This window comes from Pinus tabuliformis, chromosome 9 (assembly GCF_031772625.1).
Source record: "Pinus tabuliformis cultivar Carrire ecotype Pingquan chromosome 9, CPIR1, whole genome shotgun sequence".
Lineage (NCBI taxonomy): Eukaryota > Viridiplantae > Streptophyta > Pinopsida > Pinales > Pinaceae > Pinus > Pinus tabuliformis.
Genome location: NC_142307.1, coordinates 1,405,063,169 through 1,405,207,347, shown reverse-complemented (window position 1 = coordinate 1,405,207,347; position 144,179 = coordinate 1,405,063,169). Strand labels below are relative to the sequence as shown.

General features: G+C 37.5%; 2 protein-coding genes across 3 annotated transcripts; one reads left to right on the top strand and one right to left on the bottom strand.

The window, feature by feature from the left end:
* The first annotated feature begins 52,431 nt into the window (after window positions 1-52,431).
* On the top strand, window positions 52,432-53,187 carry LOC149153814 (uncharacterized). Its single transcript, XM_089443937.1, has 2 exons — window positions 52,432-52,726; window positions 52,859-53,187. Exons 1-2 carry the CDS (start codon window positions 52,432-52,434, stop codon window positions 53,185-53,187), a joined length of 624 nt encoding a protein of 207 aa, XP_089300063.1.
* Window positions 53,188-60,023: 6,836 nt separating this feature from the next.
* On the bottom strand, window positions 60,024-103,488 carry LOC149153813 (small ribosomal subunit protein eS25w-like). Of its 2 annotated transcripts, XR_016262185.1 has the most exons (5): window positions 103,298-103,488; window positions 103,027-103,101; window positions 102,671-102,805; window positions 60,171-60,346; window positions 60,024-60,105 (listed from the first exon to the last, which is right to left on the bottom strand). XR_016262185.1 is itself a non-coding variant. In XM_089437806.1 (4 exons), the coding sequence occupies exons 1-4, from the start codon at window positions 103,298-103,300 to the stop codon at window positions 60,233-60,235; spliced, it is 327 nt and encodes a 108-aa protein (XP_089293932.1). In that variant the 5' UTR covers window positions 103,301-103,487; the 3' UTR covers window positions 60,024-60,232. The 2 variants fall into 2 exon arrangements, 1 of the variants encoding a protein (XP_089293932.1); XM_089437806.1 differs by having other exon boundaries at window positions 60,024-60,346; window positions 103,298-103,487.
* Window positions 103,489-144,179: the final 40,691 nt, after the last annotated feature.

Below are 144,179 nucleotides of genomic sequence, written 5' to 3'. Positions count from 1 at the left end.
GTGGAGATTTATTACTTCCTCCTAGGATTTATTCTTTTCAACTTCCTCCACTTCCTTGGTGATGTAGGCTTCTTTTCTTCCTCTTTTGTTACTGTCCTTATTGAGCTTAGGACAATCTCTCCTATAATGCCCATATTCTTGACACCCATAGCATTGTATTTTAGCCATGTTCTTCTTCTTTTTCTGAAGACCAAATTTTCCCTTTCTTTTTGTCATTACAGCATAAGATTGATTTTTCTCACCTGCTCCCACATCAAATTTTCATTTTAGTCTAGATTATTCAATCTTTCAAAGTGACCATAGATCTTGGAATGGAGTATATTCTATCTTCCCATAAATACTTGAAGTAAAGTTACCCCACTCCTCCGATAGTGCATTTAATACAACTGTAGTCATTTCTTTATCAAACATGACTTCTCCTAGATCTTGTAGTTAATCCCAAATCTCAGATATCCTCATAAAGTATGAGTCTACTCCATCTTCCCTTGACATCTTCAGCTTGTAGAGTTCTTGCCTTAATGAGATGACTTCTTCAGCAGTGCTTACAGAATATAACTCTACCAGTTTGTCAAAGATTTATTTGAAGTTTTGAGTTTAGATACATATGGGATGAGGGGATCCTTGATGGATTCTATGAGATTCCTTTGAGCCCTAACTTCCCCTTTCATATACTTGGAAATAGCTTGAGCATTTTCCTTATTGGATTAGTGATAGAACCTTTGACATGTTCCATAACTTCATTTTCAATGAGATTCATATATGTCCATTTCTTCCATGCAAGATAGTTTGAAGCCATGTTGGCTCAAGCAGCTTGGACCCAGGTTCAAAGTGTATTGCACACCAACAAAACCCTTAACCACTGGCCCTTTTGGCAATGACATGCAAGCATATCGTAGTCTCGCCCTAAGCGGTTATGGTAGATTGCAGAACTAGGTTTCTGTAGACAGAGGGACATTGCATTGTGGCACCCATGTGTTTCCTTTTATGCTGATCTACAACTTTGCACACATAAAAGACTTTTCACTGATGCTTCACTTTCAAATATTTGCGCTTATCACATAAACATATCATAGAACAATATAACATGTATTCTTTCGCCAAAACTTCTTCTTCTTTATTAATATAGATATTTTCAGTACATATAATTTCTTCAACCTGCACACCCATTTGCAGGTGGTCTACACACTCAGTTGTAGACTCTTCCAAGGCCTCTGTGCACTCAGCTGCAGAGCCTCTCCTAAAATCCCAAAATACAAAATAAAGACAAAAAGTATGATCAATTCATCTATATCTCTTATCTTTCGGAAATTACCTCTCCTTATATATGTTTAATTACTAAAAAACCATGGTCCACATACTATGGATTCGACAAAACAATGAGCTAAAACATTGATAGTCGTTACAAAATGAGGGGCTTTGACCCACCCCAAAGACCCTCGACATCGTGCAGTGAATAAAACTTCATGGACTCTACACGATCCACTCCTCAAAATGCGGAGTCTTTGACCAAAAGTGGACCAAGTTCGGTCATGCCCAACAGGCCCCCAACACTCACATGTGACTCATCCTGAGTCACTCATCTATTTTACCCCGAATCTTTGTTGTGATGCTCATGTAGGCGGAATTATACTACTGAAGTATTTCTACTACTTGCTTCTCCTCTCGGCGCACTTCTTTTAGCAATACCTTTATGGTTGGTCCGGAAATATTCTGAAGCACTTCTTTCTCCCTATATCATGGCTCTGTGAGCTTACTGTTGACTGCCTGCGACAGCTGGAAGGCCTCATACTGCCACACTTGAGTCCTTTCTGTCAAAATCTACTCCTTTCACCGAAGGTCTTCAATTTTCTTTTGAAGAGTCGTTCCTTCCGTGATATTTTCGAGCCTCTGTGAGACTGGTAAGGTCTTCCTAGTTGCCCAAATTTCGTCCAACTGCTACTACTTCTTCTAGAGCTCCTCATCAATCCTCTAAATATTTGGATCCTCCTACGGTAAGGTCAAATCTGCATGGTTTCATCTAATATTTTGGCACAGTCTGCCACTGTGTTAGCAATGTCTTTCAATTCATATTTCAAATTCTTTTCCCTCTACTCGCGTACTTTCGATGGCGTGATTGGCTTCAACCTCATTTGCAGCTCATTAATCTTGACTTCATACTCAAACTTCATCTTTGAGAGCTTATTCTTTGAGTCTCTTATCGCGAGGGAAAGATTCATGACCTTCTCTGCTGGTGACTCCTCTTCGCGAACTTTCACGTCTGAAACTGTGCTACAAGTATCTACAATGACTTTCTCCAGTATTTGCTATTGTTGGTGTGCTCCATCCCTTTCCTTGATCAATTGATCGAGCTCCTTCTTCAGCAAAGCTCCGTCCCTTTCTGCCTAAATACTTAACAGTGAAGTGCATTGTTCTCACTCCTTTAGCTCATCTACAATACTTTGATGGAACTCATGTAATACCTGAATCAGCAACGTGACAATGTTCATGTTGATGTTGTCTTGGGATTTTGCTCACTCTCTATCCTCTAGTGATTCAAACTGCAATGCTCCAACTGGTACCTGCAAAATCCTTACTTCAAATGTTGTTTTTATTTGTCTCTCTGGCTGCAATAGCTAACCTATATGTGATGGTTGTCTAGTTGTCTATGTCAGTACCTTTAACTTTGCGATGCCTTGTTGCACTTCTGTCAAAATCATTTTGTAACGATCATCGACCTTGTCCCAGGTCTCAGTCGTTACTTCTTGGACCTTCTCCCCAATCTCATCGATGTCCCCATCAGTGAGGACAAGCATTATTGCGCCCTTAGATTTTCTCGCCTTATATTTATTCCTTGGGCCTGGCATAGTTACTATAGGTACCCTCTTTTGGATGATGAATGGTGATTCCTCTGTAGTATATATGTCACTGAGAGGGTCCTAGATATCTTTTTATGTCTCTATCTCTATCTCTAGCTATGTCTCTGGCTCTAGTTCCTCTTCTTCTTCCCCTTTGTTTTTCCCACTTGGACCTACATGTTGCACGGTGCCCCCTACTTCTTCAGTGTTTTTTATGGTTGGGTTCATCCATTCGGTTGACCATTGTTTTATTACTATAAGTAGGTCATCTTCATTGACCAAGTATGGCAGAGGGTGCCATGTCTTTGTTGGACCCTTCCATGCCATGATGTAGTCTTTGTGAAAATCATCCTTGAATGTTGTGATATTGCAATACTGCTCATACAAACTAGGTGATAATCTGGGATACTGGTTCACCACCATGTTCAAATACATGCTCAATAGAACAAAGAAAATGATGTTCTCCTATGCGCACGATGGCTCCCTAGTATTCCACAGTGAGACATGTCGTGTAGTTTCACATACATATGTTTCAACAGGAGGAAACTATGAGTCCTCTGGCTCCTTCCATGCAATCAACGCATTGATCAAGATCAACCACGCATAATGAAATGTTTTTCCTTCCTCCTACGCTTCTTGAAAATCCTCCAAAAATTCCCTGCATAAGTTCCTGGCACAGTTGAACAAAACCCCAACACTATACTGCGCAGCCAAAGAAACCATGACTGCTAGAACTTCATTCGCTCTGCACTTCCTCATTATTTTCCCTGCTAAAATATGTGCGTGAAGCGCACCCCTTGATCGTTGATGGAGTTGATATCATAACCATGTGACTTCTTGATAATCCTGAACTTTTCCTTCATGGTCTATGCCATTACCTTGTATTGGTTCTTACCAACAAATTCTTCGACGTGGTCCTTTCCTTGGTGAGATAGCCAGTAATCCTCTTGATCATCATTTCGTCGATTGGGATCCTCGTCCCTAGCCAGAGGCAAACTTCATAAATTAATTCCAATATTTTTCAAACATAAGTTGTGTTAGATGTGCTTCTATCGAAGTGTGACACATATATCATCTTTAACAAGCCTAATCTCTTCAATCCTGTAGCCCAACCTTGTAACTTCACTCTCTAAATAATATACCTGGTGTAGGTACTTGCTCGATTCAAATTGTGGATATTTACTTCTATCACTAAAGTCCCAATCCTCCATTTCCAATTGTGGGATTTCGACCAACACTTCAGCTTCAAATGGCACTTTCTCTGGTAACAACAGTCTAAATGTGTCGAACTTCGCAACATTCAAATCTTTGACCGGCTTGCTACTCGGTTTTCTCGGTGGAAATACAAAGGGAATTTATGTGTCCTCTGCCTGTATATAAGGCGTCTCGGCTTCCTCCTTGCTGTCATGGATTTCTTTTGTTTCTTCCTACTGTACTTGTTTCTTCCTACTGTACTTGTTTCTTCGCCTTCTCCTTGGATTTCTTATCTTGTCTGGGCTTCATCTATTTCTCTTCTGTTGTATTCTTCCTTGGGGAATTTATGAGCTCTACTGCTTCAGCTAGCCTCATTTCAGGCCTTTTCTTGGGTTGTTCTCCTGTAACTACTTGTTTCTGCGACGATCTCGCATGCCTTAGGGACATGGGTACATTTGCTGCTCTGATTTGACTAACCTGGGCTTCCATGACTCTTGCTAGCCCTTTCTTTGCAAATTCTCTAGCAATTTCCTCAAATCTTCTCTCAGACATACAACAGCTCACTTCTCTCACACTTAGTTGCAAATTCTCAAACTGAATTCTCTAGACATCAAAGTGTAAAATGTGGCATGGGACATGGCCTTTATAGCGAATTTGAATTTTGAACCTCATGATTGGCTTAGATTTTTCTCATTTAATTCAAGTATGGCACTAGATTTGGCTAGTTGTGCTTCACAAATGCGTTTCTCCCGCCCCTTTTAATGGCAACTTTCTTTTAACAGTAGATTTTTCCTTCCAACGGTCATATTTTTCTGGTCATCTTCAACAATCACTCAGTAATATACCCTCGGGGTTCTTCCAAACTTCGACATACTTTTCAATATCATGCAGTAATCCTCCTTTGGCGCGGTTCTTTTGGACTTTGACATACTTTTGAATATCGTGAAGTAATCTTTTTCGGCGAAGTGCCCTTCTGCAAAGTAGTTTATAGTCCAGTGACTACTTTCAACTACAGTTGGAACTAAGACTCTTCTCCTTTCGTTCTTCAATGTGAATCTCCATGGACAAATTCGTCCATGTATATCTTCAATCTTCTACCATTCACTCATCCTGGATGGGTTGACCATTTAACTTCACGAGATGAACTGCGCCATCGTTAGAGACATGTTTGATGATATACAGTCCTAGCCATTGTGTCTTAAATATTCCTAGGAACTTCATGAATTTTCTATCATATAAGAGTACAAGATCTCCTTCCCAAAATATCTATTGCTTGATATGCATGTCATGCGAGGCTTTCTCCCTTGCTTTTTGTACTTGTTGATGAAAACCTACTATAAACCTATCCGCTTCCAAAGCAAGCAATTGTGCCATCCTCTCCTCCATTATATCAAGATCTTCCATGTCTGTGAAGGTTGCAATTATTAAACTGGGCACAATTTATTCCATAGGCATGACTGCTTCTTGTGCATATACCAACCTAAAAGTTGTCTCGCCTGCCAATTTCTTGCATGTTTTCTTGTATGCCCACAACATCGTTGGAATTATTAGATCCCAGTCATTCATGTTCACATTGCACACCTTTGTGAGTGCATTCTCCATAATTTTATTGAAAACTTCCATTGTCCCATTCGCTTGAGGATGATATGGGGTACTTTTTTGATGGTGTACTTGAAATTCCTTAGTTAATGCTTCAATGGTCTTATTCAAGAAGTGTGACCCTTGATCACTCATCAATATCCTTCGACACCTAAATCTGGATAAAATGTATTCAAAAATGAACTTCATGGCATATTTGTGTGGAAATCCTTCACTGGTTGTGCCTCTTCCCATCTCTTCAAATAATCAGTTGCATTGATTTTGTATCTTGCATCGGTCTTCTTCCTTGGTGGGTTAATAGGTCCAACAAATTCAATATCCCACTTGTAAAATTCTTACAATGTTACCTGTGGATTTAATGGCATTTCGTCTATTCTAGATGGCCTTCCTGTTCTTTGACAAATCTCACATGCGCGACAAAATTCCTTTGCATCCTTATGTACTGTGGGCCACCATAACCCAGCTCTCAATATTTTTTGCACAGTGGTCTTTCCTGCATAATGTCCACCTGTGACCCGTCCATGAACTTTTGCTAGAATACTTTGCCTTTCATATTTTGGGACGTATCTTCGCAGTATTTCATTCGGTCCCATTTTGTATAAGTGCCCTACAATCAATGTGAAATTGGCTACTTTTATCACCAACTCCTTCTTATGTTGTGTAGTGTACTCGGCGAGCACCATTCTTGTGGCCAGAAACTAAATAATATCCATGAAGCGATCATCCGCTACCCTGATTGCAAACAACTGCATGTCAAGTAGTTTATCTTTAATATTGGTGGGTTCTTCTCCTGTCTCCAATCTCGATAGATGATCAGGCCCGACATTCAAACTTCCCGGCTTGACTATAACTTCAAAATTGTACCCCTGGAACAATAACAAAAATCGGCGGATTTTTCCTCCTAAAATAGGTTTATTCACCAAATATTTTAGCGCGGAGTGATCAATATACATATTAAAATGTTATCCCAACAAGTAGTGCCTGAACTGCTATAACGTATAAACCATAGCTAACCCTTCTCTTTTTGTTGTAGTATAGTTTTTTTCTACCTTGGACAATTTTCTACTTGCAAAAGCTATGGGGTGATCAACTTTTCCTGCGCCTGGTTGTGCCAGCACTATACCCAGTGATGTGCAAGATGCATTGACATGTACATGAAATTCCTTATTCCAATACGGAAAACATGGGATCAACGAAGTTAATCTTCTCCTGCAGTATATCAAGACTCTTCTGACATTATTCGTCCCATTTAAAAGTGACATATTTCTTCAATAATTTCTTCATTGGCGCAATTCTCTGCGCATACCCCCTTATAAACTTTATGTAATATCTAATGTGTCCAAATGTCGTGTGCAGTTGTCTCATTGTCTTCGGTACTGGCAAGTTCACAATGACTGTTATCTTCAAGGGATCCACCAGCAAACCCTGTTTGCACACAACATGCCCCAAAAGTATGTCACAAGGCACAAAAAATATTCAAGCTATGTGAAATATGATATTGCCTACATGTATCCAAAATAAGCCTTAAGCTTGCAATATGCTTCTTTAATAGCCCAAAGATTGTCCAATCATCCAAGTAAACTTCCAAGAATTTATGTATGTACTCCTTAAACGTTGCGGCTACGAGTCTCAAAAAGACGGAAAGCGCATTCTTCAAGCCAAAAGGCATCACCGTGTAGTAAAATGAGCCCCACTTTATTGAAAAAGTTGTCTTATGTCTATCTTCTAATGCAATCCTGATATGATGGTAACCTGAAAACCCATCTGTGAAAGAATAGACCTCGTGACCCCCTACATTGCCCAATACTTCGTCTATAAATGGTGTAGATAAGGGGTCATGCACACATGCATCATTTAGTTTTCTTAAGTCAACACATATTTTGATGTCTCATTTAGTCTTCTTTTCCTAAACTATCATGGGACTTACCCATTCAGACTCTTCGACAGGTTCGATGATCCCTGCTGCTAGCATTTTGTCTAGTTCTTCCTTCACTTTTTCCTTGTATTTTGGATTCAACCTATAGGGTCTTTGCTTCACAGGCTTCACGTCAGGTTTCAGAGGGATCCTCATAACTCCTAGGTCCCCTAATATGCCCTTCATTTCTGAAAACTTCATCGGGAATAGATCCTGGTATTCATGTAGCATCTCTATGATTTTACTAATTGTATCTGTGTCCCAATAGTCTCCAATCATCGCGAACTTCGGGTCTTCCTCTGTCCCAATATTCACTTTCTGTGTTTTTATTGGTTGCGTTATATCTGGTATTTCTGGTTCTGGTCCAGCAACTTCGCGATGTCCTTCTGATTATGGTATATCAATATTGCATGGATCTTCATCTTCTTTAACAGTGATATTATAACATTCCAATGCATTTTGTAGCTGCGCAGCCCAATCATGCTACCATTTTAATGCAGCTTCATTCTCAAAAATATTTACTTTGATTTCCTAAATAGTCGAGTCTATACATGGGCCATCATTGTCAAAATAGAATGTGAGTATGAATCCTTCAACCAAATATGTCCAATTTGCAGTTCCATGTCGTAGTTCTATTAGGAATCATTTCTAGTGTGTGGATAAATCCATGTACCCACTCTTGTTCTAGAATTTCTTTCCAAACCGAATTACAGTGATGCATATGCACCCTGGGATTAACCTTACCATCATAATTTACTTCAATTTCTATGTCGATTGAACCAAACCTAATCCACATTAATCTGCGACACTACTGTCAATCTGTTATATCTCTTTTATGAGTACCCCACCATCTAGCAGGTGTAAACCTCAGGGCTACATCCACAGCTTGCAACCTCTATTCTTTTGGTATTTCTATTGCATATTCTTCAAGAAACAGGCTTACTTCTCCGATCCCATCATAATAAGGTAGATTATATACCTCGGAAGTTATGAAGCGAAATGATTTTGTGATAGATACTTCATATAACCTATTCTACAGATTTTCCAATTCTTACTCGGAATCTAAAGTACAAGAATTATCATGTTCCCAACCCAATTTTCCATCTGTAGTGGGATTAATCCAATCTTTCTCTTTAGCATTTATCTGATAAATGTTGTCAACATCTGCGTCGCAGTACTCATCCTGGATAGGCTCTGTATAGCACCCTCCTTTTGAGGGGTCTAGAGGGACGATGAGCCTCATATCGTCTCTTTCGAACACCATTTGTCTTTTCTTCAAATTGATTATCACCAAATTATCGAAATCCCAATCCAATCCAAGCAATGTCGGATAAGGGTTTCTATCATCTACAATTTCGATCACTTCAAATTATGCAATGGTTCAAACTCGTTCAATGTCTACTATAACGCCAGGTAACCTTCCCATAGGGACAATTTTCTGTTGTTAGCCATCCTCAACTATATCGGTGACTATTGCAACTTCAGCCTTCCCATTTACTCCAAGTTTTCTTAGGTAATAAGTTGGCATCAGATCCTAAATCCAGGATTACTTGATCCATTTCATATTCCCCGATCTGCGCAGTTAATCTCATTTCCTTCCTCGTTCTTTTCTTGTGTCAATGTAAATTGTTTACTACGCGCAAATCGCTTCGCGGTACCTCTTTATCAATGGAGGAGTTTATCAACTCCTGGAGTCCTTCGACAACCTTTTGATTCCTCAACAGCTTCATGCAAGTCTATAAAAACAAATTCAAAATACTTGGATCTAATTCTTGCATCGGAGTAGACACTTTGTTGTAGTCCTTCTTTGGCATTAAATTTAGTTGCGCGCTAGATGTTGAAGCCCCAGCATCCATGAAGCTTCGCTTTGCTCCCATGAAAGTTTATTTTTCCTTTTGGATACTGAACCTAGGGACCTTTTCTGCAGTCTTTCTTACCCATGACTCTTCTACCTTCTTCTTACATTTATCATCTCTTGTTGCAACTCCACTCCCGGTTACGATGTTGATGTGTGATTCATCTTCCCTTGGCTCAGCGGTCATCATTTGAATATTTGTTGTGAGCTACTGGTTCCTTTTCTCCTGCATCTTTGCGATAAGTATAGGACATTCTTCTATTACATTATCAAAATATTTGCATTAGTTGCAGCTTGTAGTAGGATTTTGACAGTCTCTTGCAAAGTGTCCTGCATTTCCACAGTTATAATAGATAATATGGTTGCATCCTCAACTAGCTCCTCCTCCTCGTTCTCAATCCTATATTCCTCCTCGACCAGCATGTTAGCATGGCTCCTCGCGTGTATGTCCTTCAGCTTGCAGTCTATAAGCATTAGCAGTGTGCTCCATCTTCAAGTCATAACTTCAACAATTCCTCTCATCATGCCCCAATGACTTACAAAAGTTGAAAAACAGTTGCTTCTGGGTCTATATGTACTTTTGTAATAAATAGAAATATTCATAGCAATGTTGGCCTCTCATTCTACAAATCTTGCACCACAAACTTTATCCTGGGTTTACTAGATTAGGTGCTCCACTTGCCAAGTAATCTCTGAACACAGGGAATTGATCCTTATAGTGGCCCTCCGCTTTGCATTTTGTACACCATACTTCTGATCTGGTTTATTTACCTTTCTTGAGATCTTTCAATTCCAAGGTCAAATTTGCTAGCTCACTCTGAATTTTTTGTACTCATGCATGAGTATCTCCGATCGGTGAGGCTTCTAGCTTCATTACAATCTCCAATGCCTCGGCTTGAGTCACTATCTTCTATTGCGTCAAGGGTAAACTGATAAGTGGTAGCAGCGAAGTTATAAACCATTCTTTATGTTGTTCTAGGGGTATGTTAAAGCTTACTTGTCCCTTTAATACCTTGAATCCTTGATCCAATTCCCACACAAACTCAGTAGTTGCATGCCTGATTTCCTTCAGCTCCGTAATGCACTGGGATTTTGATTTCGGCTTCTTGAATTCTAATACTAGTGCTTTCTTAATATCATCCAACGAAGCAGCCTGATTAGTCCCATAATACTTCATGTACCATGTCAGTTCTCTTTCTCACAGTGTCGTGATGAGTTGCACTTTCTTTACATCTTCATCAGTGATATGTCTTACCTTCCATATTGCATCATCTACGAATCAGAACTGGTCAGGATCTTCTGATCCAAGGCCTCTAAAGATAGCCAGCTTAATATCATCGCCCATTTTTCTTCTTAGGGGGAGGGGGAGTAGGGGAATTATGGGGAGGGGGGTGGGGGGTAAGGGGAATATATGGATGGGGAATCCCAAAGATGCCCTGATTTTTCTCAACTCCTAACTTCGACGCACCTTCAAGGTGGGAGGGGGAATACTACAGGGTTACGGAGTTACATCCTTCTTCTTCACTCTAAGACCCACCTAAAAAGGGACTATAGTCAGTCTCAATAAATCTCTTTGGTTTGTGCTCTACTCTATATCACTTCCCACTTCATGTAGACCTTGGTCCTGGTTCAGAATTATTCCCTCTTCGTCCAAACATTAATCTGACTGCATTCATAGTACGTCTTTTTCACATAAAATAATTTTAATCCACAGCTTCAAAGAGTTTAGGTACTTACCTCGTGAGCCCTTGAAAAATATTCACTCAGGTTCAATGTAAGAGATGGTCGTGTCTATTGTGAATTCAGTAATAAATCTTCCCAGAATACTCTCAATCCAAAAATAAACTGCTCTTGAGATCCTATTGCTAGTATTCCTGAGTCTTTGTATTAATTCAGGGCTCCACGTGGTAGGCTCATTGTTTTTTAAACAAGTCTTATACTCGATCAACTTTGATACTCATTCATATAGTTCATTAGAAAATTTCACGAAGAATATCTCATGTTTTTTTGTATATAGATACTTCTGCAACTAGGCTTCATTCGAAAACCGTGGATTTGTGTTTTCCTAAACTGCAAATTCTCGTCTTTTTGTTCAACCCACTCCTGGATTTCCTTCTTCGACAGACGCCAAAACATATCCCTCAAATAGATCCTAATCCCGGTAATGAAACCATTTGTTGGCTCAAGGGGCTTGGACCCAAGTTCAAAGTGTATTGCGCACCAACAAAACCCTTAACCATTGGCCCTTTCAGCAACGACCTGCAAGCAGATCGCAGTCTCACCTAAAGAAGTTATGGCAGGCTGCAGAACCAAGTTTCTACAACCAGAGGGATATTGAGTTGTGGCACCTGTTATCACTAAACAAATTTCAAAGAAAAGGGGTAAGGTGAGGAAGAATTGGTCTTGGTCACTTTCATGTTCCTTTCATGCATAAGAATCACTTGGCAAGCTCAGGGTCAGCATAGATCAAAGTTCTCCATTTCAATTCAAGCAAGGCAGTTAGCACTCAAGAAGAAGAATGTAGCTTTGAGGAAGTCAAAAAGGAAATTGATGTCTACCAACCTTGAGATTTCCCAATTCAAGGAAAGGGAAAGGAAACATGCAATTGAAAAGGAAAAATTGAAGATCTAAAAACACAGCTAAGCCAGTGGGAAAGGTTTCCTTAACTAAGGAAAGTCACGTAGCAAGTAAGGTTAAGTCCTCAAATTTTGATGATTTGCCTTGTTGAATTTTTCCTTGAAAAATGATGCCTCTGCATTTAGTTTTGAACAACTTTAGAACAGATGAAAGGGACATTCCAAGATAAAGAAACTCAAGACAGTCGAATTTTGGCATTAAGCTGTGTTTTTGAAATTACACAGCAGTTTCGCAGCGCGCTGCGAAACCCCTGTAGCAGCCTGTTTCAGCAGAAAAAACTCTGTTTTCTGCGTTTACTAGTAAATTTCCAGAAGGGGTTCTGAGCAGCTGAAAACTTAATTTTGAAAACTGAAAGAGGCTTTTATTTCTAACATACCAAACTACAAAAACCTCTTTCAGTTTCTTCAAATTCGTTCTGAGGTGGGAGGAATTTATGGTTAAACTTGCGCTACGAAACTGCTGAAAGTCAAGCTTTGTCTACTAGTTTTAGCAGTCTTTTTCAAAATCAGTTTTTGGTTACAGGAAGACGTATTTTGGAATTCTGAGGGAGGTTTCTCTTCATAAAATGTCCAGCTACAATAACCTATCTCACTTTATTCATAAGTGTTTTCAGTTGGGATATACTAAGCTTTCATTGAGACCCTAATTTCAGAAAACGGATTTTTCCTGTTTGCCACGTGTTTTTCAAGGACAGTTTCTGGACAGCTGGAGAAATGTTTTCAAAAACCAGGAGAGGTTTTTGTTCTGGACAACATGGGCTACAAAAACCTCCTTCAGTTTCGTAAAATGTGTCATGGATGAAGAGATAAAGGCTCTGCAATTTTCAAGGATCTAAACCTAAAAACAGGGAAACATGTTCCCTAATTTCTAGGGTTTGTCATCAGCAGTTGGGTGACCACGTGGGAGGCTTCATCAAATTCGACTCCTTGAGGTTGCAAGTTGTCAAATAATGCTTTAAATGCTTAGATAAGGTTGTTGAATCATGATAAGGAGTTACACTCCTAGTTGTATTAGGTCTCTAGGACTGCTAGTTAGGTGTCATTTGCATTTAATAGTTAGTTTTGAGTATCAATAGGTGTCATAGTAGGATGAATTCGAATTTCCCTCATGCTGGAGGAGGAATCTAAGTTGTGTAAAGAGATCTATATATAGCAGAAGAGCTGATGTACAAAGGGTTGGAAATCTTTATGGAAAAACTTGTATTTGGCATATGTATGACTCATTTTCAATAATAGATGCTTGACTTTGCTTCTCAGGATTCATGAAGGGTTTTTCATGTTCAGAATATGTGATGTTGTCCTTTTTCTTAATTCTTACAGTGGTATGGATGTATAATCACTCAGAATTCACTGAATGTGCTCTGACTTCCTGTATACATGCATAAACTGTGTGTCCCATATGAGTTTATGTTCTGAATATTTAAACGTTGAATGCCCTGACTTCCATGTAAGGTTGAGTTCATTGTTATATTGAGGTGTTTTTGACTCCATAAGCCCAATGGATAGTTTTGTTTAATGTGTTTCCACCATTCATATTTTTCATACTTGTTTCATAGAGTTAGCCATCTAATCTTTATCAAAATCATTAACCTTTGAGAGAGCCCTCTCAGGTTGAGGAGGCTAAGCCTCAGCCAAAAGATTGGTTTGAAATAGTTACACTGAGATAGTCTGATCAGTAGCCTATCAAGGTCCTATTTTGGTGATAACAGCACCCGTGTGTTTCCTTTTATGTTGATCTACAACTTCGCATACATAAAAGACTTCACATTGATGCTTCACTTTCACAGATTTGCACTTATTACATAAACATATCAAAGAACAATATAACTTGTCTTCTTTAGCATAAATAAGTAGAAAGCATGCATATATGTACATATGGACACAGATTAAGAATATAGATACACAAGACTTCGCCAAAACTTCTTCTTCTTTATTAAGATAGATCTTTTCAGTACATATAATTTCTTCAACCTACGCACCCATCTGCAGGTGGTCTGCGCACTCAGCGACGGAGCCTTTCCTAAAAACCCAAAATACAGACTAAATACAGAAAGTATCATCAATTCATCTATATCTCTTATCTTTTGGAAAATAATTACATCTCCTTATATATGTTTCATTACTACAAAACCATGGTCCACATACTATAGATTCGACAAAACAATGAGATAAAACCCTGATACCCATTACAAAATGAGGGGCTTTGACCCACCCCAAAGCCCCTAGGCATCGCGCGATGAATAAAACTTCGCGGACTCCATGTGCTCCTCTCCTAAAAATGTGGAGTCTTTGACCAAAACTGGACCAAGTTGGGCCACGCCCAACAAGCCCCAACCAATTTACTTCATTTCTTACAAAAAGGCATTTTGACAAATTCAGATGTGGATATAAATATACTTACTTGATAGCATGCTCCTTCTTATTGTTGATTCCTTGATGTTTATGATGATATAGAGGATAGAAAACTTCTCCTTGATGAAGGTAGTTTTCTTCAAGAATGATCCTTGATCCCACAAAGAGTGAGATGACACTGCCTTTTGATCTAGCTTCCTTTGGATGAATAGTCTTCAAAACACTTTAACTTGAATAAATGTAGGGTTTTGGCCTTCTCTCTCTTGATGATGATCCCAATACTTCTTTGTAGGTTATGATTCTTGCTTTGAATTCAAGATGATCTTCACTTTGATGCCTTGATTTTTTATCCTTGAGTGTCCCTTAATAAGATGCCCTTCCTTGACCTAGTCACCTTAGCTCTGATACCATGTAGAGAAATCTAGGGAATAACAATTAAGTGATTTCTCTTCTATTAGTAACTTCTTGTGAGTTATTTTTACTTATTTAGGTTAGGATCTTATATTACTTAGGTTATTAGTGTTCTTCTTCATCAGGCATCTACTAATGTATAAACCATAAAGAGACAAGAGACACAAAATATAGGCTATCAGGTAGGGAAAAAACCTCTCCCACTTGAGAGGAAAACCCAAACAAATTCTTCTTCTTATAGAGATTCCAATTGACGAATACCAAGATCAAGACCCTTCACCTATCTTCCACTCCAAGACCAAGACAAAATATCCTTAGTTAATGATAGTCAACCCTCTAATCCGTCCTCCTTCTCGGCTTCTTCTTCAACCTTGGATTTCTTCTGCTTTAGACCTTCAGCCTTCTTGAATTAGGTCTACATTTTTTTCCTTAATTCATAACCTTATTGACTAGCCCTTCTTCCACTTCATCTCCATAGGAGGACTACACTTCTCCTCAGCTTCCATTGCTACAACATACTTCTCCTCAACCATCACTCTTGCAACAAACTTCTCGTCGTCCTTGACAATTGCAATAGAATTCTCCTCATCCTTCACTGCTACAGCAGACTTCTATCATTTATAGAGGTTTTTTCCCTTAAAATAGTCCAAATAAATACCCTAAGAACCTCGCTTTTCTTTCTTCTTTACTTCACAGGTTGGGAAGCTTCTCCTTTTACCCTTTTCGCACTTCTATTTCAGATCACTATTGCACCGAAATTATGTCTCAAAAGTGATGTTGAGTAGCCCTATTTATAGTTGTTTCCTCCTTAAATAAGCCGACTTGAGAGGTTGAGCCTACATGTCTGTTGGAGGAGACAATTAATTCCACTTTGAAGCCGACTTGAGGTTAATGCTTGTGCTTGGTCTTGGAGGGCTACTTGACATTTTCATTTACTCATATTCAAATATAATATGCCCAAGAAGGGTCCTTCATACATGACATAGACTAAAATCAAATTGTATGACTAGATGACAAATCCTAAATGCTCATAATGGGAGTCATCACAAAAAATAAAATTCCTTGCTCATGAAACCCATGAGACGAGAATTAACAATAATTTTATTTTTCTTCTTTTCATCAATTACATACAATCATATTTCCACTAGTCATTATGAAGGCCGAACCTAGTTACATTTTTAAACATACCTATCCATATTCACTCAAGTGAGAGATGAACTTGGAGGAGTTGGAGAAAATGTGTCACGATCCAGGTGGATCCAGAAATAGAGGTGGCCTTGAAAATAGCTCAAAAATAAAAGTCCTCAGATGGAAGTGAAACTAAAAGCAGATCTTAATGCTCATCTACTTGATTCCAACGATGTGAATGACACTCAAATCTGAGTTTGTATGATCAAGTTATAGCTGGTCAAACTTGGCCAAGTGGCAATCACTAACGAGGCAACAAATTGGAAGATTCCCTTCGAATGGAAAATAGTGTTCAGAATAGGTGAATTTATCGTCTAATTAATTTGTCTAATACCCCTTAAAAACTGGTGGGGAAATCCGAACTATTGAGTTATAAAAAACAAAAACAAAAAATATAATTTTTGGGGTGGCGGACCACCAACCCCGCCACCCCACCCAACGATATTATATATATGTCATATATATTAATGGGGTGGGCGGGCCACCCCCAATGGACCCGAACAAACCCCGCCAAAGCCACATATTAAAACAAACCATACCGTATATAAAACCAATGGTCCAACCGTATGCCGAGATTCGAAACCGGAACCACTGTCAACCTAAACGTTTCTGCCACCAACGAGTCGTGGCTCGTCCTTTGGTGGCTTTGCCCTATTTCTTATATTAAAAACTTTTCTCATAAGAACCAGACTAGCGAGGAGCAGCAGAGATCCCAGCCCGAAACCCTGAGTGCCCAGAGGCAGTGGAACAATGAGCGAGGGAATCTTCAAGATGCTGAAAAGATTCCTTTAGAGGGTCATAGGTGCCAGTGTCATAATTTGACAAGTTTATAGTCAATTTTTCACGTTTTCGCACTAGGAATCCAACCATGTAGTCTTTTTCTCCAGCCGAGGTCTCCATTTTCAAGCCATTATCCAAATTGGAGGTATAAGGGTCATTTTTGTAAAGTTGTTTGTAATTGATTTCTTTGTTGCCACTTAATGAAAGAAGGCCTCCCCACTTTGAGTAGGGCCTGGAGATGTAGCCCACATTGGGTGAACTTCGTAATCAAATTGTTTGTGTGCCTTTGATCTCATGGTTTCTTTATGATTTCCACTTCTTTTCCATGTGTTAAGTTACTTGGTTAATGTGCTCTTTTATATGCAATTTTGAATGCATCCTTGAAGTTAAAAGATCTGGATCAAGTTTGGTATCATAGCAGGTATTCTTGATGCGAGTTGCATGAGTGAATTCTAACTATAACAAGCTCCAAAGAGGTGAAGGAAAAATTAAATCCTTTAATCCCGAAGAGGGGAGTGCACCATGAAGATGAAACATGGTAGATGAGGAAGCTCGACTGGAGGAAGAGCGAAACTATTGCAAGATCTTCTTCACCATGGCAGAGAAAGTTGACAAGTTGTTTGAAGAATATGAGAAGACAATCAAGCCTAAGAAGAAGGAACCAGATGATCATGCTGTAGAAATTTTGAATAATATGACACTTATTCACAGAGATTATCCCAATTATACACTATTGCGGAATACATGCATAATACATAACCTCCTCTACGTTGATCATCAATTGAGCAGCATCAAAAACAATGAAACATCAATAGCATGCACACATTAACACAGTATGTAACCCGGGGAAAGCTTACAGTTGAAAACCCCACACTATCTGTATATTAATGATTGAGAACATGTAACATTACATAGTACAATACTCCTCACAAATATCCAACACTATCTCCACCTGTTACACACAAAACTAGCTTAGATCCGAACAAGTCACAGGTTCAAATCTTCTCCACTGCTTTGCCTGCCTCCACTGCACAATCCTGCATGAGAATGAATGAATATGGTTGAACCAAACTCGTATTTACCTTGGCTGACCCAAAATCACGTGATCACAAGCTACAATTTCCTTGGTATTGGCCCACACTGCGCAATCCTCATTGGCATTACTCAATCCATTGATTGTGCAAGATCTCATGCACAACTATAGTCACAACTAATAGCAATCTCAACCTCTAACACTTGTCTCCATTGAACTGTACATGCACTGAGTTAACTGATGTATTCTTCAGTTGCATTATGAGTTAATAATTAGTGAATTAATTAACAATCAATTCACACAACTCATCACTAGTGTATTCTTCAGTTAGACTGAATACAACTAGTTCAACTGAACACAACTCCATCAACTCCACATCCAACTCCACATGAGTTCTAACTGATGTCCTGCATGAAATAGCTCAAATGACCCACAAAGAAAGCATATTTCCTTCTGACAGCTGCATGTGCCACATCTATAGCTCAAACTGAAGTGCTCCAAGAGAATAAGATAATGTTTATAGTCTAAATATTATTATGAGATAATAATATTTGACTTTTCTATTTTTGAACTGACAGTCTAAAAATAGACTCTGATCACTCCTGCTATGATCCAAAAATAGAAGTCCATCTATTTTTCTCCCAACATGACCAATCATCCATAAACAGCATTCTGCAACTCATAGACCATCATCCATATGTCTAAAAATAGACATAGTCTAAAAATAGACTTTGTGCCATAATTTGCCTGCGGGCCCACTTAGTGAAGGTGACTCCTTTCCACTAAGCTCCATCATCTTGTTTCATTTTCAACACTCCCTCTCAACAAGATTATGGATTATCTGCAACCCGATCCTGTAACTCTGGAATGTTCTGCATGCAACACATTTGCCTGGTCCACTTGCTCCAACAACACTTGGAACAAAAACACTCCCAACTGACCACTCTGTTGGGCTAGGAACATACTCTGATGCTGAAGCTCTACCTGCTGCTGACAAGTGCTCCCTCTCTGACATCTGCGCTACTGCAACATATCCATGCATCTCGCACCATTGCACACTTCTTTGTGCCACCTAGCACTGTGCAAAACACTTGTGCCTCTCGCATTACTGTAGCCTACTAGCTATGCGCTGTCCTAGGATTCCCTACACTGTCGCTTTCTCTGTCGCTCCATCTGCATCTGTCTCTACCCAATTAGTCAGTTCTTGCTACTCCACATCAGGGCTCCTGTAGCAAGGTCTCATCCAAGAGGTTGGGTACCTCAAGGATCCTGCCCCTCCTCCTTGGGACTATCAATCCACATCACCCCACCTCCTACCTGGAGGTATGGTTGCATGCGATCCCTCTGCCCACCTGGCTCGAAGTTTCCCCCTACTAGAGGTCTCTGGATGAGTAGATGTCTCTACTCAATCTCCACTCAGCTTCCCCTGTTGTGGCTGCTCCAAAACCTCCTGACGCTGCTGCACCAATCGTGGTTCCTCCACAATCGTCTGAGACTTCTTCTGGCTCTGCATGTTGAGAGGTAATATACGCTCCCTCTCAACCACCAAGTCTCCATCAGTTGCCTTGCTGCTCAAGGCTTTGCATGCATCTTGAACCTCAAGAGCATACAGGTTCTTGACCTGTGAACCAATCTGCTTCACCTGTCTAGTGATGATGTGTCTAAGGAAAACCTTTCCCTTACTGAAGATAGCATCATATCCTCTGTCTTCCAGCATCGTGATCGACACCAAGTTTCTCTTCAGTCCTGGTACATACTTGACATCGGTCAAGGTAAGGCGAGCTACATGCTCCCTCTGAAAAATAACCGTGCCTACACCTGAGACACTATACTTCTCATCATTACCCATCTCTATGAGTATCTGGAGATCTTTCTCCTCCAAAGTACTAAACAAACTTTTGTTGTCGGTCATGTGGAAAGAAGCTCCACTGTCAAGGAACCAACCACTTCCCACCATGGATGAAACCATGCATGCGAAGAGTGTTAAATCCATCTCAAACTGTGAAGCGAGTGCCTCACCTTCAGATCCTTCCACAGATCCCTTCTTGGATTTCTTCTTTGGGCAATTTGTAGCATAATGGCCCAACTCATGACAACGAAAGCATCTCATCTTCGACTTTTCAACCTTCTTCCCATCATTGGAATAACTGGATTCGAAAAGAGAAACCTTCTCCTTCCCCTTCTTCGCCTTACTCGCTAAGGCACAATTCTCCTCATCATGCATGGATGAAGAACTGTCTTTGGTGCTCCATCTGATCTCCTCTTGCACAAGATCCAACCAAAGTCTCTCCCATCCTGGCAATTTCTCCCAACCATTGACAAAGTCTTGATAGGAATGCCAACTCTTCGGAAGTCCAAGGAGAGCCAAGCTCACCAAGTCCTCATCATCGACAGTCACCCCCACACTTCCCAGCTTATCCCGACACTGGGTGAACTTCGTGAGATACTGGGGCATACTGTCTCCATTCTCACACTTAATGTTTCTGAGTTTATCCTTGAGCGCCAACTTCCTATGGTCGCTCTTGCTTTGGAATAGATCTGTCAACGCTTTCCACATCAAGTATGGAGAAGCCTTACCATGCAGGCTGGACACAATGTGATCCTTCATGCCCTCCAACAAAATCCTTTGACACTTTGTTGTCTTCTTTTGCCAAACCACAGCTTCAGCAGCATCAGTAGGTTTTGGGACCTCAGCCTCTATGAAATCCTTCAGCCTGTTATCATCCAACACTGCCTCCATCCTGTCTTTCCATGCAATATAATTCGAGCTGCCTTCAAGAGCATACTCCAATCACAATCCATTGAAAGACATTGCAACGTTGACACCAAGAAAACACTGCTGCAAATTCGAATTCCACCAGCTCAAAAACTCAACCACCTCTGATCTAAAATTCATGAGAACAAAGTATTTCTCGTACAGAGATTGACTATATGGACTTTTACCGGATATCTCACCTTCCAAAGGAAGGATGAATCCAGAGGCTACCTGGCCCGATTACAGACTCTGCCTGAAGAAATAAAATGTAAACACTTTCTGAATAATAGATCTGATGATCAATAGCTTCGATACCATGTAGAAATTTTGAATAATATGACACTTATTCACAGAGATTATCCCGATTATACACTATTGCGGAATACATGCATAATACATAACCTCCTCTACGTTGATCATCAATTGAGCAGCATCAAAAACAATGAAACATCAATAGCATGCACACATTAACACAGTCTGTAACCTGGGGAAAGCTTACTGCTGAAAACCCCACACTATCTGTATATTAATGATTGAGAACATGTAAAATTACATAGTACAATACTCCTCACAAGTATCCAGCACTATCTCCACCTGTTACACACAAAACTAGCTTAGATCCGAACAAGTCACAGGTTCAAATCTTCTCCACTGCTTTCCCTGCCTCCACTGCACAATCTTGCATGAGAATGAATGAATATGGCTGACCCAAACTCGTATTTACCTTGGCTGACCCAAAATCACGTGAGCACAAGCTACAATTGCCTTGGTATTGGCCCACATTGCGCAATCCTCATTGGCATTACTCAATCCATTGATTGTGCAAGATCTCATGCACAACTATAGTCACAACTGATAGCAATCTCAACCTCTAACACTTGTCTCCACTGAACTGTACATGCACTGAGTTAACTGATGTATTCTTCAGTTGCATTATGAGTTAATAATTAGTGAATTAATTAACAATCAATTCACAAACTCATCACTAGTGTATTCTTCAGTTAGACTGAATACAACTAGTTCAACTGAACACAACTCCATCAACTCCACATCCAACTCCACATGAGTTCTAACTGATGTCCTGCATGCAATAGCTCAAATGACCCACAAAGAAAGCGTATTTCCTTCTGACAGCTGCATGTACCACATCTGTAGCTCAAACTGAAGTGCTCCAAGAGAATAAGATAATGTTTATAGTCTAAATATTATTATGAGACAATAATATTTGACTTTTCTATTTTTGAACTGACAGTCTAAAAATAGACTCTGATCACTCCTGTTATGATCCAAAAATAGAAGTCCATCTATTTTTTTCCCAACATGACCAATCATCCATAAACATCATTCTGCAACTCATAGACCATGATCCATATGTCTAAAAATAGACTTTGCGCCATAATTTGCCTGCGGGCCCACTTAGTGAAGGCGACTCCTTTCCACTAAGCTCCATCATCTTGTTGCATTTTCAACACATGCCTTGGTAAATCATGAAGGTGGAGGAGAAGATCCTCCTCCCTCTCCATCCTCTAGTGAAATTTCTTCTTCCTCTTCTCATCATTCTAACAGGAATCATAGGAATGCATCTAAAAAACCATTTTTCCAACTAGATGTCAAATTGATTTACCTGTATTTATTGGAGAATCTAATGTAGAAAATATAGATAAATGGATAAGACATGTTGAAGTGTATTGTCGCATAAAACAAATCAAAGAGGATGAAGCCAAGATCTAGCTAGCATCCCTTCGATTGAGTGGCATCGCTCTCGTATGGTGGGAAGGCAAGCTGCAGTAAGGTGGTAAGAGTAGTCGTAAATTTCTTTCAACATGGTCTGAGTTCATTTCTTCTTTAAGAGGGCAATTTTACCCATTAGGTTAGAGACAAAAGGCCATGATGGAATGGAAACATTTGAAACAAAGTAAAGGTTAAATTTTTCACAATTTTATATAGGAGTTTAGAAAACAAGCATTAGAAATGAATGTTCCACTAGACACTTATGAGACGTTGATGAAATATATTGGCTCTTTGCATAGTTATTTGTGTCATTCATTTTTATTATTTGAACCTAAGTCTCTTGATGAAGCTAGTGTGAAGGTTGTACGCCTTCAAAGCAGGGAGAAGCATGAGCAAGATCATTGCCCAAGGAGGACAACAGCAGCCAAGAGAAGAGAAGCAAGGCCCTCTTGTACTCATTATGAGAAATAAGGGCATGATGAGGAGAATTGCTGGAAATTGCATCCAGAATTGAGACCTAAGAGGAATGACAGAAAAGAGAAGCAGAAGATAGTTGCAACCATGCAACAAGACCAAGAATTTGAATCAGAGGATGATGAGAAGATCACAACTACGGTATTTATAGGTGGTGGACCAATTGACCTGGGATCAGACTCAGGTGACGAAATGAAGATTGCATCTCTTGGGATGTGGCGGATGGACCCATTGACTTGGGTTCTGATTTGGGCGATGAGACAAATATTTCAGCAGATGTTGTGCCAAAAATGAAAAGGGCACCAAATGCAGCATGGCTCCAAGAACTCGAAGAAATCAACCAAAGAATTCAGGCAGAGAATGTTGAACTAAGGAGACTCCTACAAGAAGCAGAGAAGGAGAAACAAAGGTTGCAACATCAGTTACAAGCCAAGGAGGAGGCCTTGGAAAAGTTGCAGCATAACAAGCCTGAGGTAAAAAATGATTCTTCAATTTCATGTACTTTTTATGATGATGATTTCACTGCTTTTGAGAAACATACTATAGGAATTGGATCAAAATTGTTGAAGAAAATGGGGTATCAAGGAAAGGGCCTCGGCATTAATGGCCAAGGCATTATGAATCCCATCAAAGTGGAGGAATTTCCTTGTTATGCAGGACTTGGATATGTCAGAAAAGAGGTTGGGGAATGCTCCAAGACAACCAACGACAGATGATGAGAGCACTTCATCACATTCCAGTGATAGTGAGGGTTCCATGGCACTCATCAGAGGTGCACCAGGAATAAGCATTCCAAGACGATCCGAAAAGTTTGGAGGAGAAATAATTATTGTAGTCACTACAATGAGGTTGGACACCAGAGAGCCACATGTTAGATGCTCCATGCCCAGAAAGCGTCGTTAAAGAAGTCAACTAACGAAGATGTTCAACAAACGAATCCACCACATTCATGGTGGTCCACTTTATTGAGTAAGAGATGGTTTTACTAAGAATAGTAGCTTGTCATGGCCGCATCTTGTAAATCATGTGTTGCAAATAATTGTAAAAGTGATGATGTGTTTTCCATCGCTTATTAAGGCAACGATGATGTTTTTGGCCTTTTGTTGATAGCTGGGGTATTGGTTTCTATTATGATGTAAACTTGACCAAAGAGTGTGTGTTATAAACTCTTGGCAAGTATGGGGTTGTTTGAGTCATGTGTGGATTTGTATGTGATTGCAAAGAATGTACCAGATTTGCATGGAATGTAGATGTTGAAAGTGTGGCTTGACAAGGACACAGGCAGTGGTGCAGGATGTGTGCATATTTTTTGAGGACCAAAATCTTCTCAGTGGGGAGGAATGATCCAGGTGGATCCAGAAATAGAATTCGCCTTGAAAATAGATCAAAAATAAAAGTCCCCATATGGAATTGAAACTAGAACTAGAACGTAGTGCTTATCACCCTAATTTGAACAGTGCAAACGACACTCAAATCCAAGTTCGTATGCTCAAGTTATAGCTGGTCAAAATTCTGGTCAAACTTGGACAGGTGGCTGTCACTAATGAGGCAACAAATTGAAAGATTCCTAGTGCATAGAAAACAGTGGTCGAAATAAGAAAATTTGTCGCCTACTTAGTTTGTCTAATATTCCTTAAAAACTGGCAGAAAATTCAAACTATTGAGTTATAATATATATATAATTTTTGGGGTGGCAGGCCACCAACCCCGCCACCCCACCCAACGATATTATATATATGTCATATATATTAATGGGATGGGCGGGCCACCCCCGGTGGACTCATCCAACCCTCGTTGGAGCCACATGTTAAAACAAACCATACCGCTTATATAACCAACGGTCTAACCGTATGCTAAGATTCGAAACTGAAACCACCGCCGACCTAAACGACTCTGCCACCAATGAGCCACGACTCATCCTTTGGTGGCTCCGCCCTCTTTCTTATATAAAAACCTTTGCTAATTTGAACCAGACTGGTGGAGGAGCAGTAGAGGTCCGGTTGCAGAACCCTGAGCGGAAAGAGGCAGTGGAACCATGAGCAAGGGAATCTCCAAGATGCTGAAAAGATTCCTTTAGAGGGCCAGAGGTGCCAGTGTCAGAATTTGACAAGTTTATAGTCAATTTTGCACATTTTCACACCAGGAATCCAACCGTGTAGTCTGTTTCTCCAGTCGAGGTCTCCATTTTTATGGACATCATCTGAATTGGAGGTATAAGGGTCATTTTTGTAAAGTTGCTTGTAATTGATTTCTTTGTTGCCACTTAATGAAAGAAGGTCTCCCCACTTTGAGCAGGGCCCGGAGATGTAGCCCACATTGGGTGAACTCTGTAATCAAATCGTTTGTGTGCCTTTGATCTCATGGTTGCTTTATTATTTCTGCTTCTTTTCCATGTGTTAAGTTACTTGGTTAATGTGCTCTTTTATATGCAATTCTGAATGCATCCTTGAAGTTAAAAGATCTGGATAATGCCATCCTATGAAATTGTGAGCTCAACTCTCCTTGGTCTTCCATAGTCCTAGCACAACAATCAGGATTCAGTTAATGGAAGAGACAATATCCCAAATTGGGAGAGACTTCGATCTAATTTGGTGCATGAGAGGATTAGAAGAAACACTAGAGATGGTGTCACATCAAGAACTGATGAGGAATAATACTTTGCCTTAGATGGAAAGGGAAAGAAATCCAATGGCAAGAAGTCCCAAGGCAAGGCAAAATACAGCCATAACCATGGAAAGAAGAAATACCTTAGTAAAATTAAATATTTTCACTGCCATGAGTATGGAAACTATACAACCAAGTGTCCACACAAGAAATATAGTAAGAATCTTGCAGGAGGAGTAGAAGGAGATATTATCACATCACAATTTATGTTGGATTTCACCCTCATTGCTTGCATGGCAAGTACTATACAAGGTAGTGTTCGGTATTTAGACTTTGGAGCTTCATTTCATATGACAATAAATAAGGAGTTCTTCAGCAGCCTATAGGAGAAGGACCTACAATTACACATAGAGCTTTGAGATTATGGGAGTTATAGTACCAAAGAGATTGGTATTGTCACCTTTAATATGGAGTCAGGAAACCATCTTCACCTGAAGAATGTAATTTATGTGCCTAGCTTAAAGAAAAAACAATTTTTGTAGTTGTACTTGAAGACCGTGGATATGATGTGGTGTTCAGTAAGGGGAAAGCTTATCTAAAGCATGTTGCTACTGGACAAAAACAAATTGATGTTCAATTTAAAAATCTCTACAAGCTAGAGGTATATTTTTCCATGCATGCAGCTACACCTCCAGGAGTGAGGTGGGGCGATGTACAACCTTAGTCTTAGAGTTGTAAATATTTGGGCAGGGTCCATAAGAGAGCAATAACATTTGCAATATACTCTTCTCATGGATCATTATCCTTACTACAGGGGCCCACAGTATTCAGTAGCAGAAGGATCAATTTCAGTTGATACAGTTAGATCTTGAGCGACAGTAGCAGTCAGAGACTCAGGAGACAATTGCAGCACAGAGACATGGTTGATTCAATGTTTTGGATACTTCTCAGTTGTATTTGTTACAGTAACAATAGCAATATTGAGAGGGAATTTTAGTTGTGTTATATTACATTCCTACAGAGGAACAGGATGCAGACATATTGACAAAGGCTTTGTTAAGAGGCAAGTTCAAGTTCCACATGAGGAGGATAGGGGTTGATCAAAACCATTTTCTTGCTAAGAGGAAGTCTTAAATTGTAGCAAGAAAAGGCTTAATTTGACTTGTGCCTTACTCAAATGGAGAAATTTGAATTTACACATCAACATGATGAATTGAGTTGTAGTTAGCAGGAATGACATGGCCAAGTCACTTAGTTAAGTCAATCAATTCAATTTTATGGGAAAGAAGTAGAGTTGTGCATGAGTTGATTGATAAGATCTAGCAATCTAGTGGAGTTATAGTTAGTGAAACCCATTTATCTGAGCTCTAGTCATGAATACAGTAAGTAAGAGTTTATTTCAGTAGTTGTAACTTTTGTTTACTAATTGATCTCTCAATTAACTAGTCAATTTACTAAAAATATCCCTACTCATGGATGCAATTTGAATTGCCTAGTTGAGTGGAAGGAAAAGGCATAATTGTATTTATTGATGTATACTAGAGAGTGTATAGAGTTTGCATGAAGTAGGTGAGGATTTTCTCTTGGGAATTATGCAAGCAAATAGGATCTTCCCCTATTCTTTAGTAACTAATTTTCCTAAAGAATTGCACAAGGAAATAACAGGAGCAGGAAGCCTAGATTTGGCTAAGTATTTTCCAACGCAGACTCGGGATGAGGAGATCAGTATTGTAGTGCATGTTGAGCTTCAAGGATTGAATTTGTCATTGTAATAGATCGTTTTTCTCATCTGATATAATACAAAAAGAGGAGGGTTTTTCCCAATTGGGTTCCCCAGTAAAAAAAATGTGTTCCTTGTGATTGAATGAGTGCATGTGTTTCTATTGTATGTTTTCCCTTCCACTGATTAAGTAGAAGAAATTTGTGTCTATTGATTTCAGTCTAAATTCATTAGCAGCTAAGAATTCGAGTTATTTATACACATATAAAAACCACAACAAGATGAAACAAGACACTAGAGAAATTGGCAGAAGAAAGAAGCAGATGAGTCAGGAGGAATTTGAAAAAAAAAATCATTGAGTTAAACGAAATGCTCAAGGTAATGATGAAGATGCTACAATAGATTGAAGAAGAAGACTAGAGATGTCGATGGAGAATGAAGAAGCACGTTACATGTTTTGTTAATGAATTAGTTGAAATAAATTTAAGGAAGAATTTGAGTCATAGGATGAGTGTTTGGTTGAAGGAATAGGAACTCATAAGTATGTCATAAGAATTCACTATTGTGAAACAGAGCAAGGATCGTTCCTTTGAGAGGATGATCATGAAGATTCTCATGAGAGACTTAATGAGATTCTCATGGATTGTTTGGAAAGATAATATTAACATAAGTATGTGATAACAGAGACAACAAAAGAGACTATAGAGCCTTATGTTTTTAAAATTGATTATTCTTTTATGAATGCATGTTTTGAAGATGTAGGAAAGTCATTAGAAACTATCATAAGGAGAGAGGAAAATAAAGGAATTCTTTCAGAGGCCATAAAAAAGGATAGAATCGGAAATCTGTTATAGAAATAGAAACAAAGACATTGTCTCATGAAGGCAACCAAAGGGTGACCTATACATAGTCAAAGGAAGCAATTGTTGAGGGAAAATTGGGTAACATTGGCTTGTCAAGATAACCAAACTTTCGAGGAAAAAGAAGATAAATAACAACATTCAGATGTGATGCTGACAGATTTTAATGAGACCAAGTTGCTGGAAACTTTTTGGAGGAAACCTAAGTTTAAAGAAGAGTTTACAATCAATTCGAATCAATATTCAGGAGTACTTAGCAAAGAAGAAACGTTTAAAGTGCGTATGGAGATAAAGGATTTTTTTTAATATAATTGTGTGTATACAGGTACGAAGAGAATTGAAACAAGGAAAAAAGAGACAAAAATGTCCCATGAGAATGAAATTTCATTTCATTCAAAGTAAGAGGATGATGATAGAAATAAGAAGATTCTAGCATGTGGAATGATGGATGATAGTCTTATAGAAGGGAATGCAAATCTTGATGAAGAATTGAAGATGCTAGAAGAATGGATAATCAATACAAGGATTGAGGAGGACTGCACAAGGATTGCAAACAGACAACATGAAAAGGAAGAGATGCTTAAAGCATCCAAAAAAATTGAAATTTTTGAAATTAATTATTTATGTGAATATGCAGAAAAATGACAATACCAGTACAACATTAATTTGAAGCAACACATGAATCCAATGAATGAGATAATGGGGCATCCATATGTCTCATTGTAAAATAAAGAAAAATTTCAAAAGATTTAAAGAAAAGAAGGCACGGAGCAAAAGATCATCCTAGAAGACAAAAGGAAGGAAGAAAGTATTAAATATAACCAACACGTTGCAGAAGATTAATCAAAATTTCAAAGAGAGACTAATGCATATAATAGGACAACAAATTGCACATTTGAATTCAAAAACAATGAAAATGAAAAAGCAATCATCTTTTTTATTGTTGATGGTTCTCAACAGTCTAATAAACAAAGTACGTGTCATAATGAATTTATTTTTTGTGAAGATGTAAGTAAAAGAAAAAGTTTGAAAATAAAATTCAATCTTTCATATGGAAACCATGGAAGGCAGTGAAGTGCCTCAAAATCTTTGGAAATATGTCTGGTGATAAAGAATGGAATCTGAGAAGTTATGGGAATAGTGAAAATTTCATTATATCCATAAAGTTTTAAATTATGAACTACAATGGCAAATAAGCAGTGCCAATAGCATGTATTAGCAAAGGGGTAAGCTAGACATTAAAATCGATGAATTGTGGATGTTGATAGATAAATGGGTTAAGAAGAGGTATAGTGAGGTGAAGAGAATAGCCAGCGACAAAGTATAGTTGACTGCACAAGTTTACATCAAGAGACCAAGTGGAGCACTGTGAAATAAAGTATGGAAACTTGGAAAATTGAAGATAGTGCACAAAAGTGAAGAGGACGGAGTTAATGAGAAGGATTTTTAGGTAGAAATTCAGCATTAGAACACAACTTGTTGAAAATATTTATGGTTGCGAAGCAAGCAGACAACAATAAAGCAGAGTTTGAAATCCAAGAGGAGAAAGTATGATAGATGCACCTATAATTGGAATTATGAGACAATAGGATGGAAGCTACAAACAAATAAAATATAGCAAAAATAATTAGAAGGTTCATGAATAAGAGTCCATGAATTTTTTTACCATTGGATTCTGATATAGGAGCATTTCTCAACAAGACCTAGAATTTCTTGCCATATTTATTGAAGGGAGTGGGTTCCCTTAATTTAATTTAACTTCATTGAAGTTATCGAGATAACAATTTGATTTTCTACATGTAATAGGGATTGATTAGAGAAATGAGGGATTATTTCCTCATCGACATGTAATCCTCTAATTCAAGTGAGTTGTTGAAGGAGTTAGATATTTTAGACCTAGATTGGATATTTTCTATGTAGAGGTGATTTGATCCATATTTAGTGCATCTCAAAAAATCATCATTTTGTATATAGACAAATTATGTAAATGGTAGATCAGGGAGAGACAAATAGTGTGTGTGAAGAAATAGTGATAGGTTAGAGTTTGAGAAGAGGTTTGAAGAGACCAAAAGAGGGGGTAGCGCCATATAGTGTTAATTTTGTAATTATCTGCTTGTCCCAATGGTTAATGAATTCTTTGTGTGTGATTGTATTTCTAGTTAAGTGACAGGCTAATGTTTTTGTATTTATTTGGATAGAGTAACTAATTGTAGTTTCGTGCAAGGTTCTAATTTAGAGTTTATGTGTAATCTTTGAAAAGCATGAGTCCTTTATATCGAAAGGAAAATCTTGTGGCATACAAATCTAGTGAATTTTTTGAGTTATGGTGATACTTCACCAGTTAGTGAAGATTTAAGTGATGAGAAGTTTTTTGTTAACAAGCATGTGTCAAGTCAGGGCTACACCCTTGCATGGTTATGCCCCAATCTTAGTGGCTTTGTGACCGAATTATTTCTATCACATTCTACTGAAAATTCAATATTCCAAAGCAGTGTCGCTAGTTGAAGGAATCAACAATTTAGTTGTCACATAATCGTGAATCCAGAAGTTTGGAAATCTAGTTCAAACAATAGTCCAACCGCAAGCTAAGTCAAATATTAGATATCTGAATCAAAGAGATAGTCAGATAGAAAGACAAATTTGGAAGGAGGTAGATATCTGGATTGGAAAAAGTATCTAGGGAAATAGTCAATCGCAAGTATAAGGATCATTTGGATCGACCGAATGGCCGAATTAATAGCTATAAATAAATCGTTAGCTATATCCATATATCTAGATTGTGAGCTACAATAATCCCATCCGGACCTCAAATTTTGAATTGAGCCAATATAATTTGGGGTTTGAAAATATCGTAGGAAAAATAAATTTTGTTATAACATGGAAAATCCAACAGACATAGGTCGACAGGCCTTCACATCTTTTGGTTAAGCGCTCAGTCAGAACGCTAGAAATATGGTTTTAAATATATGGGTCTGATGCTAAGGGATAACTAATTGGGAATTGTGTAAGTTTGTGATATTATATGTGGTCATGGGAAACATTAATCATGTTGTTTAAATTTTAGAACCAATATGTACTCCTAACTAAGGGTATTATTAAAATCCCACACACATGAGATCAAATTGAATTCAATTTGGGCCATCTAGTAATTTGGGGTAAGAGGATGCATTGGAATCACAAGGTGTGCATTCGATGAAGTAGGGTATGCATTCGCTGAGGCAGGGTGTGCATTTCTTCAGATATGGAGCGCATTCATTGAGACGGGGCATGCATTTCCTAAGACAAAAAAAAAAACCAAAAAATGGTGTCCTAAAACCACATTACATTTGTGTGTATCCTGTCTACATGTAGATTTGTTGATTAGGTTTACTTGATCAATGTTATAAGGGTTATAGTCTCTCACCTCTTTCTTAGTTATTTTTTTCTAAACTCGTTGAACTGAAAATTTATCTTTGACGTTCACCCACCAAAATTTTTGCAACACTCACTTTACACTTGAAGTATCGTAGCAATCATTACACACCACTAATTTTGGACTCCTTCAAATGAGCATTTACCTTCAAAGTATGTATGCTCAAAGTTCCACAACACTCGCTTTACACATAAAATCCTATAGCACTCATTTTGCACCACTTTGACACTCATTCATATTTCATATATGAATATAACAAACCTCCTTGATGTCATCTCATAATTTCAAAGTTCTAAAGTTCAGTTGGTGTGTAGTACATATAGTATCAACAAAGATAGTTTCAAACAAATAGCCATTTTTATGACGTTTGAGAATGTGCCCTACACATCATCAACCAACATGTCATTTTTTTCATTCATACATGTGCCATCCACATGTCATCCCTGTGATTCATCCATGTTTCATCCACATATCATTCTTCTCAACTCAAACCCACCAAAAAGCGCCCTTCTCGAGGATCATTAAAGACTACATTCCATCATATGACATCAAACATTTTTCATTAAGTCTACATTCCATCATATCACTCATTGTATTTTTTATCGTAATCCCTTCACTTACCTTATGAAATCCAAGTGGTAGTATGAGTTAATAAAGGGAATGCTACTATATAAACCATCAAGGCACATTTAGTGATTGTGTTGTACTCATTAGTCCCCTGATAAATGAAATATCATTTTATAGGTGATGTAGCCTATTCATTAGGCTTGTAAGAACAAACATGTTGAGTAGACAGAGAGAGCCATACTACATTGACACAATCAACACACCAGGATGGGAAAAATGAAATTTAGTGGTTGTAAGCCTATAGGTGGTATTCCAATCTATCTCTGAGGAGAATATCAATAACCAAGTTTGAATGTCAAGAATTATACATGTGGGATGTATACCTAAATGGTTAGTGATTTAAAAGAATTAGTATATTGGTGCACAAAGGAGTTTAACAACAAACAAAGGAAAATATAGCTAGAAGAAGTTGGGAGGAAACCAATTGCTCTTATTCTTCGTATCTTCAAAAGCATGGTGTGTCTCTCTATACCAATGCGAACTTTTAAAATTTTTTAAGCTGACTCTTTTCTAGATGTGTACATTGGATGAATTAATATTTTGAAGAAGTTCTCACATACATCCAAAATTGAGATAAAGAGAAGGATTGAGGTGTGATCATTGGCCTACCCATATAAAGAGTTTGGTTTCTTATTTGATCAAATTGTTAGACAAGACTAAACTATTGAAGTTCCCAAATGTATCGTATACATACTAGACTATTATGTTCGTGAAAATGTCATTTTTGAATGGGATTACATTATATAAAATGAGATATCATTTTAGTTAAGGAACTATAATAATACCAAGACATTCTGCATGTCTTCCCATTTAGTTTACGCAATTATATATTTTCATATATTTAAGGAATTACCAAGGTCAAAGAATGCCAACTTCAAAAAAGACCCAATGTATTTATGGTATCCCACCTCGTGGAAGCATAAGGATCCTTTCAATTTCTATTATATTCAAAATGGATTCTTATGTGTTCTAAAGAATGGCCTTTGGACTCACAAAGGAAACAATCTCGAAGGAAGCATCTGAATTCTTAAAGGAAAAAGGTGTTTTAGACATAAGAGGTGTTTTCTCTTGTGTGAGAATATTTGGGTTTCAAGGCAAATATTCCCCCATACCATGTTTTATTTGTGACAAAAAAAATTTGGTGCAAAAATATGCATACATTGAAAGTATTGGTTCCACTTCTTCCTATTGAATTGTGTAGCTTGAGAGGTACTCCACAAGCCTAGATTGGGGTTTGTGTGAGTTTGGTCACAAAAAGGGTTTGTGGGCAAAGAACCTAAGTGAAGGGTTTTTAGACCCATGATGGGGTTTAAATCCAAAGAAGAAAAAAACAAAATTAAAAGGAAAAATTAAATTACTAAGTCTAAGAGGATAAAAACCCTTAAATTCTAGAGGGTTCCTAAGAGGCCTAGGAGAATATATTTAAGAAGGCCTTAGGGCAAGGCCAGAATCATGAAGTGAGAGGGAGCTCACTTGAACAAGGAGGTCGAATATGTAGTCCTAGAGTGCCCTAGTTTGAGGTTCGAGTAGGGCTACTAAAGGAAGGGTCGTGAGTGTAGAAATTTTGAATAATAAAACACTTATTCATAGAGATTATCCTGATTATACACTATTTGCGGAATGCATGCATAATACATAACCTCGTCTACGTTGATCATCAATTTGCGAAATTAAAAACAATCACATTCGCACATTGAAACATCAATCACACATATCAACACAGTATGTACTGGGGAAAGCATACAGCTGAAAACCCCCAACTATCTGTATATTATAATGATAGAGAACATGTAACAATACATAGTACAATACTCCTCACAAGTACTCAGTACTATCTCCACCTGCTACACACAAACTAGCTCAGGTCTGAATCAAGTCACAGGTTCAAATCTCCTCCATTGTTTGCCTGCCTCCACTGTGCAATCTAATGTGAGAATAGGAATGATCCAAGTTCGAATTCCCTTTTGTTGTACTACGCAATCCTCACTGGAAATCTCAATCATTGATTGTGCAAATCTCATGCACAGCTATAGTCAGAACTGATAGCAGTCTCACTCTTTCACCCACCTCTAACACTTGTCTCCACTGAACTGTCCATGCACTGAGTTAACTGATGTATTCTTTAGTTGCTTTATGAGTTAATAATTAGTGAATTAATTAATAATTAATTCACATCACTCATCACTAGTGTATTCTGCAGTTAGACTAAATACAACTAGTTCAACTAAGTCAAACTGAACACAACTCCATCAACTCCTCAATCAACTCCACCAAACTCAATCACTTGAGTTCTAACTGAAGTCCATCATGCAATAGCTCAACTAGCCCATAAGAAAAGCATATTTCCTTCTGGCAGTTGCATGTGCCACATCCGTAGCTCGAACTGAAGTGCTCCAAGAGGATAAGATAATGTTTATAGTCCAAATATTATTAAGAGCTAATAATATTCGACTGTTCTATTTTTAGCCAGACAGTCTAAAAATAGACTCCGCCCATATGTCTAAAAATAGAAGTCCATATATTTTTACCAACATGACCAATCATCCACAAATAGCATCCTGCAACTCATATACCATGATCCATATGTCTAAAAATAGACATAGTCTAAAAATAGACTTTGCGCCAAAAATAGCCTGCGAGCCCACTTAGTGAAAGCGACTCTTTTCCTCTAAGCTCCATCATCTTGTTGCATTTTCAACACTCCCTCTCAACAAGATATGGATTATCTGCAACCCCTATCCTACAACTCTGGAATGTTCTGCATGCAACACATTTGCCCGGTCCACTTGTTCCAACAACACTTGGAACAAAAACACTCCCAACTGACCACTCTGTTGGTCTAGGAACATACTCTGATGTTGAAGCTCTACCTGCTACTGACAAGTGCTCCCTCTCTGACATTTACGCTACTGCAACATCTCCATGCATCTCGCACCATTGCACACCTCTCTGTGCCACCTAGCACTGTGCAAAACACGTGTGCCTCTCGCATTGCTGCAGCCTGCTAGCTATGCGTTGTCCTGGGATTCCCTGCACTGTCGCTCTCTTCGCCGCTCCATTCGCATCTGTCTCTACCCAATTAATCAGTTCCCGCTACTCCACATCGGGGCTCCCGTAGCAAGGTCTCATCCAAGAGGTTGGGTACCTCAAGGATCCTGCCTCTCTTCCTTGGGACGATCACTCTATATCGCCCCACCTTCTACCTAGAGGTATGGCTGCATGTGATCCCTCAGCCCACCTGGCTCGAAGTTTCCCCCTACTGGAGGTCTCTGCATGAGTAGATGTCTCTACTCAATCTCCTCTCAACTTCCCTTGTTGTGGCTGCTCCACAACCTCCTGAAGCTGCTGCACCAATCGTGGCTCCTCCACAATCGTCTGAGACTTCTTCTGGCTCTGCATGTTGAGAGGTAATATACGCTCCCTCTCAACCACCAAGTCTCCATCAGTTGCCTCGCTGCTCAAGGCTTTGCATGCATCTTGAACCTCAAGAGCATACAGGTTCTTGACCTGTGAACCAATCTGCTTCACCTGTCTAGTGATGATGTGTCTAAGGAAAACCTTTCCCTTACTAAAGACTACATCATAGCCTCTGTCTTCCAGCATCGCGATCAACACCAAGTTTCTCTTCAGTCCTGGTACATACTTGACATTGGTCAAGGTAAAGTGAGCTCCATGCTCCCTCTGAAAAATAACCGTGCCTACACCTGAGACACTATACTTCTCATCATTACCCATCGCTATGAGTATCTAGAGATCTTTCTCCTCCAAAGTACTGAACAAACTCTTGTCACCGGTCATGTGGAAAGAAGCTCCACTGTCAAGAAACCAACCACCACCATGGCTGAAACCATGCATGCGAAGAGTGTGAAATCCAACTCAAACTGTGAAGCAAGTGCCTCACCTTCAGATCCTTCCCCGGATCCCTTCTTGGATTTCCTTCATGGACAATTTGCAGCATAATGGCCCACCTCATGACAACGAAAGCATCGCACTTTCGATTTGTCAACCTTCTTCTCATCATTGGAAGAACTGGATTCAGAAAGAGAAACCTTCTCCTTCCCCTTCTTTGCTTTGGCAGCCAAAGCGCAATTTTCTTCATCAAATTCCTTTGATGAAGATCCGTCCCTGGTATTCCGCCTGATCTCCTCTTGCACAAGATCAGACCAAAGTCTCTCCCATCCTGGAAATTTCTCCCGACCATTGACAGAGTCCTGATAGGAATGCCAACTCTTCGGAAGACCAAGGAGAGCCAAGCTCACCAAGTCCTCATCATCGACAGTCACCCCCACTTCCCAGCGCATCCCAGCATTGGGTGAACTTCATGAGATACTTGGGCATACTGTCTCCAATCTCACACTTAATGTTTCTGAGTTTATCCTTGAGCGCCAACTTGCTCTGGTCGCTCTTGCTTTGGAATAAATATGTCAACGCTTTCCACATCAAGTATGGAGAAGCCTTTCCATGCAGGTTGGATACAATGTGATCCTTCACACCCTCCAACAGAATCCTTCGACCCTTTGTTGTCTTCTTTTGCCAAACCTCAACGTGAGCAGCATCAGTAGGCTTTGGGACCTCAGCATCTATGAACTCCTTCAACCCATTGTCATCTAACACCGCCTCCATCCTGTCTTTCCATGCAATATAATTCGAGTTGCCTTCAAGGGCATACTCTAATCGCAACCCATTGAAAGACATTTCAACTTTGACACCAAGAAAACACTATTGCAAATTTGAATTCCACCAGCTCAAAACTCAACCGCTTCTGATCTAAAATTCGTGAGAACAAAGTATTTCTCGTACAGAGATTGACTGTATGGGCATTCACCGGATATCTCACCTTCCAAAAGAAGGATGAATCCAGAGGCTACCTGGCCCGATTACAGACTCTGCCTGAAGAAATAAAATGTAATCACTTTCTGAATAATAGATCTGATGATCAACTCTACTCTGATACCATGTAGAAATTTTGAATAATAAAACACTTATTCATAGAGATTATCCTGATTATACACTATTTGCGGAATGCATGCATAATACATAACCTCGTCTACGTTGATCATCAATTTGCGAAATTAAAAACAATCACATTCGCACATTGAAACATCAATCACACATATCAACACAGTATGTACTGGGGAAAGCATACAGCTGAAAACCCCCAACTATCTGTATATTATAATGATAGAGAACATGTAACAATACATAGTACAATACTCCTCACAAGTACTCAGTACTATCTCCACCTGCTACACACAAACTAGCTCAGATCTAAATCAAGTCACAGGTTCAAATCTCCTCCATTGTTTGCCTGCCTCCACTGCGCAATCCAATGTGAGAATAGGAATGATCCAAGTTCGAATTCCCTTTTGTTGTACTACGCAATCCTCATTGGCAATCTCAATCATTGATTTTGCAAATCTCATGCACAGCTATAGTCACAACTGATAGCAGTCTCACTCTTTCACCCACCTCTAACACTTGTCTCCACTGAACTATCCATGCACTGAGTTAACTGATGTATTCTTTAGTTTCTTTATGAGTTAATAATTAGTGAATTAATTAATAATTAATTCACATCACTCATCACTAGTGTATTCTGCAGTTAGACTAAATACAACTAGTTCAACTAAGTCAAACTGAACACAACTCCATCAACTCCTCAATCAACTCCACCAAACTCAATCACTTGAGTTCTAACTGAAGTCCATCATGCAATAGCTCAACTAACCCATAAGAAAAGCGTATTTCCTTCTGGCAGTTGCATGTGCCACATCCGTAGCTCGAACTGAAGTGCTCCAAGAGGATAAGATAATGTTTATAGTCCAAATATTATTAAGAGCTAATAATATTCGACTGTTCTATTTTTAGCCAGGCAGTCTAAAAATAGACTCCGCCCATATGTCTAAAAATAGAAGTCCATATATTTTTACCAACATGACCAATCATCCACAAATAGCATCCTGCAACTCATAGACCATGATCCATATGTCTAAAAATAGACTTTGCGCCAAAAATAGCCTGCTAGCCCACTTAGTGAAGGCGACTCCTTTCCTCTAAGCTCCATCATCTTGTTGCATTTTCAACAGTGAGTGCATTCATCTCAAGGAAAGCAGAGCTAGAGAGGCTGAATACCTCGGGTAGCCAAGTTGAACAGGAGCAGGAAGAAGGAAATTCTTTTATCTTTGTATCATGGTTCGCTATAGGTTCAAGGAGGATATTTGGACAAATTTATGAAGGCATATTCTGATCAGAGATAAGAGGAGTATCTTTGCAATAAGGGTCAAGAATTTTCTGGGTTATTTCAAGTAGACGAAAGCCTTATTTTGGAGGTCGAGTAGCCTAGTAGGCCTTCTAGAATTGGGTCGCATTCATATAAAGGAACATCATAAGGAATTAGGGTCTTTGGGAGAGGTTTCTCTATGGTTTGAGGTTGTTTCACAGTGCCCTAGAGAGGGTTGAAGATCTCAGGGAAAGTATGCTCAGATCTGAAGATAAATAGCAGCCTAGCAGGACATCTTTCAGGAGATGAGAATGCAAGTATTGGATTTGTTATGAAGTATTTAGGATAGAGAATTATAATCCCTATATGAGGGCAGACTAGTGGTAATAGTATGCCCTAGAAAATTCAAGTGATGGTTGTGTATGTGGGAATTCCTTGATGCCCTAGAACTAACCCATGTGATTATTCCTATGCGACCTTGCTTAGAGAAAAAGAGTCGTCGAGATCTGGTGCAAAGTATGTGTTATAGGACCATGTATTAGGTAGAATGATAATTCATCAAAAGGGTTTTTCATAAGGGTTATGAAAATCAACGTTTGTACATCCTAGATTAAGGTAACTCCTAAGCATGATCAATCCATGTAAAGTACCCTGAAGTCTCCTCTATACCTATGTAGAAAAGAAGGGTCAATATCCTTAGATGGAGGGTTATCTCCACAACCAAGGCAGCAGATCCTGAAGTTACTTGCAGAGGCACGTGTGGGGATAGCAGATCCTGAAGTTAGCTAGAACCTAAGTAGAAGAAAAGTTCCAAATGAAGTAAGGACGGGATCATAAATGTTGGAAGACTTTAGAGGGTTGTTCAAATATTTGAATAGTAGATCTGAAGTGTGTCCTAGATCTATGGTTTGAGGGTCAAACCACTATTGTGAGAGAAGAGTATTTGACAGTGTGAAGAGCCCTAGATGAGGGAAATTCCATGAATCCTTGATCCGTGCAATAGAGTAGTATATTGCAGAATAGATGGCAGCTTGAAGTAGCCCTAGATCAGTCAAGGAAATGACTATGTGAAAGCATATCTACAAGCCTTGAGTGAGGGTAATTCTTGTAGCCCTGGATCAGTCAAGGAGATGACTATAGATGGTCAGATTTGAAGCAGTGCAGGTTTGGAAGGAGTCCAGATTTGCGATAGATGTATGGTAGCCTAAGTACAGGATGGAGGACTATTAGAAGGTTGACCATTGTACCCTAAGTGCAGCACTTGTAAAGGAGTATAAGCCTACTAGAAGTGGCAGTGACTATTGAGCTCAGGGATTGCATATAAGAGATCCAGATTGATAGCCCTAGTTCATTGTTTGAGGAGGACTTCTACAGTGGAAAGTGGGCAGCCTTCGTTCCCTAAGCTTGTCTTTATATAGCAGTAGAGGAAGGAAAAAGTTGGAAAACCCAAGAGTTGTTCACAAACGGATTTGTGAACAACTAATAGAAGTCCCTATGTGTTGATTCATTAATGGACTAATGATCAGCTAGTAGGAAGACTTATTAGATCTGTGTTCAGCAGACAAAAAGAGTTGTCATCACAAATAGAGGAAATTTTGGATGTTTGAGATTGGGAGCCAAAAGACCAGTAGATGTGTTCAAGACACGTTGATTGAAAGGGTTGTGTGTGGCCACCATCATCAAGTAGGTCAAGTGTTGTCTTGTTTAGGGTAGATTGGTAGTCAAAGTGATTGACTCCAAGCCCTAGTTTGTATTTTTGTATCAATGATTGTATGAGGGCCATGATCCTAGGTACGGGAGCCCTAGATTGTTGTATTATATATTGTTAATATAATGAAGAAGGGTTGAAAAAAAATTAAATTGTCACATACACTAGTTGATTCACTGATGTGTATTATTTCATTGTGAAAAGTAGGATGGTTGATGCATTTCAGTGTGTTTGTGGCAAAGATTTTAAGGCCAAACCCAGATTCTCATGTGCCATGGAAAAATCAACACTTCCATCAAAGTATGAAGAAGCAAGTTTTCTTGTTTCTTATTACAATAGTGGGAGCATTTTCAAAAATACTTCCTAATTTGATGAATTCTTTGAATGTTTTAACTACTCCCATAGGTAGGAAGCTCCAGGCTATCATGGTTTTGACCTAGATGGTTTAGTTTATACACGTTTTATCTCTATTAGATACCCCACAATATTTAATAGAGCATTGACACTTGATGAAGGAGAAGAGGATAATAAAAACTCATAGAATAATGTCCTTGAATTCCATTAGCCGACTTTTCATTATGATAATCATACCCTCGTGAGCACTAATGATCCATATAAGAAGCAAGCATATACAAGTACTATAAGGAAAACATATCTCCTAATTTATAACAAATAATTACTTTTATTTCAAGAAGTGTGACACATACCTTACTGGTAGTTTTCGGGATGGAGGAGATAATTATTTCCCTAAGAAAACCCTTGAGAAATCACATATGGTATCTTTCCATTAGGAAAAAAATAGATATATTATTGAAAAGTCTAAATATGAAGTTGAGGTTCACAAAATTTGATTTGAATCTTGGGGGGGCTTATCATTTTTTTATGTAAAAAAGGAACTTGGTAGATATGTTTTTTATGTAAAAGGGAACTTGATAGACATGTAATTAATGGAGTAAAACCTAATTAAATCTTACTCCATCAACAAAACACCTTATAAGAATGCAATAGGAAAAGACTAAAGATCGGGAAGAAGAGGTCTCAAAATTGGCCTCATTGCATGTAATGGTTTTTCTTAATGGTGTTTGTCTCCACTAATCTCTCTCTTTTTGTGATGTATTCAGTTCTTGAAAATTATCAATGTTCTTGTGATTAGTTTCATGGCATATATGTATGTTTTCTCTCCTATTTGTGCATTCAACCATTCTAAATCATTGCCCCTAAGATCCATATCATTGGTATGAAAGTAGGCTACCACTTCGTGGGAAACATGGTTTGAAGCATATTTTGGTTTCAAATTTTTGCAAAAATATCCAACCTCTTTTTGGCATCTCATCGCAGATCCCACATTGCTCACTAAATATGTCAAAAAAGAGGTTGGATATTTTTGCAAAAATTTGAAACCAAAATATGCTTCAAGCCATGTTTCCCACGGAGTGGTAACCTACTCTAATACAAATGATCTGGATCTTGGGGGAAAAGATTCAGAATGGTTAAATGCCCAAATAGGAGAGAAAGCAAAATAGAAAAATGAAAGATGTATGATGCATGATGAAAAAATGAAAAATGTCTTGGGCAAATGAATTTAATGAATTAAAGAAATTCCCAAAATAATAAATTGAAAAATGGATAGTCCACCTTGTGAATAAAAATGAAGAATACAATGAAATGGTGCAAGTAATAGGATTTCAAATTAGAAATTTGGAGGATGAACTATTCCAACTCAAAATTAGACAAGAAATGACAATTGCGTCCTTACAAGAATATATTGATGAATGGTTAAAGAAATCTCTAGTTATTATAATTGATCTAGATCATTAAGAAGTAAGTACAACCATAAAACTACACAAAGTTATGAAGCATAAAAATCCTTCATCAAAAAGTAACTAGGAGAGAAATCCCTTTAGCGATATTCATGAGTAGCATTTTCCTACATCTTTCATTTTTCTATTTTGTCCATCTTAGTTCTAAGTCATTTCATTCTTTTGCATTGCAAACTCCCTCAATATTTTAGGTTGGCTCCTAACTATTCCCCTCTTGTCTTGTAGGTATTCTCATCTACATTATGGTCGATGAGAACCACAATACTAGCCATTTATTGGAAAGCACATTTTTCATACATTTTAAACTATTATCTTTTCTAAAAATATCCTAGAGAAATATATGGTGCACTTAACTAGTGTTATCGCAAACTTTTAATTCTAAGTGAGGATTTCAAGTTGGTATTCCATGTCTCCTCTTTTGGTATTAAATAAATCATCATTATAAGTTCTCTACTATTGTGGTCCTATTGTGTTCTTCTTGCAAAATGATGTGCTTTAATTTATATTGTTGAAGTTGATGAGCTCAAAAAAATCACTCTAACTTTTCTTCATCCTTTGATAAATAATCATGTTGATTTATGTCCATATTTTCCCTTTTAAATGACCTAATCCTTTCTCAAGTTGATGTACTATAATTCATTGAATTCGTAAATAAACATAGTTCACTAGTAATAATAGACAAAGCAGTACCACTCTTTAAAAAAGCAAGAGAGTTTTCCCTTATCATGTTGTCTCCAAGACCTTGCACAATCTTAGAGATCAACAACATGCTCGACTTGTCAATGAGGGTGGGAAATATTTTGTTTACAGAGTCAAATTATCTCATCACATCCAAGTCAGAGCACCATCCATGCATGGTTGATCTTCTTAATCATTCTGGACAAACATTTTAAGGATCTTTGTCAACTGATATAGACTCAAACTATTTAGAGTTTATAATGACTAAAACATACAGACAAATGTTGAGCTTAGGAGATGGAAAGGAATTAGTTTATCACCTCCAACTACCACTCATGGGTAATAAGGGCCAAGTATTTTTCTTGCATATACCTTTAAATACACAACATTTTTATTGACCCAGATCGCAAGGTGCACTAGGCCAAAAGCATACTTTGCATTTACAAACTCTTAAGAGAACTTAGTCTTTCTCTTTTTTTATTTTCCAAGATCACTATAAGGAGCAAAGCAAAGAGCACACTCAATCAGACTTAGAAAAGACTCTCGACTTTATCCCTTCCCAAACGACCAAGAAGATCAACCATGCATGCATTTTTCAGGCATATTTAAATTATCTATAAAATGCATATTTCAATCATAAATACAAATGATGACCTAGAAGGCTATGATTTCAAGGTATGTCATACATGAATGTGGTAAGGGGGGAATTGAAACATTTAAACAAAAGGAACATTCCACCTCAAAACCAAAACACACCATACTTATCAATTTTCTCTCTACATATTACCACACACGCCTAATGGATGAGGGTTGCAAATATTTTGATCATATGATTAAACCTAATAGCATTACACCTATATCGGAATACTATTACTATATGGTTGACCTCATTGGATAAACAAGGTGCTTGGATGATGAAAAATAAGAAGTAAAGAGGAAGAGTTGTGCCATAAAAGTAAATGGAAGGGGATTTAAAGAAAATGTTGATAAATTTGAAGCGCTTATATATGAATTTTGATTCAGTCTATTATTGATTATCACATTGCCTAGTATGGAATTCTTTCACCAGTAAAGATAACTAGTGTTCTTATTTACAAAAAAACCATAAAGTCTTGTTACCTATTAATGTTATTCCATTGAATATTAATAGTATATTTATAGTACCAAATCAACCAATGTGAGTTTTTAATAAGGATATGAATTCAACAGCGGAGATGCCCTTCCTACCAATGTCTATAGGCAAGAATTCTATCATGTGAATATAAGTGGAAACATTTTTTAGGCATGTTCAAACCATCATGTTAACCAAATCCAACCAGGGATCCAACCACCAAGTTTAAATGACTTAGTGAATGATGGGTTTCCTGGCATTTGGTATAAGTCAAATCAATCAACTACTTGTGTTGTTTCCATATCTGAGGCACATCATCTTAGTTTAGAAATATTTGGTTGTAGTAACTGGATTACAAGAACATACTATAGGTCAAATCCCTAATTAAACTAGTAATTTTGAAGCAATAAAAAAGAGTAAAATCAAGCCCTTCATTTGTCCCTAGAATAACCACTATGCATTATAGCATCTAGAGAATAAGGGGAAGGGCAAGCCACACAAAATTAGCACAAGTTGATTAGTTTGCAACCAAATTTGAGGACTTCTTGTTGGTATCATGTTTGTCTACCAGCACTACCACTATGAGTGCATGGTACCTTAACAATGATGCATCATGCCACTTGGCAATAGCATGAGACCATTTTAGTAGTTTGATAAAGAATCAGATCTACATGTGGAGCTTGGCAATGATGTCAGGTATATACTAAGGGGTGTTAGGACCATCATGTTCCAACTCGTGTCTGGAGGGTCAGTGTAGGCTAAGGAGGTGTTATATGTGCTAGGGTTGAGGAAAATTTTCTCTTAATCTCAACTATGGAAGATAGAGGATTTGTTCCATAATTTTAGAAGGGAGAGTTACTCATATGTCCATAGGGAGCTAGTCTTGACTCCATGAGAGTCATTGTGATTAGAGAGGGCAGTGTCTACCAGTTGCAAGGGAGGCCAGTGCAAGGTACATAGCAGTGACACCTTGTGTGAGTTATTGCACAAGAGGATGGGACACTTGCCCTAAAGGGCATCATCAATTTTGAGAGAGATTGTCACTAGTCTCCTGCAATTCAACATTGAACAATAAGATCAGTGCAAAGGGTGTGCACTTGACAATAATGCCAACACTGCTTTTCCAAGCAGCGAGTAGATCCAAAGGGATCATAGATCTTATTCATTCAGATGTATGTGGACCAATATTAATGGCATCAATACAAGGGCCTCTATATCATGTCACGTTCATAGATCACTTTTACGGGAAAACCTAGATCCTCTTTATAAAGACCAAGGATAAGGCCTTCAATCGGTTTAGGGACTTCAAGCACCTTGTGGAGAACGAAACCTAGAGGAGGATCAAGGACTTGAGGTCAAACAATGGGGGAGAGTGCACCTTCAATGACTTCAATGAATTCTATAAGGAGGAAAGGATTAAGAGGAAGATGTTGGTCTCATATGACCCTCATCAAAACAGCGTTGCCAAGAGGAAAAATCATTCCATTCTAGTAGTTGTCAAGGTAATTATTCATGACTAGGATCTACCTATGTTTCTTCGTGCAGATGCATGCAACATGGCAATTTATGTTAAAAACAAAAGGGCATTGTCTACCAGTTGCAAGGGAGGCCAGTGCAAGGTACATAGTAGTGACATCCTATGTGATTTATTGCACAAGAGGATGGGACATTTTACTGCAAGGCGTCATTAATTTTGAGAGAGATTGTCACTAGTCTCCTGCAATTCAACATTGAACAATAAGGTGAGTTCAAAGGGTGTGCACTTGACAAGAATGCCAACACTGCTTTTCCAAGCAGCGAGTAGATCCAAAGGGATCTTAGATCTTATTCATTTAAATGTATGTGGACCAATATTAATGGCATTAATACAAGGGTCTCTATATTATGTCACATTCATAGATCACTTTTCCAGGAAAACCCAGATCCTTTTTATGAAGACCAAGGATAAGGCATTCAATCAGTTCAGGGACTTCAAGCACCTTGTGGAGAACCAAACATAGAGGAGGATCAAGGACTTGAGGTCAAACAATGGGGGAGAGTGCACCTTCAATGACTTCAAGGAATTTTGTACGATGGCAAGGATTAAGAGGGAGATGGCAGTCTCATATGACCCTCATCAAAATAGTGTTGCCAAGAGGAAAAATCATTCAATTCTATTCATGACTAGGATTTACCTATGTTTCTTCGTGCAGAGGCATGCAACATGGAAATTTATGTTTAAAACAAGAGTCTTCACAAAATCTTGGTGGACAATACTCCTAATGAAAAATTCACAAGGGTGAAGCCAAAGATAGGGCACTTTCATATCTTTTGTTGTCCAGTGTATATCCATGCTCCTATAAAGAAGAGGACAAAGTTGCAACCCATAGGAGAGAAGGACATATTTGTGAGATATAGTGAGACTTCAAAGGCATACAGGTCATTTTGTCGCAATGAAAGACTTATAAACGAGAATTTGAAATTCCTTGAACCTAGCATTCAATAAGTCTCATGAGCCACATTCAGTGACAGAGGACAAGGAGCAAGAGGCTCCAAAGGTTGTGTAGTTCATCAGTGACTTCCAACTCAAGGGCTCAAATCTCAAGTGAGGAGGAGGAGTCAACAACACCTCCTACCAATTCTATCAAGAGACCTCAATGGTTTAAGAAAACATTAAGTATGTAATGTCTCTAATAATAACAAAAATAATAATAATAATAATAAATAAATAAAATAACATTAATATATAAATAAATAATAAGAAAGGAAAAAAATAACAATAATAAATAAATAATGAATAATGAAGAAAATATAATAATAGTAAACAAATAAAATAGTAAATAATAAAATTGAGTTCCAAATAAATATATATAAAAGTAAACAGTGAAAATAGTAAATAAATAAAGTTAACAAAAAATAAAAAGGAATAAAATAAGAAAATTTAAATTAAGAGAAATATTGAATTAAGTAAAACTTAAAACAAAGAAATAAAAGTTGCATGTTGACACATGGATTGTGTGCATGTGGATCTCTTTCCAATTCTATTCCATTTTTTAAACAATTGGTTATATTTAATGAACGAAGAGGAAATAAGATGATCATTCTTCTAGAGATGAGTGTTGAGAGACAAAGGAAAACTTGGCAGTAGTACGTTGATTGAGGGCTTGGGGGTGGTCAGTTGTAAAAAGATTATGTGCAGTTGAGCTTACAGTTAGGTGGAGTGTTTTTCCTAAAACTTTGTTGCAGTTAGCGAGATTCAAATAGCGTTCAACTCCGAAATCACAAATAAGGAATATCATCACTACATGTAAATTGTCTTTGTTCATGTTTTTTGAAATTCTATGCTAATTAGTTGAATGGTTGTGTGTTGATTGTAAATAGCATAATTGATCTAATTAGTTGTATATTTAACTTTGAGTTGTTACAATGCTCATGAGCATGTGGAGGCTCCTAGAAGCACATTCACAGTGAATAGGCCTCCGAGAAAATTTCCAAATTACATGGAACTTATGAGCAACATTATTGAATTCAAGCCTACCAATTTTCAGGAGGCAGAAGAGTAGCAAGTTTGGAGGAATGCCATGATGCAAGAGTATAACTCCATTATGAAGAAAAATGTAAGAGATATTGTTCCAGGACCATATGACAAGTCAGTGGTGAGTTCTAGATGGGTCTTCAAGATCAAGGATATTGCAAATAGTGGCATAAATTACAAGGCGGGGTTTGTGGCGAGAGGGTTCTCCTTAAAAAAAGGAGTGGACCACGAGGAGACATTTGCTTCAATCACCAAATATATTTCCATTGGCCCTATTTTATCTATTGCTTTAATTATGAGGTGGACACATCAAATGGATGTCAAGACAACATTCTTCAACAAGGTGATTAAGGAGGGGGAGTATATAGAGCACTCTAAGGGCTTTGAGGTACATAGGAGGAAGTCTCATTTGTGCAAATTGAAAGCGGCCTTATACAAACTCAAGCAAACACCTAGTGTGTAGTATTCTAGGATTGATGGGTATTCACTAAGCATGGACCTCACTAAGGGTGAAGTGAATCCCAACTTGTACTCCATATTTGTTGTAGATGATCCACTTATCTTGGTATTATGTGGAGGATTTGTTTCCCACAGGTTCAAAGGGCCTCATTGTAAGGTGCAAGGCAAACTTGGCTACATAGTTCGAGATGAAAGAAAACATGTTGATTATGCATTACTTTTTGGGGTTGGACGTATGACAAAGGTCAAGTGAAATCTTCCTCTATTAGGGGAAGCATGTAATTAAGATCCTAACTAGATTCGGGACAGAAGATCGTATACCTATGGCTACACCTAATATCAACATTCTAAAGGGTTTAACTTCAAATTTAGAGTTGGTGGGTCCCACATTGTATATATAGTTAATAGGGACACTGATTTTGGTCAACACCAAGAAAATTATTTGTTTTGCTGTGAACACTTTGAACCAGTTCATGGTGGAGCAAGGCAAGTGCATTGGATAGCATTGATGCATGTGTAGAGATACTTGAAATGTACAAAAGAGTATGGTTTGTAATATCTTGCAGGAGAGGAGTGAAGCCACAGGGTTATATAGACTTTGATTAGGCAAGTGCAACAGATAGGAAGAACACCTTAGGGTGTTGCTACAATCTTGGATCAAGGATGATTCCTTGGTTAACTAGAAGCAAACATCGATAACGTGCAATTCAACAAAGACACAATATATGGCCACTAGTATGGCAAGTTGTGACGCTATTTGGATTCCTGAGTTGGTTGCAAGATTGTAGTCATGAGTTGGAGCCTATAGTGATACACTAAGTAATATCAAACTTTGAGAATCCAATGTTCCATCACAAGTCCAAGAATATTGAAATAAAGTATCACTTCATTAGAGACAAGATCCAAAAAGGGGCAACGGAGCTTCAATGTATTTTCGCATATGATCGAAAGATTGCAGACATTCTCACCAAAGCCTCGACAAAAGAGAAGTTCGAGTTTTACAGGAACAAGCAACGAGTGATGCAAAATACCTTCATCGCTAAGAGGATGTTGATGTTTGTAGCTCAGGTATGTACCTTTTGCACAAACCTAGCTGCCAAGGCATGTGGAAATCACCTAATTACCTCTTAACCTTAGTAATTACTTTATTTATTAAAGTATTTTGTTTATGAAAAAAGTGAGCTTAATCTAATGAAACACAAAGATTATGCATTAGTGAATTAGATAACTCACAACCATTGATCTCAAATAAAGTCAAAATTTAATCTCAACCTTCAATCATTTTGGAGATTAGAGTTGTTAATTTAATCGTAACTCAGACTTACACGTTATTGAACACTAGACATTGACATAGTGAAGATCTCAATGATTGGGTGGATGAATAAATTCACTGAAATATGCAAATGTTATGAATAAAACTCATATAAAAATAATGTAAATAATAATAATCATAATTAATGATTAACTAATTAATAGTTAATATTGAAGAGACATGTTTTAAGCACATGTTTGTTAGTGAAGGGGCACCTATCTAGGGTATATAAGCGGGCCCTCGCCCTCATTTGTAATCATCTCACCAACTCTTTTATATAATATTCAATATGCAATTACTTGTCCTACTATGGATGTTTACATCTTCCAAGTATTTTGAAGATTACTCCGCTACGTATACAAACTTTTTGTTCCATTGGTATAAGAGTCATGTTTTTTGATCCCAGCTATTGGCCATTAAAAACTTTCGTCAACTTTGTTGTCTTATGATTCAAGCGTTTCGCTACATAGTTGGAGATTCTTTATTCTGGTCATTTCGCCATTTAAGCCTTTGGCCATTTAAATCAATATATATATATATATATTAAAATATTTAATATTTAAAAAAAATTAAAAAAATTAAATTAAATTAGAAAAAATAAAAAATAAAAAAAAATAAAAAAAAAGTGATTAAAAGAAAATATACAAAAAAGTCAAAATATAAAGTCCAAAAAAATTATATACAAAACAAAAATAAAGAGTAAAGTGACTTATATGAGGCTCCATCATAGTAACACCGACATTGTCATTGCCTAGACGAGACGCCACACTGTTGTAATGATGATCCTCACTGTCAGTGGACAGATGTCAGTTCTAAAGCCACAACCGCCCAACAGCAATCTCTGGCCATCCCCGATCTATTAATCATACACTCACGACACTATCATCCTTGTAATACAATTGTTTCAGCGACACGCCATCGCTACACCACCAGTCGGGCTACTACCACGTTGCTTTCTACCCCTCGAGTTGCCTTTCCCCCTCGAGCCAATCATAGCTCCACCATGTTGATTCTGCCTTGCCACAAAACTCCTTTCTGCCATCACTGCCACCAAACACAACCGACCACCACCACCTTCTCCAGCGACGATCATTTTCTCTGCCACCCATTATTACTTTCAATGCCTTCCCCAGCTCCATCACTTGACTCCTACGTGGTCTTCAGACCACAGTATCGACATATTACCGCCCAACCGTTACATTGTGTCTCCCACCATTCGACCCAACCATTCACCCTGTCACCTCCTTTCACTGCATCATTTTATTTTTTGTTTATATGTATAAATAATAAGTTATACAATCACTATTGCATTGTTTAAAAATTCTTATGTAATTAAATTATTATATATGTAATTATGTTATATACTATATTATATAATTGATATATATATATATATATTACCCTAAGTTCATCGCCATAAGGTCAAATGGAGCCCAAATCGAAAATAATGAACTCAGTTAAGATGAGTTCCACAGTCCATCGAGCTTGATCGTGCTCTGCAACCCTCGGCCTGCATATTGATCCACAGCCCCCGCAAGGTGCAGTCAGCAAGCCCCGCCCTCTGCTGGCCCGGCTCCTGCGATCCCGCCCGCTGGTGAGCCTCCTGCGTGCTGCGGTTTGCCTGCATGGATCGTCCAGCAGACTAACAAAGCCGCTCTCAGAGATTATGACCATGGAGGGGCTGGGAACCCCTCATGCACCTCATCCGCCTCCTCCGCCGGCCACGCCTTCTGAGGCTTTTAACAGGGTGTGGCAGGTCTGCCAAAGACGAAAAACACTGAAGCTGCGAAGTTTGTCAAGAGATTGAACAATATACCGGTGATCTACCTCCCTCCAGAAACCCCGATCCAAGTTGCCTTGTCACTGTCTGAAAGAGCTCTCATCGGCCAGTGCACCGGGCTATGGCCGTCTCCAAAAACCACAGAAAGTTGGGTTAACAAAAATTGGGCTCCTCTGATCAAAGAAAGCGTCACCTCTTACTTTCTGGGGAGAGGTTATTTCCTCTTCGAATTCACATCAAAAGAAGATAAAGACCTGATCTTCCAAAATGGCCCCTACTTCATGGGTCCTCAGGGTCTTTACCTGAACAAATGGACCCCGGACTTCGACCCGGCAGTAGATGTGCCCAAAGCAGTCCTGGTGTGGGTCAGGCTCCCAAATCTCCCAGTACACTGCTGGAATTGGGATTCGCTGAAACACATTGGAAACGCCCTAGGAAAATTCATAGATCGTGCGAACAACAAGGATCAATACGACTATGCCAGGATATGTGTAGAAGTAGATCTGGAGGTGGGACTACCAGAGGCCATCACAATAAAGGTCGGAAGCTGGACGCACATGCAGAAACTGGACTATGAGCAGTTGCCCTTCAAATGTCGGAAATGTCATGTTTACGGAGATTTCGCCAGAGGTTGCCCAACTAACAAAGAGGCTGAGCAGGGAAAGGAGGATGGATGGAACCAAGTCAAGCGATCCAAAAATTACCCCAAGAATCAGAAGCAAGGAGGCCCCAATGGCAAAGGAATCCAGCAAACCACTACTCAGTAGATCATCTCCAATCCCAACTCTAAAAACAAGTTTGATCCCCTGAGTACGCATCCAGAGAACACACAAGAGGGCGAAGCTCAAAAGGAGACAGAAGCATCACAGGAGACCGAAGCTCAACCCACAAGCAAAGGTACTCCCTCAGTCTCTCTCAAAGGAACAAGTGTTGAAGATCCAAAAGGCATGACCATAGAAGATGAGGAAGAAGAGCAGGAAACGGAAGAATCAGAAGAGGAAGGAGAAATAGGAGTCTCACACCCCGGTAAGAAGATCAACAAGAGGCCGGAAAACCAACAGGGAAAAAAGGGAGCAAGAGACTTACAAAGAAAAACTTCAGGGCAGTCAACCAACCTTGGAGAAAATGCTAGCTTCAAAGCCAAAGATATTGAAAAATCCGCCCCAAGGCTCCAAAGGAGCCCACCAGAAGCATAAATAATGAAGGTCATCTCCTGGAACTACAGAGGGATGGGGAGAAAAACTAAAGAAGAAGCCATCAGAAGCCTAATCAGGACAGAAACCCCAGATCTACTTCTCGTCCAGGAGACAAAGCTGGAAGACATAGTCTTCCTTCAAACAACCAAGAAACTTTGGAATAAAAGCGAAGCAAGAGCAATCTCCGCCTAGGGTGCCTCCGGAGGGATAGGTACTCTTTGGAATGCCAATAAATTTACAGTTCTACTCGAGGCCAGGAATACTCATTGGTTGATGCTGAAAATGCAGAACCTGGATACTAAGGAAACGTTCTGCCTTTTCAATGTTTACTCTCCAGTCAACGTTGGGGAAAAAAAGACTGTTGGGACTCTATAAGACATCAAGCAGATTTGACAGACCTGGAAAACATAATAATCACTGGCGATCTCAATCTTACCCTACACCCATCAGAAAAAAGGGGAGGCAGCATAGTTAGAGATCCGGCTAGAGAATGGGTGGAGGACATAGTGCAAGACTGGGATTTGTTGGACATCAAACCCTCTTCAGGTAAGTACTCTTGGTCTAATAAAAGAGTGGGCCCTGGACACATTGCTGCCAGGTTAGATAGGTTTATCATTCAAAGTTCATATCTACTGCTAGGATTAGAGCCCAGAATGCATATTCTTGCCAACAACATCTCTGATCATAAGCCCATAAAGCTAGATCTATTAGCCCACCATGATCGGGGCCCCATCCCATTTAGATTCAGCGCTCTTTGGGTAAAGGAGCCTGATTTCATGCAAACTGTCAAGGAATGCTGGAACCAACCAGTTAAAGGATCGCCATTCTATATTTGGGAGGAAAAACTCAGAAGGGTGAAAGGAGCTCTAAAAGGATGGGCCAAAACATTGTCCAATCCGGCCACAATAAGTAAAACCATTAAAGCAGCTCTTGTTTCTCATCAAAATGGTATGGAAAACGCAATGCCCACAAAGGATTCATTGGAACAAGAAACCTAGCTACAACAGCGATATTACAAAGCCTGCTTAGCTGAAGAAGAGTATTGGAGAATGAAATCTCGGAACCTCTGGCTTAAAGCAGGGGATAGGAAAACTGCTTATTTTCATAAACAAGCCCAGGCAAGGAAATGTTTCAACACTATCTCAGAGATTAAAGAAGAGGGAGATATCCATAAGGATTTTGATCACATAAAGAGAGCTGCATTTACTCATTTTCAGAGCTTATATAGTGAAGACAAGGACCCAAGCCACTATCCGGAGCTGTTGGAAAATATACCCTCTGTAATTTCTCAGCGAAGTAATGAATCTCCGAAGGCAAAAGTCACTAAAGATGAGGTGAAAAAGGCTCTCTTCGACATGGACCCGAATAAGGCCCCTGGGCCGGATGGTTTCTCTGCTAGATTCCTCTAAGCTTGCTGGCCGACTGAAAAAGATCTTCTCAAAATGGTACAAAAATCCCAAAATATTCAGAAAAATCGGACGCAGTACTAATTCTGCGTTTTTAGCACTCATACCCAAGGAAAAAGGTGCCAATAACTTCAACAGATTTCGGCCGATCTCTCTATGTAATACAGGGTACAAATTGATTACCAAAGTAATTGCAAACAGATTGAAGCTTATCCTCCCCAAAATAATTCCAGAGAATCAAGGAGGCTTCATCCATGGAAGGCAGATCGTGGACAACTGTCTACTGGTCCAGGAGGCAATCCACTCAAGTCTACTTCGAAAAGAACAAGGTATGGTGATCAAACTTGATTTAGCAAATGCTTTTGATCGATTCAATCGTAGCTTCCTTTTAAATGTTATGTGTAAGTTTGGTTTTGGAGCAAACTTCATCAATTGGATCCGGGCATGCATCTCAGAGCCATGGATAGCTCCTCTTGTTAATGGAAGAGCCACAGACTTCTTTAAAGCCTCGAGAGGACTCAGGCAGAGGTGCCCTCTATCCCCCCTGCTCTTTGTCATCCAGGCCTCAGCCCTCAGCTTCCTGTGTGATAAAAAGATGCATGAACAAGAAATCAAGGGTCTGCGTATTGCAAGAGGGACCAAAAATATTAACCATGCTTTGTTTGCGGATGACACACTGTTGTTGGGTCCCGCCCCTATTCCCTCTGCCACAAAGTTCAAAGAGGTCCTAGATGAGTTTAGTGAAGCTTCAGGCAGTGTTGTTAACAAGAGCAAATGTCATATTTTCAGTTGGAATACTACGCCTAGGCTGCTATCTACCATCTCCAGATGTTTGGGCTTTGAAGCTTCCTCCTCCTGGTCTTCCTTTAAATACCTGGGCCTCCCAATATCTCACAAGAGACCAACTAGCAAAGATTGGCTTCCACAGTTAGAAAAGTTCAAGGCAAAGATTCAAGCCTGGGGATATTCCTGGCTGAATGCTGCAGGCAAAACAGTCTTAATAAAATCTGTTCTCAACAGCTTGCCCCTATTCCAATTCGCAGGACTCCTCGCTCTGGCATCCATTCTAAACAAAATGGAGGAATACATAAGGAGGTTCTTCTGGAAGGGAGGGAAACAAAATGAAAAAAAGATCCCTCTTGTCAGCTGGGATATCATCTCCAAGCCGTTGTGGGAAGGTGGCCTAAATTTCAAGAATCTTTGTCAACAGAACGTGGCAATGGCTGCAAAAATCATATGGAGGATCATCGCCCCCAATCCTAGCTGGGCCCAAAAGGTGCTCTAGAAAAAATATTTCAGAGGTCCAAGATCAAAATGTGATTCATCTGCCAAACTCGACATTCCTCAAAATTTATGACAGAGTCGCATCTCTAATCACCGCCCACTCTTACTGGATACCAAGCAACGGGAAAAAAATCAATATCTGGTCGGACAGAATCATGAACAAGGAGCCAATAGAAGCCATAGCCTCCATTAATTCGCTGCGATGCTGGATGGACAGAGAAGGAATGCAAACTTTGTGGGATATTTCATGCTGGAATGACTCGATATGGGCAGGCTGGAAGCAATTAAATGCGCCGGATAACCTGAACACCGAGTGGATCACGCTGCTCGACTCCCTCCATGGATTGGCACCCACGCATTCGAGGAAGAGAGATGAGTTGGGCTGGGGGACAAAAGCCGGAGGATATGAAGTCGCATTGGGGTATGCTAAATTGAACGAAAGACCTCACGTTCTGCCGAATCCAGCTCCTTGGCAAGGCATCTGGCACCTGCCCTCATGGCCCAAGGTTGATTTCTTTGCCTGGGCTTACTATCACGGAAAAATCTTAACTTATGATAACCTGCAGAAGAAAGGCTTCCACGACCCATCCATTTGTCCTCTGTGCAATGAAAACGCTGAGACAGCAGTCCACCTAATTCTAGAATGCAGCTTCTCCAGGCACATCTGGTCCTATTTTACTCATGATCTGGATCCTAACTTCACTGTCCCTTGCTCCACTTCTGATCTTTTTTCTGAATGGTCAAACAAATTTCCAGGTCCTCCCAAAAATCTGATTATCAAAGCAACATGGGCTGTCCTCCCAAAAATTATATGTTGGCAGTTATGGATAGAGCGTAACAAAAAAAATTTTAGAAATACAAAACAGAGCCACAAAGTTTTAGAAACCAAGATTAAAAGCCACATAAAGGAGTGTTTGATTGATATAAAAGACGACTCCAATCTCAGACAGCAGGATATAGCATGGGGATCAACGCTAGAACTTCAATTTCATCCAGCAGTCAAAAAAGCCCCCACTATCAAAGAATGGCAAATAAGAAAACCCGAGAATGACTTTCAAGAGTGGCTTAAATCGCAAGCAAGGCACTTCCTTTTCTTTGATGGAGCAGCAAAGGGAAATCCGGGCAAAGCTGGTGCAGGAGGTGTTGTCCTAAATCAAACCGGGGAAAAAATTCACTCCTACGCTTGGGGACTAGGTTACACTACCAGCATTCAAGCAGAGGCCTTGGCCCTCTTCCAAGGACTCAAGACCCTTAAAGAACTGGACATAAATGAAGCAATTGTCATAGGCGACTCTCAAGTCATTATAAATGCAATGGTTTCCAACATTCCAGTACCGGACCTCAATCTAGCAAGGCTGATTACCAGGATCAAAGGTATGGAAAACAACTTCCAGTGCTTGAAGTACTACCACGTCTTGAGAATTCATAATAAAAAGGCGGACATCGAAGCCAATAAAGTTGTCCTTCTCTCTGCCGGGATCAAGCTGAAAGAGGAAGAAGAATCATGGGAACCCATTCCATAATTAGACTGCTGCCATGTTCTACTGTCTGTTACTAAAACAATTTGTTTGTATTTTCAAGGGGGGGAAATCTCTGAAATTAACTCAGCGGGAGTCTATCCAAGGAAGAAACTTGTAAGCTTCAGCTACATCCTTAGCGAAGAAATGCATCAAGACAAAGAAGCTCGTAATGTAATCAGATTTTGGCATTCTACCCAAGATTAATACAAAAGCTCCATAACCGTTCTTGTAAAAAAAAAAAAAGATGAGCTCCACACAACAATTATTTTTTTGGACTAAATATCCGGGTTGCCTTAACAAAATTGGATATTCAAAAAAGGTGCAATTTACATTGTCTAACATGTGGAAGACTATTTAGTACCGAAGACCATCAAAGTAATACACGAACAGAAATAAAAAGATTAGAGGAAGAATTTGCGGAAGTTGAATAAAAAAACAAGACTTTGGAAAAGAAATATAAAGATTTCAAAGGCGCATTTTATAATAAGTCCGAAAACAACAACAACAACAACAACAACAACAACAAAAAAAAAATATGTATATATATATATATATATAAAATAAACAAAACATTAATCTAAGATGCTCTGATCCATTCTCAATCCGACAATTTTGTTTACCACTCAGAGCATTATATCATCTTGTATTAATGAAGATGAAAATTCAAAAACATGAAAATATTCGAAACAGGAAAAGAGACCAAGACCTTTCATCAGTGAGCTTGAGGACAAAGCTCACTGATGAGTAAGGCAATGTTATGAATAAAAATAATATAAATAATAATAATCATAATTAGTAATTAACTAATTAATAGTTAGTATTGAAAAGACATGTTCTAAAGACACCTCCTTTAAAGGGCACCTGCGTAGAGTATATAAGCAAGCCCTCACCCTCATTTGTAATCATCTCACCAACTCTTTTATATAATATTCAATATACAATTACTTGCCCTACTATGGATGTTTACATCTTCCAAGTCTTTTGAAAATTACTCCACTATGTATACAAACTTTGTTTGGCCCTCATTTGTAATCATCTCACCAACTCTTTTATATAATATTCAATATACATATACTTGCCCTACTATGGATGTTTACATCTTCCAAGTCTTTTGAAGATTACTCCCTACGTATACGAACTTTGTTTGTTACAGCAAAGTGGCCAACAAAAAATAGCAAGCAAATTTTTGCAACAAGGAATCAATCATGAAGGTCATACAACAAATTAGCAAGGCCGAGTCACACATATAAGAGTAGGAGGGTTCAAAAGAGTAGGAGGGTTCAAAAAAGTCTTTATTGCTGCTGTAGCAACTCAACAATACAGGGGGGTTGATCCAGCAGTTTCAGAGGGCTGTACAAGTGCCCGAAATTTCCAGGAATTTTCTGAATATCGATGTAGCTTTTCCAAGTTGGGAAAGCCCCCGTAAGCTTGGAAATCTTTCTGAATGGAACACTAAATTTTGAAGGGCAAATTTTATGTGTTTTGTACAAATGAAAATTGACTGTTAAAATTTTTGCTTCCACTCAAAATTAATATTTAATTAATCAATTAAAATCTCGGTAGTACGTTTTGTTCAACAAGCTGAAAATAAAAACTAAAATCAGCAATGAATTTTCACCAAGAAATAATATGTAATTTACTGGGGTTGGAAAATTAACATATTGCATCATCCATTATTCAAAAGAAATATCACGATTATGAGCGATGTTCACAATTAATATTGATTCCACTCAAAATTACATTTAATTTATCAATTAAAATCCCAGTAGTACGTTTTCTTCAACAAGCTGCCAAAAAAAAAAATCAGCAATGAATTTTCACTAAAAAATAATATAAATAATATGTAATTTACTGGGGTTAGAAAATTAACATATTGCATCATCTATTATTCAAAAGAAATAGCCATATCACGATTATGACCAATGTTCACTGGACATATCCGCATATATACTTAAATTTCACTAATAGAGAATCATTTACTAATGATGATCTTAGCAGCCAGCTCTCTCATAACCTTCACGTGATTCAAAGAAATAGAGAATGCTTCTGTCATTTATTCCTATCTATATTTTAAGGACCAGCTCTCGTGACCTTCACATAATCCAATATTGATGACTATATCTACAGTTTTTGAATTAATGAACACCATTTTTCCTTTCACCGGCTATCACATGAAAAAGGACATTTACAGCCGCCACTAAAAAGTGGAGAGCAGATCAATCCATCTCATCATGTTTTACATGTCTCAATGCACACATGCTTCTTTTGAAGGCCTTGTGAAGTTCGTGGATTATTGAACAATTGTTGCTGCTGATCTCTTAAAGCCCGGCTGGTGGAAGATGTTCATTGCTTTACATAATACTTCCACCCACTCTATATATAAATCAGATTTGCACCTTGAATATTTTGATCCTTCACAATGCATGATAAATCCTTGGTTAAGAGGGATCTATCCTTCAGCAGAAGGCCTTGTAATGCTTGTGGATGATTAAATCATTGTTGATGTTACTCACGAAGGCTGTTGCTGTAACTCTATAATGCCCAGGATGGGACGAGATGTTTGTTACTTTGGTTAACACTCCTACCCACTATATACACACATACAACTGAGATTCGCACCTTGAATCTTTTGATCCTTCTCAACACAGATAACAGATCAGAGGTTAAGATGGATAAGTATAATATAACTTTGAAACCATACATTACATGAAAGCTCCCAGCACACAACTTTGGGGAAAAGAGAAGGCTATATTAACCAAAGTGCTGCTACAATTAGCATTTTTGTTAGCGTTGATAATACATTGCTAAAAGATGCCCTTTACATGTATCCAGAAATTATATTTTCAAGTCCTCCTGAATAGTATCGAGAGGCTAACTCTTCAGATATGTTCAGAAAATCCACTCTAACCAGAATTTGTCCCAGTTAAAATACTCAGCCAGGTTAGAACAGGAGGGATACACAGATGCCCATTAATAACAAAGTGATCAAACTGATTGACCCATACAGTTAACTGTGAATTAACTGTTTATGAGAAACATAATCGAAGGTTAAGATGGACCTATCCTAATATACTAAAACTTTGAAGCCCTACCTTCCGTGATAGTTTATCCCACACAACTTTGGGCAAAATAGAAAGACTATACAGCAACCAAACTGCAGCTACAAATTGGAATTTGTTAGCAATGACAACACATTGCTGCCCATTTCATGTGCACGGAAGTGATATTTCCCATTTCTTCTGATTTAAGTCGAGCTAACTTTCCAGATATATTTGGAAAATCTACTCCATTGTGCAAGTTAAGGTCTCACCCAGATTAGAACAAAAGGGATGCACAGATGCTCACTAACAAGAAAGTGATCAAACTGATTGGCATCTGCACTTATCTGTGAATTAACTGTTTATAGGAATCGCAATAGGACTATTCAATTCTTGGCCTCCACAATGCTTGATAGATCCCTGGTTACAACGGAACTACACCAGTCTACGGAGACTTTGAAGCCCTACATGACATAATAGCTTGTCCAACACAACTTTGGACAAAATATAAAGCTTATGGCAACCAAAGTAATGCTACAAATTATAATTTGTTGGAATGAAAAATGCATTGCTAAAAGGTGCCCTTCACATGTGCACAGAAATGAGATTTCCAAGTGCCCCAATTAACATTCAAGGCTAACTCTGCAGGTATGTACAGAAAAGCCACTCCAACCAGCATCATGCGAGTTAGATTCTCACTCAAGTTACCGCAAGAGATGCAAAGATCCACACACATAACAAAGTGATCAACCTGATTAATATCTGTAGTTAACTGTAAATAACTGTTTATAACTGCGTACAGAAAGACAGTAGGACTGTTCTGTTCTATTCTTGAAGAACAATAGCATTGTAAAACCATGAGAAAGGACAATAAAATAGAGATCATTATAAATATCATTGTGGCCCTCGTATAATAAAACTAGTGTGAATTTAAAAAAGAGAAAAAAAACAGATAATGGAACATTATACTGCCATGCAATACAATAGAGCCGCGCAATAAAATCCTCAAATGTTAAAAGAGCAAATTTATAATATGTGATTAAACTGGCATGCTTAAATATTTTCTATTTTGTCCAACTGTTTAATAAATTAATTGGAGTTACCTAAAAAGAAAGTACAGCATCTGTACATTCTCTACTTAACTACCAAATATCCTCTACATACATCAAACTTTTCAGAATCCAGATCTGACAAAAATTTGCCAATTCAGGTGTTGGTCGCTCTAGTGTAGATTTGCTGACTGGAGTGAGCAGAAATCATCCTGATCGAACCTTTCGCCATCAAATCCTTGATAGCCTTTCGAGCAAGTGAGCCATTAATCTGGAAAAAAGAATCATGGCAATTGCTTATAGAGCATCAGAATGCACTGAGGAAACAAACAATTTAGAAGATTCTAGACGCAAAAACTTGCGAAAAGCTTAAAACAGGGTAGCACCATTGCTCGCTAGAAATATTTTTAGAGTGCATCGTACAATAAGCATAAAATAAGAAAACCACAGAAGTAATTAATCATTGTTCATTTGCAAACATTTCACTTTCTAAAAGGATATGTTGCAAGAATTTCCAAGACAGATGGATTTTGGGGATGGCTGAAAGGTAACACAATTTCCAGGGATGGGCAACAAAAACAAATATTTAAAGAAACAAAAATCCTCGGATATTCAAAAAAAATATGTTCAGAACTCTCAAAATATAATACCTATAAATTTTAAAAAATTTAAATGATACATGGTATGTACATGATAAAAATACCATGACCTGAATTATTGAACAAATTCCAGTACATTATACCATTCTTCATTCCATGAAAACCTAAAACTATATAGAAAGCTGTTAAATGATGAACAAACTACACCATTTTTGTTACATAAATAACTAAATAGTGAACTATAAAATGATAAATTATAAAAATGAACTAGTACAGTCCAGAATGGCAAAATGCCCAAAACATGTACTCACCACTCAATGTACATGCTAAATAGTAAATAGCATAAAGCTGCAGATAAATTACATCTTCTGGTTCAATGCTACCAGAAATAACTGTGCCTTGTTGAACATGCATCTTTGGAACCCCATATCTAATAATGTTCTTCTTAACACACAGTAGCCTAGTGTATAAATCTTGTCCCAGAAACTACAATTTCCTCACCATTTCCTTGTAGAAGGTAAAATATATGACATTAAATGCAGCCCATTAGCCCTGAAAAATTCAACAATTGCATCCTCTGGCTGTGCTCCCCATGTTGCATATTGTACATTTGTATCAAATTTTGATTTACTGCAAATCTCCCCTCAAAGGTAAAAGAACCACTGAATATATGACATTCAGTGCAATCCCTTATCCCTGTGAAATTCAACAATTGCATCCTCTGCCTGCTCCCTATGTTACACACTGCACATTTCTAGCAAATTTTACCTTGTAGAAGGTAAAATATTTGACATTAAATGCAGTCCATTAGCCCTGAAAAATTCAACAATTGCATCCTCTGGCTGCTCCCCACGTTGCATATTATACACTTGTATCAAATTTTGATTTACCGCAAATCTCCCCTCAAAGGTAAAAGAACCACTGAATATATGACATTCAGTGCAATCCCTTAGCCCTGAGAAATTCAACAATTGCATCTTCTGCCTGCTCCCTATGTTACACACTGTACATTTCTAGCAAATTTTGATTTCTACAAAGCTCCCCTCAAAGGTAAAAGATCCCCTGAAATCTCAATAGGTTGACAAAGTAGATTCACATCATTCTCATTCATTTGCATATTATACATCTCTGTCAAATTTTGATTTACTCCAAAGCCCCCAACTAAAGTAAAATAAAGTTGAGAAACCCTGCGATCTCAATAGACTGACAAGGTAGATCCGCATTGTCCTCATTCTTTTGGGAGGATTGTCCATGTTTAAGTCTATAGTTGAAAAACAACTCAAATGACGGCTTCACATGGCTGTAACAGGTGCAACTATAGACTTAAACATGGACAATCCTGCAATCTAAGAAATTTAGACTTGATTTCAGCTGTTTTTTCAAGTGAACAAGTGCATGCCTTCACTCCAATCCCAGGTATGTGCAAATGATTATTCTCTAGAGTAGCTACCCTTAAAAGGATACTAGGAAGACTGCATAATTTATCATAGGAACCACCAGTTGAAAATTGTAACTAGGTTCAGTCTTCATTATGATGTAATTGTAATCATGACATTGTATATTCTTTATAAAGAAAGAAAGAGAAAGAAAAATAACGTATTTTTTTTTTTTGAATAGTTTCATACTCGTTTGAGTCAAAAGCATGTTCTTCGTGCTTTTAGGTCTTCTAGGTCTTTCTAGGTCTTTCCAGGATAAATAATAATATCGGTCATGTCTCATAGTCCCATTTGGACTCATTGCAATGAAGAAAAATATTTATTTTATCGAGAAAAAGCCATGGATAAGCCCAAGACCAAGTCGACCCAAGAGCAAGATCAAGTCGGCCTAAGGAGGGTTATTCAACCCTCTAGAAAGCCTATAAATACAAGGGAGTTCGACCTCATTTGGACACTCGACTCAAGCAAGTTCGATCTGCAATAGCGAAGGTGAAGAAGAGTAGCTGGGAGGACGAAGAAGAGTAAGTCAAAGTCTATCTCTCACTTGTTTCGCTAGAGTTTGTTAAAGTTGCCAATTGCAGGGAGCTGAAATTCTGAAGTAGTTATTGGAGGACGAATTGCAAGGCCAAAATTCTGTAGTTGTAGGAGGCCAAGATTGTAGGACCGAAATTTTGTTGCAGGGACCAAAGTTGCAGCATCAAGGAAGGAGTATCGAAGTTCTGAAGTTGTCTCAAGGAAGATCTTGCTAGGGGCAGACTTGGGGCTTGTTGGCTTTAGTCTCTTTTGTAAGCAAAAACTAAAAAAGAAGAAAAGCATTTTCTGCGTTTTCCCCTTGGAGCTAAGTCACCTGACACGGGGACACGCAAGACATGACGATTCGAGTGTCTAACACGGGCACGTTGACCCCCCAAAACAGGAAACATTATATATTATTTTATTAAAATATATATATATATATATATATATTAAAAATTAGATATTTCTTACACAAATCCTCATTCATGATACAAATTCATTGATTCAAACATAGATCTTCATCTAGATGTAAGTTTTACAAAGTAACATTATGCATACAAATACAATTGTGACAGATTCATCAATGATCCAATAGGAGAAAGACAAGAAACTGCAGTTTTCTCATTAAGTCATCAAAATCAAAATGTGTTACATAGGTAGTGGCAATGTTAATGGCAAATACAAAACAACTACATGCCTCAAGGAAGTAGGTAGCTCATGAGTCATCAATCATCATCATCAAAATCAGCATCATTGTCATCATCATGGTCACCACTACTCTCCTTTGTTGCATCCTCCTCCTCTGTATCCAATGTCATCTTTGCATCTGGTGTGGAAGATGACCCCTCAACGGTATCACCATCATCAAAAGTGACGAGCTCTAGCACTGGGTCATTAAAATCCAAGTTAGCCAATGCCAACTCCACATTGTTGTCCAAACCCATATCATCAGAAAAGACATCCCACATCTTTGTCTTTCCCTTCAACCACTCATCCCTCTGCCTACAAATAAGACAAAGGTTGGTGTGCACATACACCATTATCTCTGCCCTGGACTACTCAAGCCTACTCTTCTGGACACTATACAAATTCCCATATGTGCTCCAATTCCTCTCACAACAAGAGGATGAAGTCACCTAAGAGATGAGCCTCATGGCTCACAGTTGTAGAGGAGGGCTTGTTGCCCCATGAGTTGCCCACCAAGAATAGGGATTCTTATCCCCCTGTCTCTAATCACATCATATTCTGCAAATCGACCAGTGCCAGTGAAAAACTCTGCAAAGGCATCCTCCACCTCATCAAGGGACGCTATCCTGATAAATCTGCCTCAGTGCATCCTGCCTCCCCTGTGAAATTTCACCATCCATGTGAGGCGGGAATCTGCGGAAAGGTCCACCATTCAGCCACTCATGGTTGTAGTATTTTGGGTTCAATGAGTGAGCCAAACAATGCAAAGGTGTGCAATTCTTGTTCCATCTACTAACAAGAATATCATGTATAGTGGTGAAGAAAGCCTTTGATGATGTCTCATACTCGGGGCACTCACTCTGTAAAATAATGGTCCTCACATACTCAATCACGGAATCCCATCCCTCATAAACATCTCCTAAGATGGGTTGGTCTGTATCTGCAAATCGTAGCAAAGCAATGATAGGGTCCATGATCTTAATAAGTAGATCTACCCTCTCCCACCAAGCATCATCTAACATTGTGTCCTTCACTCTTTTTGAGGCTGCTTGATATGTCTTCCTCCAAAAGACCAAAACTCTTAAATAACCATGGCTCCAAGAGCAGTTTTGACCTCCCTCAACCTCTTCAACATGATGAATGAAGAGGCAAACCGTGTACCTACAATCTTCAACAATGATAGATTGACATACTCCTTATAGATTGTGAGGGCATTTGTATGATTTTGTACAAAGTTGCGGATATGTCGTGCATCCTCAATAATACTTCCAATCCAAAGCACATCAGAAGCAATAGATTTAAGTGCTAAATTCAAGGAATGGACAATGCAAGGTGTCCAAAATACTTGTGGATATTTAGCTCCTACAATCATGTCAATAGCCTTGCAAACAGGTGCATTATCTGTAATGATTTGCACACAAGAATCAACACCTACATCTTCAAGAACTTTAATGAACTCACCCATATATTGTGCATCCTTGTATTGTCCAAGTGCATCCACTGATTTCAAGAAAACTGGACCATTCAAAGAAGACACCATGAAATTGATGAGTGGGTGGCGAGTTGGATTTGTCCATCCACCAAAAACAATACTAACCCCAAATGTTGGCCATGCTGATTTAATAGGCACAAGCATATTGTCCACCTCTTTCTTTGCCTTACTCAACAATGTGGTTCTAAGTTTCTCTGACCCAGTAGGCACATACACTAATGGAGCCCCTTGAGTTAGAGTTCGACACATCTCAATAAATAAAGGTGAGCGTGCAACATTAAAGGATATGAAGTTTTGATAGAAAAAGAATGCAATGGTGAGATCAAGCTCTTCCCATTTCTCTTTCTGAAAAATCTTGTCCATTGGACCAAGTGCCACTGCCTTTCTTTTTGCTGCTTGTCCCCCACCAAAACTCTCAAATGGAAATTTGTTGCTGCTTTTCCTCAAGAATGGAAGGGGATCATCATTCTTGTTTTTTTTAGATGTTGTAGCCACCTTTGCCACACCAACATTGGCCTCTTTTTCCATTTCTTTCCTCTTAGCTAAAGACACCTGTGTACATGCTCCAATTCCACAACCTGGTAAAGCCAACAAATGAGCTTTCACACGGTAATAAGTGCTCATGAAATGATTGTTGCAATAGTTGCATTTCCAAGCAACATTGCCTCCTCCCTTCAACTTGTTGCCTGGCCCTTGCTCTCTTGTGACATACTTCCACAAGGGATATTTGTTTTCTTGAGCCTGTTGTCTTTCTAAATTAATTCTTCCCTCAACATTTGAAGTTGTTGTTGCAACCCCACTTCCAATAGAGGGAACACTTGCAGACCTTGATGAAATTGGAACAGGAGGGGCATCTCCAATGGGGACATTCTTCCCCTTCCTTTGCCCCTTCCCTATTGCCCTTGATTGAGCCATGAATGTTGTAAAAAAATAAAGAAAAAATGCACAAACTTGTAAAAAAAATGCACATGCAAACTGTTGTAATAAAAATGCAAAAAAATAGAAGCAAAATGCACTTACTTGTTGCTTGAATCGCCTCCAAAATGCTCCCAAACCCTTTGCTAGTCGCTCCCACACACCCACAGCAAGAGAGACAGAGAATAGTGAGGGAGAAATGACCCAAAATCGGCATTTATGAGCTGCGCAGCACGCAATTCAAGGGTACACGTGTCCCAAAATCAGGACATGGCGGACACGTTACCCGAACATGCTCGTACACGTTCAGAAGACACGTGTCCCACCGAACCATGTCTAATTCACTGGATTCGAGACACGCAGAGGGTTTTCAACAAATCCGGTTTCTTAGCATTCGAGGGGTTTTGCCCTCGCTTGGAGCCTATATCTTGTGTCCTCTATCTCTTTGTGATCTTCATTGCTTTGGTAATTGCTTGATGAATAGAACTAAAAAAGTGATAAAGAGCCAACTAACATCATAAGTAATTATCACGATAAGGAAAATAAGTTATAATCTACAAGTCTCCAGATTTTCCAACACCACCATTGTTTTTCTTCTCTCTTTGGTAGCTTTTTCACAAACTGCAAGGACTTTATAATTGAAGTTCTTTAAATTTGGTTTTTCTTGTCGTTCTAGATTTCTCACCTCTTTGAACATTTTCGTTCTTTCCTTCCATTATGAAGTTTTTCCCCAAAAATATTTAGCTGCAGAGAAAATGCAAAGACCAAAAAAAAGTCTTGCTGCCCAAGATAAAAATAACCTCAACTTGCCAAGAAAATATTAAGAACCTGGGAGATATATGGATAATCTCAGTGTGAAGATTGAAGTTGCACACCCTAAAATTCTTTTGGTCTAGCTCGGCACATCAATTCTTCACTGCTACCTTTTGAGTCTCCAACCCAGCAAACAAATAGCAGACTCTAACAGCTACATATAGGTCATTGGCCAACAACTACACTTGTGAGTGGATCATAAGGAAGCTCTAGAGACAAAATAACAGCTACATATCAGTCATTGACTAATTTTTGCTTTATGCACCAACCAGCTCTCTTCTTACCTCCGGACCTCCGGAACTCGTAAAAATAGCAAAACTTTTATCTCTTTTTTTTTCTTTTCACTTTTGCAAGGGGGGAGGGGGGTTCAGGGGTTTCTATATATGCACTATATCCACCTTACCCTGAGAAGGGGAAACTGTTGAAAACTAGGAAATTACTGAAGGGGGGTGAATCAGTAATTGTGTCTTCTAAATGACCAATTTTACATTATTTTACCAGTGTTTTAATTCTTTCCTTAATGTATTAAAAGATTTATTTGTGTTCAGCAACTAACCATGAATTCACAGGAAAACATACAAGCAGCTCAAGCAACACATTGACACACCAAACACAAGTGGAAACCACGAATTTTGGTTATTGTGATGTATTGGCAAGCACCCACTCCCTCTTTTACATCAATTTCTGTCGGCTTCTACCTCCAGGAAGTTTCTACCTTGATTTTCGCCTGCTAGCTACAACTTGCTTGGAGCACCCACTCCCTCTTCTACAGGGTCCAACCTTCTCTTTTTCAGGCTACTACCTGAGAGGAGACACCAATCCCCTGATAGGATTACAAATTTACTTTTGGCTTTACCTGGTCTTTGTCTCTGTTCTAAATTGTGTCACTGTCCTCTTTTCCTCTGTTTATCACCTCTGCTCCTCTTCCTCAATTCTGCTTCACTCTGCTCCTCTTCCTCTTTCTCTTTTTACCAGGCAATTCATGAACTCGTTCTCACAGAATTCAATTCTCTAGCAACTCTATCATTCAAAAATGCATCTTTTTATATACAAAGCTTGCTGATTGTTTGTATTCCATGCAGGACTCTGAAGTGAAAGGTTGCCTCTTTGTATTCCAGGGCTCTTTGTGGTTTACCTCTTCATTTTCGAATTTAAAGGTCAAGTCATGACAAATGAACCTCATACTGTTAAAAAAACTGAAGTAACATGAGCCAACATCCATGATTACATAATTCAAGGCTCAGAATTTTCTTTATCCATGCTACAAAACATGGACGTTGATTACCCATTGGTAATCTGGATCGCAGATTCTAGTTTTCCTCTGACAATCTGGGCTACAAATGCAGTTAGCTAGGGCTCTAATCTGCATTTGATCCCTGAATTAGGGAAAACTCAGAATTTTTCTTCCAGATTTGCAAGTTGCAACCATTTGTATCACATCTTCAGGCTCCTCGGCAAAATATTTAGCATCAATAACATGATCATGTGAATTAGATTGCAAGGTGGATACTAATCAGATATTTCATGGCTTGGATATAGTGCCTTCTTGGAAATGTAAACTCAGTATATACCATACTGAAAGCTGACGATAACATTCATAGTCAATTAAAATAAACATATTCGTATTCATATTCTCCAGATCTTGTGTGCCATGTATTTACTCTCAAGGACAGGAAACAAGTAATTTTACAACCTAGTTTACAAAACACTGTAACAAGTCTTGATTCTTCAAATAATTGTAATCAACTATAATCGGCCCACTGTAATCAGCCTTCCAAACCAAGTGCATTCATTTATATCTTCTTGAATCTTAACCATTTGACCTCAAGCCTTCATAAGCATTTGACATCAATGCCAACATTACCAACAGAAACGTGAGATGGAAGTGTCTCCATGTGATCCAAAATATGCATTAATATTCTATTTGTCCTCTTTCTCGATACTTTCAAAACTGGAAAATCAAAGCTATGGCCTTGTAAAAGCCATTCTTGGTGTCAATCCTAATTCAGCAATTTGGGTACTTAAAAATTCTAGAGCCCATTTTGAGACTTGAACAATGCTTTTTACGGTAAACCTTCGTGAAATGTGCATAGTGGATTTCATCATTGTCATTGTCATCAAGAGCTTTCCAACGAGCTAAAAAATGAGAAAAGGTCATATGAAAAAGTTATGCCCTTCGCAAGTTGATCATTGATTTGAAACTGACCACTACAAAGCCATGTCAACTCCCACTATTAATACGTTGGGACCTAGCCATTTATGGCTATATGAAAAGATTCTATAACGACAAACCCTGACCCTAAGCAACAAGAAAGGATCCAAAACCATAACCCTAATAGTGAAGAGATCGTGATAACCCTAAAAGGGTTCCAATCCTATTGTCTTTATGTTCTATAGTTGAGTGATGCAAAGTAGTAGGATAATGGCGCACAGCAATCGAAGAAGGCGACAATGTAGCAGCTTGTGAATAGATCACAATATCTACTTCATCCTTATCAAGGATATGATTCTCTATATTTTTCATTGCAGTGGATAGAAGCACAGCTTAGCATATAGCACTAACGTGGTCCCCAGCATTTTTGTCATGCCATTTCTTTATTCCTACCAATTAATTGATCAAGCTTTCCTTTTAGACCTTTCAATAATGAGTTTTTCCCAATTAACATATTGGCCCTAATTTCACAATCGAGCTCCATGAAATTGAATACATTAGAATAATGGTTTTACCTTGATTCAAAATCAAACATAATCCATTTATCTACCCTTATAAATCAAAAATTTTAATTTTGTTAAGGTTTGTTTAGATTTTTTTGATAATTCACCCAACTTTCCAGTCAAACTTGATCGAAAGATTGAGCTCTTTGGCTTGTTTGATTTCTTGATCAAGACAGATTTTAAAATTATGTTGATTCCTTGATTGGCCCTCCCGAAGTTCTTTGAAAGTACATCAAACCCTAACTTCTCAATCAATCCCAATTTCTCGATCAATTTCTTCTTCATTTATGCTCAAAAAAAATTGGCCCTGAAATTTCTTTGAAGCCCAATCTCCCACTCAAGTCAATCCAGACATAGCACCAAAAGGACTCATTTTTGGCTTCAATTTTTCAATCAAGATGGATTCATTTAACACCCAAAAGCCTCTATTTTTGGGCCTAATTTCACAATTCTGCCTATTTTCAAATTGAGCACCCTTTTCAAAAGCTTGAAAGAGGCTCAAAGTACCACTGTTTCTTTTCAAAGGGCATGCAAACTACACATTTACAAGATCTCACATCACCTTTATAGGGACAACATCATTGTATTGATTACTCACTCATTCAAAATCATTCAAAATTAATAGTGTCCCAACATCAATCATTTAAATTATATAGCAACTTTCAAATGTTAGCCTTTATACATAGTTCGAATTGACATAAAATTATTCATTGCTAGAAAGGTTGAGATACCTGTGGTCTTTGAATTCCTTCACTAATACCTATAACATTAGAAACTTAGAAGTCATCACAATGCTCGCAAGACTACTATTCAAGACTCCTATATTCCCATTGCACATCGAGGTACACAATTCCTTTCCTCTCTATTGCCTTATCAAAACTTTGAATTAATAGCAAATTTCAAATGTTAGCCTTTATACATAGTTCAAATTCACATTAAAATTATTCGTTGCTAGAAAGGTTGAGATACTTGTGGTCTTTGAATTCCTTCACTAATACTTATAATGTTAGAAGTGCATCACAATGCTCACCAGACTACATATCTGAGACTCTTATATTCCCATTACACATCCAGCTACACAATTGCTTTCCTCTCTATTGCTTTCCTCTCTATTGCCTTCTCAATTGTTAATTTTAGACTACATGCATTACTCTTTGAGTTGAATATAATGTTTGTGGTACAAATCAAAAAACCCTTGCCGTTTGGGGTGATCTATTTTGAATTAATGAGCAAGGATTTCATCTATTCAAGGCACAAGGATATTATTAAGTTAGCTTCCCATCACTTGTTCTTTCCCATATCTTCAAATCTCTTTCATCAACATTAGCCATCAATTCTATTATGTATCATTCGTATGTTGGTTAGTAAGCGACTTACTCTTGGAGAAACTTTTTGTTTCTCTTTTGAATGGAGTGAACAAGTTATAAAAAGCATGTGAAGTTGCATTGGCCCATAAGAATGCAAGTTCATTCAAAGGTTGTAGTTTGACCTAACCTAGAGTCAATGCTTTCTCATGTTGATTAGTCCTTCACTACTCTAAGAGTAATCACATTTCAAACAAGTATTCAATTTCAAAGGGAGAATGAGCCCATTCAAAGTTCAAACAAGATGTCATTTAAATCAAGTTCGGCCCCATTTTATTCCAATAGCATAATTCAAGCTTGAATCATGAAAATTGAAAATTTGGCCTTGAGATTGCTTTAATGTTTTGATTGATGAATAGTAATGTGCATGTTGTTTACAATGGGCAAAATGCAAACTCATCTACACAGTGCCCAATGGGCAAGGTAGTAGAAAAAAGCTGATGAAAGAAAAGCCAGCTAAAGAAGAGCGACCAACCAAAGAAAAGCAATCAACCAACCAAAAGCAATCAGCGATCGAGATAATGTCATAAAGGCTTTCAAAAGTCCAACATATGCAAACACCTCACATCAAATAGGAATAGGCAATGCACATCATATGGGAATTGTTTTTGCTTATTAAAGAAGGGGTAGGATTGCCCCCTACCTCTAATCCAAGTGAAAGACAGCATGATGAGATTTATGGGATAAGAAACTTGTGAAAGTATTATATTCACAACGTTGTTGCTATACCTTGAGTGGTGAGCATATGTAGAAATGATCAAGTGGTTAATTGATTGTACTAATGTAAACAAGTCAAAAATATATTATAAATAGGTAAACTACATAAGATCTTTCTTGGTTACAAATCTAGAGGCATATTATAAGTTTGTGAAGTTTGACAAACATTTAGTGAATGAATGGGTGTGCAAATTCACTCAAACACATAATTGTTATGGCATCCTAGCCAACTAGTTATGACGACGGCAAGATATTTAAGGTCAATGCTACACAAGCATTTCCAACAACAAATTTCAAAGGCACCTACACGTTGTTGTTTGGTTGGTTCGCTGGTCGCATGGACAAAAGTCATTTGCACATTTGAAAGTGACGTGGGTACCATTAATCAATGCCATCACAAAACAAGGAACTATTTTCAACTAGGTGACCATTATGTCCTATTCACTAGGGGAAAATATCAAGAAAACCAAACCTAATGCACCCACCACTCCTCCAAAATTTTGTATGTGCCTCTAATCCATTTGTAGGGATAGGTTGGTCTTGGACACCTAAAAGACCCCCAATTCATGTACATTGTAAAGATCTTTAAGAGTATGCACAACTATGCTAAGATTTGTGATCACTTATTTTCACTATTGTATGAGCTAATCTTTGCCAAACTATGCACAAGATTATCTAAAGATGCTATACAAGTGTTGCAAAAGGTTGGACATTGGTACATAAATATATGGTCTACATATATCAAGAATTATGGGGTGACAAAACCTACTCATAGATTGTCAGCCCATGTGCCTAGTAAGTTGGTAATATAAGAGATTAGTTATCAAACAATGATATATGGTTTCAATACATAGTTCACAATGCACCAAAAAAAACTTTGCCTATCATAATATCCTTTGATTCTTCATGGGAAAGAATGGAAGGGGGAAAATGGATGCTTATCAATTTCCCCTCCAAATGTATCAAATGCTTGTTCCATTAGGCATTCTGGAAAAGCATATATATAAGGTGAAAAAATTGCCTCCAGTTATTCTCATGAAAAAAATGAACTTGAAGAGCCAAAGGGACATGCTCTTACATATGATGAGATGCAAACAAAGTTACAAACACTAGCAAGATATAAGGAAGAAAATGGAAGAAGAAGACCAGGCTATTGCAGAATTTCAAGTTTTACATGAGATAAGAAGAAAGCACAAAAAGAGAATAATAGAAGCTCAAGAGAAAGTGAAAGCGAAAGTTGAGGCTAGGAAAACGGCAAATGCACAAGTTGAAGCAAAAAAGAAAAACAAATAAGAGAGAATTGAAAAGGGAAGTTGGAGAGATGCCAAAGTCTAGAGGAAACAAAGAAAAAACAAAAAATTTGTGTATTGTGTGTTAGAAAATCAACACATAAATCCACCCCATGCATTCAAACCCAAGATGTCATCCCGTGCAAAGCATTTCATGGAGTTGTGGCCTCATTATCAAAACAACCTACACACTTCACAACTAGAATGGACCGAAAGGTGTCTGCCTTATATGAGAGGGAGACTCTAGAACTTCGAACTTCTTTACTTAAACTACCTCCACAACTGGACTTTACACTAATGGGTTTAATAGATATGACATCCACAAATCTAGGAAAGCATCCATAGGGTCTAATTGAAATATTTTCTCATAAAACATCAATAAACAAGAGAAAAAACACTTTGTTTCCCTTTATTGGGCTATTTAAAGAAATCTTGCCCGTGTATATCGGTGGTTGTTATTTAATTGCTCCATGTTGCTCATATGTTCTACAAATTCTCTTGATAAAATTCAATTTTATTTTTTTTGCCCAAATAATTGGGCTATTATTTGTGTGGATTTATTTGAATTGTTAAGTATGAGTTGCACCATAAAATTTTGGTTGTATATAGCCTACATGAACTCTTATGATTTGCGTTATGGTTGTGCATTCTATGAGTGCACACGCATTCAATGGTTGTGCATTATGTAAGCACAATCCCATTCAAATCAGCTAGTATGAGAACCTTCAAAAAAGGTGAGAACTAAGAACAAAATTGAATCATGTGAGCATAATCTGATTCATATCAACTAAAAATCAAAACCTTCAAAAGGTGAGCATTGAGAAAAAAAATAAATCCTTAGACCCATAAATGGCTAAATTTCAATTTTCCACCAAGTTTCTAAGAGGGAGCATTAGAGTGGTGAGAAGCAAATAGGAGACATGTGCAAGCACCCTCAAATTTCCCTGACATTGGGGTGCCTGACATAGGGGTCTCTATCTCAAAAAATATAAAAAATGAAAGTAATAACAATAAAATCCCAATAGTAACGATTCATCCCATGCAAATTCATCATTATGCAATCTACTGGAAATGCTACAAACCTGCGAATCCTAAAATCCTAAAAATTGTTAAGTCTCTTGAATTCTAAATGGGATATAAAATTCTACTTTCTTTGTATAAAGTTTTATGAGATTGAACCACTCTCAAACATCCTAAAACAATTAATGGTAATGTTAAAAATTTAAGTAAAAGGATAGAAAAGGTAAGATAACGAAGAATGTCAATTGGATAAAAAAAAGTAAGATGAGAATGTTAACTTTTACTTTATAAATTAAATATTAACATTAATTATCATCATCACAAACTCCTCAAAGCTCTTTCCCCTATCTATGTTCTCTCTTAAAGGGATGTTGGACAAAAAATCAACAAGGGAGGGGGGGAACACTCACTTTTGGGGAAAGGATTCCCCATACATATCCTAACATTTCCACAAAACAGGGCATGGAGAAACATTTTCCCAGGCACCCACACTCCCTTTTGGGGAAAGGATTCCCCATGCATTTCTACGAGTTTCCACAAAATAGGGATATGGAGAAACATTTCCTTAGGCACTGCCGCCCCCCCCCCCCCCACAAAGCATGGGAAATGTGGGGCGCACCCTAGGGGACACCTTCCCCTGGAACACTACTTAATTTAGTAGGATACATAGAGCTCTTAAAGCCATTTCTATAAGCAAACCTATCTTTAGAAATTGGAACACCAAAAGGGGTCCTCAAGCAATTATATATAGGTTGATGTCATTTGGTCACTCCTTGTTGTTTATATGTTTTACAAATTCTCTTAAGAAAAGAAAAAGCATATCATGGCCACAATGAAACAAAGAAAGCAAATCAAAATACACTAGATGGCCAAGACATAAATATTAGCATGTGGCAAAAACCTAGCATCAGCTCTACCTACCTCATATGGCCATCACCTGATTCTTGAACACATGATGCTTAATTACATCAAAGAAGGAACCCTTCAATGTCCTAACCCGATGAGCAATAAATTGACTCATTCTAAACGGGAAAATAAAACTGCTACATCAACAAAGCAAGCTCTAACCCTTGAGCTGTAAGTGGTAATACAAGGAAAAATCAAGAATAAGTAAAAGGTGCACAAGAGGGGTGGAAAAATTAGGCCAAGTTGGTAACTCATGCATCCACGAATGCTCTCTCCTCACACCTATACACTTAGGATGTAGACACCCCCATCAACTGGTCCCTTTTATCATGGCAATTGGCCATGAAGTCTTCTCCCCTCCATTACCACATTAGTATACACTAACACCTATCAATTAAAGGGTGGACCTAGGAAATGTTATTTCCCCTCAAGGGCTAGAAACACCTAATAGGGTTGACCGTTAGTCACCCCTACCAATGGAGAAAACACCTTTGCACCCTGATTTTGGAAGGGGGCCTTTATTTGAAGTATTAATATGTCCTTAGCATTCAAGTTTGGGTCTTAGTCTTTGATGGATGGTTGCTTTCACCAGAATCCATGTTGTTTTTGTCAGGTGGGTCACTGCATCCCAGACCTTGTGCACTCACTCCATAGGTACCCAAGCCCTTGAGAGAAGTGCATTGGCCTAAGCAGGTGCAGAGTTGACAAACTACAAACTCCTGATAGCACTAGCAAATGGCACATATTCCAGAGCACCTCCAGGACCCAGGACATTAGTCAACGTTGAACTGGTTTTGGGGATTCTTCAGGATGACACCATTAGACTCGGTGTGCCCCCAAGCTAGCCTTGACACAACCTAATGGTCAAGAGTTGATTCAAAGCCCAACTTGGGATGGTCTCCAATTGGGAGACTAGGGAGGGCTTGTGGCACCAAAGGAATCCCTAAAGCTAGAAAGGAGGAGGCCTTATTTCACAGTTGACGACCCATGAAGACCACTTGATGGCAGCCCAACAGTATCTTGGGACCCCACAGGAAATATTGAGGTGGATTTGAGGGCCAACCCTCAAAATTTGGATCACCCAAGCATCTACGCACATTTGGACACCTCATCACACTTTGGCATGACATTTGGAGCCTCAATTAGGCATGACATGAGCTATTTAGGAAGCTACAACTCACATGTGTGGGCTATTATGTCTACTTTCTCATTGGCCAATGGGTTGTCTTGTAACCCAAGTGCATTTAACGATCAAACTTGTTTCTAGAGGGTTTGTCAAGCTAAATTAAGGGACCTAAACCTCATATATATAGAGGGTAGGTTCATTTCATTCTCATCATTATTTGTGATCTAATTTGGCCTTCTTAGAGAATTCAGACTAGCTGAATTTGAACCTTGTATCTTGTGTAGATGTGATCTATTGAGGAAATTAGCTAATGGAGCTATTCTTTGGCTTTGGAGATGTCATTTTGGCGCAATAGTTCATGCATTTTATCTAGTAAGTGTACCTTGTATTTGATAAATCTTTGTATTTTGTGGCTATTGTATGGAATGGTTTGTTATCTAGGGTTTCTAGGTGCTACTTATTGTTGATAATTATTCTATGGAATCTTAGTAATGGTATTGCATGCATTACCCACTTAAAGAATTTGTATGACAATCCCATGGGTGAGTCTTTCAACTAGCTCTCCCCATTGACTTTTCTCCCGCACCAAAGTGATTGCTAGGATTTGAAACCTAGGGTTTCTTAATTCCCTTACTCCTTGATATAATTTAGTTGTTTTCTCCTAAGTTAAACATCCCATAGACTCCATCACCCAAGGTCAAGGCACTAGCCTTGATCACATTGTTTATCACCTTGAAAACTCACATTAAATCTCGTTCTTCTTCTCCTAAACCTAAATTCGACCTCTTAAGGTAAGTCACTAGCTAGGGCTAGGGCATTTAAATTCAGCTAGGGTTTCAACACTTGGTTGTGAGGTCACTACCTCAAAATCAACCTCTTCCCATTGCTATTTCTCCATCTTAGCACTAAAGTCCTTTGCCCTAGGTAACTTTTACCATAGCTAAGCCCTAGTCTTGCCCCAAGTAACCTTTAGAATAGAATATACATCTATTGTAACCCTTTTCTTAGCCTTGTGATCCTAGATAAGCTCATTAACCTTTCTTGTTCTCAAAGCCTAGGCCAATTTGTGCCCTAATTATGCATTTTGGAGGATGTGAATTGCCTTATTTTGCTAGTTAATCCATGCTCATAAGAAGAGCAACCCTCCTTGGCCTATCTTTGTCACCTCTATCCCTAGTACTTAATAAATTCTTTAGGTAAACCTAGTATAAGAAAGCCTCCCTTGTTGTAAAAGTCCACTAAACCTTAAAAAGCAGGAGGTAGTTATTGTGGTGACAATGGGCCACACCTCGTATTGTTGTCCCTTGGTCTAGTTCTTGTCTTATGAGCTACCCTCACAAGACCTGCTAGATTTTGAGGAAACAAGCAGTTCCAGGAAGGATTAAATGTGTAAGAGAAAACAGGAGTTAAGATAGTGTGAAAAGGGAGATTATTATTGACGTAGATTTAAGGGGGACGATTCTTCAACAACAACTCCTAATGAAAGAAAAACATGTTAGTACAACAATATATCGGCTTAAGTGGGAAGTAAACAATTCGTATCAAGAGGGTCCTATGAGTTTTTATAAGAAAGGGAAAATTTCCATTAGAAGGGGCATTGAAAACGCTATGGAACAATGGGATATATGATCAAAGACTATCCTTTCATCATTGATGATCAAAGCCCCAATATTACTCACATAAGCCATACAACCTTTTTTATGATCGATGAGATTTACCACATTATTGAGCTTAGGTGGGGAGGAGAAATCTTGTCATGGAATCTGAGTATCATGACTTTTCAAAAGAAAAGAAATATTATCATTATTAAGGTCACAAAAAGGCTATGGAGCAATGGGATATGACCTAAGATTTTAGCCTTTTATCATTGATGATCGAAGTCCCAATATTGATCCATAAGATATTGGAAAATGCAATATGGCAGTTATTAATTCAGATTTTCCTTAACCTTAATAATTGCTTGTGAACTTTATTTATCTTCTTGTTTTCTTTATTAGTTCTTCTTCATCAAACAACTATCAAGAACAAAATAGTAAAAGTAGTGGAAACAAAAATTAAATCCAAGCCAGGGCGAACCACTCCAAGGGGAAACCTGAAAAAAAATTCTTCTCTTCTTGTAGAATCTTGTTAGGTCCCTATAATACTAGTGATTCCCCCATTACTATTGTCATTGTAGTCCTTAATGTTATTGTTGTGCCCCTATTGTCCCCATATTGTTATTAGTGTGCCCCATAGAAACCCACTATTGTTATTGTTGTGCCCTTATATTATTATTGTTATGTCGGCTTTGATTATATTGTGACCCCTTAGACTCCTATATATATAAAGGAGGTTTTGTCATTTGTATCATCCAAGAATTGTTCATTTGTGTAATGTAAAGGAGGTTTCACCCTCAAAGACGTTGATTCCTAAGTCGTTGATCTATCTTTTCTATCTTTTTGTACGCTGGTTTCATAACATTTGGTATTAGAGCTGTGGATTCTAGGGTTTCATTGCTCCAAACAAGTCATCGTGGCATTTTCGTTATAACTTCTTCTCTACGAAGTTTCAGAAGCTAAAAAAAACCCATTTGAGCCGAACTCGTTCTAAACCTCGGGTCCGAATTTCAGATCTTGTCTCGCTATATTTTCGGAGATATGATCCAAGGAAGTTAGGGTTTTCGCAGACTCTTGAATTACATTCCAAACAAGTGACCTTGGGAAAATCGTCATAACTTTCTCTTTGAGCATCATATTGAAATTTCGTAAGAAGTTACAAAAAGAGGATAGACTGTAGTTTTCTATGTATCTTTTTCAGATCCGAAGGTCGAAACAGTGACATGTGGCATGTCGTACAAGTTCGCTCTACTGAAAAATTATATAATCAGGTCATCGTGGGAGATTGGGCATTACCTCTTTCTTTGAGAATCCAATTTTGATCAGCCTGGCAGCATTGGAAAGAGGACTCAGAGGGCTACCGCAAGAAGCAATTTCAAACCTTGGAGATCCACAATTACAGAGATACAACAGATTCAATATCGAACTTCTAAAAAGCGAAAAAAGGTGTGTAGTCTTTTTAAAATTTTGCACAAGTTTGGGTTGAAAAATTACTTTGAAGTTCAAAGGGCGTAGTGAAGTATAATTATCATTAATTGATGCACCGAAGAAAGAAAATGGAAACACCTAGTAAGCAACCAGAAAGCTCTAGTATGACTCATGAAGGAGAGGAAGAAATGCAACATGATATATCAAAATTACGAGATCAAGTGCAACAAACTTCACTCTCACAAAAGGTAACAGAAGCTAAGATTGATGGTTTAAAAAAAGGCGTGGAAGCTGTGGATGGCGTGGAAGCTAAGATGGATGGCATGGACGCTAAGATGGATGTTATAGAAGAAAAATTGAAAGGAGACATAGAAGATTTGAAGATAGATTTGACTAAGTTGCTACAAGAAATGCTTACTAATGGTGAAAGGGTAGTAAAGGAAACTCATGATGAGAACAAAATAAATGTTAATCATGATTTCATAGACTCTAACGTTGGATTGAAGACCCACCATGTTCCAAAGATTGATACGAGGAAGTTTGATGGCAAGGATCCCGCAACATGGATACTACAGATGGAGCAATATTTCGATCTTCGTAATGTGCAAAACACACAAAAGGTATGCATTGCAACTTTATATTTGGAACCAAATCAGTTTATATGGTATCGATGGCTTTGCTCTCATAAACAAATTGTCACTTGGTCAATTTTTACGGAAGAAATGATAGCACATTATGAGGATACAAAAAGCAACACTTTTTTTAACCAATTGATCAAACTCAAACAAAAGGGTTCAATGATGAAGCACATTGAGGACTTCCAAAAATTGAATATAAGGGTAAAAAATATTCCAGAGGAACATAGGATTGATGTGTTCATAAGAACTTTAAAGGAAAACATCCAACATGAAGTTCGCCATTGGAAACCTAACTCATTGGAGAAGACCTCCAGGTTGGCAAGAAAATTGAAAAGCAAAATTATGGCAACAAGGAAACCTACCACTCACAATTATAAGAATGGAAGTGTTGTTTCCCCTAGCCTTTCACAACCTACAAGGTTGACACCCCAACAATTGGAAGAAAAAAAGAGCAAAAGGGCTTTGTTACAATTGTGATAGCAAATACACTAAAAGTCACAAGTGGGATGAGAAGAAATTATTTTACATAGATTGTGAAGAGGAAGAAAAGGAACAAGAAACGTCAAAAAAGAGGATATACACCAAGAACAAACCCTAGAGAAAGAAAAAATGAATCCGACCATATCTTGTAATGCATTGGCCGGAATTACCACTCCTCTAACTATCAAGATAGAAGGACATATCAAGAAGAAAAAGGTAATTGTGTTGATTGATTCGGGCAGTACCCATAATTTTATTCATTGTAAGGTGGCCAAGGAATTGAATTGCTTCCTATATCCAGCACTAGGTGTCAAGTGATGGTTGCAAGTGGAGTAACCATAAATTGCTCGAGAAAGTGCCATAATATCAAGCTATCCATGGGAGAATATGTATTGAATAGCCCAATGCTTTCATTCCAATGGGTGGTGTTGATGTTGTACTAGGACTCCAATGGCTACAATCCATGGGTACAATAGCTTTTAATTTTCAAGAACTTTTCATGACATTTTCTTCGGAAGGAAAGGAAGTTGAATTAAGAGGTATCGTAGGGAAACCAGGAAAGATAATCAGCTCCAATGGAATGACAAAGCTTCTGAAAAAAGAACGAGGCGTAATTGCACAATTATGTTCGCTAGAGGTTCCCAACATCAAAATCATCTATTTCTCCAGATCTCCAAAAAGTCTTGGACAATCATTCCAAGGTATTTGAGAATCCCAAAGGTCTCCCACCTATTCATGATCATGATCATGCTATTCATTTGATTCCAAGAGGTGTTCATCCAAACATCAGGCCTTACAGATATCCCGATGCCCAAAAGAGTGAAATTGAATGCATGGTTGCAGAAATGTTAGAGGCTGGTATAATTCAACCTAGTCAAAGTTCTTTCTCTACTCCAATAGTGTTGGTGCACAAGAAGGATGGATCATGGCGCATGTGTCCGGATTGTAGGGAACTCAACAAGCTCACTATTAAAGATAAATTTCCCATTCCTGTCATTGATGAACTATTGGATGAATTGCATGGATCAATTTACTTCACCAAGTTGGATCTTCGTTCAAGATATCATCAAATCAGAATGAAGACTAAAGACATTCCGAAAACAGCGTTTAGAACTCATGAGAGTCATTATGAATTTTTGGTCATGCCTTTTGGCCTTACCAATGCACCTTCTACATTTCAAGGTTTGATGAATTCCATTTTGAAACCCTTGAAAAATTTGTGTTAGTATTTTTTGATTATATACTAATCTATAGCAAGTCTTGGAAGGATCATGTTCAACATGTTGACAGGGTGCTCAAACTACTAGAGGAGAAAAAATTATATGCAAAAAGCTCCAAATGTTTCTTTGGAGTACAAGAGGTGGAATATCTGGGTCATATTCTATCTCATGAAGGTGTTAAGGTTGACCCTAGCAAAATTAAATCCATTAAGGAATGGAAAATCCCCACATCCATAAAGCATCTAAGAGGATTTCTCGGGTTGACAATGTATTATCACGAGTTTGTTAAGAATTATGGGAGAATAGCAACACCTCTAACAACATTATTGAAGAAAGATGCATTTGTATGGGCTCCAAAAGCAACGAAGGCCTTTAAACAACTTAAAGAGGCAATGTGCCAAGCATTGATGTTAGCTACGTTGAACTTCACAAAAACCTTTATTGTGGAATGTGATGCCTCGGGAAATGGACTTGGTGATGTTTTAATGCAAGAAGAAAGACCCATTGCTTTCGAAAGTCGTCCAATCAAAGGAAAGTATTTACAAAAAGCTATTTATGAGAAGGAAATGTTGGTAATACTACATGCACTTAAGAAATGGCGACCCTACCTAATGGGAAGACACTTCAAGGTAAAAACAGATCATGATAGTCTTAAATACTTTTTAGAACAAAGATTATCTTCAGAAGAGCAGCAAAAATGGGTCACAAATATGTTGGGTTATGACTTTGAAATCATCTACAAAAAAGGGAAGCAAAATGTTGTGGCAGATGCACTCTCAAGAAAGGATGAGGATGTGGAAACATTGCTTTGTGCCATTTCTATTATCCAACCAGATTGGATAAACAAAGCAAGGGATGAATGGAAGAATGACGAAGAAGTGTGGGCACTCATTCAAAAGATACAACAAGATCCCAGTACATTTGATACATTTAGCTAGAAAAATGATTCATTATGGTACAAAGATCGCTTATACCTATGTCAGAATTCCCAACTCAAACAAAAGATTCTTATGGAATTGCACGCCTCTCCCTTAGGAGGGCACTCCGGATTTTTAAAAACTTACCACAGGGTTGAGAAGGAATTTTTTTGGGATGGCCTTAAATATGATATTCAAAAGTTTGTGGCGAAATGTTTGGTTTGCCAACAAAATAAAGTTGAAATAATTAACACCCCGAGTCTATTACAACCTTTATCCATTCCAAACCAACGTTGGGAGGAGGTTTCAATGGATTTTATCACAGGTTTACCCAAGTCCGAACGAAAGAGTATCATCATGGTGGTAGTTGACAAACTTACCAAGTATGCACACTTTTGTGCATTATCTCATCCATTTAAAGCCAGCACAATTTTTGCTACATTTATGGAAACAATTCAAAAGCTACATGGAAACCCAAAGATTATTGTAAGCGGCAGAGATCCCATTTTCATTGGAAATATTTTGATAGAATTATTTTCTTGTCTTGGTACTCAGTTAGCTTATAGCTCATCTTATCATCCTCAATCTGATGGGCAAACTGAGATAGTAAACAAATGTTTGGAAGGATATCTTCGTTGCTTTGTCTCTGATAAACAGACACAATGGGTCAAATGGTTGCCTCTGGCTGAATGGTGGTATAACACTTCCTTCCATACTTCAGCAAAAATGACCCCATTTATGGCGCTTTATGGATATAACCCACCGTCAATCACATCATATTTAAGAGAAAATTCTAAGGTTCAAGCAGTGGAAGATCAAATCAAGCATCAACAACAAGTTCTCCAACTCTTTAAGGATAAACTAACTTTGGCACAAAATAGAATGAAACAACAGGCAGATCAACATCGAAGCGAAAGAAGTTTTGATGTAGGTGACTGGTATTTCTACGGCTACAACCATATAAACAAAAGTCCCTCAAGCAAGCTAAGAAGGATAATAAATTATCACCAAAGTATTATGGTCCGTACAAGGTGTTGCAAAAGATTGGTACTATGTCATACAAATTGGAGCTTCCTGCAGCTTCCGAGTGCACCCAGTTTTCCATGTTTCATGCTTAAAGAAGGTTATTGGTGACAAGCTCTTAGTTCAAACAATATTGCCAGAACTTGACGAGGAAGGAAAAATCATATTGGAACCTGAAGCAGTCACAGAAACAAGAACTCGACAGCTACGAAATCGATCAATTTCGGAGTATCTCGTCAAGTGGAAGAACTTACCCGCTGAAGATTCCACATGGGAGGATGAGAATTTTATACAGAAGCATCCAAAACTACTCAAGCATTGAGGACAACACTTTTTTGAAACGGAGGGGCATGTTAGGTGCTTATAGTACTAGTGATTCCCCCATTACTATTGTCATTGTAGCCCTTATTGTTATTGTTGTGCCCATATTGTCTACAAGGTGTTGCAAAAGATTGGTACTATGTCATACAAATTGGAGCTTCCTGCAGCTTCCGAGTGCACCGAGTTTTCCATGTTTCATGCTTAAAGAAGGTTATTGGTGACAAGCTCTTAGTTCAAACAATATTGCCAGAACTTGACGAGGAAGGAAAAATCATATTGGAACCTGAAGCAGTCACAGAAACAAGAACTCGACAGCTACGAAATCGATCAATTTCGGAGTATCTCGTCACGTGGAAGAACTTACCCGCTGAAGATTCCACATGGGAGGATGAGAATTTTATACAGAAGCATCCAAAACTACTCAAGCATTGAGGACAACACTTTTTTGAAACAGAGAGGCATGTTAGGTGCTTATAGTACTAGTGATTCCCCCATTACTATTGTCATTGTAGCCCTTATTGTTATTGTTGTGCCCATATTGTCCCCATATTGTTATTAGTGTGCCCCATAGAAGCCCACTATTATTATTGTTGTGCCCTTATATTATCATTTTTATGTCGCTTTGATTATATTGTGACCGCTTAGACTCCTAATATATAAAGGAGGTTTTGTCATTTGTATCATCCAAGAATTGTTCATTTGTGTAATGTAAAGCAGGTTGCCCCCTCGAAGACATTGATTTCTAAGTCGTTGATCTATCTTTTCTATCTCTTTGTGAGCTGGTTTCATAACAAATCTGCTTCAAATGAGACAACCAAGACCCTAATCCTAGACCAAGTCCTTCCCCCATGTACCAAGTTAGCCCTTCAAGAAACATTTCCAATAGGATTAGATCAATAAGGTTCAATCCTGCATCAGCTAGCTTCAAACTACAACTTCGATCTCCAACTTCAACCTTGCAACTTCGATTTTGTAGCTACTTCAAAAACCCTAGGACAATTCTTCAAGAGATCCTCCTTTGAGCAAGACAATACTTCCCAAGGTCTACAAAGTCAAATCAAAGTATTCTCTCTTCCAGCGACTTAATCTCCTGCAATTTTGACCTTCCTTGAAGCTACAAAAACCCTAGATTTCGCACGTGTGGGAGAGATAGAGCTCAAAAACAGACTTTCCTTCTTCTTGGATTCTTCATGCCTTCTAGACCTTTGCTCTTCCTTTCTTGCTTCTTCCAGCTTCAAATCAAACTTGTTCTTGAGAGAACGAACTTGTAAAAGTGAGTGTGTCAAATGAGGTTGAAACTGCCTATATTTATAGCATTTCCAAGGGGTCGAATTTCCTCCTTTAGGCGGACTTGTACTTTGGAGGTTTCGAGGGCATTCTAGACAAAAAAAATATATTTTACAAAGTACATCTTGCCTAGAGGGTCTTATAATCATGATGTTGACTCTATTGACTCATGACAATATATCCTATGACTTAACAAACCCTATAAGCATGAAGAACATGCTTTTACCTAGAAGACCATCAATAAGAAGCATGAAACCCATGCTTTAAAATAATAACTTTTCTTTCTTCTTTTGTTTGTTACATAAGATATACATATTGAAATGAGTACAATAACAATTATGAAGACCAAAACTAGTTACATTTCCAACACTCCCTTTTAACTAGGGAGGTATTCATAATTGTACAACTAATACAACATCATTCTCAAACTAAAGAGTTCTCATAAGAAGAGTCGGATTGATAAGCCAATTGTAAGCATCAACATTATAACCAGCATTGTCTTTGAGGCCTAACTAGACAAGCTCAACTTTATTCGAGAGCATTATGTTGGGAGGCTTTACATGTGATATCGCATTACCTCTAAGGCACATACCCCATTTGGATGTTCACTAGGTATGTCCTTTTAAGACTATTCTTATCTCGGATTCCCAATCCTCAGAATATTGGTTCTCTTCGACCCCTTTTATCTTGGATACTTGTCTTACCCTCAAAGAGTATCGGTACCTTTTCTTTCTTGGATTATCTATCCTCAAGGAAACCACAGATGCTTATCCAATCCTTCACCATTCTCTCTTTATGGCCTTCACTTAGACTTACAGCTATTAGTCCTGGTCAATTATGACACATGAAGAAGAGAATGCGCATGTGATGTTCAACATCACTCCTTCTCAACCAGAGAGGCTATCCCTACTCCCTCTTGATTGGGGAATAGATCCTTGCTCCTGTTCAAGGAGACTCCTTTGCTCACTCTCAAATATATAGGAGATCTTTGACTTCTTTCTAATATGATAAGTCATAACCACAAGCTCTCTAGCTTGTTGCCATAAGAATATAAACAACATGTTCTTCCTGGGGATAGTTGCATGGCTCCCTCTTTCCTTCGTATCTCATTATATCGAGCTTTCTTCTTTCATGGGTATCATGTACCCATCTTCTTCCTTTAATCTTGTGACAGGGTCAATCTTGCACATCACTTTCATCTTGTCATTATCAATGAAGGCATTATATTGAGCCTTATCAATCTTCAAGCTAATCATAGCTTCCTCATGAAAGTAATCTTCTTGTACTTCATGTTGTCTTTTTGCACTGCTACCTTTTACTTTAAAAACATCTTGACTTCATAATTGCCAAAATCATATGTTGAGCTTGTGTCAACATTCTTCATGAATCCCTGCAATATCCTTCCAGGTAGCAAAACAATATGTTAACCAAATAACCAACAAAAAATATTAATATGAGACTTACCCCATCATGATGACCACCCCATTAAAACATCAACATCCTCATGGTCCATCTTCACAAGAATCTTCCTTCATGCATCAAAGTGCCCAAGGATCGAACTTGATTACCAAGTTACAATATTCTTTCGAAGACTATACTAGATGTTGATTACCATTCTATATATTCTAGTGAGAAGGTCTTAATCCTTTTATCCATTCTAGAGTAAGTCAAATTCATCTTTTAGGCATCATACAACCAAATGAAAGATTCACCAAGCATATTTTATGACTGACTTCTTTTATAGGATTTTGTACATATGAATCTTGTCCAAGAGAAGAGTTACTTCAAATATGCACTCTATACTTCTGTACAATCATCTAGTTATTTGTTCTTCAACTTTGACCAATTGCATTCCTCCATCCTTCAAGAGTATTGTTTCCACACTATATTGAATACATCCTAACCTTGTCATAATGCTTCTTCCAAGAACCTTCTAAAATGATGGTTCTTGTAGGGTCATGATGATCCATCTTAGCAAAATGACTACCTCTAACATTATGTTAAAAAATGCCTGGATGAGATATAATATGCAAAATGGTCCAATTTTCTCAATTTTGAAAGACTAGATGATTCCTACCAAGCAACTCAATCAAGTAGACTCTAAATCTTTTACTATCACATGCTACTATCTATCATGCCATGCTTTTACTATAAAATTATTCTAGAGTAAACAACAATGCATGTTATTCTGAATGAAAGACAATCTTCATAAAGAACCTGACAGAGAGGATGCATTCTTCAATAGTAAAGATCTTTGACATCTTCTTTCCTCGACTTCTTCCTAGGTTCTCCTATCTCCTCAATTGTGTGAGCTTCGCTTCTTTCTTTTCTTTTGTTATTCTGCTTGTTTCTACAATCCCCCTTAAAGTGTCCAAATTCATTGCATCCAAAGCATTGAACCTTGGACATATCTAGCTTCTCCTTGGACTTTCCAAACTTTCCCTTCTTCAGCTTCTTGGTTCTTGCAATAAAGGCTACAGATTGTTCATTTGATTAAATATCATCCTCGCCTTGCTCCTAATATCTTCCAAGAAGCATTGAGCCAAAGGAGTAGAGTCCTTCTTTAGCATTAAGCGAAAGGAGTAGAGTCCTTCTTAGAGTAGATGCTAGTTGCAAAACCATGTCTTCATTCTTTGATTTCTTTATTTTGTATAGTTGGTTTTTCAAAGAAATCTTTTGACCTTATGTGCTTATAGAGTACATATTTACTAGCTTGTCATACGTAGCCTTAGAAATCTTCAAATTAGCAACAAATGGAACAAGATGATCCTTAATGGATTCCACAATGATCCTTTGTGCCCTCACTTCTCCTTTCTTGTATTTTGCTAGCTCTTGAGTCTTGTCTTTGTTAGGTTCAGCAACTTCACCAGGGACATATTCCATTACTTCATGTTTTGTCAACCAAGAGTCTTTTCCTTCTTTCATGATGTCTCCAACTATCCTGATGCTTTCAAGATCTTCAAAGAGACTTTAATGATGTCCTAGAAAGATGTCTTATAGGATACCTTCAGCAACAACTTCAAAGAGTAATGGGTGATTCCTTGATGCTCCCTTCAAAAATGACTTCCAACGAGCCTTCTTGTGATCTTCCTTCTCAAGCCTTCCTTTGATGAGAGCTTGATGTAGTCTTCTTTCTTGCAAGTGATTTCCCCTTGGCAAATCCTTCTTTGTGTCCACAAGTTGACCTTATCAGTTGCCTCCTCTTGTTCACCATTACTTCATGTTTTGTCAACCAAGAGTCTTTTCCTTCTTTCATGATGTCTCCAACTATCCTGATGCTTTCAAGATCTTCAAAGAGACTTTAATGATGTCCTAGAAAGATGTCTTATAGGATACCTTCAGCAACAACTTCAAAGAGTAATGGGTGATTCCTTGATGCTCCCTTCAAAAATGACTTCCAACGAGCCTTCTTGTGATCTTCCTTCTCAAGCCTTCCTTTGATGAGAGCTTGATGTAGTCTTCTTTCTTGCAAGTGATTTCCCCTTGGCAAATCCTTCTTTGTGTCCACAAGTTGACCTTATCAGTTGCCTCCTCTTGTTCACCTTAGCTCTGATATCATGTTGGAAGATTCACTATGGCAGTTATTAATTCAGATTTTCCTTGACCTTAATAATTGCTTGTGAACTTTATTTATCTGCCTGAGTTTTCTTTATTAATTCTTCTTCATCAAACAACTATCAAGAACAAAATAGTAAAAATAGTGGACACAGAAATTAAATCCAAGCCAAGGCAAAACCCCTCCAAGGGGAAAACTTGGAAAAATCTCCTCTTATTATAGAATCTGCTTCAAATGAGATAACCAAAACCCAAACTCTAGACCAAGTCCTTCCTCCAAGTACCAAATCAGCCCTTCAATAAACCCTTCCAATCGGATTAGATCAACAAGGCTCATTCCTGAATCAACCAACTTCAAACTGCAACTTTGATCTCTAGCTTCGACCCTACAACTTCGACTTTGTAGCTGCTGCAAAAACCCTAGGACAGTTTTTAAAGAGATCCTCCTTTGAGCAAGACAATACTTCTCAAGGTCAACGAAGTCAAACCAAAGTATTTGCTCTTCCAACAACTTAATCTCCTGCAATTTCGGCCTTTCTAGAAGCTTCAAAAACCCTAGATTTCGCACATGTGAGAGAGATAGAGCCCAAAAACATATTTTCCTTCTTGGATTCTTCTTGCCCTCCAGACCATTGCTCTTACTTTCTTGCTTCTTCCAGCTTTAGCTCAAACTTGTTCTTGAGAGATCGAACTTGTGTGAGTGAGTGTGTCAAATGAGGTCGAAGCTACCTGTATTTATAGCCTTTCCAAGGGGTTGAATTCCCTCCTTTAGGCTTGACTTGACTGCCAGAACCGACTTGTACTTTGGAGGTTTTTAAGACCTTCTACACTAAAAATAAATTATTTTACAAGGTACATCTTGCTCGGAAGGGTCTTATAATCATGAAGTTGACTCGTGACAATATATCCTATGACCTAACAAACCCTAGAAGCATGAAGAACATGCTTTTACCTAGAAGACCAACAATAATAAGCATGAAACCCATGCTTTAAAATAATAACTTTTCTTTTTTTCTTTTGTTTGTTACATAAGATATACATATTGAAACGAGTATAATAACAATTATGAAGATCAAAACTATTTACATTCCCAACATAAGACACATAACCTTTTATTGTTAATGATCAAAAGCAGAAGATTTAAACATGGGACATACAATCCAAGAAAAAGTTCATAGGGCTAAATAAATGTAGCAACTAGTGATCAAAGAATATAGTGTCCAAAATGTTGAAGTATAACATGACAATTTTGTAAAAGGAATATGAGATTATCAAATATTGGCAAAAAACTCCTTTAAAGTCAAACTATTTTCAAAATGTTTGGGTGATCAACCTAATTTTTGCATGCAAGAACCTTTGGTTGGAATGAAACAAGAGGTCCCTCAAAAGAAAGTAAACAAAATGAGAAGCCAAATACAGCTAGCAGTTATGACAGCAATAAAAGAAGTAATGACTTCAAGAAGAGTGAGAGAAAAGATGCAACGTGGAGAAATGCTTTGGGTGATGATGATGTTTGTGAAGGAAAAGATGCAAGTAGTCTAGACTCTAGATTGCAATAAAGTGAAAGATACCACCAATTTAGTTGTGGTGTAGATTGAAGACAGCAAGATTGAGTTCCGATGTAGAACAAGTACTTGCAAGGTTGGGTGGCAATGCAACTAGAGGATCATGAGGTTGATTTCAGTCTTTGTGTTGAAAATGTAACTAGTGTTCGTCTTCATAATGTAAATTTTCATAATTAATAAATTGTTTATTTTTACTAGCATGCTCTTTTTCATGCTAAGATTTATTTATTTCTCAAGCACGAGTTTCATGCTCAAGTCAAATTATTATTTTATTCAAGCATAACTTATTATTTGTATTGGTCAAAGTCAAAGGCTTATTCATAGCCTAGAAAGCAAATTTTTCAAAGATGTAATTTGGGTCAAATTCACCTCAAGAAGCCAAAGTCGGCCTTGCCCAGAAAGAGAGATCTATTCGAACCCCTCTAAACAAGTATAAATAAAGGGATGAGTTGAGGTCATTTAGAGACATGAATTCGCATCATTTGATCATCTATTCTTTTGCAACGAAGTGAAAAAGGAGAGTGAATTCAAGGAAAGAAAGGGGAGGCCGAAATCTGATCTGTCTAAAGCTCGCATGTGTAAAGGAGAAGGTTTTCCTGTGCTCGCACATGTAGAAATTCTGCTATGACAATTCTCTTGTTGAATTTTTGTTCTTGTCGTTGTACATGTTGTTGGTCTTGTTATTGTTGATGGACTTGTTGCTGAAAGAATATTTGGAAGGAGAGTTTAACTTGGCATCTTCGAGGTTGGAGTCTTGTCTTGGTCTTAGGTCCTGGATATCTCACTTTGATCTGATTCTATAAGAGGAGGATTGTTTCTAGGTTTTCCCCCTTGTGGGGTTTTTGTCCCGGCTTGGAGCCTACATCTTTGTGCCATTTGTTTCTTATGATCTTCATGTTTTATATATTTTGATAATTTCTAGATGAAGATAACATAATAAAAAGAATCAGAAGCCAAAAAACATTCACAAGTAATTATCATGCAAGAGAAATCAACCCTAATATGAAATCAATATGGTTTCTCAACACGGAACTAGAGCTCGGGTTAAAGGATGGCATTTTGAAGATCACATTTTGTTGGCATTTTTGAAGCAAACTCAGCATCGTTGTAGCAATCATCACTCTCTTTAAACAAGATCATTATCATGTCTAAGATCCAGAGTCTACAACATCATAAAAGTTTGAATCTTATATTGCTCGTAGGTCTATTCCCTATTTGGAATATGAGCTCAAGAAAAATGATGACATATGCACTCACTCTAGTATATATGCACTCGCTAGTATGAAAAGAAGGGCAAAAGGACTATATGGTAACCCTAGACAGAAGATACAAACCTGTTGAAGCCTACTTTTGACAGAGATAGTTGTGATAGAGAACAACATTCTTATGGAGTACATTTCCTTGTTGTTGGTTGTTTGAAGATCAACTCCTTGAGAGATTACACTATATTCAAGTCATTTGGGTTTTAAGGCTACACACAAAAAAACAAATTTCAATGGCATCTTCTATCTATATGATTCAAGTTCCTAAGATACATATCTCTTTGTAATAAGAGCTACAGCATAAGGACCTGTAACAGTGTCTCTATGTAATCTGAACTCGTAATGTACCTATGTTAGATGAGTTATGACCAAACAAGAAACATGATATGCGAGGATCCTAGCATATTGTGACATTATTCTTTTACTACTTGAATCAAGATCAATAATACTTTTCTAGGTCAATGCAAGTTAAGAAACAAGCACCTATACCTTACTATGACATTGTATTGCCTTTTGTGGCGCTATGATTATGAGGTTATATACCTGAAGGACAAAAAGGACCGAAAAATCGAGGTACATAATAATCGAAAGGCATATCCTTGTGAACTCGGAGAAACAAATTATCAATGCTATATCTCCTTGTAGAAGAAATCTATATTCAAAGTTTGTTAAAGCCTACCTCTGTGATATGAAGCAGTGATATACTTGTGAATCCTTCTCCTATAAATTAAGAAAGGAAGCAATGCAAATGTTTATGTGATTTCTAGTGATACATCATCCTACAATAAAGTATACTCTTAATGGCACCTATATCTTTGTGATGTGGCAAACTATCTCTTTGGACAAATTTACGATGACAAAAATCTCTACGGCAAACACTTCTCTAAGGCACAGTATACAAGGACCTGAGGGATAGTATAAAGACATCATTGTGTGATTCAAGATATCTTTATTGATGTGAAGTCCTAAGCTATGAGTTTAGTTTGACTACCACATAGTAGAAGGGATCAAGACCATAGAAATTGTAATCTTGAGAACTACTAAGGAAAGAGCTATGAAGCAGCCATATTATACAGGGGCATTGCAGAGTTTGTCATATCGTTGGACAACACTTTAAGACATGCATAAAGGCTTGATGCCTATTGAGAACCAAAAACAAAGGTCGAAACTGGAAGAATTGTGACAAGTATGTGTAGCGGCCATGAGACTTCTTTCCTATACATATAACAAGGATGAATTTCACCATGAAGTCGACCTATTTGATTATGAAGCATGAAAGACAAGAGACTTTATCTTTGTAGTTCAATAGTTGAAGGTCTAAGATATCTTTGTTGAAAGAATGATAAATGAAGAAATATAAAAAGATCGGATTCTTGCATAGGACTAGGTAAGATCAAAAGAGTAACAAGATCTATGAAGATATCTTAAGAGTTTGTCAATATAGTATTATAGAAGGAATAGAGTCTACCCGGGATTCTAGAAGGAACACTCTTTAGAAAAGAGTTGAAAGCAGTCACCAAATCATCTAGCAAATTTGGATTGTTCATAAAATGTTCTATAGTCACTTTAACAAGAAGATTTAGAAGCAGTCATTCAGTAAGAAAGGACTATAAGGATTTTCAATGGAAACAAAACCATAGCAAAGTCTCCAGCATGATATTCCGTTTAAAGCATAAACTTAACAGAATCTAGCATTTGAAGAATCAAAGGAAAATAGAAGAAGTCTAATGTACAAAAGAGCACGCAGCCTATCAATATGCATTGAAAAGCGGTCAAGGAGCAACATGGAAGAGGTTACTCTCATCGTAAGAAGGAATCTCATCATTTTACATTTCATGGACATCATCTTCAACGAAGACTAAAAGAAGCAAATTTGGAAGTCATTTGGCAATTCGGAAGGAAGTAGTATACTAAAAGGACTCACCTTCAAAAGGAGTTGAAAGAAAGAACATGATTCAGAAACGTACTTGTAAAAGTATGGTATGTTTTGGTCAACAAATAATAGGAAGAATCGAGACTCCTCTAGATGAATGCTTTGACTTATGGCAGCATAACACATTATTGATAGGACTTTTTATTGATCGTTATTTTTTAAGAATGTGAGGAAGGAAACAATGTTGACTTCAAAGGGAGCAAGGAGCGTAAATTAACTTAAAAGATCTTACTACTTGAAATTGGGAGCAACATCGATTGTTTTGGTAACTCTATAACGTTCGAGATATGGTATGGCTTCCAGGAAGAATTCATATCATAAATATATGGGCAGGAAAAGCAACAAATTTATAGAAGAAGTCATGAGATAGTTTGTTGATCACTTGATGATATGATGGGTCCGATACTGGTCAAGAAGAAGTTCACCCTCCTCTGTTGAAAAGAGGGAGCTATAATTGGCTCTACATTGATTGGTTTGACAGGTACTATTGCTAACAGAGATACTACTAATGATTAGTCGAAGATGATATAATTTCTTGAAAAGGGGATCAAGGCAAAACCTTGTCACGAAGAAAGAGTATGTTAAGGCTTGTGTGATCAACGTTGAAAGAGTTTGGCTACATAAGATGTTTGACGAACTATTTGATGACATGAAAGGTTCAGGAAGGTCGAAACTTGTTCTGATATGATGTAAGATAGGAGCCCAGCAGCTACAGTAGATCTCCCCACAAAAGAACATGTAGTTGATGCTATGATGAGTATTTTTTTGACAAGATCAAGCTTGCGGTTGTTCCTCCCTTTTTGAGAGGGAGGGAGGATTTCCTCCCTGTTTGAGAGGGAGTGAGGTTGGACACTGTATTCTCCATGTGTCATGCATTATGGCCAAGACTAACAGTCGTAAGCTATTAATTTATGGTATGTTCTATGCTTAAGAGCAATTTACTTCAAATCTTCTTATTAGCCCAATATCAATTTCCAATATAGCAATCACATTAACATGATAGTAAAATATTGATATAACATAAATGAAAACAACAGAAGACAAGCCAAGACAAGAGACACAAGATGTGGCACCAGCCAGGGACAAAACCCAAAGCAGGGAAACCCAATGTTTTAAGACTCCGACTTCGACTCGGCCGAGGATCGACTCCAACTCCGACTCCGAAACGGTAATGACTCGGTCGTTGTAAAAAATACATTAAATATTTATTTTTTTTATAAAAAAACATAATTTTAAAGATTTTAAACATAATTTTAGAGATTTTCATTCATGTTTCCAAACACACCTACAACTGGAGTCCTTGCTGGCTGTGAGACTGAGGATGGTGGATTGGGATCTACATTCAACTGAACAGCATGTTCAAGTTCAATTGATGTCTCGATATCTAAATCTAAATCAAGATCCTCATCAAGATCAAACTCTGCTGGACGACTCTCCACTACCCAATCTCATGTTGGATCAATGTCTTCCAACACAATGGGATCTGAATCAGGTCTTTTGTTCAGCAAATGGTTTCGTCTGAGCCGGAGGTTGTATTGGACATAAACTAGATCATTTAACCGTTTTTGATCCAAACGGTTTCTCTTCTTTGTGTTACTTGGGAGCAGGAGCGAAAATGGGAGCGGGAGCGACATTTTCAGAAGCTCCTGGTTTGGGGGTGAATCCCAGAGGAGTTCGACAACCAATGTCACTAACATCAAGGTACATAGAGGGATTGGTGCTCTTGATTAAATAAGAGTTCCATACCCTAATACATGACAAAATTCAATGGAAACATTGCAATCCTCCAATCCTGAAATCCTAAAAAACTGATAAGTCTGTTGGATTTTCAATGAAATCTAAAATTCTACTTTCTCCATATGAAATCCAATGAGGCCGAAACCACTCTCAAACATCCTGAGTCATTTCATGGTAATGTTAAAAATTTAAGTAAAAGGATGAAAATGAAGATTAAGGAGAATGTCACTTTTACTTTAAGAATTTAACATTACCATGAAATTTGAATAGCATATCAATAGTAGAGAGCGTTTGAGTGTGTTAAATAGGGTTTTGGAGGGGGAATGGACCCCAAATGACATTTATCAAATTCATATAACACCTTGGAGTCCAAACCAATCAAAAATCACCTTAAAAATCCATTAAAAAAATATTAAATTGTTGTTTAACGTGTTCTAGGCTGGCTTTTTGTGACTCGGCCGAGTCATAACAGAAACGGCCGAGTTGGCCGAGTTGGCCGAGTCATGGCTGACTCGGCCAAACGTACCGTTTCAAAGGCCGAGTCATGGCTGAGGGTATCGGCTCGGATCAACTCGGCCGTTTCGGTATCGAAACGGCCGTTTTTTAAAACAATGGGGAAACCCTTTGATCAATTCTTCTATATTCTTCAATAATTCAACAAAGAGAGAGAGAGAGAGATAGTACAATATCACAAATATGTGATTTTACAACAGCAGTAGTGTAATCCAAATCAGCAAGGTCAAAGTTGGTCAAACAGCTCCCAAGTGACCTCAAAACAACCTAGGAGAACTCGACCTCCAACAACAATAGATAGTAGCCCAAAACAGTAATCAAAACATGGTCAAAACAGCAGTCAACATATCAGCTCCTGCAGTCAGCCCTAACCAGTCAACGTTGTCCCAAAACTGTTGTCAAACAGAGGTCAACAAAGGTTGATCTGAACTGCGGCTAGCAAGATAGAGGCTCCCATACAAATCTGTAGTCAAGGGTGTCTTCACGCTAGTCAACGCTACCCTTTAACACCTCAGTCAACCCAAATCAAGGATGTTGTACCTTCTTGCGTCCTCCTGCACCTAGGTCAATGTTGTTACTCCTAACTGTGTCCTCCTCCTTCCCACGTGAGAGAGAGAAGATCCTTCGCATACCCAAACAAGCTAGGAGAGAGAAGAGATTTGGAGATGAGATGAGTGTCATAATGCCTTATAATGAAGGTGTGCAAACCTCTGGTGCGATAGTTCAGACTGTAGAGTTGTGTTGCAAGACATGACTCCAAACAGACTTCCTCCAACTTGATATAAAGAATCAACCCGAAAACCAAGAGTGAAAGCATCTTAAAAAAAAAAAATCCACATACGTACCTTGCCATCGATGAAGCCCACCTTGTAGCCTTTGTCTTCCATTGCCGAAATGGACATCAGGTTCTTCTTGAGATCAAGTACATATAGGAATTCTTGCAAATGGATTGTGTTACCCTGATTTAATTGAAGAGTAACATTCCCTACACCCTTTACAAGATAGGTGGAATTGTCTCCTAAAATAATCTCCAAGTTTGTCTCCTCTATCAAATTAGAGAGAGTTTCCTTGTAACTAGTGAAGTGCCTTGAGGCACCACTATCAATAAGCCAATTGCCCAACAGAATCCGGAGGAGAGGTAGTGGAGAGGGCCGATATCAGATAATATTCATCTTGCTTATTGTTAACAACATTTGATTCATACCTGGAGTTCCTTGCTTTCTTGGAGGGTGAAACACTTCCTTGATTTCCCATCATCATCATGTGATGCGTCCTTTCTATTTGGACACTCCCTCGCATAGTGGCCAAATTTATTGCAAATAAAGCATCTTCCCTTCCTTCCACCCTTCGTCCGATCTTTCCTTTGAAGTGACCTTTAGACCCAAAATCATTTCTCCTTTTGGCATGAGAGGAGAAAACAATGAGGTTGCCTTTGCTTGAAGGCATTTCTTGCTCCACCATCCGTGTCTCTTCTTAAATGCATCTCACCATCAAGTATTCAAATCCTGGAATTCGATCATTGTTGAGAAGAGTGGTTCTAAAAACATACCATTCAGATGGGAGCCCTCCAAGGGTAGTGATGGTTAGTTCCCGGTCAAAAATGACTTCTCCAATTGATAGGAGTCATTCTTGATCTCAGATATCCTTAAGAAGCAGGATTGAATATCTTCATCCTTGCCCTTCTTAATATCCTTCAACTTAATTTTGAGGAACAAAACTTGATTTGCATCACTAACATTAAACAAGCTTACCAGTCTATCATAGATTTCCTTGGAGGTGTTCAACTCGAAAATGTAGGCCACCAGACGCTTGTCAATTGACTCTCCGATGATCTTCTTCGCTTTGACTTCACCCTTAATGTATTTGTTCCTTGTGGCAGTCGGTGCATTTGATGGAGGCTCCGTAATTCTACCCCTCACATAGTCCAACACTTCCTGCTCTTCCAATGTCAGATCAAGAGACATCTTCCATCCGTGATAGTCAGACTTCTCACGGAGCTTGTCTTCAGCCTGGTCGTGTGTTGAGGAACCCATGAAGCCTTTGACTTTTTCCAACTGTCTTCGGTGATTGTTCTTGCTCTTGTTTGGGCTTTGTATTCACCTCACCTCTGATACCATGTTAATTTATGGTATGTTCTATGCTTAAGAGCAATTTAATTCAAATCTTCTTATTAGCCCAATATTAATTTCCAGTATAGCAATCACATTAACATGATAGTAAAATGTTGATAGAACATAAATAAAAACAACAAAAGACAAGCCAAGACAAGATACACAAGATGTGGCACCAGCCAAGGACAAACCCTAATGTGGGGAAACCCTTTGATCAATTCTTCTATATTCTTCAATAATTCAACAGAGAGAGAGATGGTACAATATCACAAATTTGTGATTTTACAACAACAGTAGTGTAATCCAAATCAGCAAGGTCATGGTACAATATCACAAATTTGTGATTTTACAACAACAATAGTGTAATCCAAATCAACAAGGTCAAAGCTGGTCAAACAGCTCCCAAAAGACCTCAAGACAACCTAGGAGAACTCGGCCTCCAACAGCAATAGATAGCAGCCCAAAATAGTCCTCAAAACATGGTCAAAACAGCAGTCAACATATCAGCTCCTGCAGTCAGCCCTAACCAGTCAACGTTGTCCCAAAACTGTGGTCAAACAGAGGTCAACAAAGGTTGATCTGAACTGTGGCTAGCAAGATAGAGGCTCCCCACACAAATCCGCAGTCAAGGGTGTCTTCACGCTGGTCAACGCTACCCTCTAGCACCTCAGTCAACCCAAATCAATGTTGTTGTACCTTCCTGCGTCCTCCTGCACCTAGGTCAATGTTGTTGCTCCTAACTGCATCCTCCTTCTTCCCATGTGAGAGAGAGAAGCTCCTCCTTCGCATACCCAAACAAGCTAGGAGAGAGAAGAGATGTGGAGATGAGATGAGTGTCATAATGCCTCAAGGTCTCCTCTACTTATATGCCACGTTGAGGTTTAGTTGGGGGTGTGAAACATTATTTTACTTGTTGGCCGACCTTGAAAAATGTCAAGAAATACAAATAAATTCATATCTCCATGAATACATGTCGAAATCGGATGATCGTTAGATCAATCCTACACCTCTCGATGAGAGGAATCCAAGAAAAATATCAGCTGCCATAAATAAGATGACCCACGTGGAGTTTGGCCCTAGTTGCCAATTTTAACATAAGCCTAATGAAGGCACTAATAGGGAGATAGGTGGATTGGATGAGCATTTGGGGTCAATACTCCTTGGGAAATGGTATTCAAGATAGGAGTAGTCCGGAGGACCAATACTCTTTGAGGATTGGGAATCCAAGATAAGAGTAGTCTTGAGGACCGATATTCTTTGAGGATGGGATGATATCCAATATAAGAATAGTCTTCTAAGGACATATCTAGTAAACATTTGGATGATGTGTGTGCCTTGAGAGGAGGTGGTGGTGTCCAAATGTATGCCCCCCAGCAATATGCTCTAATCTAGCAGAGAGATAGAGCTTGTCAATCAAGGCCTTGCTATTTTGTAATTGACAATTTTGGTTATGATGATGCTTGATGATACTTATCAATTCGGACCCTTCTTATGAGAATATTTCAATTTGAAAGTATCCCAGTATCCTGTTTGTGTCGTTATGAATACCACCCTAGTTAAGAGGGAGCGTTGAAAATGTAACTAGTGTCGGTCTTCATAATATAATGTAAATTTTCATAATTAATGAATTGATTATTTTTACTAGCATGCTCTTTTTCATGCTAAGATTTGTTTATTTTTCAGGCATGGGTTTCATGCTCAAGTCAAATTATTATTTTATTCAAGCATGTTTCGTCATGCTCATTATTATTTGTATTGGTCAAAGTCAAAGGCTTATTCATAACCTAGAAATAGAATTTTTCAAAGATGTAATTTGGGTCAAATTCTCCTCAAGAAGCCAAGTCGACCCTGCTTGTAAAATCAGCCCTGCCCAAAACGATACATATATTCAAACCCCTTTGAGCAAGTATAAATAAAGGATAAGTTGAGCTCATTTGGAGACATGAATTCGCATCATTTGATCATCTATTCCTCTGCAACAGAGAAAAGAAGGAGAACGAAATCAAAGAAAGAAAGGGAAGGTCAAAATCTGATCCGTCTAAAGCTCGCACATGGAAATTCTATTATGACAAGTCTCTTGTTGAATTTTTGTTCTTGTTGTGGTACATGTTGTTGGTCTTGTTTTTGTTGATGGACTTGCTGCTGAAAAAATATCTAGAAGGACGGTTTGACTTGGTATCTTGGAGATTGGACTCTTGTCTTGGTCTTGGGTCTTATATATCTCAATTTGATCTAATTCTATAAGAAGAGGATTTTTTATGGGTTTCCCCCTTGTGGGGTTTTTTCATGGCTTGGAGCCTACATCTTTGTGTCCTTTGATTCTTGTAATCTTCATGTTTTATATATTTTGATAATTGTTTGATGAAGTGAACATAATAAAAAGAATAAGAAGCCAACAAACATTCACAAGTATTTATCATGTAAGAGAAATCAACCCTAATATGCAATCAACATGATTTCTCAACACTTTGGAATGTTCATTTACCAAGAGATAAAATTGCAATACCTACATAATAGTAAGAAAACACTGTTGAGCAATGAGGAATTGCAAAGACATGTTGCAATTGAGGAATAGACCGCAATAATGAGATAGAATGCTAGAGAAGAAAAAGTTCCTTAGAAGCCAGACAAATAGGGAATATAGAAAATACGTAATTATAAAAACTATAATTGTAAATGTATATAATTACCATAGTTACCCAAATCCATTTGCAGTAAACAAAAACAACATTTAGCTCCATTGTGAAATTACCTCTATTAAAAATCATAATTGATGTTGCAATATGGATGAGGATAAATATTAAAAAGTGGCACGCATTCGAGCTCAAGTCACTAGATGAATAGAATAAGGCATACAGGAGTTTAAAATAAAAATCAAAGAAATGATGGAAAAGTTATATAAATAAGTACTTAAAATATTTATTCTATGCATTTAATTTCTTCTATACATAGCAAGGAAATATCCAAATTTTATATATTTATCTAGCTCCTACACATTTTTATATACATTAGGTTTATTTTGTGCATTTAATTTCTTCTATATATTATAAGCAAATATCCAAATTTTAAATGTTTATTTAACTACTACACATTTTTGTCTTTTTTCCATTTGTGATAGTTTCTTTCACCAAGTGTGGTGAAGTAAGAATAACTACTTCGAGGGCAATGTTTTGCTCCCTTGCGAAATTACCCCCATTACAAAACATAGTTGATGTTACAATTTGAATAATGATGAATATTAAAAAAAATGGTAACGGAAATTTGGGCTTGACTCCCTACCTGGTGAGATAAAAATTAAAAAAAACCAAACATAAGTCAAATAGGAATTAAAAAAGGAGACAAATAAAGGATGGAAAGGTTTAAGTATTTAAGAGGTTTATTCTATGCATTTAATTTCAACTTCTATATACTGTAAGCAAATTATAAATATACAAATTTTAAATGTTTAACTAATTCCTACACATTTTAAGCTGCAGAATCTTCAGTGCATAACAGTTTCCTTCCTTTACGCTATACAAAATATCAACAAATAAATATACTTTGAAAATTACTAAATGTATTTCCACCTAAAGAACTTAAATGAAAGTCCCTTCCCTATCACTCTACTTCATGATTTTGCCATATACAGTTTTTTGCTATGTGTTCATATTTTTCACAAAAAAATCCTATGACAAATGGCGACACCATCACAAATCATTTTCTATAAACCTACTTCACATGATCATTTATAAATTAGCCATTGATGTATCTATAAAGAACTAATGTTTGGGAATATCCAACCACTCAGCCCGAGGATGGAAGATTATGAAATCACTCAAAACACATCCCAGTTACAGCCATGATACTTCGCAATGTCCTCAGTCTTGTAATGTTGGTCTTGTAGTTTTGCTCTTCTTCTAGCACTCAACAATGGTCACAATTTTGTAATTTGGAACCTTGGATTTTGTGCTTAGGAGGATGCTCCAGATTCTCCATTTCAAGGTACAATACCTTGTGGGGTTCGTGTGTTCTAAGCACTATGTGTTGAGAAATCTAGGGCAGTAGAGTAAGGATGATTTCTCTTATAATGATAATTGCTTGTGACGACTTTTTACTTTTCTTGATTAGGTGTCTTTAGCTTGATTAATATTGTATTTTCTTCATAAACAACTACCAAAACATAAATAACAATGATACAAAGGACACAAGATATAGAAAATCAGCCAGGGCCAAAACCTCTCCAATCTTGAGAGGAAAACCCACAAAATTCTTTTTCTTATTGAATCTTCAATTTGACGAAATTCCAAAACCTAGACCCTTGATCAATAACTTCTCCAAGACCAACTCAACTTGCCTCAAGTCAAAGTTAACCCTTTCTTGATTCAAGTGCAATTTCCTCTTCAACTTCAATCTTCGACCCTGCAACACTAGTCTGAAATTCTCAGCCTTCTTGACTGCAACTCTCAGCCTCCTGCAATGGGCTGTACCTTTCACACGTGTGACAGACTTAGGGCAATTTTAGCCCTTTTCCTCCTTCGCTTGACAAGAGTTAGTCTTCTTATGATCTCAGCTTGAAAGATAGATTATTTCCTTATCTTGATTCGGCTTACTTAAGGTTTGCAATTCAGTCTTTCTGCAATAAGTGTATGCCCTAATTCTTCCTCGCACATGTGACATATTTAAGCCCTAGAAACAGATACAAACATCCAATTTCTTGTGTTGGAGATTATCTCTTCCTTCGCTGCCCTTTTTCGGTCACTTCTTCTTGCTTAGATCAAACTTGATGATCATGAATGAATACTTTCCTTAAGTGACGCTGAGTCCTCCTATATATAGACTCCTCCATGCTTTTAGGCCGACTTGTTGTTTGCATTATGACTTGGTCTTGGAGAGTTTTTGACTTGATTTTGACTTAAATAAATTCTTTTTACAATATGTAACATGCCCAAGTGGGTCCTTCAAACATGACAATGACCTTAATGACTTGTAGACTCAAATGACAAACCCTAAGAGCTCACAATGGGAGCTTGACCTAAAAATAAATTTCCCTTTAAGCATGAAACACATGACTCAAGAACAATCATAATAAATTTATTTTTCTCTTTTCATTAAAGAGATAAAATCATGATTACGTATGTCATTATGAAGACCAAACCTAGTTACATATTTCAACACTGACCACTAATGTGGGCTTGCTGTTAATATTCATTTAATTGAACAGAAACTACTGTAGCTCTGCAGAATTTTGACTGTAACTCCTCACACAGCGTTTGTGATCTAAGCAACAGAAATTGAGCTAAAAAATAAAAGAATACACTACGACCAGGAATCAACAATACCTTTCTTAAAGCAAGAGTTGCAGCTAACAACTACGCCATGAAACTGCACTTTATATGAAATTATTTTAGAAAAAGCATATGCATGGAGAATGCTTACCCTCAACCTATCTGATAAAATTGAGGGTGTAATAAGCTTGTACTTGGGCACTTCTAAGAGAAGCTTATCGTAAGTTGCTTGGTCAAAAAGAACCATGTTGTTCACCTTCTCCTTCTGCTTTCCTTTGCTCCATTTCTGTACAATTTAAAATGAGAAAACAAAAGAATTGAGAAAGAACAGTTCAAAAAACAATAGTCACAAGCTGATAATTGTCTGTATACATTTTGTATAACCCGTTTTTCTGTCGATTAACAGAAATAATAAAACTAAAAGCACAAATTTTAGAATCGGTACGCGAAATTCTGCATGCAAATGATTAAAAGAAAAAAGAGGAAGAAAGGCATACTAAACCTTACCTTCTTCTTCTGCTTTCCACCACCTGAAGACTTCACTGGCTTAGAAGAGGGCGCCGCCTTTTCCTTTTTGGGGGCCTATCCATTTCCAAAAACAAGTACGTACGCAAATAAATAACAGACTTCTGAGAAAATAAAACCTTGTCATCCAGAACTCCCTGATACAATCTTAAAAGTATTCACGAATTGCGTCGCAGAAAGAACCATGACATGACAATTTTTGCATAGTTATCACTTGAATTGAAAGCAGTGACGAAGAGATCACAATATTCACCATTGTTTACAGAGAATGTCTAGACTCGCGAGCAATTCCTGTACCCTCAAAGCTTCCGGGTTCCAAAATACTCAGAAAATACTATGGATTAGAGTTTTAGTAAAGCTCGAGTCCTTTCAAAACCCTAAGTGACGCCAAGATCGAGGCCTTTGGCTAGACAGAACACGACTTGCACTTACGATGATGGTCACATTGGGCAATAAGGCGTCTTCATTCCATTAGGGTTTAAATGTCACTCTCTTATGTTAAGAAAATTTCGAACCATCAAACTATAGGACCATTACATATTTTGAAAGTGGAATTAAAAGAGTAGTTAGATATATCAAAATTGTCTAATGAGATGTTCTTGCAAAGATCTTTCATGGAAGGAGGTTTCTTTTTTTGCTTTCTTAATTTGATAAGGGAATTTTCTTTTAGGCTTTTTAACTTTCCAGGTTAAAGTGCAGGTAGATGTGCATCTTCATTAAGCATTGAAGTCTTAAAATGGTTGTGAAAGTTAAATTTTAGCGTTCAACAATTTAATTTAATGTTTATTGTTAATTTTCATAATATTATTATGTGTGATTTAATTTAATGTTTATTGTTATTTTTCGTGTGATTTTAGGTGGTGAGTGCAAGAGAGGTTATCATAAATCATAAGGAATAATAGCATTTGTATTTGTTTGGGTTATAGGTACATCTACATGTAATCAAGTTGAAGCTTTTGCGCTTTTGTAAGATATGAGAATTGTCGTTTCTTTTGATATTTAGAATTTGATCATGATATGGTACTCCAAAAATGTCATCAAACATATGGAATTTAACATTGTCTCTATGCATTTCTTTTTAGCTTTAGTGTTAGCAAGGGTAAATAACACCACAAAGTCATTTTTCAAATTTCAAGTTAACCATGTGTTAGGCAAAACATTGTTATAGCATATAGGTATGTAAATGAAGCAGCGTTGGTAAAAGAGAGGCGATATAGTTATCAATAAAAAGCTTTATAGCCAATTGATAACTTGATCTAATGGAGGACAAAGCACATAACATGCATTTAGATCGGCACATGGCTCATTGTAAGGCAAACAAGTTAATTAATTGAGTAAATTATGAGAAGTGATTCTCCCCATCTTTTCACATGCTCGCGTTCCTCTCCTCATAAGCTTTTGAAATGGTGAATGGTATTTCCTGTAATTGTTGTGGGATCATGGCATTATGGTTTGGTCTTCTTATGTGACATGTCCAACAGTGCAGTTTAGTGTCTCATTTGTTGTTCTTTTAGTCTCTAGATCTTGTCAGTGATAATAGTTCCTCTCCTCCACTGTTATCCAAGCAAGTTGTCATATTTATCTTCCTTTCTTCCTAAAGTTTTGGCAAATTTTGGGTTTGCTTCTCAACTCAGTTTCAGAGAGCCTATTTCTATTTACTCCTTTGGTAATTTTGTCTCTCAATTAAAGGATCTTCAATTAGTTATTAGAGGTTGTAGGATTTTGTGCTATCCATTCCTGCATCCTAGTTATTGGTAAGCTTGAGGTGGATTAATTTGGAACTTGTCTAAGTTTTATCAGAGTTTTGGATGGCCAATTGTTTCATGTTTCTCATATGGGCATATGGAAGGTTTTCCCATGGACCCCACCACTGCTTTCTCGCAATCCCTATTTGTTCTTAGCCTACGTAGTGCTCATTGGAATAATTTTGAACTAATTGTGTCCCTACCTTGGTTATTGTGATAAGGATTGATAGTGAAGACTGTAGGGACTTTTCTCCTTGGCTCTATGATTTTGTTTACTGCTTTGTTCAAATTGATTATAGGGAACTCCAGGGGATAAGGTGAACTTTGTGAAGGCATGAGAAAGAAATTCAAGGCAATGGATGGCTTGATTCTAGTGGCCTTTAAGAAAATTCATGTGCAAGACAACCATGTTACCTCCTAAATTGCACCTATAATGGAAACACTAGTGTAACAAAAATGTCAAATGAATGTGGTGGAGGTGGAATGTAATATGTTGAAGATCGTGGTAATCAACTTGCCTGAGGTTGAGCAATTTGGAGCTTCTAACCAAGTTCAATCTATTGATTCAAATTGTGGGAGACTAAGGAAACAAGATAATATATCATCTCCTAGAGAATTTAGAATTAGTCAAGTAAGCTTTGGATTCAGCCGAGGAAGTAGTAAATGAAGCCACGAGCTGACATTCCTTATGTTGTGTTTATATGTACTATAAAGTTCTTATGCTTTTAGGTGTGTTTTGTATAATCTATAACTAATCTTTTTTTATTATTGTATCTAAAAATACTTATGTTGTACAACTTCACATATGAAGTTAGCTCATTTTTTTTTATCATTGTATTGTTTTGAAACAAAGTGTGATGTACTCTCACTCTGAGCTTTGTTGTAGCTTTTGCTTAATAGAAAATATTATAGTTATGATTAAAAATAATTCACTCTTTTTTATTCATATATCGTTAACACCTATGTCATGTTAATTGGACCTTGATTGTGCCCCTTGCTTGTTATAGGTGAAATTGGCACATATGTTGAATTATGAGTCTGGTGCCTTAGGACATGGAATTAATGTAGTTTTAATGCAAGAAGGGAGGCCCCTTGCCTTTGAAAGTAGCTAACTTAAAGGAAAGTACTTCCTCAAAACCATTTATGAAAAGGAAATGTTGGCAATATCACATTTACTTAAGAAAAGGCATTGTTACCTAATAAGAAGACACTTCAAAGTAAAAGCAAATCACAATAGTTTGAAATACTTCTTGGAACAATAATTATATTTATAAGAACAATAAAAATGGATTACAAAGATGTTAGGTTATGACTTTGAAATTATCTATAAAAATAAATTAATTAATTAATTAAAAAAAAAAAAGGAAAATAAATATGATGGTAGATGCATTTTCCAAGAAAGAAGAAGACACATAAGCTTTATTGTGTGGTATTCCCATTACGTAATCTAATTGGGTGGAAGAAGTAAGGATAGAATGGAAGCGAGAATAAAAGGTGTGCAAGGTCATTCAACAATTACAAATGGACCTAGGTGCATTAGATAAATTAGTGTCAAAGAATGATTTATTGTGGTATTAAGATTACTTGTATTTATGTAAGAATATCCAACTAAAATAAAAGGCCCTTTTGGAATTCCACGCTTCTTTGATAAGAGGACATTCAAGGATCTTGCAAACTTACCATAGGACCAAGAAGGATTTTTTTTTAAGAAGCTCTTAAAACTTATGTTCAAAGGTTTGTAGTTGAATGTGTGGTTTTATAATAGAATAAGGTGGAGACAATTAAGATACCAAGTCTCCTACAACCATTGACCATAACAAGTTAACATTTGGAAGATGTTTTAGTGGATTTTAATACAATTTTACCCAAGTTTGAAGGGAAAAATGGTGTCATGGTAGTAATGGATCAAATCACAAAGTATTCCCATTTTTTATTTATTTCTCGTCCTTTTAAAGCAAGCATAGTAGGCATGACATTCATGGAAATATTATAGAATCTATATGGAATCATTGGGTTTATTGTAGATGATAGAGATCCAATTTCACTATAAATTTTTGGATTGAATTATTTTATTGTTTCAATACTCAACCAACTGAATACTCTTCTTACCATCCTCATTTCGATGGGTACACTGAGATTGTGAATACATGTTTGTAAGGGTATCTTTGTTCATTTGCATATGGTAAATAGACACAATGGGTCGAGTGGATGCCCTTAACAGAATGATGGTACAACATGTCCTTCCATACTACATAAAAAAATGTCTCCATTTATGGCATGTTATGCTTATCATCCTTCATCCATCACATCACCCTTGAGGAGGAAAGTGATGGTTCAAGTAATTGAGAACCACATAGAGAACCAAAAAGAGGTTCTTTAATTATTGAAGGACAACTTGGTTGTAACGAAAAATAAGATGAAAAACAAGCAAATAAACATCATAGCAAAAAGGGTCTAATTTGGGGGATTTGGTATTTCTAAAGCTACAATCATACAAACAAATGTCCATTGAGCAACAAAATAAGGATAATAAGTTAACACTCAAATACTATGGTACCTATAAGGTCTTGCATAGGATTGGAAGTATGGCTTAAAAATTGAAGTTGCCCTCATATTCACATGTATATCTAGTGTTCCACATTTCTTACTTAAAGAAGGTAATGGATGGCAAGATCTTAATTCAAATTGTTTTACTAGAGATTAATGAAGAAGATAAAATCATACTAGAACCAAAAACAATCTCGGAAACAAGGATTAAGCAGCTGCAAAATTGAACAGTTGCTCGGTACCTCATCAAGTGGACGAACTTATTAATAGAAGAAGCAATGTTAGAAGATGAGTTCTTCATTCAAAGACATTTGTATCTAGTCAAAAGGGGGCACCACTTGTTTGAAGGGGAATGGCATGTTACACCCTAGAGAAAGGCCCATGTTAATATTCAACAAAGCATGGTATTTCCACACAAGAAAAACACCTTAAGCAACTACTCATGCAACCAAAAATCACAATGTTTTTACATGGTTAAAACCCTTTAACAGGGAAATAGTCCCTGACCCTAGCTAATGTGGCCACTTGAGGCAATATATTGATACAAAAGAAAATAATTATATATAAGAATTTATTGCAATCAATCCTTAGCAAATGGCCCTTCGTGTTCTTTAAATGTAGATCATGGACCAATTAGGTGTTAAGCCATGGATCAACAATTGTTAATATCAAGGAGAATATGAGATGTTGGATCACTTTACATCTAGAACATATTGTGACTATTGGATTACATAAATGCATACTAAAGAAACACAATTTTACATAAAGACACAATAGACCAACTTGATCTTTACTAACTCCTGATTGTTTAAATACCTAACATACCCCCTTAAGAACAACTTAGGGTGGGATTTGAAGGGTTTAAAAAGGTAACACAATAGGTGAAGTAAGGATGCATTAAAGCTTTTCCGCCTTTGAAGACAACTTCTTGAACTCCTAACATAGATTGAAGTATGGAAAACTTCACTTCAACAAGAGACTTTGTGAAAATGTATACAACTTGGTCGTTTACAAGGTAAAAGAGCACTTCAATAACAGGATGATGATTGATCTTTTTCATGAAGTGCATTGGTAGAGTAATGTGTTTATTACGTTGTTGAACTAGATCTTTGATGAGCTTGAACATACTCTAATTGTTTACCCAAAGCATGGTTAGATGTTACTACTAGAACCCAAACTCTAAAAGTATATGTTGAAGCCACAAGGCTTGGTTACAATTTTGATGACCTTTTTTGCCTTAGCATAAACCCCAAATTTGGCATAATAAACCTACCTTATACCTCATTTTGCTTACTTTATCCTTATTTTTTTCAAAAATACATCAAAAAGGTATTTAAGTCATTATGCATTTTTGACAAAAAATTGTGCATTAAAGAAAAAATCTAACCAAAAAATTACCATAAAGTCAAACTTTTTGCAATTTCTCATTCGTTGAAATATGTGCAAGATAGTTGGGCAAGAATTAAAACATGGGTTTTGTTCCTTGGGAACCATAGATAGAAAAATACCTACTTGATTTCCAAAAATCATTTCATATATGCCCTATTAACGCTAAGTCAAAGCAACTAGTTTTGAGAAAAATGCCCTGTTTAAGTCTAAAAGTCAAACATATTTTGATTTTTGAGGGATTTGATTAGATTTTGAGGGCCTTCGAGGATGGAGTTCAAGCCAACTAGCTCCCTAAATTAGTATTTTAATTTATCGCTTGAAATTTCATAACATTTACAATTTTAAAACTTTGTATACAAACACCTAAGTGTGTGAAGACTTTAGTAAGTTTTGTTAGTCTCTAAATTTCAGTCTTGAGAATTTTAGTCTTAGTATCGAACTTTTAGAGTTATGTTGTAGCTCTAAACATGGTGTTACAACAATATATGAAGCTTCTTGATGTTGTTTGACTAGTAAGCTCAAATGTGTGCTTGTTAAGGCATGGAGGCCCCCCACAACCTAAACTTCTTATTGTTCATCATATGTATTTCTGGTATATATTTTCCATGTTCTTTTTGTCATATTCATGCTAGCAAACTTTCCTCTTCATGTATTTTTAATCATTTTGTAAAAACTTGTAATTTCATGCTTGATATGTTCACAATTTATTCATAAAATCTTGTTGCTCATACTTAACGTATTCATTATCTATACTTGTTTCAATTGATGTCCATATTTCTCTAATTAATTGTTGTTCATGAACAAAGTTATCATAGAATAGTTGTTGCTTATAAAGACAAGCCAATTGACGAGTTGAGCAGAGGACCACAAGTGTCCATCAACTACCTTTCTTGGTGGAAAAGGCCTTATGAAACTCTTAGCCTCTCACTTTGTGTTGCATCAAAAGGCATCATATTTCTCTGCTTTCCTAGATTAGTCAATGACTTGAGAATACACTCCCTGATAAGTTTAGTAAAGCACTACCAGAGTGTTCATCCACTTTCTCTCCCACAAGTCAAAAAGGCCCTAATGCACTCTTAACTTCTCAAGTAGTGTTAGGTTGAGTTTATTGGATTGAATAAATGACTATAGCCATTTACATTTTCAAAATATCCAATAAAAATGCACTTCTCACTTTTGGGTTGCAATACTTTCATTTTCTCATTAGGAATGTAAGGCCATGCTTCATTATCAAACACATGGAGGTGGCTTACATCTAGTTTAATTTTACTCCATGCTTGTTCTAGTGTTATATTTTTAAATCCATTGTGGGAGTGTGATTTTATATGTAATTGGCATAATTGATTGCTTTCACCCAATAATGAAGACTCGATCCCTTAAATTGGATGATGCATTTTTTTGTTTCCTTTAATGTGTGATTACTTTCTCTCAACAACACCATTTTGTTATGTTGTATATGGAACAATATGTTTCACATGAATGCCTTATGCAGTGCAATAAGCTGTAAGTTTATTGTTCATAAATTTGCCTCCATTATATGTTATTAATCTTTGTAGTCGATGTCTAGTTTGTTTTCCTACGAGGGCCGTGGACAAAAAACATGTAAAAAACTTCACTATTATGTTTGAAAAAATAAACATGTGTCCATGGAGAAATTTTCATTGAAAGTTAGGAAGTACTCGTATCTAAATAAATAAGGAGAAGAAAGTAAACCACATAAATTAATATGAAAAAGCTGCAAAGGAGTGGAGGCGTGCCAAGGGGCATGCTTGCCAAAACTATCCCAATGAAGCTTGTTGAAAACACAATTGGCATAAATATCAACTTTGAAATAAACAAGAGGAAGACCAGTCACATGTTCTAATTACACTGAAGGTGTTTTCTTCGCGAGGTTGGGGTGAACAGACACTGTTCACCCCAACCAATCCCCGCACTCGATTTTTGCCATCCTCATTCCAGTGAAAATCCAACACATCGAAGGGTTCTGCACGAGCATTTTTCGTGGGTTTTTCGTGGCCATTTTTTCGTCTACCTTCAAACTTGATGCCATCGACCAAGGTGTATGAGCTCGTGTTTTCTGTTCATCGCACCAATCCCCTGAGTATTCTGTAAAACCAGAAAGGGTAAGGTCATGGATGCAAAGGTGGTGATAATTTGCATCGAAGAAAGAGGACTAGGAAGGGTGAATGAATGGAGCACTTAAATCAGTTGATGACCTCACGACTTTTGCAAGGAGGAAGAATGGAGAACCTAAATCAGTTGATGGCCCTATTTAGTTTTGTGAAAGATTCCTTTAAGAAATTCAACAAGAAAACCCTCATCCAACTTCATGAATTCGGTTGTCAACAATTCAAAGCACGATTGAATATTCAATTGCATTTGTCAGGCAGTAGTGGCAACACAACTTGTTTGGTTCTGCTAGAAAGGTTGATCCCTATTTCCTTCAACGAGTTGAAGGTTGGGGAAGTCCACAACAACTAGGTGGTTTACGGGTTGCTCTGCACTAAGGCCTTCAGGATAAGTGGTATCTCTTGAATCTGGTGGGATGGTTTATGTTATGGGAAATTATGGAACATCTTACAACTGACATATCTACTCGGCTTATGCCGATGATTTTGCATAGAGGGTATGTCTTCCCCAATTTTTAAATTTGATATGTGCATGACCCATCTTCAATGTAAGATGGCTTTCATGTTTTACTAGGATCATTATAATTCTGCAACAGAAATGACACTTAAATCTGATATATCCAAAATTATTCCTCAAGCTAAAATCTGGGATTTTGAATTTGATCCTTGCAATTACTCCATAAATTTGATTAAAGGACCTGCTTTGCCAACAATTCACGTAACTCCTGATGATGGTTTCAACTATGTAAGCTTTGAAGACATGGGTTATGATCCCAAGGATTGTGATCTAGAAGCATTAGTGGAAAGCGTATTAAGTTGTTTCAGGCCTATGATTTTATCTATTGCAGTTCATGTCAATGGTGGCATGTATCAATCTTCATGTACTAGACCAGTTTTCCCACACGGTTATATAGGTGAAATGATAAGTCAACAGGAGCTTACACGGAAGGGCAGTGTCATGTATTACATTTACAAAGGAAGAGGAACATGAAGAAAATGATTATTTGCAAGTGAAGTAGAATGGAATAAAGCATATTGAGTGCAAAAATCCAAAAGTTTGATGTGCACATCCAACTTCTTTCTTACTGGGCTCTTCACATTGGGATCCACTGTGATTTGAGTGAATACTTCATTGGTGCAATTTATCATTTTTTGCATTGGGAGAGGTTTGTAGCATAGGATATTTTCATTTCCAGCGTTTAGGTAAATTTCAGGAAAAACTATTAGTAGGATAGAGTAGATTATTAAGTTTATGGTATTTGGAAATTTTTGAAATTTGATTCTTATGTATGTTTTAATAAAAATATTTTATTTTTTGAACAATTTAGTATACCTAGATAAAAATTTATCAACCTGCGAGCTCTGCAACCTGCACGTGTCCGTTGATTTGCTGCTGGTTGTGGCCGCTTGCCCTAGCTGGGGCTTCCAAGCTAGATCGACATGGAGGCGCAGACTCCCCCTCAGGGGCCTCCCTCTCCTCCTCCACCTTCTGCCGCTGAGGCTTTCAAATCCTTGCTGGCCTCTTTGCCCAAGAAGAAGAACACGGAAGCTGCAAAGTTTGTGAGGAAATTAGATGATATCCCTGAGATCGCCCTTTTGCTAGAAGGATCGATCCAAGTAGCCCTGTCTCTGGCAGATCGTGCCCTTGTTGGCCAGTTCACAGGACTCTGGCCTTCCCCGAAATCCACAGAGAACTGGGTTGCCAGGAACTGGGCTCCTTTGATTAAAGACAAGGTAACCTCATACTTCCTTCGGAGAGGCTACTTTTTGTTTGAGTTCACCGCAAAAGAGGACAAAGATCTCATTTTTCGGAATGGCCCTTACTTCATGGGTCCCCAAGGTCTGCATTTGAACAAATGGATGCCAGACTTCGATCCGGTAGTGGATGTGCCTACAACGGTCCCGGTGTGGGTGAGACTCCCCAATCTTCTAGTGCACTGTTGGAATTGGAATTCTCTGAAGCACATAGGCAATACCCTTGGCAAATTTATAGACAAGGCAAACAACAAAGATCAGTATGATTGTGCCAGAATTTGCGTGGAGGTAGATCTAGAGATCGGACTACCGGAAGCCATCAAAATAATCATAGGCCCCTGGACTCATATACAGAAACTGGATTATGAGCAGTTGCCGTTCAAATGCCGAAAGTGCCACATATATGGACATTTCGCCAGAGATTGTCCGTCCAACGGTGTGGAAGAAAAAGGGAAGGAAGAGGGCTGGAACCAGGCAAAGCGCTCCAAAACCTCTCACAAGAAGAATGCAAACGTAAATGCTAAAGTCCCACAGACGGGTCCTGCTCAGAAACCTCCCACGGAAAGCCAAGGGAATAAATTCGAGATTCTTGGATCTGCAATCATGATCTCCCAGGAGGCAGAGATCCCAAAGGAGGTTCCTCTGTCTAAAGCCTCCCCCTCCTTCAAAAGCACAACAGAGAGATCCAAAGGGAAGATTTCAGAAGAGGAGGAGGAAACCCAAGAATCAGAGGAATTAGAGGAAGAAGGAGAAATAGGAGACTCTCAATCATCTCCCAGAAGATCCACAAGAGGATGCAAGTCTGCAAAGGAAAAAAGAGAACAAGAAACCTATAAGGACAAGCTTCAGGGCAGCCAGCCAACACTAGAGAAGCTACTGGCAAAAACCCCGAAGATGACAAGGAATCAATCCCAGGGCTCCAAGGGAGCTCACCACAACAAAAATAAATGATGAAGATAGTCTCCTGGAATTGTAGGGGAATGGGCACCAAAGCCAAGGAAGAAGCAATGAACAGTTTAATAAGACTGGAAGCCTCGGATATTCTCCTCATCCAGGAGACTAAATTGGAGGACACAACTTTCCTCCAAGCAAGTAAAAAATTTTGGAATAAAGGAGGAGCGCATGCAATTTCTGCCCTTGGAGCTTCGGGAGGACTTGGGTCGCTCTGGAATCCTAATAAGTTCTCATTAATCTTTGAGTCCCTGAATACTCATTGGATTTTTTTAAAATTGCAGCATTTAGAATCCAAGGAAATTATTTGCCTATTCAATGTGTATGCTCCTAACAATGCAGGTGAGAAAAAAATTTGTTGGGACTTCATAAAAAGCTTGGCAGATCTAGAGAACCTGGAAAATATAATCATAGCCGGAGATCTCAACCTCACCCTCCTCTCATCAGAAAAAAGAGGAGGTAGCATCGTCAGGGATCTGGCAAGAGAATGGGCGGAAGACCTCATGCAGGACTGGGACCTGCTAGACATCAAGCCGATTACTGGTAAGTTTACTTGGTCAAATAAGAGAGTTGGTCCGGGTTACATAGCAGCAAGACTTGATAGATTTTTTGTTCAAAGTTCCTTCCTGCTTCTTGGGCTAGAGACTAGAATGTGCATTCTTCATAGCAGTGTATCAGATCATAAGCCCATTAGTCTAGAGCTGTTGACTCCCAAGGATCTGGGGCCTATACCTTTCAGATTCAATTCACTATGGATCAAAGAGGCAAACTTCATGCAAAAGGTCAGAGATTGCTAGAAAGATCCAGTCAAGGGTTCCCCTTTTTTTGTTTGGGAGGAAAAACTTAGAAGAGTAAAAGCTATGTTGAAAAACTGGGTTAAGACCTTGCCCAATCCTACTGTAGTAAGAAAAAAATCCAAAGAGCTCTAGAGAAACAACATCTCCGTAGCTAAAACCACCAAAGAAGAGCTGGAAAAGGAGGCTCAGCTTCAGCATAATTTCCACAAGGCCTGTCTGGCAGAAGAAGAATTTTGGAGGCTCAAGTCCAGGAGTCTTTAGCTCAAAGTTGGCGATAGAAACTCCTCTTTTTTCCATAAACAAGCTCAAGCCAGGAAATGTCGTAACTCCATCTCTAAAATCAAAGAAGATAACTGCACCTTAAAGGATTTTGCCAGCATAAAAAAGGCAGCTTCAGAACATTTTGAGAAGATGTATAGGGAAGACATGGAGGCTGGTCAAAACGATAATCTGTTGGATGCTGTCCCCAGCCTTATCACTTCCAGAATGAATCAGGCTCTTAAAGGCAAAATCAACCAAAATGAAGTCAGGGATGCCCTCTTTGCAATGGATCCCGACAAAGCCCCGGGACCGGACGGTTTTACACCTAGATTTCTCCAAACCTGTTGGCAGATTGTTGAGAAGGAGTTCTTCAAAATGATTCAGAAGTCCCAAGAGTGTCAAAAAATTGGAGGTTGCACAAATTCAACTTTTCTCGCCCTCATCCCTAAAGAAAAAGGTGCAAACTCTTTCAATAGATTTCGCCCAATCTCCTTATGTAACATTGGGTACAAAGTGATAACCAAGGTGATAGCAAACAGGTTGAAGAAAATTCTCCCCAAAATCATCCTGGAGAATCAAGGTGGATTTATTCATGGCAGACAGCTTGTGGATAACTTCATCCTGGTCCAAGAGGCAATTCATTCCAGTCTACGCTGAAAAGAAAAAGGTATGGTCATTAAACTAGATCTAGCAAATGCATTTGATCATGTAAGACATAGCTTTTTGTTTGATGTTTTACACAAGTTGGGTTTTGTTCAAAATTTTATCAAGTGGATCAAATCTTGTATTTCGGAACCCTGGATTGCTCCCTTGGTGAACGGTAGGGCTGCTGAATTCTTCAAAGCTTTTAGAGGGCTGAGGCAGGGGTGTCCCCTCTCACCCCTCCTCTTTGTGTTGCAGGCTTCTGTCCTCAGCTTTTATTTAGAAAAGAAACAACAAGATCAAGATATAGCTGGCCTGTGCATTGCAAGAGGGGTAAAGAACATCAATCACGCCCTCTTCGCGGATGATACCTTACTGTTGGGGGCTGCAACTCCTCTTTCAACAATTAAATTTAAAGAAGTGCTGGAAGACTACTGTAAGGTTTCGGGCAGTGAATTAAATAAGGGCAAATGCCATATCTACTGCTGGAATATACCTGCTTCATCCGCAAACTCCATTGCCAGATGTCTAGGCTTTGTAGCCGCTTCATCTTGGTCCTCTTTTAAATATCTTGGATTGCCCATCTTTCATAAGAGGGGCTTGAGCAAAGACTGGTATCCTCAGATAGAAAAATTCAAAGCAAAAATGTAGGCCTGGGGATCCTCCTGGCTCAACATTGCAGGAAAATCAGTGCTCATCAAAGCAGTGCTTAGCAGCCTACCGTTATTCCAATTCTCTGTTCTCTTGGCTCCTGTGGGAATCATTAAGAAGATGGAGGAGCTAATCAGAAAATTTTTCTGGAAAGGAGGCAAACAAAACGAGAAGAGGATTCCTCTAGTCAACTGGGAAATTGTCACCATACTACTTCAGGAGGGAGGGCTGAATTTCAAAGATCTCTGTGCTCAAAACTTAGCCATGGGAGCCAAATTGATTTGGAAAATCATAGCTCCAAAACCAGGTTGGGTTCAAATAGCACTGTGGAGAAAATATTTCAGAGGACAGAGACTCAGATGCCTGGAACAGCCCAAAACTCATCTCAGAACCCCATTCAGCATGCTCAGCAACAAAATTGGCCCGCTGATAAGAAACCACTCCTTTTGGATACCAGGAAATGGAAAATGCATTAATTTGTGGGAGGATAGTATAATGAATAGGCCCCCGCTGGCAGATTCGGGTTCCATGACTGAGCTGAAGGGATGGATGGCTGAAGCAAACATCAAAACGTTATGGGATCTCTCGAACTGGAGTGGCGACTGTTGGACGGGTTGGAAATAGCTCCCAGTTCCACCCGCCTTACAAACAGAATTTGCTACACTTACAACGATGATGCACGGGCTGGCTCCATCTCACGCACGAAGGAAAGATGTGAGAGGCTGGGGTCCGAAACTGGTTGGCTACACGGTGGCTCAGGGCTACACCAAGTGCTTGGAGCAGCCTCATGTGCCTCCCAATCCTGCCCCCTGGGTTGGCATTTGGAATTTCCCTTCAATACCAAAAGTCGATCACTTCTGCTGGCTACTTTGCCACCAAAAAATTCTAACAGATGATAGGCTACAGAAAAGGGGCATTTCCGGACCATCAAGATGCACGCTATGCAAGGAAAGTTTGGAATCCGCCTTTCACCTCATGATAGAGTGCAAATTCGCAGGTTTCATCTGGCATGAGCTTCTTGGTTCATGGAATTATATGTTCACCTTCCCCCACTCTGTCCCAGACCTGTTTGCGGGATGGATGGCCAGATATCCAAGCCCAAATCCAAAAAACAAAATCGTCAAGGCAGATTTTATTGAAACAGTGTGTATGCATTTATAAGCGCGAGAAATCAGCAGCAAAAGTTCACACTATAAAATGTAAAAAGAGGCGACTCATAAGCGTATGTGCTATGTTCCTCTTGCTGGAGAGATGTTTAGAAATCTGCCTCACTATTTGTAACCGGAATTGTGGCTCTTTGCCAAACATTTAATGAAATCCCATAACCGTTTCTATTAAAAAAAATAAAAATATTTTATTTTTTAGAGTAGGGAAATCCATGTTTTATGAGTGAATAGCACTGATCTAGTAATATATTTTCATGTATGGACTTCACATATTGCATCATTATATTATAGTTTGATTTAATGTGAAATAAAGGTCTTTATCAACTTTTTTCTTTATTTGCGATGACATCGTAAATACTATTGGCTTTATTGTAAAATAAGCAATGTCTTTAGTTTTTTATTTAGACTTTGTTATTAATTCGTTGAAAAATGACATAAATTACTATAACATAATATGGTGTGTAAATATGAATAATCTTGTTGCTATACACTGGAATTGTCATCTATGATCTCTTTTAGGATTTTTTTTTTAGGAGGATGCATATTCATTGAATACATAGAGAACAAAGGAGATCTAATAGTTATATACATTCTTAATAGTTAATGTTGAAGTGTGGAGTATTAGGATATGTATGTGTTGTGACAATTTTTTAGGAGGATGCATATTCATTGAATACATAGAGAACAAAGGAGATCTAATAGTTATATACATTCTTAATAGTTAATTTTGAAGTGTGGAGTCTTGGGATATGTACGTGTTGTGACAATTTGAAGATAGTTATTGTATAAATTGTCTTAAAACCCTTTTTTGAACATTAATGTTGAAATGAGTTTAACTAGTGATTTTGTTGTTAAAACCATGTCATGATGCGTGAGGAGATTCGATATTAGATTATTATTTAAATAGTTTAATGGTTTAATAAGTGAGGAGAACTGTTGTGACTTGTTTAAATTATATATATGGAATACACTCAATTGTTTTTGTTGAAAACCATTGGAGGCCACTTTGATTTAATCAAGTCGGGTTGAAATATGTGGGTTTTCAAACTAGGTTGTTTCTGACCATAAATTTGACTCTATTGTTGACATTTATCCATCGTCAACCAAAATGTCCCTTAACCAACAACACTAATGGACTATCTTTCATGGGTTGAGCCATGTTGGTGTCAAGTATCCCTGCATCTCATCTTGACCACACATGTTCAATTATTTTCTTTTGTACCTATCATCCACTAAGATCACATGGAATCGTTCTCTTTCCTAATCGCTATGTTTCTTGATTATCACATGAAATTATATACATGATTGCTTTTCTTGATCATTAAGTTTCAATTTTTTTAGCTTTTATTGTGCATTTGTAAGATATGATCTAATAAGGCAAATCAAATTTTCTCTAAATTACAAATAAAATAATAATTATATGCAGGAAATTGTGTTTTTCCTAAATTTGCAAAATATAAGTAAACAAACTAATTTAAATATTTAAATAAAAATGTATTTTTTATTACAGTAAATCAATTTAAAATATTTTAAAAAACAATAATAAAATAAAATAAAATTATCACAATAATTCATATGTACTTGTCTAAGTAAGCCTTTTGCAAGTTGATTTTTCATCATAATCCATGATTTTTTTTTCAAGAAATCTGAAACTGTGAGTGTTTGAATCATTTTTTAATGGTGAAAATGGATTTAACACCCTGAAAAACCTTGGAACACCTACTTGTCAGTTATATGTTGGATTTCCAAATAATTTCACCAACTAGAAAATCCATTTTTCTCTTAGTGAAATTGCCACCTATTTAAACTACTAATTCTATTGCATCGTTATTCGAACCATAATTTAAAGTATTTACTTAGGATATATTTTTAAAATTTGTTTTGGAAGGTAAACTTTGATGTTGAATCTATTTTTAACAAGTTATATTTTAGTGTATTATTTTTTAATACTATTTTAATGCATTTTTGAGTAAATTCCTTTCAAATATCAACTTCATTTTTCAAAGTATAAATATATCTATATATATATATATATATTTTGTAACATTATTGTTGCAGATTATTTGGCCAAGGCTTTAAAGTTTTCCAATTTTTGTAGGGAGGCTTCTTGTACATTTATTGTCATTTATGACGAGTTGTGGGAGAAGTCCTTCAAAATTATTGTTCTTTACCTCTAGCAATGAGACATGAGGAAGTCCCTAGAACAAACTCAACACCGAGCCATTAAATTTATTTCCTTCCAGCCTAACCTTGTTTAAAGTTGTGTAGGTTCCCAAGCTTTAAGGTAACTTGTCGGTGAGCTCCTTGTTGAAAATGTTGAGGATCTGAAGCTTTTTATTCTTGCAGAGATCTGAAGGAAGGCTTCTGAATCACTGGTTGTCTACGATATTTAATGCTTGATAGGCTTTGTTCGTTGTGAGATGATCTTCCTAATTCTTTTATTGCTTCGGTGTACCTTTGCACCTTTAAGGGCAAATGTTGGTTATATAGTTGCTACAATGTGTGATAGTTTTGATGACCAAACCACTCATGCTAAGTTTGCTTAAGTCATCTTTAAGAGCAATAAAAATTGATGGAAAATACAATGACCCAAAGTTGTCAAATTGTTACAACCTGGTGATAATATTAACAATTTTAGTTGCTAAGACATGCTTAGGATATTTTAAATCCTTGATTACAACCTGGTGAAATGAAAACTCTAATGTTTTACCTTCACTTGAATGAGTGGATTTGATATACTGATAGAAAGTTGTAGGAGAGACTTCAAACATATAATACATCATTAAAATGACCATCATCTAACCAAATTGTTCTAGTACGTGCAACACTAAGTTATTTATCATCGCCAATAACTATTTGTTTGGTGTTATAATCATTGAGAATAAACAAAATGGCTTTGTCCTTAGCCATAAGATAATATGTTGTAGAATCAATAAGCCACTCACTAGAAAAAGAAGTAGACGTTGCATCAAAGGAAACATTATAAGAAGAAAGTGCATGCCCATGAGAAGAAACAAGATTGATGGTATGCTTCTTCATTGTTGCCTCTATGACTTCCCTCTTTTTAAAACATTTAGACTATAGATGACCATCTCGCCCACAAAATTTGCAATTCCTAACAATCTTCTTACTTTTGATTTTGGTCCTTTGATACCATTGGGAGTAGAATCTAAATGAGAGAGTTGGTGACCTTTGTTTAGGTTTTTTTGTGAGGATGGTGCTTCTTTGTATGCTTGGTTTTATCTTTCTATTTGGGCATAAGGCTTTGTGGAATGTATTTATGGTGTTGATCACTCCAAAATGCAAGATTTTATCTTACTGTCTAATTAAGTAACCACAAAATGAATCAAGAGAGGGTTCTATGAATGAATCCCCAAGAACTTCCCTTGTGGCATAAAAAGTAGATATAAAATAGAATATGCACTACCAAGCTTAGCAAGAATAGGATACATACATAAGTGATCTTTGATATATAGTTTATAGTCTTAAAGTGAAAGTCCAAATATTTTGAACTTAGATAAATAATCTCCAATGTAAGGGAATCATTAGGATTTAAAGTCACTAACTAATTTTCAAGATGGTGGGCTCAAATCATGTTGTGTATACCCAATATAACTTTTAGCTTATCCCAAGCTTCATTTGGGTCATTAATTCCTTGGAGATGAAACTATAAATTAGGAGAGATAAATATTCTAATTAATCCACATGCCTCATCATTCTTATTATCCCATTTTATTTTCTTTTTAGCATCAATGAGGATTCCTCTTTTTTCAAGGTAATCACGTACAATCCTTTACTTCCTAGTACATCCTCCATGTGGAATTTCCAAGAAAAGTATTTGATACCAGTAAATAAAATATCACTTGGAGTAGCCATGTAAAATATTTTGGTAATATGGATGCAAAAAAATTGAAACTAACTATTTGGATGGAAGGATCTAGAAAAAACAAGCAATTAAAAAAAATAACATTCAAAACAAATTTCATATGCGAAAGTTATGCCCTTTTTAAAGAGTCATAAAATGTAACCAAAGTGTCATGTAGTAGGTAGAAGTTGGCACATGTGGTGAGAAATGCACAACATGGTTTTTGAATAAAAAAATATAATCTTTAAAGTAACTTAAAGAAAAGCAGGAGACAATGGATCCCCCATTTCCCTTTTCCCTTCCTCCGGATGGTAGCCCCCCTTGTCCGTATGACATGGTTCACATTCTTCGTCAAGTGCACAATTTGACTACCTAGCTTGACTGAGCACACCAAGACAACCATACAACATCCTGGACTTCATGGAACACTTGCAATATAATTTGTGGCAAACACATGAAAAATTGGTGGGCCTTTGGCGAGGGCAGAGGCGATTTCAGGGACAGTTGGACTAGTTGGAAACCCAGATTTCTCGCATGGAGTGTCACGCCCATTGCAAGCTCAAACCCCCATCTCCTATGGTTTTAGCTCAAGAACATCAAGTGCTGGCAAACTCAGATGATAATCATTGTGTGTTAGTGGTTTTCTTGTGTTGTTTGTTTTTTGGCAATGGGTACCAATTAGTGTTAGTAGATCATTGTCTCTTTGGAAATACATTTTGTACTTGGGCATGCCCCCGTTGGCCAATAAATATAGCAAGAGTGAGGCCAATAGTTTTAGAAGAAACTATGAAACTATGTAATCTATTGAATTAATGAAAAAATAGTGATAAACTAGGTGGTTGTTGCATATAAATGTCATCAAGGAGAAGATCATCGTTTATCTTGATATCCATTTGGTGTAGTTTCCATTGATAAGATGCAGTAAGAGAAATAACAGTTTTTATAGTGTTCATGTTAGTAACTGGAGAAAAAGTTTCAATATAATCAACACTTTCTTGTTGAGATAAATCTCTTGCCACTAACCAAGCTTTATGTTTTTCAATATGTCCATTTGAAGTAAACTTCGTCTTGTATATCCATTTATAGCCAATTAAATTCTGTCTAGGAGGAAGAGGAACAAGAGTCCAAATCTTGTTCTTCATTAATGAGTTATACTCTACATCCATTGTTTTTTTCCCATTCGGGTTTGTCCTTAGCTTGAGTATAAGTGGAAGGATCATTTGTATCCAAAACTTTAGTCATAACAACAAAGCCATATCTAGTTCGACAAGTATTAAATGGAATAATGATACAAAAATCTATGCATTCAAGAGTTTTTTTGGGCCCAAACAAGCAGAGGGATCGTGTTAGGTATCACTCTATTATCTTTGAAACATTCAAGAGGATCACTTGAAGAGGTAGGTTAACTAGGATCAAGATTAGGCATAAAGCTAGAAGAAGGGGCAATTGATATGGGAGTAACATGAGATGAAGGAAATTTAAGGTAACATGAGGTGTAAAAGGCCCATGGGAAGGAGGAAGTTCATTAACATGAACATCTAAGCTAATGATGACACATGGGGTAGATGGATCAAACAAGTTATAGGCTTCAAAATGATCACTATCAAGGTACTTTTTAGTTTTGAAATGTTACCAAAAGGTGAATTTTCCAAATAATATTTTGAGATTGGCTAATATTTTATATTATTTAAATATCTCATAGTTTGTCATATTTCAAAACCCTATTACATTTTTAAGGTATAAATAGCCACAAAATATATCTCATAACAGATCATATTCATCTATATTCAAAAAGAAAAAAAAGTAAGGAATCATATTCACCTATTTTTAAGGGGGCAAGAGAAATTCAGAATCACATTCCCCTATTTTCGAGGAAAGAGGGAAAATTTTCACCATATATAGTTTTCAAGTCCACGGTATTGGGTAGACCATGGTATTATTCCATGGTATTTGATGTGATGAATACTATTTAAAGGTTAAACCATGCTTTTTGGGTGGCCCATGGGTTGTGATGAACAATAATTAAAGGTTAAACCATACATAGTTTTCAAGTCCATGGTATTGAGTGGCCCATGTTATTCATCTATTTTACTTGTCATAGAAGGGCATGGAATTTTTTTCCCTACAAATAAAATTAGAATGAAAAGTAGTTTGTTAAATTTGAAATGAAAAATATTTTAAATTTTCTCAATTGAAGGGTAAGGAAAATTTTCATATATATTCTACTTATCACTATGTTTATGAGTTTTTTCTTCTATCATCCATTGTAACAATTAAAGAAAATTGGGAATGTTTACAATTTTCATTATATCATGTTAATTCAAAATAAACTTGGTCACAGCCTAGGGATTTGAATCTTGGATCTTGGATCTCTTAGTTTTCTCACTACTCACATTACTTTGATCACCAATTAAGCTGCCCCAAGGACAACAAATGGAATTATTATCATGTACAATCAATCTTATTTTCTTGTAGTTCATGCATGCATGTATAACCTATTTATTAAAACTAAAAGCTCATAGTGGACATGGAGGATCAAATACTAATTGGAATATGTTCTCTTACCCTTTTTTTTTGTTTCTAATGGCTCACAGGTTTTCCATCACAACTAACCAGTTCAACATGTAGATCAATATTCATTTTTTGAGGCATTCGAGGAGCATGAAAGCCATAAGACATATAACCAACCAGGAATTAAAAATTTAGGGTTGATATTGGTGTGTTCTCTTCCACTTTTTTGGTTTTGATGTCATACCAACAAAACCCATAGGTTCAATAAATGTCAATCAATTCTTCATTTTTTGAGACATTTGAAGAGCATAAAAACCATGAGACATAAGCAATGAGAAATTGAAGAATGAGCGTTGATCTCGATACAACAGTTTGTCTCTTTGGTTGGCCCTCGCATGAATACAACATTGGATATATTCTCATCCACTCTTTATGTTTCTACTTACATGCTTATCTTTAATTATTTATAAGCTTCATTTTATACTTAAATCATCAATATCTTTAGAAATGAGGTAGAGTTGTTGAATCCTATGGTTAAAGAGGTTGGTACAATTACATGAATTGCTAATCTTTGATTTAATACTAGTGTAACTCCATGACATATGGTGAGGCAATATCTACCCATATTCTACAAATCCACTTACTTGTCTTTTTGTGCATGGTGAAAAAACAATTTGATTGAAGATTATCTTGCATGTATTCTTTTGCATGTTGGGAGCTTAATTTAATTAATTCACTTGGATTTACGATTGGGATACATTCATTTTCATTTTATACATATGATCTACTTACTTGTCTTCCTTTGCATGTCAAGAATTTATTTTAATTGAAGATCCCCGCAGATTCTCCCTTCAACAATAACTTAATTTAATTCATTTTCATTGTAATATATGTTTGTAAAATTACTATAAAGCAGGATTTGACAAATTGGTATTTTCCTAATGTGATTTTTTATTGTAAAACATATTAGGTGCAAGTTGTTTAGCTACCATTGAAATCCTTTTATAGCTTTGAAATGTGAAGGTAACACCAAGCAACTTTAAAGATTTTTATTGTATGTCCATTCAAGTATACAAGGTACAAAACTTCTTAAGTTTTAGTTCAATAATTATAAAGAAAATAATGTCATGAAAAATGTTTGCTATTATGGAATAAAATTTTGTAACCTCACAATGAGCTTGATTTTACATAATTAATTTTATATTTTCCATGTCATTAGTGATTTACTGATTTGAATATTTGGCACAATCATTTATCATTTCACTTAACAAATATATAAACCTTTTAAGTATATTTTACCATTTTTTTTTACAAAAAATAAATAAATAGTAAGTGCATGCTTTAATGGTAATATGCAAAGTCCAATATCTTGAGTAATATAATGAGTATTTTATGTCTATATGTAAAAATATTAGCATTATATGAATTTAGTTGTGTCAAATTGTTAGAATTTAATTTGATAATTAAGGAGTTACATTTGGAAAATGATAAATTAAGAGCGTATTTTTACAATGAATCAATATAAAATAATAATTTTATATGTGAAATTTAAATTATTTTTCATTTGCATATGAAAGAATAACTTATTTTAAATGTCAACTTTGAAGAGTTAAAATGAAGTTTGTATTTTTATTTATTTTCATTTTATTTAATTTAATTTAATTTTAATAAATAGAGACGGGTAGGAGTGGGACCCCCATCCATCACATTATTTGCACTCTGATCTGAAAATCATAGTTCATCATCTAGATTTTAGTGTTTGTCTGTATAGGAATCTACACAGACTAAGACATAAAACCTATAGAACAAATCTTTTTCAAGTAAGGTTGTAGGTTAAAATGAAGTTAACCCTTCAATTTGAAATATAACCCTCCCCTTTAAATTTGATATGTGCTTGGGATTTATATTTACTAATTTTTCATAAGTATTTATTTAATGTGAATAATTTAATTATAAAATTTCGTAAATAACTTTTTTCAGTAAGGAATTATTTGTAGAGTTGGCATACTTTTCCATGACAAGATTAAAGGATTCACCTACCTTAAAATGGACATTGAACCAATATTAGCCTCTTTTTATAAACTATGATAAATATCACATCCACAAAGTTTTCCTTACTCATTACAACCAATGAAAATGCATTTGTGAGAGTTGGGCTCTATTTTTTCCCTCTATCATCAGGAATATGGGCCCAACATTTGCTACCAAATACATAGAAGTTACTTATATTGGGTTGTCTTCCATTCCATTTCCAGTGAGGAGTAACTGCAAAATTGGCTTAGCAAAAAATCGACTTAAAATATAGTTAGCACAACAAATAGCTTCAACCCAAATTTTTTTATGTAATCATTTAGAACAAAGCATACATCTAGCCATTTCAAACAAAGTTCCATTTTTCCTATCAACTACTCCATTTTGTTGAAGTGTACAAGGACCAATATTTTGATGTTGACTACCATGTTTAGATAAATATGCAATAAAATCCCTTTTAGTGAATTCCCCCCATTATCAATTCTCAATATCTTAATACTTTTATCTGATTCATTTTCAACCATGGGTTTAAATTCCTGAAATTTACCAAAGGTTTCACTTTTATGTTTCAAAAAATAAACCCAAGAGTTTATACTATAATCATCAATAAAAGTAAGAAACTAGATTGCATGAGACAAAGAAGGATTTTCAAGAGGCCCACATATATCACTATGCACTAATTGCAATTTTTCTTTAGTATGCCAAAATTTACCTTTATCGAACATTTTCATTTGATGTTTACCAAGCACACAACAATCACAGACTTTTAATAAAAAAACTAGGAGGTAAACCAAGTGCATCTTCTTATGTGGAATGGATTATGGGTTCTAGTGCTTCCAATCATATGCTTGTATTGCTTCACTATTTTTTTCTTCTGACATTCACAATCACACATCACATAAAGTTTCTATTGGAGATGGTAAACAACTTTTAGTAGTAGGTTCTAGTAATGTTGAAGTTCCTGGAAGATATCATTCATGTTCAACATAAGGTTAGGGAGTCCCATGAAACAAAACATGAGAATATCAAAGTATTATCTTTGTAAAGGGTGCAATATTTGTGGAGGTGCACTCTATGTAAGATTGGAGATTTATGAAGATAATAAATATGCTATTACCTTTCCATGGATGATTTCCCAATTAGGGTTTTACCACATATATTTGGTGTACTAATTTTTTTGAAGAGAATCTTGTTGTATAATTATTGAGGGAGTTAGAAAATAGTAACCAACTCTAATACCATGTTAGAATAATGAGAATATGAATAACAATGCAACAATATAAAGCAAACACAAAACCTTACAATTCTAACCTCCTACATATAGAACAATAGTTAATAAATATAAGAAAAGATACAAGAGACAAAAGAAAGAGCACACCAGATATATGTGGTAAAACCCCAATCGGATAACCACCATGGGAAGATAATAACATCTTTCTTATCTTCAAAAATATCCAATCTTACATGGAGAGCACCTCCACAAATACTTCACCCTTTACAAAGATAATACTTTGATATTCTTATGTTGTGTTTCATGGAATTCCCTAACCTTTATTACATACCAAGAGATATGGAGGAATTACATCCAAAAATACATGTGGGATAATGTAATTTCACTTAAATATATGTTAAATTATTACAAGAGCATTTTATTCAATGATGAATTTGGGATACATTTCATTTACATAAGATCACATTTTCTTTGATCATAACCTAGACATTATTACCTTCCAAAGTGACACATTCCAACATTTCTATTAGTACTATTGTCATTTTTCCATTCATGGCAAGCTCCATTTAACCACTCTAAATAAAAGATGTAATCGAATATAAACTTGAGGATTCTTTTATTCTAGAAAATCTTTTTATTACCACATTTCCCTTTTCCTTTATGTATATTATCAAAATCAAAACCTTGCTTTTACTATCCATTTTGTGGCTCTTTTGATGACAATTTTTACTCCAAAAAAGTACTTTAGGCTATCATTGTTCATCTTGACTTTAAAGTGCCTTCCTAATAAAAGATAATGTTGTCATTTTTGTAATGCATGTAAAATTGTTTCTATTGCTTTTTATATGTATATTTTACTAACTCCTTTCCATTAAGTTGCTTACTTTATAAATCCAATGGTATCCCTTCTTGTGTCAATAGTGACTCTAATTCCTTTTCGTGATTCATCACATTAGACTATGAATAATTTAGTAAAATCAGTTGTTTTTTAGTACTAGTGTATAATACACGGAATCCTTTAAAAGAGAGAAAGCCAAAGTAGACTTGTCATTCCATAGAAATCAATTTTTATTCAAGAGAGATGTTAGTGGGCATATAATGCACATATAATTCTTAAAATAATTCCAATGATATCTTGCAAGTCCCCAAAATCCTCTAAGATCCTTGATGTTCTTAGGAATAGGCCATTTTATAATAGCTTGGGTATTTTGAACATTCACCTTAACCACTTCCTTTGAAACAATATGACCCAAATATTTTACCTGTTTCCCAAAAACACATTTGGATCCTTTTACATACAATTGATTGTTCTTGAGCATTTGTAGGACTTTTTTTTGTAGACTAGTAAAATCAACAAATGACTTGAGCTTGTACTTTCATGACACAAGGTAGATCTCTACTACTACCACTATAACCTCTAGGCATACCAATGCAACCCCTCAAGTGGTACATAGGGATACTTGAGGCTTTGTACGAATGATGTTGCAAGGAATGCCTTTACCATAGACTCTATTGCCAACTGATTTATACCCTCAGGGGTGAGAATTTATAGGAATTTACTCACATGTTTAATTTGGTCTTTCCATGATTTACTATCGATAAGTATATCAATAAAGGAAACCAACATGAATGTTCTAGAATGGGGTCAAAGGAATTTGTTCATAAGTATTTGAAAATTAAAATGAGTATTAGTAAACCTAAAAGGCATGACCAAGAATTCATAATGCTCTTTAGGCATTTTAAAAGTTGATTTAGGAATGTCTTATTTTCATCATATGATTCAGTTGTATTGATTTAAGATCTAACTTGATAAATGAATTTGCAAATCTCTTTTCAAATTATTCACAAAATATATGAAAACATGCAACCTCTTTCTAAATTATATATAAACTCTTGGTAAATGCATGTGACTGAGACCCTCCATTCGCTCCCACAACAAGGAATGCATGCGACTGTGGCCTTTTTCAAGCAGTTCTGTGCCAATGACCCCGAATTCTGTGCCACTTTTTCAAGGCCAAGATTCAGGGCACTGCTCAGAACTTCTTGGAACTTCCAGAAAAGATAATTGACACTAAGATAAGGTTTCTAATGTAAACACTTAGCCAAGAACTTAATCTGAATCCTACTAGCCCTGATAAGAATTTCATCAAATATATCGTAAACATGAAATCTACAGGTCATAACAACAATTATGAACATAGGGATCTCATAATTATTTGAGAATCGTCAAGGAGGATTGATATCTCCTCCCAATAGCTGCATTGTTATCTATTAGGGCATTCATTCATTTTCATTAACATGTTTTATACCCCTTTATATTTTTTCATTAAATTTGAGCTCCATTTTTTATACCTATCAATATACAAACCCTTTACCCCCTATATATCCCCCAATATATTATGTCACTTTTTCCTCATTATATACCCCCCAATATGAACCCACATGCTATGGTATTGCTCCCGCAGTGAAGCCCCCGTGGGCCCATTAACCCCATCATCCCTGGAATAACAAACCTTCTTCGCTCTAGCAGCAGTTGTGAAGCCATCCCTATTTACCACCTTTGATCAATTTCCAGAGCTAGGAATTTCCAAAGAGGCCATATGCTCGCTGAGGATGTGAATTTCGTCATGAATTTCATCCATTGTAGCTTCCATTTCCACTTGAGGACAAGGCAGTTTAACCTCCAAAAAAAGCTGAAACTAGAGACACTGGCATTCCACCATGTCTTATAGCTTCGAGATGGAAACCAACAGAGAGTGTGAAGTGTCCAAAATCTTGTCGAAAACATGAATGATCTCAATAGCTTCAGGGTAATTATCCACGCTAACCGAGGTAACAACCCATATGCACTTAGCAAAGCAAAGAAAAGAAACATCAAATAACTCAACAACAACGTGAAACTCACTTGCAGGATGGGTAAATTGAGGAGATGATATATAAAGCTAGTCCATGTTAGCCCTCGAGCCAAACAACCACCAGCAGGCATACTTCATAATCTGAAGATTGGCTGGATTGAGTCTTGGAAAAAAATATGCTGGATCCATTAAATTTGTGATCATATCCCCAACTCCCCTCATTCCAACCGAGAAGAGCCAGACCTTCTTCCACCAAGTGAAGCATAAATAGATTTCACACCACTTCCTCAGAATAATCATATTTCCCAAACACTTACGTTGACATTTATTAAGGAAGGACATTAAATAAATAAGTCTGGGATTAGAGGGACGTCGATAATTGAGGCTGATGGGATTGGCCACCTTGCAACTAGATGAACTCATGTTCTTCCATGTTCCAAAGGGAGAGTGGTGTAGTTCAACAAAAATGAAAGCATTTGGAGAAACTTAAACCAAGGCTCCACTTTAAAGCCCTTGAAAATGGTCAGGACCCAAAACTTGAAGGCATAAAATTCCAATGCCATTAAGGAATTGGGAAAATGCAAGATGTATCATTTAACTCGAGTTTCCCTTGCTTCGGACTGAAACCTTTCTTTGCAAGTTCACTTGCCTCCGAGTTTAGCTGCCAAAGAATGTGATGAAACTCTATCTTCTCAAATTGCATGGCAGAAAAGGGAGCCCTTTGGACCATAGGAGAGGGAGAAGAAATCAAACCTTTGGTCTTTTCCATTTGGCGAATAACAATTAGAGAGTCTCTATATACTGACAAGTTATATATTTTGTTGTCTAAGGCCACCTCTAGACCCTTACAAAGCGCCATAAAATCTGCCATGTTATTAGTTGTTGTTCCAAGTCCCCATGCGAATTTAATCACAACTTTTCCTTCAAGGTCTAATAGAACCCCTCCTACTCCTGCCTCCCACAACATTATGAAAATTTTATAAGTTTTGATAAATTTGATTTTTAAATTTAAATTTTATAACCATACTTAATTGCAATTTGATAGAAAAGAATAAAATGTTAAAAATAAATAAAATAAAATAAAACAATATTAATTTAACTTAAATATTTAGAAGGAAAATGTTGTACTAAGCATCAGATAGAAAAAATAGATTAAATTCAAATTATATATATATATATATATATATATATATATATATATATATATATTTTAAATTAAAATATGATAATTTATTTATATAATTATATTATTTTAAAACTTTATATTTAAATTTAATTAATAATACATATATATATATATATTAAAAAATTAATTAAAAAAATCATATAACATAGTAGTTATAAATTATATATATATATATATATTTTGGGTGGCAAGAGGAGAGGGATTCTCTTGAATCCTAAGGAAAACCAAGAAGTAAAGTATTCATGGGATCTTGAGAAGAGGATGAATAATTTGTCTAAAATGTATGGGCTCATGTTTGGTCTTCAACTAGCCAAGGATATAAACTCTCTAAGATAAAAATTTTGGGAGATTCCCTTATCACCATTCAACATTTACACATTGACTCTTTTCCTAAGGATAACAATCTAAGTCTTCTCTTTCGATGAATTATTAGTACCTTGTATTCCTTCCCTAGCAAGGCCTTCTATCATATCTTACGACATCAAAACAAAGAAGTTGATGAATGGGAAAACAATGCTTGTCTATTGGAGGCAGGACAAATCATCTTCAACAGTAAGCCCAAATCAAAATCATCCCATGATGAACACCATGCAGGTCCCTATACATTGCTTCATCTTTAGTAACCATGATCTTGGGAGCATATAAAATTATTTTGTGGGGTCCTTAAGGTTCTCTCTTATATGTTCCTTACCTCATTCAACAATTCGAATACTAGATTAGTAGTTGTGTGGTAAGGGCTCGTTGCATATTTGAGGTGGTAGGTTACGGGCATCATTCCATGCGCCCCTTCATTCCTCACATATGGAAAACTCAACAACATGACAATTTTACATTTATTATTATACCCTCGTACTTGTCTTGTTCAAGTGTACAAGGGAGCAAACGTTAATGGATTTCATGGTTGATAAGATCTTTGTGTTGTGTGAGTTCTCTGGTCTTAAAAATACATTCATCGAGGGAAGTAATGAGATGAATACACATAATTCAAGCTCCTGGTGTTTGTATGGGAGCTTGGTTTTCCTTTGTGGATGCTAGGGTACCCTTCATGTTTGCATAATATCCAGAGGTTCTATGAAATTTGGAAATAAAGAGGGACCCCTACTCTGTGTCACAAAAGGTGTTTGGCTTAACATTCTTAAGTTTATAGTTCTAGGGCCTCTCCTACATGATTTCATTCGTGATTCTTTAATTTTTCTTTCTGGCATGGAGTTGAGTATTTCTCTTCTTTAGCTCAATGAAGGTTCCTCAAGCGGTTCTAGCCAAAAATTACAATCACCTTATCGACCGCTTTGTCGTCCTCTCTGTTGCATTCGAAACCTCTCTGCCTCATGCGCTCCCAACCCTTCTTTGTTTGGATAGAGGTGATTATGTCTGATGGAAGCTACCATGTTTGAATTTTCATGCCAATTTGGGCATGCTGGTGTTACGAAGGTACTCAATTTTTAATTTAGCAGTTAATTTCAATATTTGTAAGCAGAGCTTCGGCGAAAATCACATGAGGAAAGACCTTTGTCGACGCGTTTCGAACCAACCAGTGTGGTTCATCGTCAGGACAAGTTGAAGAAACAAATCCAGCTAGGTATGTTAAATAGTCTGAGCAGAGATTCCAACGGCTAAATCGATCAATGGCTAATTTTGACCTACGGACCCAGGTCAAATGACAGTTCATTAAATTAATTTAATTATTATTTTTAATATTAATATAAAATATTTATTTAATGGTTAGTTTTGAAAATTAATTAATTTATTTGTTAATATATGTATATATATATATATATATTAAAGTACTAATAATAGGTTATTAATAAAAGTTAGGATTTAAAATAAATAAAATAGTATTAGGGTTGGTTTAAGAAGGTAATTCACTTATTTATTTATTTACTAATTTTCGTTAATATATATATATATATTCCAATTAAAATATATATAGTTAAGGTTAAAAATAACAATAAATAAAATAATATACATGGTTAGTTAGAAAAGGTAATATTTAATTTAATTAAAATTAATGTGTTATTATATATAAGTAATTCTTTGTTTAATTCAGTGATTTATTAATTAATAATATATTAGTAAAATAGTCTTGATATTAATATATTATTAAAATTGGTAGACAAAATATCAATATTAATTTATTATTAATATTAATATTAATATTAATATTAATATTAATATTGATATTCGGTATCATTATTAATATTATTATTTATGGAAAAGATTTAAAATAGGTAAGATAAAATGCTTTAAAGGTTAGTTAAAAACTATAATATGATTTATTTATTTAAATTATATATATATATATATATATATATATATATATATTTAAAGGTTAGTTTTTTTTCCAAGGAAAAAAAACGGTAACTTTTTATTAAAGAATTAATGAAAAGTTACACTAGCAGATGCAATGAAGCATTCAGAAAATTGCCACTTGGGCACGAGTGCTGACGCACCCCACGCAACATTAGAAGACTAATGTGCACAAAGAATAAGTGAAGAGAAGGGAAGAAAGAAAAGAGGGAAAAATGTCTCCAGCAATGAGCAAAAACTCATGCTTCATGTTTTTCGCCCCTTTTTCTTTTCGACCTTGCGCCACTCACCCAGAGTGGGCTCGATCGAAGCAATGACTAACTGAGTTGTTTCGTTCGGCTGCCCTGATTCTTTATCTGAGTCTGAAGTATCTGAGTGGTGATGCCGTTTGTTGCCTCCAGTGCTTTGATCCACGCTTGTCATCTCTGCATTGTTTTGCTGGATCTCTGCCTGATTTGTATGTGGCTGTGGATCCTTGTTGACTGCTATATTTTCCTTCTGATTCTCTTTTTCAACTTCCTCTATGGTGGTATCATCCTCTTCTACTTCTGTTACCGAAGGGGCTTTCTTTCGTGCGGTTCTCCTCTTTAAGACTTCATCTAAGTTCTGCCATCCTTTGTGCTTCCTTTGTTGTGGCTTGCTCTTGCTGGGACATGCATTGAGCAAATGACCTGTTTGTTGACATCCCCTGCACCTGAATGCTGTGTTCTCATAGTCCAAAGGTTGTTTCCACTGAATATTGTTAAAATTCAGGATGATGCTTTCAGGTAGTCCTTGGCTGAGATCTACCTCGACACATATCCTAGCAAAAGTAAAAATTCCTTTTAAGTGTCTATCTGTATCAATCTTTAACATTCTTCCAAGGGTATTCCCTATAGCTGATAAGGTCTTGAAATGCCAAAAGTGTATTGGGAGATTATGCAACCTTACCCATACTGGCATCCTTGATACCACCATAGTATTGGCATCAAACTCTGGAAACCATGGAGTGACAAATAATCCCGCACTGCCCCAGAACCATGGTCCTTCATTGAGAATTTTTTCCTTTTCTTCGTCTACGAGGAATATTACTATGAAGAAGCCCTTCGAGCATAGGTGGATCTGGCAGTTTTTTGTCCAGACCGTGTGAATCCATTGATACAAAGCCTCAGTTCTAGGCCAGAAACCGTTAAATCTACAAATAACAGCTTTTTTTTTCCATATTTAAAGGTTAGTTAAAAACTATAATATAATTTATATATATATATATATATATATATATATATATATATATATAAAATATATATATTAAAGTACTAATATTCGGTTATTTACATAAAAGTTAGGTAAACGACAGTTGAAAAAAAAAAAAATTATAAAAAATAAAAACAAAAATAAAAAATTATTAAATTTTTTTAATTAATTAAAAATAAAAATAAAATAAAAATAAAAATAAAATAACATAAAACAAAATAAATAAATAAATCAATAATAAAAATAATAAATAAATAACTAAATAAAAAATAAAAATAAATAAATAAAATAAAATTAAGAATAAAAATAAAAATAAAAATAAAAATAATGATAATAATAATAATAATACTCCTAAAAACTTGTAAATATAGGGTATATAAATGAATAAATAAATAAAAAGAGAGAATGACAAAAAAGGGGAGGGAGAGAAAGACCAAAACCAACCACAGAGCAAAACGGAACAACCCCAGAAGGAAGGCTCCAGGGGGAAACACAGAAAACTACGACAACAAGGTAGGGATCCAACAGCTACTGATTTTCCAGCCGTCATCTCTATTGAGATTGTTATGCCTTTTTTTTCAACTGTCGTTTACCTAACTTTTATGTAAATAACCGAATATTAGTACTTTAATATATATATATATATATATATATATATATATATATATATATATATATATAATTTAAATAATAAATTATATTATAGTTTTTAACTAACCTTAAGCATTTTATTTTACCTATTTTAACTCTTTTCCATAAATAATAATATTAATAATGATACGAATATCAATATTAATATTAATAAGAATAATAATAATAATAATATTAATATTAATATTAATAATAAATTAATATTGATATTTTGTCTACCAATTTTAATAATATATATATTTTTTTCTCTGTAAGACTAGGCTAATTTATATTACAAAAAACAAAAATTACAGCAAAATTACACTAGGGCCGTGGCCCTGCATCTCCAGCGAGATTGTCTCCATGAAAGACCCTTCTGAGTAGCATCATTACAAAATTGAATCGACACAGTAAGCTTGTAAACCGCCACAATGGACATGTGAACTGACACGGTGGATTGACAAACCGACACAATGGACACATTGACTGACACGGTGGACACATAATCCGACATGGATGACACATAGACAGATTGACAAAGAGAGCAGTAAATCGACAGAGAGCTTGAGAGGCAAACAAAGAGTTGCTTTCCTGGCAGCGGTAAGCAGATTGACCGCTGAATTAGTCCTCATCGGTTGTATGGGGCTCCTCCTTCGCCGGTCCTTTGAGCTTCTGCGAGACCTCCATATCCTTCGCCTGCCCTTTGAGCTTTTGCGAGACCCCCATTTCCGAGCGCAGCGTCCGCTGAACCGGCTCACTAGGGCCAACTTCCTCAGCTTGAGTTGCTGGGGGTGAGTAATCTTTGGTAGGCCTCCGCATATCGACCGCGGGAACCTGCATATGAACCACTGGCACACCCAGATTGTCCAGAGGCCCTCTGTGATTATTGCAGTGTTCCACCATGACTGAAACGATAAGAGTATTGTTCTCCAGCGTGCAAGGAATTCGATAACGAACAGCCGGGTGCTCCAAATGCCCGCATTCTGGAATTTCTCCCCACCCACGCACAGTGCCGCGTCCAACAGGTCTGTTTGAGCCTCTGATATGCTCATAAGCAATTTCCGCCGAGGAGGAGGGCGAATTGACTGGGCGCTGGGTGGCAGAGCGGCCCCTAGAACCTCCCCTGCGACTGCTCATCCTGAGCCTCTCCCTCTGCATTGTCAAATTAACCTTCGGACCAGAATCCCACTGAGTATTTGTGCTCTGAACCAGGGAATGTTCCTCCTCTGCCAACGTCTGCTCGGAATTCTTGCAGGAATGAATCCAGGCGACCGGGGGAGCGTAGATAACGAGCGCCATTTGCCTCGAACTCAGCTGCACAATGAATGCCCTCTGAACCAGCCATAAAACCAGCATTGAAGCCGAGTTTGCGGAGCCTCCCATCACATTTATTGCCTCTGCGATCTGGTGTGTCGTGGCTCGTCCGGGCTTACATCTGCCCACGTGACGAGCCTCTTCCGACACCTGCCTATCGCGCCATGTCAACACCCGCATCCGGGAATTTTTAATAATATATTAATATCAAGACTATTTTACTAATATAATATTAATTAATAAATAACTGGATTAAACAAATAATTACTTATATATAATAACACATTAATTTTAATTAAATTAAATATTACCTTTTCTAACTAACCATGTATATTATTTTATTTATTGATATTTTTAACCTTAACTACATATTTTTTAATTGGAATATATATATATATATATATTTATTTATTTATTTTATATTAACGAAAATTAGTAAAAAAATAAATAAGTGAATTACCTTCTTAAACCAACTCTAATACTATTTTATTTATTTTGAATCCTAACTTTTATTAATAACCTATTATTAGTACTTTAATATATATATATATATATATATATTAACAAATAAATTAATTAATTTTCAAAACTAACCATTAAATAAATATTTTATATTAATATTAAAAATAATAATTAAATTAATTTAATGAACTGTAATTTGACCTGGGTCCGTAGGTCAAAATTAGTCGTTGATCGATTTAGCCATTGGAATCTTTCCTCAGACTATTTAACATGCCTAGCTGGATCTGTTTCTTCAACTTGTCCTGACGATGAACCACACTGGTTGGTTCGAAACGCGTCGACAAAGGTCTTTCCTCATGTGATTTTCGCCGAAGTTCTGCTTACAACTATTATGGATCACAGAAGCCTCAATTCAATAATTTCAATATTGTTTTCTGTCTTGTCCTGCTTTCGTCACTTTGTGGTTATGCTCCTGCTCCTCTTCTTGTCTAAGGGGTCTTTTGAACTTCAATAATCCTGGCCCTCCCTCAACTCTGGTTATCCCTTCTTCCGGTCCCTCAAAATCTTTCTTGTGGCCCAATTGTTGTTCAAACTCTCTGAAAATCAGCTGCTATTCCTTTTTTTTTGGCTACTATGGAGATCAAAGGGTTTAATCCTGAGAAATAAAGTTGTAATAGTGCATGCAACTTCTTCCCACACCCCCGTGTCAACTAACATGCTAAAAGAAAAGACCTCCAAAGGCAAATTCTCTGGAAGTCCAACACTATTATGTTCCTGGTTGAGGAAATGCAAAAACTTCAAACTCAAGTGAATCATCAGGGAGATCACATTAATTCCCTCCATCGACAACTGGCTAAGATTCAAATTCGGAGGAATGTAAGAGATCAAAGCAACACTATGAGTAGCTCCCTTGGAGGTCAGTCTAATAAAATGTTGATCGATGTCCCTTTGTCTCATGATCTCATTATGGAAAATTGTATTTTTGTTTGGTCAGTTTTGTCACGTTTATAGTTGTCGCCTAGTTGGTAAAATGCATGTCATCAATTGTCTGTTTGATGTAGGTTTTGGTTCTCCTATTTTGTCTTCCCCTGAGGACACTGTATCTTAGATTAAAATGTAAAATTTTCTCGGTATTTTGCTATGACTGAACACCGATTTAATAGAAAATCTACTCATTATTGTCTCTCACAAACCATATAAATCGAAAAAAAAAAATAATTTATATCTATAATCATGATATTTCTAATTTTTATATTTTCAAAACTTTATATTTATAGTTAACCAATAAACATACAAAATCTTAATATTTACAATAAACTCTTTTTATAATTTCTCTATATAAAAATATATTCCATACATACTACATTAAAAAATCAAATAATTTTTTATAAAACATATAAATATAAATGCCATGATTATTTTTTCCTCTGGAAAAATCATTATATATTTCAATAATAAGCAGTTTTTACATAAGAGTCTGTTATATATAGAGTATCTTCAAAAGCTGTATGTGCAATACCACGCAGGGCATGCTATCAGTTCTTTCTATTATGCTGTTCATCCTAACAAAAACCAAAATAAACAGTATTTTTCTGTGGAGAGCTGTCAAACAATAAATACATTTAGTGTGCTATTTGCTGATCCAGGGTTGGGTATCCTGGATCTATATATGGCCGATGATAGAATTTTTGCTCCTGTTGATCAATGATCTTTGTAATCTCCCATAGTCCTCTGTCCATCAGCGCTGCCTCCTTGGAAAGTTTGTCGGCACCCTTATTGTGTTCCCTGTATATATGAGAGATAGAAATATGGTTAAAAGCTGCTTTGAGATCGAGTGCTTCTTGTAGAATAGTGCTGAGAGAGTGCATGTGACATGTAGCTGTGCCATTAATCCAATTAACAATGATCTGAGAATCTCCAAAAATATTGATGCTAATGCAATGGTGCCTTAATGCAAAGTGTAGAAGGTGGCGAAGAGTAATCAGTTCAGCATAGTTGTTTGTTCCGACTCCCAGGCCAGCCTTAATGTTGTAATGATGGTTTTCTGTAACATGGAGGATGAAACCTCCTCCGCAGCTCTGTTGGTTTGCAGCACCGTTGAAAAAAGCCCAAGGCATGCTTGGGTCAATGGGAGGAGGTGGAACAGGATGTCGAGAAGGCGGAGGGGTAGGATCGGGCAGTTCCTTCAGGGCAGCAACAATGCTAGCTTCGAGTAAGGGCCAGTGGATAGGCTTTTCATCAAAAATGGCTCGGTTTCTTGATTTCCAAATAGCCCAGTTAATAATGATGGGGAGGTTTATCACTTTCGTCCCTTTATTTTTCTTTTCCCAATCATTCCATGCACTTGTGATATCCTGTCCCTCCCAATCTCCTGTGTAATTTATATGCGCCTTGAGATTTCGCCACAGGTCTATGGTTGCTCGACATCTCATGAATATATGTTCTATCGATTCCGAGGCTTCCTTGCATAGCACGCACCAAGTGGGTCCGTGTATAGCTCTATTCATAAGCTGATCACCTGTGGGAACTTTGTCCTTAGAATGCACCAACTTAATAATTTTGATCGTGGGGAGGCAGCGTATTTCCATATGTTCTGCCACCAGTTTACGATATCTTCAGGCTTTCGATGTTCGATGAGGTATATATAGCCTTCCTTTGGTGTGTATACACCGTGCTCTGCATGATGCCAGACAAGTTCATCCGGCCCCTCCGAGATGCGAATATGAGCTTCCGCTAATGCATCTCTGTATTCATCCCATATGGTGTGCCATCTTCTCGGGATATTTAATTGGTTTGCCGATTTCCATGCTTGATGGAATATGTCTAATTGTGCTGGGTCTGCAATCTGCGAGATGACATTTATGTTTTGAGCAGATAGAAATGCAATTAGCTCTTGAGGGAGTGTATGTCTGCCTCCACTTCTGGACCAAGGATCAAGTCCAATTCTTGCACTGTTACCGTCTCTGATGCGCCATATTAGGTTGTCCCTGATGAGGGGTAAGGAGTGCAATAGGGCCTTCCAAATCGATGATATACCTGCTTTGTTCCAGGTAGGCAGTCTAACCCAATCGATGATGCTGAGAGGCCAGATATATTTGTGGAAAGTGATATTTGTCCACAGACTGTGGGTTGTCAGGAGGGCCCATCCCATTTTTCCAGCCAGAGCTTTTGCAAATATCGGGAGATCCTTCAACCCCCATCCTTCCCATTTCTTAGGCAGGGCGATCTTATTCCATCCGATCCATGCGAAGATTCGTTTGTCTTGATTCCCAGCCCATAGGTATCGATTGCATAATTGTTGAAGTTTTGCCAATATGTTCCGGGGTATCCATGCCAGAGCCATCCAGAATACAGGGGCGGCTTCCAGAACAACTTTTATCAGGATTAGTCCCCAGCCCTTGAGAGATATCTGTGACTCCAGCATGTTAATCTTTTTTCTATCTTCGCCACGAGCCATACCCAATCAGCAATCTTCTGACATGTCGGTTTGAGCCAGTACCCCAGGTATTTGAGCCCTTTATCCAGAGGCTGAGGGTTGTAGGGAAAAGCCGTTCTAGCAACATGTGATTCATTTACAGTGGTGCCAACCATAGTGATGGAAGATTTTGATCTGTTCACTTCCATACCCGTTGCTTTTGAGAACAGGTCGAGCAAGTGAGAGAATGCGGTCGTGTCCTGAATGCTTCCATCCAATAATATCAAGACATCGTCCACAAATAGGAGATGAGTGAGGAAACAGATGTCTGATATTTTAAGGCCCCGAATAGATCCCTCCCTGTTAGCAGAAATCAGGAGCCTACTGAGCGCTTCAATTACCAAGAGAAAGAGCAGTGGCGAGAGTGGGCAGCCCTGACGTAGCCCTCTTTCAGAGTGGAAGAAGTGAGAGGCAGATCCATTGATCAGAATACTGAAGGTGGGGGAGGTGATGCATGCCATAATCCAATTGATTAATGAATGAGGGAAGCCAATATGAATGAGGATCATTTTGATGTACAACCAGCTAGCACGATCAAATGCCTTTGAGAGATCTATTTTCAACAGAATACATTTGAGGTGTTTGGTCCAGATGGAGTGGATTGCTTCTTGAGCTGATCCAATGGCTTCATGAATCTGTCGATTCTCCAGAAAAGCAAATTGTTGTGGGGAGATATGCCTGGAGAGAATGGGCTTGATCCTGTTAGCAATGATCTTAGAGATAATCTTATAGAGCACATTGCAGAGGGATATGGGGCGGAAATCATCGAAGGATGATGGATTGTCGGATTTTGGGATGAGGGCAATAAATGTAGAGTTAATGGCATGATAGATACTTCCCGAGATCCTACTCTCCTCAACAACTTTGAGAATATCTCCTCCCAGAAGTTCAAAGAATGCAGAGTAGAACTCTATAGTCCATCCATCCGGTCCCGGGCTCTTCTCCTTCTTGAACCATTTTATGGTACCTTCCAATTCTGCCATGGTGACTGGAGCTTCCAGATCCTCTAAATCATCTTCCTCTACAAATCTTGGGAATTTGGTGGCCACATTGATGATTTCCGCCAGATTTGAGCCCACAGGGCTCTTGTATAGGTTTCTGAAGTGTGAGGTACCCAAATTAGATAGCTTGTTGAATGTATCTGCCTGGCCTCCCTCGGGGAGGGGGAGGTTCCAAATGGTATTTGCCACTTTCCTTCCTTTGGCGAAGTTATGGAAGAATCTGGAGTTCTCATCTCCAGCTTTCAGCCATGTAGCTCTACTGCGTAGTCTGATAGATTCCTCCCTTCCCTTTAGGATAACATTCTTCTGATTTTCCAGATCCACCAGTCGGGCCTTGTCGTTCTGAGATAAGAACCCTAGATTTCTCTCGTCCAGAAGGCCCTTCAATTCGTCCTCCACCTTGATAAGCTGTTCATCTTCAGTCTTCTTTTTCTCTTTAGCCCAGTTGACCACTATATGTTTTAGCTCTGTTAGGTTTTTTACGAATCCCCTTGCCAATGAAGATTCTCGATCAATGGGGTGAGCTTTCCAGTATGTTGTGATCAGGTTAATGAATCTAGGGTCTTGTAGCCACAGATGGTTGAATTTATAAGGCGCCTTTGGTTTCTGTTCCGGTCCCCGAATTTCCAAAACTATAGGAGTGTGATCTGAGATGCCTCCATTGCTTACCCACTGTTTGTATGAATGCAGCCGGTTAATCAGAGGTTCTTTCATGAGGAATCTATCCAATCTTCTGGCCAAGGCTGCCTCTCCTGTTCTTCTATTTCTCCAAGTAGGTTGCAGCTTCTGAACAGGGATATCAATGAAGTCATGCTGCTCCAATAATTGTCTCATGTAATTTGTGATGGGGTCAATCTGGGCCGCCTCTCCCCATGACTCATGGAAGCCCAGGGAGAAATTCAGGTCTCCCCCGATGATGATGTGCTCGAGAGATAGGAGGTTGCAGCTGAGTATTTTCCTCCAGAAATCTTCCCTCTGATGACAAGGTCCATAAATATTGATAATCCGGAGGGGGAGCCCGAGTTCGATGGAGATGATGTCTGCTCCTAGGAATCCCTGTCCACCCCAGGATGATACCAGTTTGATTGAGCTGGGGTTAAAACCGAGCGCCGGACCCCCCGATCTTCCCATGGCATCCATGGCAATGAAATTCCATCGAGCCCCTACAGAGGCTAGTGTGCGAGAACAAGATTCTGCCGATCCAAGGGTTTCTTGTAACAAAATGATATTCGGTGACTCGACCTCAAAAAGTCGTTTAAGGGATAGCTTTTTTGGGGCGCTTGCCATACCCCTACAATTGAAGGAGATGTACTTCATGGTGGACCTATCTTAGGGGGATTTGTAGCTCTAAGGACCCCTAAAATGGTGGCTTGTCGCCCAGCAGCAACTTCTGCGCCTGCATGTCTGATGGCTTTATTGAGGTTTGATTTACGACCCCAGGAGGAATGGTACCCAATGTCAAGAGGGACAATACCTAGACCAGCAATGGTTTCAGATGCCACTGGGCGAGGTGCCCTAGGGCGAAGGGAGTAAGGGTGAGATGAAGTCGACCGGGGTGATATGGGCGAGAGGGGCGGAGATGAGAAGGGCAGAGAAGGCGGAGCAGGGGAGGTCGACGGGGGGGGAGGAGGGATATCACAAAGTACCATAGTGCATGCAGTTGAATTTTTGTGCACAAGAGAGATATCAGATGATATAGATTGAGAGATAGAAAAATTACCCGGATCTTTTGCTGCCGCTGCTGCAGCCCGTGCCCAAGTCATTGGAGGTGCTAGCGGACCTTTTTGATGCTCAAGCACTTTTGCAGGAGTTCCTCGGGGCTCCGCGCTGTTCTTTGGCGAACGAGGAATTGGTGGAGGAGCATTATTCCTTGGTGGTTGCGGCGAATTTGGGGGTGCCCTGCCTGAGTCCGATAGTGCTTGTTTGGGTGATCCATTCTGACTGATGATTAATGGACAATCCTTATATACATGACCAACTTGGTGACACCAGTTGCATCTGAAGGGAACTCCTTCATAATCCAAAATCTGTGTTCTGCTGAATTTCCCCCATCTCAGGGTCATTTTACCCACTAGTCCTTCCCTGGTATCCAGATGTACCAGAATTCTGGCCATGAGTTGGTCATTTGACTCCTTGTATGATCGATCGTGGTCTAGGTATGTTCCCAGTGCATTCCCAATCTTGATGAATGCCTCCTCCGACCAGTATTGTAGTGGTAGCCCTGGCAATCGAACCCATATAGGTCCTGCTCCGATCTGCTCACGTTCCGGGTCAAATAGAGGACTCCATCTTTTCAAAAGTACTGGTGCCAATTCTATGTGCCAGTACTGTGCCAGAACGGTGTTCGTGTGCTCCTCTTTTGCGAAATGAAGTGAGAACCAGCCTCTAGGATGCCTTTGTACCTCCGGCAACTCCATGAACAATTCTCCCCAAATTTCTTTCACCCATGATTTCAGTCTTTCCGCCGTGAAAATTCACCCTCTCACATGGCCTACCAGAGTCGTTTGAGCCAGTGCCATGGTCTCTTCAAAGTTGGATGGATCACCAAATGATACTGTTATGTCCTCTGCGGTTTCTCTGATGCACTTAGTCTTCTTTGTGCGAGGAGCTGTGGGATGATCGACGAGTGGATTTGATGTCCCGACCCCCGTGGAGGGTTTAACAGGATGGGGTTGAATGGCTGGAGTGCTAAAGCTGCCCGAGGGCCTGATTTCTGCGAAGCTCAAGGGGATTTGCCCCGGCGGCCTAATTTCCCGGGGATGATTCAACAGATCTGCAACGGGGGGGGGGGGTCGCTGTATGAGCAGAGGGAGGGTATACATCAGCCCTAGACTCCGCAAGATCAGTGACAGGGAGGTTTTCTACTGGAGCAATAGTAGGGTTTTCCTCAGCCCTAGCCTTCGATGGAACAGAGGGTTCATTGCTACGGGGCGGCGAGGTGAAATCGAAAGCGAAATCTTCGGGCAGGTAAGATGATAAGAGAAGGGCGGTACCTGGAGAG

Bases quoted from the DNA above. Each gene is read 5' to 3' on its own strand.
- LOC149153814 (XM_089443937.1), top strand. From the start codon at position 52,432: ATGCATATTCTTGCCAACAACATCTCTGATCATAAGCCCATAAAGCTA. The intron at 52,727-52,858 runs GTATGGAAAACG...GGCTTAAAGCAG, and splicing joins TCTTGTTTCTCATCAAAATG to GGGATAGGAAAACTGCTTAT.
- LOC149153813 (XM_089437806.1), bottom strand. The intron at 102,806-103,026 runs GTAAGGTTTAGT...TAAATTGTACAG, and splicing joins GTGGAAAGCAGAAGAAGAAG to AAATGGAGCAAAGGAAAGCA. The intron at 60,347-102,670 runs GTAAGCATTCTC...TCTTTTTTCCAG, and splicing joins TTTTATCAGATAGGTTGAGG to ATTAATGGCTCACTTGCTCG.